Genomic DNA, 144179 nt, shown 5'->3' on the forward strand with positions numbered 1-144179 from the left:
TCATATTAGGTAAATGCAAGATGGTAGTATAAGTGCCCTGTCGTCTATGTGATACATATAATATTAGAAAAGATGAACAAAGCATGGAGAAACATAGCTAGTTCCTGAACATAATGTCACATTTTGAATTACAAAAGGATTACATCACACCTTATTTTCCTCAATATATATATTTTCCCCTGCATTGTTGAATGTACTTCACTCTCAAGTGACAGTTAATCTTAGTCAAAGTGACAGTTAATATTAGTCAAAGTGACAGTTAATCTTAGTCAAAGTGACAGTTAATCTTAGTCAAAGTGACAGTTAATCTTAGTCAAAGTGACAGTTAATCTTAGTCAAAGTGACAGTTAATCTTAGTCAAAGTGACAGTTAATCTTAGTCAAACCCCAACTAATACTTTTGTTTGATCTTCATAGTAATTATTAGTAATAAATAGTAAGATATTAGCAAGTAACATGTTGCTAGTGTCGCTTAAAATCTTACAATGTTTTTCATGTTGCGCTAGTTAATTACAGAAAATAAGGACAAACAGGACAGCAGCGTCACAAACAGGGTCGACAAACTCGTGATTAACAACATACATGAAGTTGTGGAAACTGGTGAAACACAACCAAGAAAAGTTGGTTCAAAGGTAAGAGGATATGCCATCAAGACCAAGTTCAACAAATTGGCAATTCAGCCTTACGAAGAAGGATTTATACAACCACATTCAGACAGCTTTACAAAATAACAGCGATAACCACATACGTAGTTTGAGCTGATCAGTGCACTAGCCCAGCCAAAGATGGATCCCTGTTTTTAATAGTATCATCGAAGACATGGGATTGTAAATACAGCAAAGGACCCAAGGACAACCATTAAGCATATACAAAATTTAGTTCCATGTAAATGTAAGATGGAAACATTGTTATATTATTTTGAGATTCATGTGAATTAGTAGTAATGCACTTGTAGATAGTGTAGTATTAAATTTACTTCTTGGCTATGTATTGATTTTGTAAATGCAAGGAAATCTACCAGACAGCGACTGTTCATGATTCCAAAACATCACTGTGATGCAAAACTGCACGTCAGAGAGACGCTGTGCATCCCATATGAAAGGTGAGACTGCAGTGCTAATGTTTATTATCAAAGAAGCATCAGATAATCATATTTTCCAACTTGAGTCAGATAACACGTTTACTTTGAACCGAATGCACAGTATACGTTTTAAAGACACTGCCACTCAGTGAATGGTGAAATGAAACATATGTCATATTTAGGCGGATACGTTCTGGTTAACGTTTAGTCCCATCTGGGTTTCATACCCAGAGCCCTGAACTCTAAGAGTGAGGCACCTTATCGCTAACTCATTGTCAGCGATCTAACCCATTCTGCCACAGCATTTTCCTAAAAATGGAAGTGTGACCATTGGCAGTCCAGACCACATACTTTGTGTAGTCCACAAAAGCAGAGTCAAGGTGTCACCAGCATATGAATTCTAAATGTTGTTTTTGGATAGTTTGTACATCCGTTTAAAAAGATTAGGCACAAATGACACATGTATATGAATGTTAATGTTTCACAAACGGGTGCGAAATGTAAAACGCAAAGGCACTTACCAAATGGTTCCATCATATACTGGCCGAGAATGGTGACAGAATGAAACACAAAAATACACAGATGAATTGAAGAAAGCATTGGTTGAAGGGAGACTATCAGAATATCACGTTGAACGACACTTTATTGTTTCATTTCCAAGACCCAAAGACCATTCAGAACACCCCACTGGCGAGGTATAGTGCAAAGTCATCTGGGTGTTGTGTACATATAATTAGAAAGTGGGGCATCAATGGCAGTATGCGAATGTTAAGTTATGAGAAGTTACTGTATCATTGTTAGAGTAACTATTTTTGTTATACAGTAAACACTGTGTTAGCAAGCTCAAGGGGAGGAAGAAGTATAGCTCATTGTAACAGGATTTTTATTGTACGTATTTCTACTATAAAAATATTACCATGTTAAAATTCCTTCTTTTTTTAAGTACTTCCAATCTTTTGTATCAGATGTTTTTCAACTGACAATTTTACGAAGCAAGTGGCTGTAACTAAGAGACCTTTCATTATATCAGTCAATTCATCATAAAGGAAGTTTACTGTACGTAAAATGAAACATTGAAATTTCTTTCCAACAACTGTTTGCTTTGTTCAACATACACACAGAAAAATATTCACCATGATGATATCAATGACAGGAAAAAATATGTGTACTACCCATTGCTTGCACTGCAGAAGTTCAGGGGAATGGTGAGGGGGCCATTTTCACAGCCTACTGAAATATGAAACCCTGAATGGAATAGGACATGAACAGAAACAACAGACTTAAATATAGTTGCAAGCAACGATGAGGGCTCCTTCCATTTAATACAGCTCATCTGTTTGTAACTCACATGTTAACGTTGAAAGTAGTAATGGTTAGTTAATATGTATGATATCACTAATAGTCGAATGCTCTTTTACTGGAACTACTGGAAGTTTCTAGAAGCTGTTCTCAAAACGTTTTTTCTTAGATTGGAAAATATCACTTAGGTATCATGAATCTGAAAAGAAAGGGAATCTTTGTTCAAACAATCGCAAAACTAGAACATTTATTAACAGAACAAGTTTTCCTAATATGCAGATGATACAGAGTTGTCTCTCAGGTTCAGGCCAATGATATCAGCTTCAATGACGAATGCCTTTTTTGGATGCCATCTTGTATACAGTACATGAAGCACAGTTGCTTACTACCTCCTGCGAATTATCATTGAAATCAAGTGGTATGTATGCATTGTGGAAGCTAAGACACTTGTCCATGCTTTTGTGACATTATGGCTTGATTATTGTAATTCATTGCTGTCTGGATCAATTCACGGTGCATTTTAGCGACTCGACCCAAGCGATTCTGTCCACTGGTGCTCTTTGTAGCTCTGGTACAAAATCCGGCGGAATAATAATAATAATAATAATAATAATAATAATAATAACTAGGATTGCCTCAAGGGCAATACTGACGGTCTTCAGACTTCCTCCATACACCCACCGTGAGAATCTCTCCTCTTTGGACGGTAAATGCATCTTCCATTAGGAGTGTTTTCAGATTATTTTGGACACAGAAGCACAAGTGAACTGAATGGCGTGGGGTGTGGGGAAGGAGAGGAGGGGGTCCTATCATCCGCGAAGCGGTGTGCGTTTGGGGGTAACGCTCCTGTATTTCTGTGAACATTTAGTGCCAATCCAGTAAAATTATGTTGAAAATGAAAGTGGAGTTCTAATAAGACTGTGCCACCGCAGTGCTGAAATAGAATTTCCTTTGTTACGAGCGCTTACATCTGCAACAGCAGCATTTTGTTAGAACTTGAGTTGATTATGTGATAAACCGCAAGTGAACTGATCTTGACCTGATCTTGACGGTGGGGGTGGTGGGTGGTGGGTGGTGGTGGGTGGTGGGTGGTGGTGGGTAGTGGGCTCCTATCTTTTGCGAAGTGGTGTGAGGTTGGGGGTAACGCTCGTGTATTTTTGTGAACATTTAGTTCCAATCTAGTAAGCCACAGTTGGGAACGAACTGGAAATTCTAGGCGAAACTATAACGTCGTGGCAGCCCCTTTCCCACCCCTCCCTCGGAATTGCGCACATGGCCATGGCAACTGCTGTGTGTGTTTTGGGGTAGGGGTGGTGTAGCGGGGGAGAGAGATGGGTGAAGAGGGCCGTTGGCGGGATCAAAGGTTAGCTGCCACAAGCATAGAGGTTAACTCATGTAGCCAGAATAAGAAAGATCTTGTTAAAACAGTTGGAAGACGCGAACCAGTAATAAGCATCAGCTCCTGAAGCGTGAGCATTTGTCTACGTCTAAGACTATAGTCTATCGTCATGATGTTCGTCATGATGTGAGATGAATGCAAGTATGAGTGTGTTTGTTTACAATATTAAAAATTGGTTTAAATGTATTTATTTTTCAGAAACTGGATAGGCAAACACAATGCTTATATTAATGCATCACTAGATATTTGAATCACTGCATTCCAATCGATTTGAGTTCGTCGAGCAAATAATTCAAAAGTTCAGTAGATCTGAATAAAATATTTTTTTCTTGATAATCAGCATTCATAAGTCCTTTGACTTAATATTGGTGAAACTCTATCAAGTACAGAAATTATCACAGAAATGTGCAGTCCAAGTTGCATCTTTTTGAAGCAGAGACCTAAATGTTTGTGCTCGAAATAGTAATCATTCTTGTTAATGATTTTGGACTAGTTAAAATCATTTTACTTATACTGCTAATTGAGCATTCTGTGAAATTCGTATCAATATCAATAGTTTATCAATGTATTTTACATTGATACAAATGTCATAAAGGCTAGAGAGAGCCAGCACATACTTGAGTCCTAATAAGACTGTGGCATCGCAGTGTAAGATATAGATTCCATTGTTTCTGACGCTCTCATAACGCGAAGACAGCATTTTGCTGTATCAGCAGAAAATGTTACGTAATAAAACGCAAGTGAGCTGAATTTGGCCAGTGCTGTTGCGGTTTGAAGGGTGAGGAAGTGCTGAGTGTGGGGTGGAAGTGGGTAGAGGCTAAGCAGTGTGTGGCATTTTTAATCCAAACTAGAAATTCCTTTGTTGGTGCCTCGCTCACATAACGCGAGGCAGAGGGCAAAGTCCAGAGGGGGTCGGTGGGGTGAAGGGGGGGGAACCTATCACGCGGGAAGGGGTGTGCGTTTGAGCGAACGCTCATGAATTTCTGTGAAACTGAGTTGATTCTTGCTGAATGTTCACGGCATTCGTCCAAACACACACCGCTTCGCGGATAAATTTGCGATGCTTATAAATACCACCGCGTCCCTTCGCGCCTTCATTTGCGGCATTGAGATAGCTTGAGTGCGCGTGGCCTGCTTAGATAGAACTCGCTGAAACTGCGGTGCGCAGCTGGAGTATCCTGCCTGCCTGTGTCACTCTCCGTTAAATCAAGTGTATTGGGTAGTGATTACTTACAGCTGGTTAAGTGGAACTATTAGTTACATTCGGCTTGTACTTGCCTTTCTGCAGTGCATTTGAAACTGGGTGTGTGCCAGTTATCAGTGCCTGTAATCAGCTGTTGTTTACTGTTTAACTGTAGTTAGATATAGTGGTAGTGTCTTATTTCTTAACAGCTTAGTACTTATCTATTGATATTCACTAGTGTTTTATTACTTTTTAGCTTGTTAGCTGAAAGTAGTTAGTTACGTTCATGTTGTAGTGTTCTTCTCGCTTAGTTTCATTTTCAGTTATGATTTATTTGTCATAGAAAGTACTTTTTGTTCTAATTGTCTTTTGTTTATTTGAGAACATTAGTCGGTTAGATACACATTCACTATCGGATTGGTGTAGTTATTGAATTGCAATTTAGTGACTACTTGTGACCGTTGGGTTGAGATTTTTCTTATTTCTGATCCAAACGAGGAACATGTATAGTGAACAGAACTAGTGTACCCACTAACATAGTTTTTGTCCATATCCCCAGGGTCTTGAACGGATAAAGTTATTTACGTTCAGCTTGTGGGTGATTTGCTTGTTTCCAGTAGTATTTGTTTGAAGTGTTACTGGTAACTGATTGAAATCATGTTGTGTTAATCAATGTTATGTGAACAATCTAATATTAGTTACTTAGTATAGATCTGTTCATGACGTGTATGACCATGTATGCATTTGGCATTGTCCATGAATGCGAACGTAAATACCATGTTTGAAGTAACGCATGTATCTATTCATCGCGACAATGAGATGGAAAGTGAAATAACAACTATGACTGAAAATCTGTCTAACATTCAAGATGCCAATAAACCTGAATGTACTGACATGATTTGTTCAGACAGTGAACACTGTGAAACATCAGAGACAGAAAGTGTTGTTGGTGAAAATGTGATGGGTGTGAAGCAAACACAAAGGAAACAGTACGTCAAAAAAATTCAGAAGCACAATTGCAGAAGACAAAAGAGAATGGAAGCCAAAAGTCTGTCGCAAAATGCACTTAAAATGTCCAAGAAACGTAGAAGTGAAATCGCCAAAGCAAAATACAAATTAAATGAGGAATATCGCTCTAAATTGAGAAGGAAAAGTGTGGAAAAGTATGCTCACAATCAGAAATTTAGAGAACGTGTAAAAGATTTCAGTGTCAAAAAGTACAGACATAATGAGAATTTTAGGGAATCTGTGAAAAGTGGAAGCACTGCGAAATATCGACGAAATAAGCAGTTCAGAGAAGCTGCAAAATCATCAAGCACTGAGAAATACCAGGGAAATAAACAGTTTAGAGAATCTGTGAAATCTGCAAGTATTACAAAATACCAAGGGAAGGAACAGTTTAGAGAGGCTGTGAAAAAGGCACAAACTGTCAAATACAAGACTACTGCAGCGTTCAGACAAGTGCGAAAACGAAACATGCTGTCAAGAAATAGGAAAACTTCTTTCAACAGTAAACTGCTGAATGTTATGACAGGTTTTAGGAAACTTATTGCAGACGGCCCAGAGTATGTTTGTTCAGTGTGCCATCGCAGACTTTTTGAAAATCAAGTTGTCCTATGTTTGAAAACAAATTATGGGAAAGCTCAACAACTGGCTAGTCAGTGTATTACTCAAACATTTCTTCATAAATGTACAGAGAGTTGTATGCAGCCGTGTGTGTTTGAGACAGGCCCAAGTGGAAAATTATGGATTTGCCATTGCTGTCACAGAAAGTTAAAGTCTGGCAAGAAACCTGCTGAAGCTGTCGCAAACAATCTTCAATTACATGACATTCCAAAACAACTGAGTTGTTTGAATAACTTGGGACAGCATCTTGTTGCTGTCAATATTCCGTTCATGAAACTTATGTCTTTGCCAAAAGGCCAACAGAATGCTGTACATGGACCAACTGTGGCTCTACCATCAAACATCAAGCAGACAACAACTGTTCTGCCTCGAGTTCAAACATCTGATCAGATGATCCGAGTAAAGTTGAAGTGGAAATTGGCGTACAAAGGTCATTACCAATATCAGTATGTGAACAAAGAAAACATTAGAGCAGCTTTGTCTTATCTGAAAGAAAACAACATTTATTACAGAGACATAGATTTCAACAACGACTGGATGAACCCTCATGATATTGATATAGAGGATGGTGACTTGATAAATCCTTACACTGATGTTGCAGTGGAAATTCCTGAAGATGTTGGGAGAAAGGTTCATTCTGATCATGCAAGTCGTGTAAAGTCAAATTCTCCTTCAACTTTGAAGGAAATATCTGAAGATGAGAGTGATGAAAATGGATTGTTATTGGATACATGTCTTCAACCAGTTGACATTGGACAAGATATCTTGGACAATAATTATGAGAATATCATCAACATTTCCCCATGTGAAAATAACATTCCAGTTGCAATTTCAACTGACAAAACCAATGAAGCTAAATGCTTTCCTGTTTTATTTCCAAAATGGACTCCTACATTTCATGATGAACGAGAGGAAAGGCTGACGTTAGGTAGATACCTGAACACATGATTACTGAATGCAGATGGAAGATTTGCTCGAAGTACTGATTACATATTTTATGTTCAGTATCTTTCAGAACTCGAGCAGGTCAAATCAAATGTCCAAATCTCCATTCGTAAAGGAACTGCTTCACAACACAACAGGAAAATTGTAGCCAGTAATCTTGCCGACAAAGAATCTCTTTCACAGATTTTAAAGCATGAGGAAGGATACAAATTTTTGAAACCAATTAGAGGGACACTTCCCTTTTGGCAGTCAGTTCAAAAGGACCTTTTTGCGATGATTAGGCAGTTAGGAATACCTACATGGTTTTGTTCATTTTCTTCTGCCGAACTCCGGTGGAATGACATCATTGATTGTATCCTGCGTGAAACATTTAATACAAGGAAAGCAAAAGATCTCGATTGGAATTCAAAATGTTCAATATTGAGAAGAAATCCAGTAACAGCAGCCAGAATGTTTGATCACAGGTTCCATGGTTTCCTTAGGGATGTAATCATGTCTCCAGCGGCTCCAATCGGAAAAGTCATTGACTACTTTTATCGTGTGGAGTTCCAGTCACCACACACTCATTCCCTTTTCTGGATAGAAAATGCTCCAAAAATCAAATCTGACCCTGATGAAGCTGTCGTCAATTTTGTTGACAGATATGTTACATGTGAAATGCCAGAGCATCACAATGAACTTTGCAGCATTGTTGACAGTGTTCAAACCCACAGCAAACGTCATACAAAGACCTGTCAGAAAGGCGGTAAAAACCTGTCGGTTCAATTTTCCAAGACCCCCATCATGCAGAACCTTCATTTCTCATCCTGAGACAAACAATCAAACAAAAACTGTTGACGACTTGACTACAGATGCCCATGGCAATCCAGATATGCAATTCCTTATTAAAATCCTACAGCCAAAAATGTCGTCAAAAACAGCAGAAAAGGTACTGAGCTAAATTTGGAGAGAGATAAGCGATGAGAGTCAGTATGATTCAGCCGAATCACTGTTTCAGGCAATAGGTCTTAATCAAGAAGACGTAGAAAGAGAATGTGCTTCACTGGGCAAAAGGACAAGTCTTTTCCTGCAAAGGCGCCCCAATGATGTATGGATTAACCAGTATAATCCTGCTCTACTGAAATGTTGGAATGCCAACATGGACATTCAGTATGTCATTGATGCCTACTCATGTGTAGTGTACATAATTTCATACATCACCAAAGCCGAACGGGAAATGGGTTTGCTCCTTGCCCAAACTGAAAAAGAAGTGCGCAGTGAGGACAACATCAATGCAAAGCAAGCACTGAAAAAGCTCGGCCACATTTATCTCAGTCACCGAGAAGTAAGTGCTCAAGAAGCCGTTTACAGAACATGCAATATGCATTTGAAAGAAAGTTCTCGTTTGGTACAGTTCATACCTGTGGGGATGAATACCACACGGTTAAGCTTGCCTCTTGAGACAATAAAGCAAAGATGTTCTTCTGGAGATTTCGAACAAAAAGACATGTGGGTAACAAGCATAATTGATCGCTACACTCACGGGCCATCTGGGAAAGAGATGGATAAGGTGTGTCTAGCTCAATTTTGCTCCGAGTACAGAATAGTAACACAATCAGAAATGTCTCTTGTAAGCAAGGAGAAACGCAGAACACCTGTACTCACTCATCAGAAAGGCCTTGGGTTCATGCAAAAACGAACAAACAGCAAACCAGCAGTCATTCGTTATCCCAAATTCTCCCAAATGAAGGATCCAGAGAAGTACTACCACTCACTGTTGCAATTATTTCTGCCATACAGACTCAATGCACAACTCAAACCACCTACTTTTGAATTACATGAACGTTTCTATTATGAGGGCAGTGTAAAAATTGGCAATGCTACTCAGTTGGTGAAAACCTTTGTTGACGAAAACAAGAACCTGTTTGAAAAAGATGTGGATGAATTGGACAGAGCTGAAGAAATTCTGGGGAGTGTTGGTACTTTGGAAGATGCATGGTCCCAAATTTGTCCTGAAACTGAAATGGAAAGTCAAGAGTGTGAAGACCTACGGCAGAATGTTGATAACGAAGAAGATTCTGAATGCATTATCCCAGACTTACAGGGCCATGACCATAGATCACATGAAAGTACTATTGTTTGTTCGTCACTGTCCAGAAATGAAGCTCAAAACATTCTACAATCACTGAATTCAGAACAGAGTGCAATCTTCTATAAGGTACGTCAATGGGCTGTTAAAAAAAGAAATGGTCTAGAACCTAAACCTTTTCATATCTGTGTTCATGGCCCTGGTGGTACAGGCAAGTCTCTACTCATCAAAGCCATTAACTATGAATGCAACAGACTTCTGGCTAAATGCAGAGATAATCCAGATGACATTTCTGTGTTATTTTGTGCACCAACTGGGGTAGCTGCATTCAACACTGATGCCCAGACAATCCATAGTGCATTCTCAATTGGCATTGATAAACACTGGCCATACATTCCTCATAGTGAAGAGAAGATCAATACCCTTCGCCACAAGTATCAGAGTGTTCAGTTGCTGATTACTGATGAGATATCAATGGTGGACCACAAATTGTTATCATACATTTATGGCCGACTCAAACAACTAAAGCAAACTCCAAATGATGTGCCATTTGGCAATGTGTCCATTCTTGCTGTTGGAGATTTTTACCAATTGCCACCTGTTAAAGGTAGACCACTGTTTTCAGAAAACGTTGGCGTTGACTATTGGAATGACATTTTTGTCAAAGCTGAGCTGATCCAAATCATGCGTCAAAGAAATGTCCTCTTTGCTGAAATGTTGAACAGACTTCGCGTTCATGATCGTGACACCCCATTACAGCCACAAGACATTGAAACTCTAAAGGGTCGAGAAAATGGAGCAGATATGAATTGTATGCACATCTTTCCCAGAAATAACCAGGTTGACGAGTTCAATAAAGAAATGCTGAATGCCAAGTGTCCAAATGCCATTACCATTGAGGCTGATGATGTTTTGAAGCAACGTCAGACAAATGTTAAGTTGAGAAAGGAAATATGTGGCTCATTTGCCTTGCCTCAGAAAATTAAAATGGGTATTGGTGCAAGAGTTATGCTCACAAGAAATGTTCAAACGTCCGATGGTTTAGTGAATGGTGTGTTTGGTACAGTTTCTCATCTCCTAATGAGAGGAAATGAACAAAAACCAATGAAAATTTTCATTGAATTTGATAACTGCAAGGTTGGTGTAGAATTGAGGAAGAAAACGCATTTTCCAATGGGTGTTTCAGTCACTAGTACGCCAACTGAGATGCAGGAAGAGGCAGCAAGAAAGGTGCTGAAGGCAATTTCCATTAAAACTTGCATGGGCATGCACAGTACACAAAACACAAGGGCTGACGTTTGATCAGATATCAGTATCTTTCGATGGAATCGGAACTCCAGGACAGGCATATGTTGCTCTCAGCCGTGTAACGTCAAAGGCTTGGTTGTGCGAAACTTTGATCAAGCAAAATATACTGCAGTGATCAAGTAACAAATGCACTGACAAAAATGAAAAACTTTGATGCAGACGTTTACAATGAGCAACGCAGTTTTAATTTCTCAGTTATGCTGCACAACATACAAGGTCTGGACGCACATTTTGATTGTTTGAGAAATGACAAACGATTCATGAAAGGCGATATATGCCTGACAGAAACATGGATAGCATCTGAAAATGTGTCCAAATATACCTTACCAGCTTACACATTTCATCATCAAAACAGGGAGTCGTCATACGACCATTTGAACACAATGTTTTCGAATTTCAAATCACAGGCTCATGGTGGTGTAGGTGTGTATGTGAAAGAAAATTTGTACGCTGAACAGCTAAAACACAACTGCAATTTGGAACATCTGTGCATGTACTTGCCTGTCATAGATATTGTACTTGTTTTGGTATACAGGCCCCCAACCTATCAAATGACAGCCTTCAAGATTAGTTTGAGGCATTTGATGGAAAGACTGGATGAAACCTTCAGTTGTGGGATGATGATTGTTGGTGACTTTAATGACAACACCAGAACGTTGTCATCTATTGAAAATTTCCTGAGACATTTGGGATTTATTCAGAATGTAACAGAAGCCACAACTGAAGACAATACCATCATTGACCATGTGTACACGAGAGGTATCCAAGATATTTCAGTAAAGATTGTGCCAACCTATTTCAGTTTCCATGAAGGCCTGGAAATAAAAAATTCAAAAGATTGCTGAAGTGGATTAAAGTTTGCACTTGCACTTGACTGTTTCATGTATTGTTGCACTCCTGTGTCAGGGCAATGAAAGTAGACTGTTAGAGTCCCATTTCTAAGGAATCAGATTGCTAACAGACTTTTTATTGTATACATTGCATTTGTAAAACAGCCATAGACCTATGTGTATATATGTGTCCTATATTGCATGTGTAAAACAACCACATACTTGTATGTATCTGTTGCATTTGTGAAAGCTGTGTATTGTGGCAACACAGTATATACAATCGATTAAAATCACAAGTATTTACAATCACATTTCTATGGATTCAAAGTGCAGACAGACAATGTATATATTGCATTTATCAAAAACAGCCATACACGTGTGTGTATGTTCGTGGCACTTCTTTGGCAATGCAGTATATGTTCTCTGTTGAAGTCAGACGTATTTGCAATCGCATTTCAATGGTGCTAATAGACGTTTTAGTATATATTGCATTTATAAAATCAGACATAAACATTTGTGTAGATATTACTTCGCAAAACAACCACAGACTCTTGTGTATCTATATGGAATCAAATTACTAACAGACGTATGTGTATATATTGCATTTGTAAAACACCCATTCTATGCCGATGTGACATGAAGCACATTTCAAATGAATTTAATCAAATATGTCTGTGGTGCAGTTCAGATGATTTGTATGAAGTATGACTACCATTGACATGTATTTTGATATGTTATTATATCTTTTGTCTGCTCAATTTTGTGTGCTATTGTAGTCCTTCGTTGACAGGTTTTTATAATGTCTATATTTTAATATGTACCTGAACACTAATATTGTTTTGATTGCAGACCTTAGAACAGAGGATTTACGGTCTGTCAGGTTCCTAACTGGGCAGATCGAAGCTCATGCTGTTGATCACAGGACTGTCTGGTCCAGACTCGATCATGTACAGACGGCAACCATATAACTGGAATACTGCTGAGTGCGGCGTAAAACTGCACTCACTCACTGTAACAGAATCGACTATTTCCTTAACCCTCATGTATTTCTGTGAACAATCACTGCTAAGCCAGTGTAACGCAGGAATACTGCTGAATGCGGCGTAAAACAATATACACACTACTTGAAAGATTAGATCCTGACATTTCCAAAATGCTAAACATTTACTGTAGACCTAAGGACAACAGAGTTACGGCCTGTTAAAGAATCAACTGTTTCCTTGACCATTAAAAACCCAGAAGTAAGCAACGTTGCTAGATTTTACTGGCGCTTCCTCCAGTTATCTGTGAAAAATGCCAAAATCTGAAGCACACACCCCCTCTAAGTCTTTGTGGCGTAATTGTGGCTTAACTATTGACTTTTACATGACCATAATGTGAAGCAAAAATGTTCTCCAGTTAATCATCTATCGTTTGATACCTTCAAACATCATATTCATTATGTTTTCGCAGAGCTGTGACATGTTTAAAAACCTTAAAAGCTGCATTTTTACAAAATTGACCAACTTTCGAGGGCGATAACTCCGAAGGTATTCAAGATATCAATATGTCTTTTATGAATATAAGTAGCCTGGGGTATGGGCTTTCGATCGACATACATAACACTAGGGTACTCTTCATGGTTCAGGAGGAGGCAACCTTGAAACACAGGCACAGTCAAAACTTGCGAAAATGTGCAAAATCGCAAAGTTTGTCTTTGGGTCGTTACTGTGACGTAACTATTGATTTTTACATAACCATAATGTGAAGCAAAAAGTTTGCCCATTCAATTCTGTACGCTTTGGTGCCATGTAAGATGACATATCACAATTTTCCGCAGAATTTTGAAACTTTTAAGAACCCTATGAAAACGTGTCTTGAAAATTTTGATCAACTTTCAAGGGCGATAACTTTTCAAGATATTATGATGAACAAATTAAGCTTTCCAAGGTATGGGCTTTCTAATGATGTATTAAACTTGATTGTGCTATACGCCGTTCTGGAGAAGAAGATTTTCAAAGACAGGCACTGTCAAAACGCGAAAATCGGCAAAAAATGCAGTTTTTTCACATAATAACAATAGGTCTTCCAGACTTTGTCTGAAGACCTAATAATAAAAACACGAACGATTACAATAGGTCTCCTGCTTAGCAGCAAGGAGCCCTAACAAAGAATCTAATGAGGACGTTGCCAGGATGCCAGTCAGGATAACATGACAATCAAGATCCTCCCAGGGGCCCTCTCTACAGAACAGATGCCAGTAAGGATAACTTGACAATCAAGACTCTCCCAAGGGCCTTCTCTACCACGTCTACAGAACAGATGCCAGTCATGATAACATGACAATTAAGACCCTCCCAGGGGCCCTCTCCTCTCTACAGAACAGATGCCAGTCAGGATAACATGACAAGACCCTCACAGCAGCCCTCACTACAGAACAGATGCCAGTCAGCCAGGATAACATGATGAGCAAGCCAGTCAGTCAGGATAACATCACAATGAAGACTCTCACAGCAGCCCTCTCCATAGAAGAGATGCCAGTAAGTCAGGAGAGCATGACAAGACCCTCACAGCAGGCTACTCTATAGAACAGACGCCAGTCAATCAGGATAACATGACAATGAAGACTCTCACAGCAGCCCTCTCCAGAGAACAGAAGCCAGTAAGTCAGGATAACATGACAATCAAGACCCTCCCATCAGCCATTCTCCACAGAACAGATGCCCTGGACACCAGGTGTTTGACGCTCTGTGGAAGGGTTAGCTATTGGATTCCACTGTCTACCAGTCCCTTGGCCATGGACAGGTCCACAGGCATGCTTGATACCCATGGGAGAGTGTTTAAAGCAATTATTCACTCTTTCCAAAGTCCCGGTATTACAGGGCCAAGTAACCTTAGGAAAATTTGTGTAGATGAATGACGTCATTAGAGCATAAGGTGAATACAAGTGATATGAGTAGAGTAGTCTTGAACTAAGGATGAATGAGTGCACAGAATGTACAACGTGGACACACCCCGTATGAGTACTGGATTCGCCTGCATCTGTTGGCGGCCAGCACAATATTTGTAAGTCATATGAATAGAGTAGTCTTGAACTGAGGATGAATGAGTCCACTGAGAAATAATTCTGGTTAGCACCTGTTTGCACCTTTTCTTTTCTCCTATATATATATATTTCAAAACATTCATATCTAGAACTACGTACATATTATGCAGCCCCGACCAATCAACCAACCATCTCAACCAGCCTCCACACCACTACAGCCAAAGACTGTACTCGTCAGGTTTAAATGGAACTGACTAGGCTCCCCTTTCATTAGATACAAATAGTTATACTTTCCCTGTCCATTCCTTTCTAAATGTCCCCTTGATTGTACCAATATGGAAGTCTGCTAGTGAGCACACAACATACACGCCAATGATGGTCTGCCGCATATACATCTTGGCTACCACACATTTTACATACCACCACCATTCTTAGGTCACTTTTTGTCATTGTAGCTGTATATATGTTATTAGCTTATATTGACAAAAATGGGTCCACAGTCTATCTTGAAACCTCCATTTATGTCCATTTTCATAAGGTCACTAATAAATTTTGTCTTCTATGGCCGCCATTAAATCTGATGCATAACTGGACTGTATAATACCTTCCATATATCTACATCTTACAACACCACTAATTACAACATACCTTCCATTTATGTAATGCAACTAATATTGATTTGTCCTCCATGTCCATCATTTTAAATCACCATGTAAGTGGAACATATCATAACTTCCATCTATGTCCATTTCATACCACTACTGTTTCATTATATCCCCATTATGTCCATCACCTCATGAAACTTACAACAATGTAGCAATATTTGTAACTCATTTGTAAACGGTGTAATGATACACTGAAATTGTAATCTCCAATATTTGGTACACATACGATTGAGCTTGGAAGTGCAGTTGAAAACGGCCATGGAAAAAGTTTAATATTTGTGGGCGGTTAAGATGAAGATATAGACATACAGACAACCCTCTTCCCGCTGCATGTAGTCAAAGGGGAATAATTAGAGCCGGTATATAAAGGTAGCCAGCGAGTGAGCAAGGGATGCTGACAGAAACGGTACAGGCACTAACACATGACCCTGCCCAGTGTCTGCTGTTGGTACAATGACTCTTGTGAGATACAGATGAAATATTGCTAAGTGCGACGTGAAACTACGCTGAACTCACTGACTAAACCACAGATACATTATCACCATAGTTTATAACATCTTGTCATTTCCAGCTTGAATTTGGACCATTATAAGTATTGATCCTGGATCCTGTATTTCATCGGAAATGTATTTAACGTAAGAACCTAGACATTGTTGATCAATTCCATGTCATTTAAAGGTCGCAAAACACAGCAAAACGGTAACAGATGCATATCTGTCATATTGCATTAATATTACCTGTTTAACCAGGTAATATTAAGTAAGATACCCACTGGAGGTAAACTTAGTTTGATAGTACATACATTATTGATGCAGCAGAGAAAAACAATCAATCTTGATTGGGAAAGGCCAGGGCCATGAGCCATTTTGCGCATTAAAATGAAAAATGTCTCATTAAAATTTGGAAGTTTACTATCGATACAAGGGCAGTGGCCCATTCTAAATTCAGGAAATGGCTTATAATCCCGAAAACCCTGCACTTATCTTAAGATAATTCAAGACATGTGTATGGTCTACATGGATCATCCCAGTTCTACTTCCCAACAGGACACACAACTTCCGACAGAACCAGTCCTTACATTCCAAGCAGACCAGGCTCTTCAATCCAGTGTCCAGTCATCACATCCCACATACCCAGGCAACCCAGGACAAGTCACTGTGAACGAACTGTGTGAAAGAACTGTCATTGTGTACAATATTCACAACTCTGTTTCCTTATTCACCTGGGTAAGCAGATTTTTCATATCTTACCACATACGCAATTACTACTTATTTCATCTGTCCAAATCACATCTGCATCCATTGTATAAGCATGTCCTTAAAAAACTGAAATCACTAAATGCAGACAAGGTAATTTTTAGCAAGATACCCACTGGGCTTAAACATAGTTTGATGGTGCAGACTTTTTGGATGCAGCTGAGAAAAAAAATCATCACGTAACTTCAGATAATTCAAGACACATGTATGGGGTACATGGACTCAAATTAGAATAGGAATGAATACAAGGAAACATTTACTGTATGCACTATTGACCCTAAAAGTGGAATCTGAAAACAGGTTACCATTTTCAGTACAATACTGAGAAATATTGCAGAAATGAATACACAATGTGATTGCAGTTAATATGAAAGGAATGACAGAATGCAGAGGGCACTGAACAATTCTATGTCAAGGTCTTTGACCAACAAAGGTCAACATGCTTTGACCACTGCAAGAGGAGATTGAATGAGGCGTTGCAGACTCAGTCCATCCACAAATGAGAATGAACTTACCCAGTGAGCAATTAAAGTGTTGTTTCAAATGGGGACCCCAAAGATCTCTGTCCTCTGTCAAGACTCTGGAAGATCTGTTTTCCATTCTGGCAGCATTATATCACAACACTACCATGGGAAGCTTTACCCAAGCAATACAGAGGCACACCAATGTTTCAGTTTTTAGTTTTAAGATTGTGGAAAAGAACTGCCAACAGGAATCAATGTGGAATTTCCAAAAGTTTCTTGTGAAGAATTTCCATCACTTGGCAATTTGACTGGCACAGAGTCAAGTGGTAGGTCACTGAAGACTCATACAGATGACACTGGCACTTCAATGAAGGTTCAGACAGATGACACATCACTGAAGGTTCATAAAGATGATATTGGCACATCAATGACACTGACATCGTTGAAGGTTCGTAAGATCATATTGGAACATCACTCCTACAGAGGGCACAGTCATATCATGGAAGGTTCATAAAGATTCTCTACGGCATTGGCCATGTGAGATAGCATGACAGGGATTGGCTCCGTGCGCTTCTGGCTTTTGGCTCAGTCAGTTGAAATTTTACAGATCAGAATTTCTCCTTTCTTGGATTTACGGTGTTTGGAGTTTCTCTTGTGTTTTTCTTTTGGATTTGCAAGAGATCTGGATTACGTTAAGGTACCCCACATTCGCTCTTGTTACTTCTAGTTTGGGAAACTGTTTCCCCTTTGACCTGTGACCTGTGCTCCTAACATTATGGTGACCTCGGGCGACAATAGCGCCTCAATAAACATTCTTGAGAAGATGCAAAATGTACCCTTGAAATGTATGCCAGTATCGGATCAGAATGAAGATGATATTCCAGATAGAGGAGACATTGACATCCCTCGAAGATGTGAGAACATGGAAACTAGAGACGGGTCAAGCCCTGTACGGGAGACCCCAGAGAATTCCAATGTGCCAAATTTGAATAATGGCCACACCAGCGAGTCGCCTGTCGACAACCAGTGTGGTGCGGGGTGCTCAGACGGGATATCTGCTTATCATTGAAGGTTCATACAGATGATATTTGCACATAACTAAAGATTCATAAAGATGATATTGGCACATCAGCGATGGCTCCTACAGAGGGCACAGGCACATCTCTGACGGTTCATAAAGATTATATTGGCACATCACTGAAGGTTCATAAAGATGATATTGGTACATCACTGACAGCACCTACAGATGACACTGTCCAATCATTCAAGGTTCATACAGATGAAATTGGCACATCATTGACAGCTCCTACAGATGCCAGTCAAGTCGTTGAAGGCTCCTACAGATGACATTGTTACATCACTGACGTTTCATACAGATGGTATTGGCACATCATTGACAGCTCCTACAGATTGCACTGTCACATCACTGAAGGTGCCAACACATGACACTGGCACATCACTGACGGCACCAAACAGATGACACTGGCACATCACTGACAGCGCCTACTGATGCTGTAGGCACTGACCAAGGAAAACAAACAAGTGAAAGGTTGTTGTGCGAGCTGTGAGATCTGAAGATAAGGTGTAACTGCCGGAGACCATGACAGAAGCATACCAGTCCCTAGAAAAGAGAAAGAAAATTGTTTAAAACAAAAACTCATTTGGAAAAGGAAAAATGCAAGCAAGTGCCTAGGGCAGCTACAAATTTACTGTAGTATAAACTCACACTTAATTGAGACTCCGATCGCAATTAATAGTAGCGTGATCCATGTGCACTGCCTGGTAGCGATCATATGGAAAACTGCATTCGGAATCGTTCGGATACAACCCTTTCCGAGGTAAAAGTTCAAAAGGTATACGCGAATGTCCACTTTCGTCCTTTGGTTAGCTGTGTTCTGATTGGTCAATCTTAAAGGTTACATGACGTGACCTCCTACTAGGTTTTGTTAGACTCAGTAGCGGAGTGTAACAAAAAGTACTGAGACTAAGTTTTCTTAGACTGTTAATTAGTTGACTTCCATTCATAAATGCACAGCACAAAAAATAGGAAGTACCAGATTCTTTCACTTTGATTTAGAGTTATCCACCCCTTAACTCTTAAATAAAATTGATTTGGGTGAAACGTTTCCTGTGAGTTATCATTTCAGTTACTACGAAAGGAATGACAGAATGAAGAGGACCCTGAAGAATTCTGTCCCAAAGTACTTGACCAACAGATTGTCAGACATGCTTTGACCACTGCAAGAGCACACTGGGCGGGGCAATGCAGACTGTCTATCCACATATGTGAATCTACTTACCAAGACAGGCACATCAATGCTGAGTTTTAGCAAAGACTGTAGGAAAGAACTGCCAACAGGAATCACTGATGATGCCCCCTAATGCTGTAGGCTTTGCCCAAAGGAAACAAACAAGTGAGAGGTTGTTGTGTGATCTGTGAGATCTGAAGATAAGGTGTAACTGCCGGAGACCATGACAGAAGCAGACCAGTCCCTAGAAAAGAGAAAGAAAATTGTTTAAAACAAAAACTCCTTTGGAAAAGGACAAAGCACAGGTAAGTGCCTAGGCAGCTACAAACTTCCTGTAGCATAAACTCACACTTAACTGAGACTCTGATAGCAATTAATCTATGGCAGAAACAGAAAACTAGTCATGCATCGATAGTATGTGTCAGTATCATTAGTTTAGTAGGAGAGTTGTGACGATACGTCCATGCCACGATACGATACATATCACGGTACTGGTAATCCGATACATATGATACGATACGTATCATGATATTTTGTTCTTGTATACAGAAAAATAAAAGTACTGGAAATAATGTGTTGTTATGTTATCATTTCAGGGTAGGTATTCTTCTCCCAAGAAAAATAAAACGTCATGATGAAAGACATTTTATTAAAAATGTTTAGCATGTGTCAGTAAAGTAGTGTTTTCCCCGAAAAATGGAACAGTAGGGATCAATATTGGCACAACAGGCTTTTTGCATAGATATCAAAATAAATTTGTGAAAATTGTGTCAGTCGGAGCATGTCCATGGCAATATTTTCCACGAAAACCTAAATAGAAGGGGAGTTTTCATAGACTGGTAAGTATGTAAGTATCGTGTTGAATCGATTCACAACAATCGTATTGATGTATCGTATCATGCAGCTCTTGAATCGCGATAACTTGCGTATCGATTAATCATCACAACTCTATTTAGTGGTCAGTCTAAGTAAACATAGTCTCAGTACACTCTACTGCTGAGTCTAGCAAAACCTAGTAAGAGGTTACGTCCATGACAACGGCTACTGTTAAGGGTTTGGCGGGGCTTAAAAAAATCGCAAATCACTGACACTGATCCCTCAATAAAAGTAATTATGCATAAAACACATGTATTTGACCTGCAGTATATATACACTTTCTGATGACATGGATACCATTAGCTAATATTTCCACAAGCTGACATCTTGAAAATGACAAGAACTCATTTGGAAAAGGAAATAACACAGGCAAGTGCCTAGGGCAGCTACAAATTTCCTGTAGTATAAACTTGCACTTAAATGAGACTCTGATAGCAATTCTACCAATTCTCTGATAGCAATTCTCACGCTACGCATTCGGTTCCAAATGAAATTTAGAGACTATCAATTCTGCATAACATTCATCTAATTTCCCAACACAGTACGTTTATCTCCTAATTAATCAGAAAACTATTCACGCATCAATAATATGTATGAATATCATTTGTTTAGTGGTTGACTTCCATTCATAATTGCACAACACATAAAAAGGATGTACGAAATTCTTTCACTTTGATTAGAGTTATCCACCCATTAAAATTTATTTGAGTTTTAAGTTTCCTGTGAGTTATCGAAGGAGACTTAGATTACTTCAACTTTTTTATTTCACAAAAACTATAAAATCTTTGGGGAAATGACTTCAAATGAGACAATTGAAGGAGAAACAAATATTGCAATAGTATTGCAATAGTAGGCCACAAGACTATCAATCACTATCTCAATAGTTGTTTCTCCCACATTTATATTGCTACAATATCCTGGTTGGCCAAATAATCTAAAATATCACATTAATGAATTGAAGAGGACTTCACTTTACATCAAAGGGGAAACATACAAAACTGATTCATATCACAACGTATAGATATACTACACATTCTCCAAGATATAAATGTGATTAATATTTCACAGAATTAACTGGTATGTTTGAATGATGGTTACAGCTGAGCTTGTTGCCATCATTTGCTTGTATAATGGCAGATGTAAAGAGAACAAGAAAGTTACCTTTGGCAGTTTAGCAGAAATAAACCGTTCGGAGATTGCAAAAAATATATCAAAATGAAGAAAGATATGATTATGTGGTATCCATCAGTATCACGTTACAGATTTATTGGATAAGATGAGATCATAGCTGAGATAAGATAAATATAAAGCAGCTGATGAACCCTTGTCTTCTTTACATCCTGTGCAGCCATTTTGTTATGCAACCAGATGGGAGTGGAAACATGCTGAGAATAGGGGATGACAGCCACAAAATTTATGCTGCTCAATGCAGGGGTCAGCAGTGGTCATTGAGCATGACCTCCACTACTTACTTCCACATGACACCATGCTGCTTTGACCCAGCACATGGACTGGAAACCCCAGACAAAGATACACCCATGTCTTAATCTAAAACAAGACAGTTGCAACAGTTCTATTGTTAACAGCAAACAAATCTGAAATGAAAGGATTTTTCTAATATAAAAATTGATTTAAAATATAATGCTCACAAAGTTTTCTATTTAAAAAAAACAAGTTTAACAAAGCAGGAATTTTGAATTTTGCAAAGCGCTCGAGACAATCTTGACTGGCAGGCCAGATTAGGAAGGTATTTCTGAACACAAATTACTTCACTAAAGGTCATTTCCATCTGGATATATATATTACAATCATTTATACTTGCCACTGGTGCACTTTTGGATTGTCACAGACGAGTGACAAACCACATGTTGGGTGACAGTGTGCAAACACTTGTTTTGAATCTGGTGCACTTTTGGATTGTCACAGACAAGTGACAAACCACATGTTAGGTGACAGTGTGCAAACACTTGTTTTGAATCTATTTGACCTAACTAACAAATACACTTATTTAAAAACATCACAGTTACTTATCATATTAATGAAACAAGTATGCATTGTAATTCACTTCAATTTCACTAAGAAGACCTAGTTGCAACCTAGACAAACAGTTCTTACCTAACTAAAATCCAGTGATTCAGATGGCTTATTGTCAGCTCGACAGTGCAGGCAGAAAGAGGAAAGTTTCAAATTTGTGGGTCACATTCTCTAGCTTGCCCTTGTCATGTGACAATATAGCCATAGGGGATTGGCTAAAATCTGTTGCTATGGAACCCATGGCACCAGTGCCTTAAGCCCACAAATCTCATTATATAACAGGTTACAGACAGGATATTGGTTTACTTGTGTAAGGGACCATAGCAAAATACCCATCCTTTACACAAATAACACATTCACATTTTTTCTTGCAGAGTGGGCAATAAGTCTTTCAGGTATTTGAAAAAAAGACATGAGCAAGAAAACCATTTTAAAGACACAACTCACAAACACACAGAAGAAACTCATGAAATGTTCCAGTACTCAAATGGCAGTGAAACACCAATTTTGAATGGTGGTGACAATGAAGATGATAACATTTATAGATATGGCTGATTATGACATTTATAGACATATTTGATTGACATTTCATCCATAAATGTCCTCAGTATCAGAGTTTTAGGTGCAACAAAGTACATTATCTGGAGTATAAGAACGGAATCAACAATGACCAGATGACTGGGGAGAATACCTAAATGACACTGACCACCTGAAAATAGTCTGTACCAATCTGCTGAATTTATAGCCAGCCCATGGCTAGTAATTATCAGTTGATCTCTAGCTGTCACTGATGTTTAGTAACAATTCATGGGGAGGCTCCCCTACAGCTCCACACTCCACCAAGGCATCCTGCTCTGTCCTCTCAACATGTGTCAGCTTTATCTGAGATTTCTGATCTTTCCTGGTATACTGACTTCCTGAGTGAGTCCTTTGATTCAGATTGTCATCGGATCTTAGTTGTTTTGTGACTTCAGTTCCACAGGACTGGTACAAATAGATGGCAGTCGTTTCAAAGGATTTTACAAGTGGCACAAAGTATTGTCCATATGAGTTACCTCACGAGAACATTTTCTACAGGCTGTGTGTGTGGAACATTCCCTGTTAATTTTAACTGGTTACTCATAAAACCTTTCCAACCAGAAGACATGACTCTGCCTTGGTACTTCGAATAAACAGTTTTCTCCTGTTAATGTGACTTCATTCAAAGTGCCACACATAATGCAGACAGAATATTTCAATTTGGGAGAGCAGTTTTGATATCTTTGTTGGAATTTTGGATACATCCTGTTTTCCATGTCTTTAGTGTCAAGAGGTGCTAACCCTGAGCTATGTGGTTGCGACATTTGATACTTCCCTCAGCAGCATACTGTGAAACCTGGGGCGGGCTGGGGTCTGGGGTCTTGGGCTGGGGTCCTGGGCTGGGGTTATATGTACTATCAGATGGAATTTGTAAACAAAAAGGAAACTCTGTTCTGGGATCTGTCACAAGTCATAACACCAGCCCAGCTCCATGGACATCTGGGGTTAATCAAGAGAGAAGTATTGTCACTCTCCCAGATGCAGGATCTGTCTTGGAGATAGACTTGTGCAAGTCTCTAAGGTAGTATTTAGTAGCTGTAAATAACAGAGTGGCATCCTGTAGTTGTCTCTCTTATGGATAGGATTACTATACATCCATGAGCTTAGCATTCTGATCAGCCTTGCAGCAAGGCTATAATACAGACAACCCTTTTATTTGAACTTTATGTACAAAGAGGGCCATGACAAAGGTTTTGAATTTATTGTCTTACAGTAAACATTCAATGGAATCATTCATTCATTCTAGTGGCATGCCGTAACAGTGTTACGTGTGATGTAAAATAAAGGACTAAAGATGGGTAACAAGGCAGTAACATGTTGTGATATGTTTATTTGGTACCATTACCATGATTATTTCAAGCAAGCCAAGAATCATAATCATGATAATTGTAACTGTAAAAACATTCCATCAAAGTAAACATTTAAAAAAACACAAGGAACAGTGTCAATACACTTTAAGATCAAATAACACATCACTAAACTAAAGAAGTTATGACACTGTGAAACAATAAAAGAAGACCCTATGTCAAACCTTAATGTGCCAATATTGAAAAAATAACCAAAAGACGACGAACTAAGAAAAAATGTGCGCTAATAAACTCTAAGAATATATCAATATTCATTCTAAGAATATACCAAATTTGATTCTTTACTAAATATTTGTAAAATCCAGAAATTATTGACATCACATCATGTGAGTATTGTGATTAAATGGGGAAAAGTTTATTTAAGTAGCTCTGAAATGTAAATCTGCACTAGGTGAATAGTAATACATCTGTACCTATCAACTGTCATATACATGTATATAGGAATTCTATATACTTTTGTAAATGGGCCAATGCCCCACCAATGACAAGTAAACTCTCTCCCACAAACATTCACTGAAACTAATATATAGTCTGCCTCAGAGTGTCTGAATAATCCTATTTCCTGACTGCCTCGCCCTCCCTGCAATGCTAAAGTTTCATATCAAGCGAGTCTAGATTTTCTCAGGTTCTATATTACCCATCTCACTTGTTACTATCCAAATCATATTGTGTTCGGAGACTAAGCAATAATCTATCAAAGTAATGACAAGTCCTGAGTTTCCTCAGTATAATGTATAAAACATTTTACCACTGAAGGGTAATGGTGGTGGAAGTGCTGACATGTACAGTTTGGGGTGTATGTGGGGGCATAGTGTAAAGTATGGAAAGGAATTTGGATTGGAATGATAGAATGAAATTTGGAATGGAGTTTGGAGTGACACAAATTTGCTCTTTGTAAACAACTCTTCATTCAAATATGCTGAGACAGTTTATTAACAGCTGGTCACTGATAGGAGCTAGGAGACAATAGTGTCAGCTTCTCTCTTCAGCCATGGCCCATCCACCACATGCTCGAAGGCACATGACTCTGGGGGAACAAGAGTCATTGTTGCTATAACTTTTGTCTGTCTTAAATTGAATATTTGCATTTTGTTTTAATTTATTTCTTGTAGCATTCAGCAGAACCTGTATTACAGAAAACATGCATTAGGTCGTGAATAGGGTGTGTGAAATATGATTCACGATGGCAATCTATACAGTGTTTAGATATTAAAATCATGTTAGAAATTCACTGTAAGTATAAGTCGGCCGTGTGTGTTTTTTTATTAACTTTCAAAATGCATACAAATGTGACAAGAAACTAATTAGGTTTATAAGACAAAATATAAAGACATACACTGACTTCGTTACTTTTTATTCCTGACTGGGTTTTTTATACCACTGGCAGATGAGTAAACTTCAAGGTGTTTGATTTGTTTACATAATAACGAAGTAAAATGACTTCATCTTTGTTGATCAGTCTACACATAAACTATCAATATGGGAGGCGCAGCAGAGATCACGAACCAGTCACGAATTCTGGGATATCACGGGAGAAAAACAATAACAAACGAAACCACCAGTCCACGGAAATTGTTCCGCATCAGTGTCCCTTTAATTCTTACGGTTTTACCAGATTCTATAATTCATTCGTTCATTCATTGTAAAATTCCGACTGATACAATAAATTGGCTAAAGTTCTGTTAAACACAATTGAAGTTGAGCTGGAAAACAGCCATGTTACTGTGCGTTGGGGTATGGCGAGGCACACGTTAATTAGTGTAGTACACAATTTTAATGGTAACGAAACTAAGCGAGTGACGTATCCCTGTTGTAGATTATCCCTGGTGCTGCTGTGTTGGGTGACTTCCATTTCATAATAACATTTGTTTCCAGAAATGGCTGCAAAGGGATGGAAAATTATTGAAATGGTTCTCACCTGAAAATAGACAGCATCCTTTCAGCTGAGTTCATGCAGAATGCATGAAGCAGGCACGTTCGAACGGAAGTTTAAAAGAATGGCTCTACAAGTCTTGTGGGCCAATCAGAAGACAGGTACCAAATCTAAGCGGTGGAAGGAGCTAAAAATAGAACGGGGACGTCGAGGTTGAGTCAGTGAAATCACAGGCTGAACAGATCGAGTATCCAGTTCGAAGCAGTTACTTGATTAACATTCAACCGCAGACATGTTTGAAAAACAGACATGGAAGACAACATGAAAAGACGTTGGATGAAAATACACACTGTATCATCAGAGACCATATAAGATATATTGTGGTCTCTGATATCATAGATTCATCAGGAAGACGGTGATAGTTAAGAGAGGTTAATAATTGCCGTTTAAATGGTTATTATCTCACCTGTTCTGTGAAAACATAAACAAAACACATACGATTAGTAATACTGATGTTGAATTGGTTGACACAGCGTCTTTCGCAGAATGTAACAACTACTTTAATAAGTGGCATTTGATACAAAAGTGACAATCTTTATGAATAACTTTTTGTTCATTCACTAGTGAGTGCTTGTGAGTGAGTGAGTTTAGTTTTACGCCGCACCCTGCAATATTCCAGTTATATGACGGCGGTCTGAAAATAATCGAGTCTGGACCAGACAATCCAGTGACCAACAACATGAGCATCGATCTGCGCAGTTGGGAACCGATGACATGCGCCAACCAAGTCAGCAAGCCTGACCAACCGATCCCGTTAGTCGCCTCTTGCGACAAGCATAGTCGCCTTTATGGCAAGCATGGGTTGCTGAAGGCCTATTCACCAAATACGTACAAGTCGTTAAAAGGTTGTAATATTAGACGAGAGACAGTCAGTGGCAGCGAAATGCCTCCCTGGATAATATACCAACAGTCGATAAATCCAACACATGCACACGATTCGCCACAGTCTCTCTCATAGTCCCTGAACAATATTATTTTACCCTGAATGAAACAAGTCTAGAATGACTGGCCACCCTTGGGCTCCTTTTTCAGATTAAATGCGTGTTACAATCCAAAAAATGTATGTCGTATTTTTACAAGATTTGTTAACACAAGAGTATTGCTACAAACTTCTCTTTTCCAGATTATGCCCCGTTGTTATCATGCTACGAAATTTTCTTTTCCAGATTCTGCCCCGTTGTTATCATGCTACAAACTTCTCTTTTCCAGATTCTGCCCCGTTGTTTTCATGCTACAAACTTCTCTTTTCTAGTGCTGTTGGGGTCACTAAACTGAGCGAAATGGCTACGTTTCTGTTTGTTGAATAATACGTCACACTTTCCAGCTTCAAATACCGAACTGTATTATAAAATGTTATAAGGCAACAAATACGTGGAGCATTGTCGCGTATTAAAGAAAAGCTGGCTATCACCTAACAAAATATAATATTCGTATATTGTGTTTACATGTCGATACAGGAACTTTTATTAAAGGTTCTTCGTATGTAGCAATTACTCTCTGTGCCTCTGTGTGTGCGTGTGTGTGAGAGAGAGAGAGAGAGAGGGGTGGGGGGGAGGGGGGGTATTTCGCCGCTTTTTGTTGAATAATGTGTGGAAAAAGTAAGTACCCACGTTCGACAACATGAGAGTAATTGACAACATCTAAAACATATCCCATATATCTGAGAATAGGTTCCTTCTTAAGCGTTCAGCGTTCTTGTATATGGCAGTCATACAAGTGTAATGTCCAAATCGCCTCCCGAACGATTTTTTCCGCGGGATTCCACTCTTATAAACAAAACAGAAGAACAACAAAGAAGAGCATATTTGGGGAGACGTTGTGTGACAGAGGATGGAAGAAAGTGCACATGTATACACGTTGAAAAGGGAATATAGTATGTACTTCTATAAACGGATATTTAAGTGTAACCATAACATTATTTCTGTTAATAATATCCATCGCGTACGGAGGATGACTTTCATGGCATTAAACAATGTCATTGGACAACGGGGATGGTATTGTCTAAAGCGCTGTGCAAAGTTGCGCACGTATATATAGTGTATATTTACATGTGTGTCTTTTTTGTCGTTTTACAAAGTGATGATGATACAGATACCACAGGGACACAGGCCTGCCAAGGAGTTGCAACCGGATGTTGCAAGGAGTTGCAACTGCGTCTCTCTCTCACACCGGAATAGAATTTCGGTTTCGAATCCTGGGTCGGTCCAAAAATTTACTATCTATGTCTGACAGCACCCATGCTGGAGAGTTCCACCACAGTCGTCACATATCACAACATTAAGCTCGCCAGTGACATTCCTTGATGCAACTGTGCTTAGATCGATGCTCATACTGTTGATCACGAGACTGTTTAATCCAGATTTGATTGTGAATAGACCGCCGCCACATAGCTGAAATATCGCTGAGTGGGGCATGAAACAACAAACTACACAATCAACTTGACCTAGTTGACCTATAACGCGAATATTGTGCAAAACAGTGATACTCACTGGCACACTTATTTTACACGTTTAACAGCAACCGAAAAACACACAAATAATATCAGCACTGAAAAACAAATGTCAACACTTCAATAAGGAAAGTGTCATTATGTGTTCAAGCACCTTAAGAAAAAAATATGCAGTGTTTACCTGATGCGTGTTCACCTTAGGACGAAATAAGACGGGACTTGAGAATATGTTTTATTGTTTTTATTCCGAAATGTTCCATTGCCACACGTGAACAATACAGGGACAACCAAACAGGAAAGTATTTTATTGTTTTCACACATATGTCTATGAGGCTGTGCAACTGACTGATACATAATATTACATATAACACTTTGATTTGCTTCTGTGAGCGAGTGAAATGCGGTAGAAAGTTACTGGTTTTCCTTTAGTCCATGAACAAATGTTTTCATGGTTTAAATAAACAAATAAATCATCGATTTAAACAAACGCATTATTTAAACATGTTGTAATTTGCCTTGCATTCACCCCACAACCTACAAACAGTCCCAGTCAACTCCCCCTCAAACCCCGTCACCCGTCATCCCAACCCAAGTCAGTCCCGTCACCCGTCTTCCCACACCCCTCACCCTAAAACTCATTACCAGCCATTCAAACCCAAACCCCGTCACCAGTCTTTCCATACCCTCACCCCCAAACCGTCACCCGTCATCCCACCTCCCTCACCCCCAACCCGTCATCCCACCTCCCTCACCCCCAACCCGTCACCCGTCATCCCACCACCCTCACCCCAACCCGTCACCCGTCATCCCACCTCCCTCATCCCCAACCTGTCACCCGTCACCCGTCATCCCGTCATCCCACCTCCCTCATCTCCAACCCGTCACCCGTCATCCCACCTCCCTCATCCCCAACCCGTCACCCGTCATCCCACCTCCCTCATCCCAACCCGTCACCCGTCATCCCACCTCCCTCATCCTCAACCCGTCACCCGTCATCCCACCTCCCTCACCCCCAACCCGTCACCCGTCTTTCCATACCCCTCACCCCCAACCCGTCACCCGCCATCCCACCTCCCTCATCCCCAACCCGTCACCCGTCATCCCACCTCCCACGCCCCCCAACCCGTCACCCGTCTTTCCATACCCCTCACCCCCAACCCGTCACCCGTCATCCCACCTCCCTCATCCCCAACCCGTCACCCGTCATCCCACCTCCCTCATCCCCAACCCGTCACCCGTCATCCCACCTCCCACGCCCCCCAACCCGTCACCCGTCTTTCCATACCCCTCACCCCCAACCCGTCACCCGTCATCCCACCTCCCTCACCCCCAAACAGTCACCCGTCATCAAACCACCCTCATCCCCAACCCGTCACCCGTCATCCCACCTCCCACGCCCCCCAACCCGTCACCCGTCTTTCCATACCCCTCACCCCCAACCCGTCACCCGTCATCCCACCTCCCTCACCCCCAAACAGTCACCCGTCATCAAACCACCCTCATCCCCAACCCGTCACCCGTCTTCCCACCTCCCTCACCCCCCAACCCGTCACCCGTCATCCCACCTCCCTCACCCCCAACCCGTCACCCGTCATCCCACCTCCCTCACCTCCCAACCCGTCACCCGTCATCCCACCACCCTCACCCCCAACCCGTCACCCGTCATCCCACCTCCCTCACCCCCAACCCGTCACCCGTCATCCCACCTCCCTCATCCCCAACCCGTCACCCGTCATCCCACCTCCCTCACCCCAACCCGTCATTCCACTTCCCTCATCCCCAACCCGTCACCCGTCATCCCACCTCCCACACTCCCCAACCCGTCACCCGTCATCCCACCTCCCTCACCACCAACCCGTCACCGTCATCCCACCTCCCTCACCACCAACCCGTCACCCGTCATCCCACCTCCCTCACCCCCAACCCGTCACCCGTCATTCCACCTCCCTCACCCCAACCCGTCACCCGTCATCCCACCTCCCTCATCCCCAACCCGTCACCCGTCACCCCGTCATCCCACCTCCCTCATCCCCAACCCGTCACCCGTCATCCCACCTCCCTCATCCCCAACCCGTCACCCGTCATCCCACTTCCCTCATCCCAACCCGTCACCCGTCATCCCACCTCCCTCATCCTCAACCCGTCACCCGTCATCCCACCTCCCACACCCCCAACCCGTCACCCGTCTTTCCATACCCCTCACCCCCAACCCGTCACCCGCCATCCCACCTCCCTCATCCCCAACCCGTCACCCGTCATCCCACCTCCAACGCCCCCCAACCCGTCACCCGTCTTTCCATACCCCTCACCCCCAACCCGTCACCCGTCATCCCACCTCCCTCATCCCCAACCCGTCACCCGTCATCCCACCTCCCTCATCCCCAACCCGTCACCCGTCATCCCACCTCCCACGCCCCCCAACCCGTCACCCGTCTTTCCATACCCCTCACCCCCAACCCGTCACCCGTCATCCCACCTCCCTCACCCCCAACCCGTCACCCGTCATCCCACCTCCCTCACCCCAACCCGTCACCCGTCATTCCACCTCCCTCATCCCCAACCCGTCACCCGTCATCCCACCTCCATCACCCCCAACCCGTCACCCGTCATCCCACCTCCCTCACCCCAACCCGTCATCCCACCTCCCTCAACCCCAGCCCGTCACCCGTCATCCCACCTCCCTCATCCCCAACCCGTCACCCGTCATCCCACCTCCCTCACCCCCAACCCGTCACCCGTCATTCCACCTCCCTCATCCCCAACCCGTCACCCGTCATCCCACCTCCCACACTCCCCAACCCGTCACCCGTCATCCCACCTCCCTCACCACCAACCCGTCACCGTCATCCCACCTCCCTCACCACCAACCCGTCACCCGTCATCCCACCTCCCTCACCCCAACCCGTCACCCGTCAGCCCACCTCCCTCACCCCAACCCGTCACCCGTCAGCCCACCTCCCTCATCCCCAACCCGTCACCCGTCATCAAACCTCCCTCACCCCATCACCCAACCCATCCCCCGTCACCCGTCTTTCCACCTTCCTCACGCCCCAACCCGCCATCCGCAACTGAAACCCCGTCACCCGTCATCCCAACCCAAGCCTCTTCTCTCATCTCACACACCCCTCCCCAAACCCCTACTCGTCACCCGTCTTCCCATATACTCCTCATCCAAACCCAAAGCACTCACCCGCCAGGACGTCACCCGTCTTACCACGCTCCTCATCCCGTCAGCCGTCTTTTCTCACACCCAACCCCATACCTGTCACTACTCTCACCCTAACCCGTCCGAAACACTCTTTTATCACACTTGCAACCTACTTATTTACCCCTATGATTAGGCCAGTGAATTTACGTAATCAAAGATGGAACCAAAACATTGCAACAGACAAAACATGTTTTGTTTCTCACGTATGCCCAGTCAATCGCATATTTCATAAAAGTCCTTTGAAATTTGTAGTTATGAATATTATAAAAAATAATGTTCATTACTGACATTGATTTTTTTAACCAAAAAAAAAATAATAATAATAATAATTAAACACTCCACGAACGGTATAAGGGGGGCGGGAGATGTCGACTGAACAGGAAGCGCCAAGTTGACATCTTTGTGTGGCTGAAGGTGCTTGAGTCGTCTTGGACATGGCTACTTCTGATCGGAATCTGAAACAGTGGGAATGAATTGCTACTACTCCTTGGAAAAACGCAAATGAATTGACAAAACAATTCATCACACTGTACGTACGTCAAAATTTAATAAAAGTCATTAAACAATAGCTTCTGGCCTGGTCAACACTGGGCCTGCTCTGGGATATACATGAGCTCATGTGCAGTCTATATCTGAAAGTTGTTGTACCTACCATGTGAAGAAAGAAGGCATTGTCTCTGGGTAATCAGCCTAACGTTAGGTTATTAAATGTCATTTTTAAGGTTTAAACAACATATGTCGGTCGTCGTGATTAGAATTGCTGGTATCACAAGTTAGCTATCAAGCAGAATGTTTCTCACATGCGAGGAAGTTGTTTTCCAGCAGAGGCATCTGTGATTTCATTGCTACACTCTGAGCAACATTACACGTCATCTGGCTGTATGTACAGAGAGACAGGGGTCCAGTGTTGGATGAAGGACTCGGAGTTCCATCTCGAGTTTAGCTCTTGTAAAGTTGGTCTTCAGATGGCTTCCCAGCGTCTGACGGCTCCGATCTCCTCAACCACAACCATCCACTTCCAGTGGTAGTTGACAGGACATTCCATGACAGTGTTAGCAACCAAGTATCTTGACTTCCACGGGTATTCTCTGGCGCGGATGGCCTTCTTTGGGTCCCTGGACCCTAGACAGATCTCAGAACCCGGCACAGCCAACACCGACTCTGCTAGTGAGTGCGGATGTGAGCTCTGCATTTGCAAGAGATGAACTGAGAATATTTAAAACCCAAACGGACATGAATGGTCCCGCTGTCCTGCCCTGCAACAGACAAACTCAAATATACATATACGCCAGTCAAATGTAATTATAATGTAACCTATAATAATGTATGTGTGCGTACAAAAAGCTCTGTCTGATGTCTGATGTTTATGCGATGGCACAACTGAACAACTGGTTAATGGTATCTATACAGTTAAGTTACCTATTACTTTTACATTTCCTACAACCCGTGACGATCCGGGTTAGAACTGTTTTTCAGCAAACCTCACTTGTAAGAGGCAACTAATGGGATCGGGTGGTCAGGCCCGCTGACTTAGTTAAGACATGTCATCATTTCCCAGCTCATGCTTTTGATCACTGGGTTGTCTGGTCCAGATCGGATTATTTACATATGGATGGATTACTGTGTGTCGGGAAAATAATGTGCACGTTGCCAGCGACCCGTGAATATCCTAGTCAGAATCACCATTCAGTAACCCAAGCTCTCCGTAAGAGGCGCGCCCGGGTGGTCAGACTCGCTGACTTGGCCGTGAGTCGATGCTCATGATGTCAGTCATTGGATTGTCTGGTCGAATATTCACAGTATGATTACCATCATACAGGGATATAGCTGAGTGCGCTGCGTTAAAGGACAAACAAAACAAAAGAATGTTTTCAACACTTAGCAGTCCCTACTTACGTGAACAAATAGTGATTAAATTCCAACACACGGGGTTTAAATAACTCATTAAAGAAATCAGTGTACAACATGCAGTTGAGGTGCTTCTGGTTCAATGTTAATGCTAATTACTCACTGTTTCTTGCTGTTTCCCAACTAAAACCTGTGCATCATGCCTTGTCACCAGCCAGGACCACTTGAAGGTGGCCGATATGGGAAGATAACTCTTCACCTTCCACACGTCTTGCTCTGTCTCCGACGGCCCGGCAGTCAGCATTTGCTGGATGTTCCATGAGCCAAGTTCGGGGATCGAACCCAGAACTCCGATTTTAACCCGTCTATCGCCTCTCATCATGGCTTGTATTCCTGTAGGCAGGTTGCAGAGCTGAAACACGATCCGTACAGTCTGTCCTGGCATCGTGGGGGAAATATAGACTGACAAAACAGTGGGAGCGAGTTGAATGCGGCTGCGTATCCAGGCAGATGTACAACAATAACGTCACGTGATACGCAGTTCCACGCTCATGGTGTGACGTCACAATACCTTGCAACTGTGACGCTATGTGACTAGATCTGTTGTGATGCCATGTTTAACCTAGAAAGCAGATCCCCTTCGTAGTTTGATGAATGGTTACAAACCTAAAATTTGTTTCACTCAACAATACCCATGCAACAACCAAGTGAGCGAGGCTGACCACGTAATCCCGTTAGTCACCTCTCGCCACGTATGAAATCTAACCTCGTTCTTCCAACTGTCCAACATAGCTTCGCCATAGTATATATACCTCCGTTCCAGTACACAGACTTTACCAAGACTTTTTTCAAAATACATTTATGTATATATACTTATTAATATTGTTTATAAAATTATTACATTTATTCGCGTATTCATATAGTTTCTTTTGTTTTTAGTTTGTATTTCGAAACAGGTTTGCACATATAAATTATTTCACTATCAAATAAACAACCATGCCGTATGCCCTTGTACATTTTATGTTGATAAATTTATCGATGCAGATGATATTATGACCGTTTTCTGTCTCTTTAACATTCATTCCTTACCAGATGCTGATGTCTCTTCATTGAATGAGGTCAATTCCACCAGAGACCTTATGCTGATTCGATTTGTCGCAAGAGTTTATATGTCGGGATGAAAAATAATAATTGATACAACCGCAAGTAAAATCTCAGTTTCATCGGATCCTAAGTTCACAAACTACGTTATCGGATGGCAGTGTTTACTCGCGCTATAACGAGGTGTGTAGTGTCATGCAGACATTCCAACTAACGGTGGCTTATATTGTGTTTAGAACAAAGTATTCTTTCATAAGGTGGTGAGTGCTGTGGTTTACAGGTAGTCCAATGCGAGAGAAAAAAATGAATGTCAGAAAGCTCACAATACAAGCTGTACAGTCCTTGTCGTAAACCACATTAATTTCATATAAACAATAACATGTGTGCATGGAACATTCTATACTTGCATTGGTTTTCTGAACTGACGATACAATACTTCCCATTCATTGTTCAGAAGTGTCCTCCAAGTGAACATACAGTTCGAGTTTTGTACTAACCAAAATGGCTGCGCCCTTGACAAGGCATGTGCCGATTTTTAATAATAACTATCGCGTGCGGCGGATGACTTTCATAGCATTAAACAATGTCATTGGACACCGGGGATGGTATTGTCTAAAGCGCTGTGCAAAGTTGCGCACGTATATATAGTGTGTATTTACACGTGTGTCTTTTTTTGTGGTTTTACAAAGTGATTATGACACAGAAACCACAGGGACACAGGCCTGCCAAGGAGTTGCAATCGGATGTTGCAAAGTAGTATAGGGAATGACAGTTCTGGACCACTTTCAAGAAATGTCTCTACAAAGCCTTATTTACTAAATAAGGCTTTGGTTGGGTCATTAGCTCTTGCTACTATTACCCCTACTACAAAAAAGTTGGCGGTAATTACTATGCCTACTTTGTGTTGGTAGGAGGTAACACTGTGCCGTACGGTACGATCAATAATTCTTCTCTTACAAACCCCCTACCCGGCCCACCCCTCAAGTAGTATAAGTTAGGTTCGTCGGCTTTCATATCCACTTTATCTATGTTGTAAGTTTTGACTGACCATATAGGATCGGTGGCCCGCTTACGGCTATCGCCCTCGTGTTCCCCCGGCTGGTATAGATACCTCACTAAGGCCCTATCTGGTATCTTTTTCTCCTTCCCACGCAATGGAGCGGCCGACTCTGCAACTATTGATTTTAGTTTGATAGCGTCTGCCGGTTTCTTACCGGTGAGACGGGTGACTTCATGGTTGATTGCCGACACCACCTTGGGTAACCTCGTGACCCATTCAGTCGATCGTTTTCCAGGGGTGGCCATCTCCCTAGCATACTGATAGCCGAACAAGCGCTCAGCCAAAGTCCTATTAAATCTCTCAACTATGGCTTGGCTGCGATGGGCTCCGGCCGTGCCACGCCTGACCTTTGTATCGTGTTTGGCTAGCAGTTGTGACACGGCACCCATGAACTCCCGTCCGGGGTCAACTTGCAGCTCTGTTGGCCACGTCAGCGGACTGCGTTTGTATATGCGTTCGAATCCTCTAGCTACCTGGGCCGAATCTTTCGTGGTCAAGGGTTCGGCTTCCTTGTAACGACTGGCTACGTCCACTACGGTTAAGGCATACTTGTACCTCTTGTCGTGGGGTAGGAACAGTAGGTCTGCCTGGTGAACGCTATTAGGTATGTTAATACCGAACCTCCTTCTAGGCACGTAGCGTGGTGCCGGTAAATAGATCTGCCACAGGGCTTGTTTTTCAAGCCACGCTTTGGCTTCCTCCGGGGGTACTCGCGCTAGTTTAGCTAGCTTATCTACTGCGCTAGCTCCTTTCCAGTACCCACGTGGGCTGTAGCAAATAGCCTCAAATTTTTTCATGTCCATACGCGTATGTGTTTATCCCATCAATAGCTATCCAACGTTTCGTGTCCATAGGCGACAGGGACGTCTTGTTTATAGTCAGTCCGTATATCTTATGTCCATCACTTCTAAGTGTGTTCATTTTATGTCTAAAGGTACGGGTCTTGAACAGGGCTTCCTTGAATTTGGCGTGTTTGATGTGTTGTTTCACCACATACTTCTTAACCCCCTTAGCCTTCCGGATCTCACTATTGTCGGCTTTCAGTATGGAGTACATCTTAGGTCTCAAACCTATGTACTCGGCTATGGGCGTGCCAGCACACTCGTCCTTCATCTTACCTAGGACCTTTTTATTTACCGTACTGTGTATGGCATGGGTCTTAGGGTAGTCGCTGGTGTCGTATAAATCGAGGTGTTTTTTCATGTCCTCGTACACGTCCTCGGTTCGAATCTCCATCAGCAGGGAATCCGTGTCAGTGTACAGCACTTCACACCTGGCACCGTACTGTTTCTTGAGCTCGTTGTAGTAAAAGTCGTACATCAGGTGTTTGGATAAATCGAGGATGCTCATCCCCACGTAAACAGGCCGGTTGAATTTTATGTGGCTTTTCTTCATGTGTAGGGCAACCAGGTTGTCTGTGAATATCTTACTACGGTTGAATGCCGGACTGGCTATCAATCTCCTGAGCTTGTCTTCCTCACTCGACCGAACCAGCTTCACGGTCACGCGTTTCCTCAGGTTCTCCATAGTCTTACCAAACACCGAGTTGTTCATGAGCTTGTAGAGATTTTTCTCAAAATCACTGGTGGCTTTTTTTCGTAGGTCTGTGTTCATTCTGATGTAGGGCTCCATCCATGGGCTCTGGTCGAACATGAGCACCCTGTGTATTTTGGTCAGCCTCATACCCAACGACAGGTACAGCTGTAGGTTGCGATAGTGAACGATGTACTTGGTCTTATTCATTAAGTTAGGAACGAGTTTTTCAACGTCTGTCACACGCCCACCTAACAAGTTATGTTGGTACTCAGACATCCAGTCTGGGTTAACCCTCATACGTTCGGGGGCCAGGGGGTAGCTGTTGTGCGATGTGTGTAATTCCTTGGTATACTCTAAGTCAACCTCGAGGATATAACCTTTGTTCGAATCTGGTGCAACCCCCATAACATCAACGTGGGGTACCCATTCGAATCCCCCTGTAGGTAGATACTGGCTCATGGCCCAGCCGTACAGGTTGTTTGCGTCGAGGTAGAGAATGTGATTGGTTGGCTTGTTAGGATCGTAACCTTTCACGTATTGATTATTTGCTTTCGCGTATCGTTTGGATGCCATGGAAATCCCACCTCGCAAGCCTTTCTCAATGAATAGGTGCATGTCGTAATCTGTGAGCAATTCCAAATTAACTCCGGTCTTTTTAAGCAAGGCGTCCCACGACAGACCTGGGCTGGTGTAATACCATGCGGGGTCGAGTTTATACTGCTTGAAACATGTCCGCCTAAACGTTTCAAACACGTCGGCTAACAGCAGTACATCTGTCCTCAAGTACAGGTCGTGATAATCACCCAGGTTCTTACAACCCAGTTTATTCCATACGTTAGTCGCGTGCGAGTAATCATCTCGTGAGACGGACGCCTCATTCAGCTTGCTATAAAAGCAGTCAATAGGGGGTAGTCTGGTCTCGGTGAACTTAGCCCAACTATTCATGTACTCATAGGGGTACACACCCTTCCTCATAAGCAGGGGTCTAGTCTCAGCGTCTGTGTATCGATCGGTGATAGGGAAGGTATTGTTGGCCTTGACCAGACTGTCGAGTGACGATAGGAGGAACTGAAACGAGTCAATGAACCTAAGTCCGTTTAAGCTGAAGGAGATGTATCTCTCCATGTTGTTGGGGATGCACGTTATATTACCATCGATTTTCGCGATGGCCTGCATGATCAAGTGTGAGTCGTACCCTCTCAGGTTGTGAAAGACAACGGGGATGTTTATTGTCTTAGGGTTGATTTTAAGCTTGAGGTTGCACGCGTTGTGAGCGGCGCCTCTATACTTACCAGTTATGTAACAGTGATCTCTCACCGAATCACCGTTAAGTGGTGATTCACACACGTGACAGTTAGTGCTACTAGCGTGGGCTAGCCTGTCGACTCGGGTCAGACGCATGGGAGCGATTTTATACAATGCATTCCTAATAATTTTTTCTTCCTCCTGCAAACACTTTAGAAACCTTTCAGCCGCGTCAGGCCCCCTATACACTACCGGAGCTTTCGTTTCCCCGTCACAACGGACGACAATGTATCCAAACGAACAGGCTTTATGCTCTTGTGTTTTGTGGGTAAAGGTACCACTGGGAGCCTCGCCGGCGGCAGCCACTAAGGCTTCGAAGTCGGCGTATATAATATAAGGCACAGACATTTGATTCTTGTGGTTACTGAATTTTAGGATATTGTCACCTTCCTTAGGCATGTCGACTCGTATGGCCGTCTGCCCCACACCTTGACAATCATCCCGGTGGGATTCTAATAAATCAGCTCGGGTGAAGCCATGTAGGCATCGTACACAAAAGTGTTTTTCCCCATCGTGTTTCGACTGGTCGTGCAACAACCGGCTGAGATGTTTTATCCATGTGTAGTGATACTTTTCACCTAGTTGGATCATGAATATATTGATAACTTGGCAATCCTTCACCGGGCTGACCCTGTGTACTATTGTTGTGTTACCTTCGTGCCCAAAGACATTTATAGCCAGATTATTCTGTTTTTCTACTTTAGTGATCTGGGATATAGGGGTGGGTTCATCTATACCATCCCAGTTGAGCCCATCGTCTTGGGGATAGCTAGAAAGCCTATCTGAATGAGTGCCAGCTGGAAATAAGGCTGACCTGATAGCTAACCTCAGGCAATCGTTTCCTCTATTCTTAACGTTTACTATGGCATGTTTATTCCTATAGTAGGGAGGCAAGGCTAGGTATGACCCGCCTCTGAACGGCACGTAGTTAGCTATGTCTAGATAGACATTATCGATTTTATCTACAGCCCACCCGGACCCCAAGTGTGTGTAGCGTTCTAGGTATTCTCGTATCTGCTGAAAACTGGTATCGATTGATGCGTCAATGGTCTCTGTATGTGTGGCGACCTCTTGTTGACCTTGGAAGTAAGGCTGAACATACTCAGTGGTACTCCCAACCTGCTTATCGAGCGACATTTTCACTGTGATCTGAAACTTGATACTTCCTAGGTTATTTAGTTCCTGGTTGACCTTATCAGCTATCAGAGGCTTGATATCTGTAATGTCTATGTTTCTATCAACGTGCATGCGCCAACCTCTCAAATAGTTGCCTACAGCGCGCTCAGTGTGCACGAACTGTAGGTCAATAGCTCTATTCTGTCGTAATAATTCTAAAAGCTGTGGTTTTCTCATACGGGAATACCCGCCTAAACCCAAATCGTGTGCCTCGACTTTCAGTTGTTTTACAGTGGGAGGTTTTGCTACGGGGGCATGTGATAACAATGCGGTTAACCCGGCTCTCCCCAGGTTTGAATAACCCGTGTATCCAAGCTGTTTTGCTTGAGCTTTTAATTGTTTTACTGTAGGAGGGGCTTCTAAACCTAGTAATCTCAACAATGCTGACTTCCGCATTCTAGAATACCCGATCACACCTCTCTGTTTTGCGACCCGCTTGAGCTCGCTTACAGTAGACATCGTGTTTACACCTAAGAGAACCAATGTCTAATTGGTTCACAGTAAGGGGAGGTAACCCTTTCACACACTGGAGTCTATCTTGAGCAGTCGCCTACGTTCTTTTATGTAGCCTTTTTTATTCTCGTAGATGAGTTGATGTCTGACTACGTTCGCTCCGTGAGCTTTACATAGACAGTAGTGTCCTTTAACCCCGATACCACACACAGAACACGTGTAGTTAGGACTTCCCATATGGAAACAACAGAACCCCTGATTCCTGCATTTCCTACCACAGGCCTCGGTCTTCCCCATAAGTATATATTCGCATCGGTATGGAGCGGGTCTCATGTTTACTTATATAGGTATTTTAATTTAATTGCTTCGCAACCAACGCAGTAGCTGCTATACCCAACACTATGAAGCCCAGTTCACGATTCATTTGTCCCTTGGATGGTGTGTAGTACTGAGCGAGTGTGGGTTTATTGAGCGGTTCCAATTGTTTACCAGTTAGTAGGTAGTATTCTTTCATTGCTTCATCGACATCGTTGAATGTTTTAATGGCATGGTTTTCACGCTTGAGTTGTTCATTAATAAAATCGATCCTCTGGAGGCGTTTTTTAGCGTACTCGGCCTGTGCCCTTTGTAATTTCTCAGTAGCGAGATCGTGCCGCTTCCTTTCTTCCTGTATTTCAGCCGCGTGATCATCTCGTAGTTTCGAGAAGAGGAAATTACTCCCGGAAAATGACAGGGCATTCACTAACGCCCCACCGACCATCATAGCTATCGTGGCCATCCCTATATTTATTTCATTATATTATCAGGTATTATTCCTTGTTTTACTAGGATGTCTTTTGTGGCCATCGCCATACCTTGGTTCATTATGAGCATACCCATATCCTGCAGGTTGAAATCTAGCTTGATAGTTGGTTGTTTAAGCACCATTTTAGTCAACCGAGCGTACCCTACTGCTAGACTGGCGACCACTGTGGCGTGGTATGCGTCGTTGACGAACGTTTTCCCCTCAGACATTATGTATATGATATAAAATATTTTAAATTATAACATGATATGCGGGTCAATAGTGGGGGATACCCCCACACCCCCACTGTTGGGGGTTACCTCACTGTTGGGTGGTGGCTCACTGTGGGAGGGTACCCCCACGTATAACCATGTTATAACCACAGCAGCAGTTACGCCTACAGCCAACAACAGTCGGGGGTTGGCCACTTTATGTTGGTTACACCACCGTTTTTTACCGGCAGCTACTCTCTTAGGATTCTTCTGCCTGGTTACTGTGGGGGTCACTTCCCTCACTGGTTCCTGTGAAGGGGTCTCCTCCACTGTTGGGGGTACCTCCACTGGTTCCTGTGCAGCATCCATCTATACTATTATTATTATTCTTTCTCTCAAATTGACAATGTTTTGCCGTGATAATCGCCGCCGTCACTGGAGCCAACAACATACCATATTTGTGGTACAGCCCGCAGCTGATAGAGCTCACGGCGTGTTCGATAAAAGGGTCTTTCTCGAGGTCTTCCCACAGGTAAAGTCGGCGCTCTGGTGGAATGGGAAGGAAGTGTGACACAATACCGGTGTATATCTGGGTCATAGCCGATCCTATTGTCTTTGTCATTTCTGCTCCGAGCCGGGACTCGTATCTAGCGTACAGCTTATCGATTTCTTCGGCTGACATTTTGTGAATTTTATCCGGAGTGTAGTCTCCAAAGTAATGTTTGGCTTTGCCGCCAACAGCCAACGCCACCAGTTTCTCTCGCTTGGGGGAATCCCCCACAGTGGGGCCTGCCGGCGGCGTGGTGGAGACCCCCAACTGTTCGAGCAATTCCTCACACTCCATCTTATAATATAACAAGTAAGATTTAGTTTTAACTATATAATACCCGATACAGACAAAACACAGAGAAATGAAGGTTAAGTTGCACACGACAAACACTTCAAATATCATAGCTATATACTTAGCTTTGCTTAGCTTTGCTTAGCTTTAGCTTAGCTTTGCTTAGCATACTATATATGCTACTGGTTGGTCGGTCTTTAGCACGAGCTTAGCGTGTTTAGTTTCAGCGAGCTGTTTCTTCACCCGTTCCCGTTCTAATTTGTTCATCACATCGTTCTCTCTCAAACACTCCTCGAACGAATCCCTGTCCTTGCAGTGAAATAAGGCCACCCATCGCGTCTGCTCCCTGAGGTCTTTCAACACCGAGTTGAACTTCTGCGTTAGCACCCAGACGCTGTGATTTGCATGCCGGCCGGAGAAGGCCAGGTACGATAGCATGTCTCTCTTTTTTGTTATCTCGCGATTAGCGCTGCAGTCGTCCAGTATGAACAGCGTCGGTTCCCCATTAAATTTCTCGTGAAGAGCTTTCAACCAGTCCTGCAGGCGTGTTCCAGGGTCGATTTTGTGTACGTCCGGGTCCGTCATCACCCAAGGTCGCGCGTACGTTTTATTCATGCTCAGAGTAGGGCACATGATAACGATGTTATCGAACACATCCTTGTAGTAACTCTCCAACATATCCAACACGAAAACGGTCTTCCCACAGCCAGTCTGCCCGCACACTATGGCGCAGTGTGGGTCAGTGGGTAGTTGTGGGTACCCCTGGGGGTCTCCCCCACTAGTAGATGGCTTGCACGAATCTCCCATTGTCTATATTAAGTTGCGCGTCCATAATAACGTACAGATATAATTTCAACTTACCAGCGGTTTGAGCCTTCTTAGTAATCTGGATGGTTATCCCTTCGCTGCCGTTATCTATACGGCGCCCGCTACCGTGCAGTTTATCATCATCCGTGGATCGCATGTCCAACCATAGGGCGTACTTGGTGGTCAGGTATTCACCGATCTGCACGGAGCCTAGGTCCAGGTCCTTTGTTATATAATCCCCAACTGGTAGCTTTTTTATCTCATCCCACTGCTGGTGTGGTCTCATACCATGACTGAACAGCTGGTTGGGCACGCCCTCGATGGTCACTTCCACCTTTTCAATCTCGGGGTTGAAAAACTTCTCGCTGTCCCTCCGGAATGGATCGTAATACTCCACGGGGACGACCAGGATACCTTTCATCGATCGCGCCGGCACGTTCAGGTTGATATTCCACACAGTGTCGCTCTTATCTCGCACGACTGACCTATGCCTCAGTACGCGATCGTACAGGATAGCCATCTTCCCAGAGTACTGGCTTCGAACCTGCCTGGCCAGCTCCGGGCTAGTGACCATGTCGAACTCCAGAGAGATGTTGTCTATGGCATAACTGGCCTCATCACCGTTCAGCGTACGCACTACTTTGCTATAATCGTTAAACGTGAGCTCGTATTCGAGCCTATCACCCAGCGCGGCCTGGTAAAACGGCGCGTGTCCCGTGAGCAACTCGAAGTCGAGCGGCACGCAGAATCGATTCCCATATGCTCGAGCGATGGCCTTTTCACCGTCCGATAGCTTGTCTTGCTGGTCTTGCGTGAAGACATACCCTATGCGCGCCCGGGTTGATTTGCTGATACCCTGGTACACATCATTGACTCGTTCTCCCTCGCTTTTCCAGAGATCCTTGTAGCAGTGAAACACGTCGCTGTCGTCGATACTCAGCACCTCGTTACCGCTGATCTTGACGGTAGTTTTCTTGATGATAGCTCGACCCACGTTACGCACTAGCTCGCGTTTGTCGTTGTCGGAGGTCAACGTGATATTGAACGCCAGTCGAACAGTGCCTGGTACAATGAGGTCATTCTCACCAAGGTTTGGAAATCTAACCAGCAGAGTTTGATTCTGGTCTATCTTGCTGGGATTGTTGGTGATGGTCACCGACTGTCGCACGGCTCTGGCCCCTAATGGCTCTCTCAATCTTCTGAAAGGATCTAATTTTCTGCCGTACATTGTTATATAAAAGAAATATATTTTTAATACTAATGGATGAAGACATAGATATGACGGAGATGCCGGGCGCTAGTGCCCAGGCATTCGATGATGAGCAGGAGACCTCATTTACTAGTTCACCATTGAACCAAGAACTCTTGGAAACAACGGTAAATGATTATTACGAAAGTTTAAGAAGAGATAAAAACTACGTTGAACCACAGGGTCGATACCATAAGAATTTTTTTATTGATACAAAGGGTGTTCTACGCCTTAAGTCTGACCCAGGGGTTGACCTCTTTAACAAGAGCAATAAAAAACCACTGGCCTTGTCAACTCTAGCCAGCCGCCATGGTGTCGAATTTATCCGTAAAAATCTAAACATGAATGATTACGGTGGTACCATACCTAAGACCGTTAAAGAAGATCTGCAAGCTACCAGATCCCACCTCACCACTAGAGATGAAATGACACCACAGCGTGCTACAGAAGCCTCGGACAGCATAGAAAAACTGTTGAGCACCTACTGGGACAAACCGTTACCGGGGTTTGACTTTCCGGTAAGGGAACTGCGTGGCTTAGACGAAGCCGTGAAACGCGTGCGTGGAGAACTCGTGAACAACATGGGGAAACTGAACGAAATCGACGAGCACATCGCTAGGGAAAAAACCAAACTCAACGAAACTGAAAACGATGATATGAAGCGCCGTATCAATGAACGACTACGCGATTTAGAAGACGAGAGACGTACACGATTGGAATCCGCTTCCTCGAATCGTGAACAGCTTCGATCCCAGATCAGTCGTATTCGGGAAACAATCGATAGAATACTGAATGAGGATACAACTTTAGCCAACAGGATTCGGATATTGTTCCGGGAGCAAGGGATCACCATCGCCAGCATTCTAACTGCATTGGGTTTCATCATATCAACCCTGGTGGTGTCACTGACAGGGGGAACCCCCACACCTGCCGGCGGGGGAACTCCCACTCCCACAGGCGGTGGTGTTAAAGACTGGATAAAAAAACTCGGGGAAGGCCTAGCTAAACTGGCTGGTAAAGCCGCCGAAGCCCTTCCCGGCATCCTGGGTAGCATCGTCTCGTGGTTGTTGGGCGCTCTGTCTAAAACTGCCATGTGGCTCAGTCAAAACCTGTGGGCAGCCATCGTCGCCGTGGCGGGTCTGGTGTACGTAGCGGCTAAGAAATCTTTAACCAAATAAGTCCCAAAGTTACCCCACCAACCACCAGGGCCGTTTTATTATCAATATGCTGCTGATAGGGGGGTAACCCCACATGCATATGGGTGTGTGTGGGGGGCACATGAACTTTAGACTCCGGGGGTGGCGCCACTATACCCTTTTCACGTGGTGGGATGTGTGGGATATAGGGGGTGTTAATATCGGGGTTGATACCCAACTTTTGGTCCGCCGTGGCTATGACTATTTTGTTGTTATAACCCACCACTTTTTTTATTCTCAGTTGCATATCACTCGGAGCCATGTACAACCCCACGCCGAACACGTAATTGACTTTCGATCTGGCGTATTCTAACACGTTTTGGTAACGGTCGATGGCCCTCGGGAGATCAACTGGAGAATTGATAGCATCATCAACGTTGGAAACGAACTGTTTCTGAGCGTCGTAAGCAGTTCCCTTACCGAGGATGTTGGAACGCGTCATCGACTGCGCACCCAACAGCGCCCACACGTACGTTCGAATCGAGTCGTTCAAGCGTATTGTACCAGCACGAGTGAATTCTTTAGATGTTTTTGAGATCATTTTAGTCCAGGCTGTGGCTGCATCAGGATTGGTTTGCTTTATACAGCTGACATGGATCTTTTCATTCGTTGTGGGGCCTGTAAATGTATGCCGGTTTGGGTTGTATGAACCATCTTTAGAACCGGCATAATATGTTCCGGACCTGTAGAAGTACACGAGAACTATACCGAGACCATGGTTCACACCAGGAAGGCGAAAGTCTTTATTCGTTGGAATCTCAAACTCCCCACAAACACGTTCATAAGCGCGCCTATCATAGGGGTTATTCGTCATACTCCACGCTTTATCTTGGGGAAGAGGAGCACTTATTTCCTTCAATATTCGTCTCGTTTGATAATAAATATGAAACAAAATAACCGCCTTACTCAGTTCGTCTATACCGTAGTCTGGTGTCACACCCGACCCTGTCGTCGCACACCACACAGCAAAGTTGAGTTGGTTCTGCCAAAACTGCATTGGGTTTTGATTCCAGTTTACCACCGCCTGCGCGTTATTAACGGACACGATATAGTTTTCAAAGATATCAATAAAGGTTGTTTTAAACCCCGTACCATCTGCATTCACCACGATTTTCAAGTGTGCTAAATCCATATTATAATATATAATTCATATATTATAATATGTACATAACACTTCCAGGAATAACGAGCGGTGAGGCCGTTCAGCTGACGCACGCGATCGATAACACGTCAGGCCAACTCGAAGTCGCACTCTGCGATATCACCTACCTACCGCAATGGACTAACATCAATATCAGCAACAATAAGCTGTTCGTTAGTGGAACTCGCAGCCAGATAACTGACGGCTACTACAGCGTGTGCTCTCTAAACGACGAGGTCTTCAAACCCCTGGGAGCCGAACTCAAGATGAACGACTCAAACGGCACAGTGGTTTTAATCAACAACGGAAGAAACCCCTTGAGGCTCGGCCGACCATTAGCGAGGATACTCGGTATGCCTCCTGACGAGATAACACCAACAACAACCGTCACAGGCACGAAGTTACCCGACCTAGTACCGTACCGAGAGCTGTACATTCATCTCGGTCAGGTGAGCACAACGTACAACATTCAAGGAGGTCACCCTTCCACTATACTGAGAGCAGTGCCGGTGAAAACTGAGAAATACAACGACGGTAGAACCGAGTCGTTTTCACCACGACAGTATAAGAGATTAACCCAGGGAAACATACCTGAGCTGACAATATCGGTGTTAGATATAAATCATAATCCTGTAAATATAGGATACCTCAGCTTAACGCTTCATGTAAAATGACCAGCGCACAAGGGCCCGGAGTGAAAAAATGCGTCAATATCGGGATCTCCGACCTCGGAGACACGCGCGGTTTCGACGCTCCTGGAGTAGATGGTAAATCGTACGCCTTGCAACTGAAAAACAACATTTACAAACGCGTTGAAATCCCCTCCGGTGGAACCCTAAGTGATATGATAGATACCACAAGAGCAACAGTCAACACTAAGTACGCCCTTGTCAACACCGGTGATAATAATTGGATAATATACCCATCGTTCGGTGGTAAACTGTTCGACTTAGACGATGTTGAGAGCACTACCGTCGTCCAAAACAAACCATATATGCTCGTCTTCACCGAAGATGACAAGTGGGTGTTGTTACCCGATAACGACGACTGGTTTCTCAATATTAGACTCGTCTCCCCTTACGTGTTTACGGATAACAAAGACAACCACCTAAACAAAGTCGTGAACAATGGAACCCTGCTCGTGGCTTACGTCCCAACTCAGAGACGTAGCGTAGTCGTCAGCCCAGTCAACACTATGGCAGCCCACATGCTATCGAGTAAACCAGCCATACAAAACGTGAAATTGCAGTTGGTGTCTGAATTCGAAGGTGTGGTCACTATACTAGAGGATCTACCGGCAAACTCAACACTGGTCATTAAAGTCTACCTAGGGGAACCATCGGGGAATAATATCGAGATCGTGAAGGGGATCAAACTCGGGTGGGTGAAACGACACCAGTATCAAGTTTGCAACGTTTACGTGCGGGTGGGTGTCGACTCCAACACCAGTCTGCAGGGGGTCAACGTGATCGTGGAAAACAAGATATCACTAACCAATATCTTCCTGCCTGACAACATACACTTCATGGGTATGAAGTTCACCCCTGAATTATTATCAGAAAACCAGTTGGAAATTATATCGTAATAGTATAATAATGACCAGTCATCGTCCCAACACTACGCTTAACGACCTGGGAGATACGGAGGGATTCGATCAGCCTGGTGAGGAAGGTGAATTATACATCCTGCACTTCAAAGACAACGTGTACAGACGGGTGCCATTACCAGATTTAAAAGAGCCTAAATGGCTGATCAACTTAACATTCACCTCACCTTATATCACATTAAATAATGGGTTGGTCTCTAAGATTAAGAACAACGGTATCTGGGCCGGGGATTTCATTCCGGAGAGGACATTAATACACATACCATCTACTGGTTACGAAAAAAAGGGGTTAAGTGCTTATCCACACAATAAATTAACATTTAGCAGTAATCTTGATAGAATATCCTCCCCTTTCACCCTCATCATAGAAGTCTTCTTTACGGCTTTATTCGATGGAGCTCCCCCAATAGTACACCAAATTTTACCCGGGGTGTCAATACGCTGGTATTACATAGACCAATATTGTCGTATTGTTATACAACAGGATACCACGGGTCCTATAAAACATTTAATAAACCTCCGTGGGGTTTCTATTACAACAGGAAATTCTATTAGCCTCTCACCTATTGCCCTGACTAGTAGTCTAGAACTTGTAGACTTCAAATTCATTGATAGATTTTTAACTGAAACCCAATTAAAATATCTTTCAAAATATACATTATAGGATGGGTCTGTACCCAGTCGTAGAGGAAGTAGCGAAGACGCTGGAAACCGTAGATGGGTTCCGCTTGAGGCAGTTATGTGATGTGAAACGCCAACTAGAACAAGACCGTGACACGCGGAAAGCACTATGTAAAAAGTACAATAGAGCTTTCAATATCGTGGACGGGGCTGACACTACCCTTATGGCAACCAGCATGGGACTAGGGGCGGCAGGCGTTGGGTTGTTAGCTACCATCGTGGCTGCACCTATAGTGCTAGGTATTGAAATAACGGCTGGGGTGGCAGGGTTGGCAGGGTTGGCGCTTAAGTTAGTATCACGCAGACTTAATCGTAAGGCATTGAAACACGACGAGATCAGGGTTCTGGCCGAAGCAAAGCTGAACACAGTGAGTGAGCGAATTTCCACGGCACTCTCTGACAGTAAAATCTCAGAAGAGGAGTTTCGTTCAATCCTCTCTGAACTCACAAAATATAACGGAATGAAACAAGATATTCGGTCCAAGTCTCGTAAGTCTGCTATCAGCGAGGACGAGAAAAAAAAGTACATAGAACAGGGGATACAAAAAGCCCAGCAAGCCTTTATTATGAACACCAAAGAGATCGTAGGCGGTTCACGTTAAACTGTTTCATCGATATAAACGTGACATAGGCACAAACGTTAAGTAGTAGGGGGAACACGAGGGCGATAGCCGTAAGCGAGCCACCGATCCTATATGGTCAGTCAAAACTTACAACATAGATAAAGTGGATATGAAAGCCGACGAACCTAACTTATACTACTTGAGGGGTGGGCCGGGTAGGGGGTTTGTAAGAGAAGAATTATTGATCGTACCGTACGGCACAGTGTTACCTCCTACCAACACAAAGTAGGCATAGTAATTACCGCCAACTTTTTTGTAGTAGGGGTAATAGTAGCAAGAGCTAATGACCCAACCAAAGCCTTATTTAGTAAATAAGGCTTTGTAGAGACATTTCTTGAAAGTGGTCCAGAACTGTCATTCCCTATACTACTTGCAAGGAGTTGCAACTGCGTCTCTCTCTCACACCGGTATAGAATTTCGGTTTCGAATCCTGGGTCGGTCCAAATATTTACTATCTATGTCTGACAGCACCCATGCTGTAGAGTTCCACCACAGTCGTCACATACAACATTAAGCTCGCCAGTGACATTCCTTGATGCAACTGTGCTTAGATCGATGCTCATACTGTTGATCACGAGACTGTTTAATCCAGATTTGATTGTGAATAGATCGCCGCCACATAGCTGAAATATTGCTGAATGGGGCATGAAACAACAAGGTACACAATCAACTTGACCTAGTTGACCTATAACGCGAATATTGTGCAAAACAGTGATACTCACTGGCACACTTATTTTACACGTTTAACAGCAACCGAAAAACACACAAATAATATCAGCACTGAAAAACAAATGTCAACACTTCAATAAGGAAAGTGTCATTATGTGTTCAAGCACCTTAAGAAAAAAATATGCAGTGTTTACCTGATGCGTGTTCACGTTAGGACGAAATAAGACGAGACTTGAGAATATGTTTTATTGTTTTTATTCCGAAATGTTCCATTGCCACACGTGAACAATACAGGGACAACCAAACAGGAAAGTATTTTATTTTTTTCACACATATGTCTATGAGGTTGTGCAACTGACTGATACATAATATTGCATATAACACTTTGATTTGCTTCTGTGAGCGAGTGAAATGCGGTAGAAAGTTACTGGTTTTCCTTTAGTCCATGAACAAATGTTTTCATGGTTTAAATAAACAAATAAATCATCGATTTAAACAAACGCATTATTTAAACATGTTGTAATTTGCTTTGCATTCACCCCACAACCTACAAACAGTCCCAGTCAACCCCCCCTCAAACCCCGTCACCCGTCATCCCAACCCAAGTCAGTCCCGTCACCCGTCATCCCACCTCCCTAACCCCAAACCCGTCACCCGTCATCCCACCTCCCTCACCCCAAACCCGTCACCCGTCATCCCACCTCCCTCACCCTCCAACCCGTCACGCGTCATCCCACCTCCCTCACTCCAAACCCGTCACCCGTCATCCTACCTCCCTCACCCCAAACCCGTCATCCCACCTCCCTCACTCCCCCAACCCGTCACCCGTCATCCCACCTCCCTCACCCCCAACCCATCACCCGTCATCCCACCTCCCTCACCCCCAACCCGTCACCCGTCATCCCACCTCCCTCACCCCCAACCCGTCACCCGTCATCCCACCTCCCTCACCCCCAACCCGTCACCCTTCATCCCACCTCCTACACCCCCAACCCATCACCCCACCTCCCTCACCCCCTCAACCCATCACCCGTCATCCCACCTCCCTCACCCCCTCAACCCGTCACCCGTCATCCCACCTCCCTCACCCCAAACCCGTCACCCGTCATCCCACCTCCCTCACCCCCAACCTGTCACCCGTCATCCCACCTCCCTCACCCCAAACCCGTCACCCGTCATCCCACCTCCCTCACCCCCTCAACCCGTCACCCGTCATCCCACCTCCCTCACCCCCTCAACCCGTCACCCGTCATCCCACCTCCCTCACCCCCCAACCCGTCACCCGTCATTCCACCTCCCTCACCCCAAACCCGTCACCCGTCATCCCACCTCCCTAACCCCAAACCCGTCACCCGTCATCCCACCTCCCTCACCCCCAACCCGTCACCCGTCATCCCACCTCCCTCACCCTCCAACCCGTCACGCGTCATCCCACCTCCCTCACTCCAAACCCGTCACCCGTCATCCTACCTCCCTCACCCCAAACCCGTCATCCCACCTCCCTCACTCCCCCAACCCGTCACCCGTCATCCCACCTCCCTCACCCCCAACCCATCACCCGTCATCCCACCTCCCTCACCCCCAACCCGTCACCCGTCATCCCACCTCCCTTACCCCCAACCCGTCACCCTTCATCCCACCTCCTACACCCCCAACCCATCACCCCACCTCCCTCACCCCCTCAACCCATCACCCGTCATCCCACCTCCCTCACCCCCTCAACCCGTCACCCGTCATCCCACCTCCCTCACCCCAAACCCGTCACCCGTCATCCCACCTCCCTCACCCCCAACCTGTCACCCGTCATCCCACCTCCCTCACCCCAAACCCGTCACCCGTCATCCCACCTCCCTCACCCCCTCAACCCGTCACCCGTCATCCCACCTCCCTCACCCCCCAACCCGTCACCCGTCATCCCACCTCCCTCACCCCCCAACCCGTCACCCGTCATTCCACCTCCCTCACCCCAAACCCGTCACCCGTCATCCCACCTCCCTAACCCCAAACCCGTCACCCGTCATCCCACCTCCCTCACCCCCCAACCCGTCACCCGTCATCCCACCTCCCTCACCCCCAACCCGTCACCCGTCATCCCACCTCTCTCATCCCCAACCTGTCACCCGTCATCCCGCCTCCCTCACCCCACCTCCCTCACCCGTCATCCCACCTCTCTCATCCCCAACCTGTCACCCGTCATCCCGCCTCCCTCACCCCAAACCCGTCACCCGTCTTCCTACACCCTTCACCCCATCACCAAAACTGAAACCCCGTCACTCGTCATTCCAACCCAAGCCCCTTTTCTCATCTTCTCACACACCCCTCTTCAACCCCCAACGCGTCACCCGTCTTCCCGTATACCCCTCATCCAAACCCAAAGCACTCACCCGCCAGCACGTCACCCGTCTTACCACACTCCTCATCCCGTCAGCCGTCTTTTCTCACACCCAACCCCAACCCCACTACTCTCACCCTAACCAGTCCTAAACACTCTTTTATCACACTTGCAACCTACTTATTTACCCCTATGATTAGGTTAGTGAATTTACGTCATCAAAAATGGAACCAAAACAAATTGCAACAGACAAAACATGTTTTGTTTCTCAGGTATGCCCAGTCAATCGCATATTTTATAAAAGTCCTTTGAAATTTGTAGTTACGAATATTATCCAAAAAAATGTGCATTACTGACATTGAATTTTTTTAACCACAAAAAAATAAAAAAATTAAACATCCCACGAACGGTATAAGAGGGGGTGGGGGATGTCGACTGAACGGGGAGCGCCATGTTGACATCTTTGTTTGGCTAAAGGTGCTTGAGTCGTCTTGGACATGGCTGCTTCTTCTGATCGGAATCTGAAACAGTGAGAATGAAACGCTGCTACTCCTTGGAAAAACTAAAATGAAATGACAAAACAATTCATCACACTGTACGTACGTCAAAATTGCGTTTAATAAAAGTCATAAAACAGTAGCTTCTGGCCTGGTCAATACTGGTCCTACTCCGGTATATAGAGGCGCTCATGTGCATTCTGTATCTGAAAGTTGTTGTACCTACCATGTGAAGAAATAAGGCATTGTCTCTGGGTAATCAGCCTAACACTAGGTTATTAAATGTCATTTACAAGATTTAAACAACATATGTCGGTCGTCGTGATTAGAATTGCTGGTGTGACCAGTTAGCTATCAAGTAGAATGTTTCTCACATGCGAGGTAGTTGTTTTCCAGCAGAGGCATCTGCGATTTCATTGCTACACTCTGAGCAACATTACACGTCATCTGGCTGTTGCTCGGTATGTACAGAGAGACAGGGGTCTGGTGTTGGATGAAGGACTCGGAGTTCCATCTCGAGTTTGACTCTTGTAAAGTTGGTCTTCAGATGGCTTCCCAGCGTCTGACGGCTCCAACCACAACCATCCACTTCCAGTGGTAGTTGACAGGACATTCCATGACAGTGTGAGCAACCAAGTATCTTGACTTCCACGGGTATTCTCTGGCGCGGATGGCCTTCTTTGGGTCCCTGGACCCTAGACAGGCCTCAGAACCCGGCACAGCCAACACCTGTCCTGGCCGACTCTGGTAGTGAGTGCGGATGTGAGCTCTGCATTTGCAAGAGATGAACTGAGAATGTTTGAAACCCAAACGGACATGAATGGTCCCGCTGTCCTGCCCTGCAACAGACAAACTCAAATATACATATACGCCAGTCAAATGTAATTATAATGTAACCTGTAATAATGTATGTGTGCGTACAAAAAGCTCTGTCTGATGTTTATGCGATGGCACAACTGAACAGCTGGTTAATGGTATCTATACAGTTAAGTTACCTATTACTTTTACATTTCCTACAACCCGTGACGATCAGGGTTAGAACTGTTTTTCAGCAAACCTCACTTGTAAGAGGCAACTAATGGGATCGGGTGGTCAGGCTCGCTGACTTAGTTAAGACATCATTTCCCAGCTCATGCTTTTGATCACTAAGTTGTCTGGTCCAGATCGGATTATTTACATATGGATGGATTACTGTGTGCCAGCGATCCATGAATATCCTAGTCAGAATCACCATTCAGTAACCCAAGCTCTCCGTAAGAGGCGCGCCCGGGTGGTCAGATTCGCTGACTTGTCTGTGAGTCGATGCTCATGATGTCAGTCATTGGATTGTCTGGTCGAATATTCACAGTATGATTACCATCATACAGGGATATAGCTGAGTGCGCTGCGTTAAAGGTACAAACAAAACAAAAGAATGTTTTCAACACTCAGCAGTCCCTACTTACGTGAACAAATAGTGATTAAATTCCAACACACGGGGTTTAAACAACTCATTAAAGAAATCAGTGTACAACATGCAGTTGAGGTGCTTCTGCTTCAATGTTAATGCTAATTACTCACTGTTTCTTGCTGGATCCCAACTAAAACCTGTGCATCATGCCTTGTCACCAGCCAAGACGGCCGATATGAAGGTGGCCGATATGGGAAGATAACTCTTCACCTTCCACACGTCTTGCTCTGTCTCCGACGGCCCGGCAGTCAGCATTTGCTGGATGTTCCATGAGCCAAGTTCGGGGATCGAACCCAGAACTCCGATTTTAACCCGTCTATCGCCTCTCATCATGGCTTGTATTCCTGTAGGCAGGTTGCAGAGCTGAAACACGATCCGTACAGTCTGTCCTGGCATCGTGGGGGAAATATAGACTGACAAAACAGTGGGAGCGAGTTGAATGCGGCTGCGTATCCAGGCAGATGTACAACAATAACGTCACGTGATACGCAGTTCCACGCTCATGGTGTGACGTCACAATACCTTGCAACTGTGACGCTATGTGACTAGATCTGTTGTGATGTCATGTTTAACCTAGAAAGCAGATCCCCTTCGTAGTTTGATGAATGGTTACAAACCTAAAATTTGTTTCACTCAACAATACCCATGCAACAACCAAGTGAGCGAGGCTGACCACGTAATCCCGTTAGTCACCTCTCGCCACGTATGAAATCTAACCTCGTTCTTCCAACTGTCCAACATAGCTTCGCCATAGTATATATACCTCCGTTCCAGTACACAGACTTTACCAAGACGTTTTTCTAAATACATTTATGTATATATACTTATTAATATTGTTTATAAAATTATTACATTTATTCGCGTATTCATATAGTTTCTTTTGTTTTTAGTTTGTATTTCGAAACAGGTTTGCACATATAAATTATTTCACTATCAAATAAACAACCATGCCGTATGCCCTTGTACATTTTATGTTGATAAATTTATCGATGCAGATGATATTATGACCGTTTTCTGTCTCTTTAACATTCATTCCTTACCAGATGCTGATGTCTCTTCATTGAATAAGGTGAATTCCACCAGAGACCTTATGCTGATTCGATATGTAGCAAGAGTTTATATGTCGGGATGAAAAATAATAATTGATACAACCGCAAGTAAAATCTCAGTTTCATCGGATCCCAAGTTCACAACTTACGTTATCGGATGGCAGTGTTTACTCGCGCTATAACGAGGTGTGTAGTGTCATGCAGACATTCCAACTAACGGTGGCTTATATTGTGTTTAGAACAAAGTATTCTTTCATAAGGTGGTGAGTGCTGTGGTTTACAGGTAGTCCAATGCGAGAGAAAAAAATGAATGTCAGAAAGCTCACAATACAAGCTGTACAGTACTTGTCGTAAACCACATTAATTTCATATAAACAATAACATGTGTGCATGGAACATTCTATACTTGCATTGGTTTTCTGAACTGACGATACAATACTTCCCATCCATTGTTCAGAAGTGTCCTCCAAGTGAACATACAGTTCGAGTTTTGTACTAACCAAAATGGCTGCGCCCTTGACAAGGCATGTGCCGATTTGTGTACCTTTGTTGCAACAGACCGGATTGTTATCCAGATTGTCAACTAACACGAACTCAGATAGTCAGAAGAAGAAGGTATGTCCACTAGATAGTGAGCTAAGCTGTTGTCAATTGCGTTTCATTCTAAAAATGAGACGTGCTACATATCTGTCCTAATTTCGATCACGTTAGTGTAAAATTGCATGTGTGTGCTATATTTCTTGGTATTTTTGGAAACACCAAGGAAACTTTTCCTGGTTACGTTTGCATGTTTGAATACGAGTCCCAAGCCATGAAGAACGCTCAACGTATGGATTACATAGAAAAGAGGAAATGCTTTGTTAATATTAGTTTTTGTTTGTTGTAATTATATTTATTTACAGACCAGGAACTTTCATCCTTGACATGGCCGTTTCTGTCATGGGGAGATAACCCTGTTAGCACTAATCAGACATTCATGAACACCAGCATGTGAACAGATCATTTCAGTTACTACATGTTTTGTTTATCTGGTACTCAACATAATAACTTTTCACAAGTGTGGTTAACCAGATCCATCTACTGTCGGTAGAAGTTGGTCATTCGTGAAGAGGTTGGTCGCCCATATAGATTATCCTCCTGACTACTCCAACTTCTCACACAAGACTATTCATAAGGATTTTAATCATGTACTTCATGAGGGTTGGCTGGTTGCATTTGGGCTCTACAGACTTAGTCCAGAAAATGAGGCGCTGCCTCATGCATGATTATTTGGCTTGCTGTGAATTTGTAGACCAGACAGGTTCATAGATGTGGAAATCCGGTGGATTGAGACGAATTGAGCGGTGGATTCGTAGACATTAGTAAATGATGTTAGTAAATATTAGTTTGGTATTATTATTAATTCTGACATTAGTGCTTGAAAAGTGTTTGAGTTTGGTGAAGTAAAACAATATATTAGGTAATTATGATCGGTGTTTAAAAAAAAACATGATGAGAGGCATGCAAATATTATAATAATCTCTGAGTTTTCTGAAATAAATACCAAACTACACAATAGGTAACTATGATCAACATTGAACTACGGAAACAAGCTAACAAGTAGCAGTGAAGAAGAAGGATAGAGTGTGATGGTCACCGACAAATAATTAATAACACACTTGAATATACACACACTATTTCACAATCAAAACAACTCATTACTTCCTATTACCACAGAATTGATCAACATTCAATGACACAGACACAAGCCCAGAAGTAGCATTGGAGAAGGTGGGTGGGTCACCGCCAAAGTAATTAACAAAACGCAATCAAAACAACTTACTAGTTCCTAATTAACATTCACAACAACTATGTTCAACCGAATGGCTTCAATGAGTAAACAGTGAAAACTGTTTAACTATTTCATTGTTTTCTTATTTGCGGAAAACAAAAACACACTCACAATATATAAGCATACACAGCTAACACGCAACGTTCCCACAACGTTATGTTTACGTCCGGGTTTGGTTACGTCGGGAAATGACGTAACTAGGACGTCATTAGAACGTCTTAGGAACACGTCATACCACGACCTTGCCACAACGTTACACATTACGTTCTCGCTACGTCCTTGCAACGTATTTTTCATACTTTGGTGTAACGTACTCGTAACGTTGTGAGGACGTTCGTTTTATATATTTTGTTTACTTGACCTATTAGAAGATGTTTGCATTTGCAGTTGACCATCTAAGTAGTTATCAGGACGATATTGAATCTAGAACAACTTTTGAATAAATTTGTTTTGTTTGCTTTGTTAAATGCGTTCAACTGAGGAAAATATATAACTTCACGTTTGAAGGTTATGAGAATGTCATTCACAGACGTTGTCACAACGTTACACTTTATGTAACCAGGACGTCGTAACAGCGTGTATTTCAGACCAATCTGCAACGTTCGTATCACGTTGTGAGGACATTCTGTCCACGGCTTCCCAGCACTGACCCGTTGGAAAATCGTTACATTTTATTCTCCTCATCCCGGAGCTTACTTGATGGAATATCATATTTAACAGGGTCGAAGCATGTGATATTTTTTTTTTAAATTACCGTATAGATTTATCTCTTCAGTATATAATGAAGTGTATTCAAAGCATTTACTTTATTTTTGTTTCATACAGTTTATTATTACATGTATATTATACACTTATTGTTGTGCTCTTGACTTCACTCATTTCAGTGAAGTTATGAAACATGTTTCCTTCTATCATTTAACCCACAAGATCCAAATTGAGACACATTGCACATGACTTCTTCATGTGACGTCATTGCCTGTGCGAGTACTTTCCCGCTCCTGACATCACACTTCTCGCGCGGCTGCCAGCCGTACAGGGTTCTGTCTGTTCCTCACTTTTAAAACGGGCTCATTGCCATAACAGTGAGTATTTTGTGTATTGTTGATGATGAACCTAGAATCGGCTGGGATGTTTTCGAAAATACATGCTAACACGAAGTGCGTTTAAAATTTCCGCCATTTTGGATACTGAGTAGTGTTTACATACCATATCGTATGTGGATTCTGGGTAAGCGATTTTATTCTTTGAGTGTTTCTGTTTGTTTGAATAATATTTACATAAATGTCGTATTGAATGTAGTATACAACATTTGAAACCGTTACTTGTTACACAAGTGTTATTAAACGTAAGCATAACTGTCGCATGCTCAAAGGCTGTACGGAGGGCTAGGCCCATGGATGTAATTCTATCATTCAAAGAGGCAATTCTAGGTAAGAGGACATTTCTATCTTGTGAAATGCCATTCCCCTCCTTCTCCCCACCCACGTGGTTATCTTTTCTCATATGCTTCTCTTGCCATAGTTGTCCGAAAATTTACTATTTCATCATGTATACTCCATTGTCAGCTGCAACAAATGCATCATTTCCCCATATATCTTAGAATCAACTTACAACTGGGCTTTGTCACCAATACCAAGGGTCTGGATAAAAAGAAACGGAAGATTTTGGGCATGAAAACGAACGCTGTGCTCGAAAGACTGCGCTTGTTTGAAATGAAAACAAAGAAAAATTCCGATTTTACACCACATAGCATTTTCGGATATTTTCAAACATCTAGGCATCTAATCATTGCTTACAGTGGCTCATTACGCTTAGTATATTCAGGGGAAGAGTATCATAGCAGGAAATAGCAAATTAAAAATAGATACGATGCAATCATTTGATAATTCATAAAAAAACTGTCATGTCAGTGCAGCGTGACACCATGACTGACGCAAATCTCGCAGAACGACAGCGGTAATTATGGGCATTTCTGGCTTCTTCTTCTGTAAACGATAAAAACATAACAATACACAGATACTCAGAATAATTCTGATTACTTACATCTCACTTTTATGTACAAAACATCCCTAAATCAAGGAAAGAGTGCTCTCAAAACCCTGTGTACCCATGTCAGCGAGGCCACCATTTTGCAAGAAATCGTCCCTCGATAGTGATGTCACATGTAAACATCATTGCACATGTAAGGCAATTTTTTGGAGGTGAAGCTCAGTTGAACAAGAGTAAACACAATGGCCATATCATTCACACTGCACTTTCAGCATTGTGATTTACATTTTTCGTTCAGATACTTTTTCATGAAACTAATTTCAGTACATACATATATCCTTGTTCAACATCATATCATATGTGGATATAGGGGATGCGTTTTCATTCATTGAAAGCTTTTGAATGTTTGAATATTTCCACGGGAAATTGACTCAGTAACTGTACTAAGGATCTATCACAGTTTAAGCCACTACACAACTGTTAGTGGATCACATGTGCTTTAGTTCCTGTGATGTACAATATTCAATATGCTGGGACAAATATTGCAGTTTCATATGAACACGCTAATAAACGGCGATTTGATTCAAACTTATAAGTAAAATTGATAATATTAATGAAAATAATTTGAACATTTTCTTTGTAATTTTATAGCCGTACGAAGATAGCCAGGACCACGTGAGTGACAACCGTCACTTTTCAAATCTTCCGAAAACGTGCACCTGAAAAAGAACACAATAACAAAAAAAACAAAAAAAACTCCTCGGCGTTCAGGGTGTTAAAAATGTAACGGCATGTTCTAATCTTGTGCTTTTGGATAATATTAGGTCTTAAAGATAAACTATTCTTTTTTACAGATGCACGCTGCCGCTGGGAAGATGAAGTGCAAGTCCAGAATGAAACGTTTCTTAGCAATGTATTATACTTGAATAAATGGTTCAGTGTAAACAAAAGAAGCATCTCTGTTATTTGCTACCAGGGCTCAAAGTAGACAGTTTCGAAAAATCCAAACCACATATTTATAATTGCGGAAATAAGTTTTCAAACTGTTGATCACTTGACTTTTTTCAGCATTCGTAATTTAAATCTAACAAAAACAACGGAAACTATGACTTTTATCCCAGGATATTGTTATGATCATGGTGACAACAACCCAGAAACCTAATACAAATATTTTACTGTACATTCTGAGTACGTATATACCCCAAAAAGTATAAATAACGTTGTTACAACGTTATGTTTATGACGTCACGAGGACGTTATTTTTGGGTCGTATGAACGTAGAAAATAACATTGTGACAGCGTTGTGTCTATGACGTCACAGGGACATTATTTTTGGGTCGTATGAACGTAGAAAATAATGTTGTGAGGACATGTTTTCGACTCCACAAAAAAGACTTAAGTGGGACGTTACATGCTGACGTTCTGGGGACGTAAACGTAACGTTGAGACAACGTCCTCAGAATGTACTTTTGTTAGCTGGGTAGTGCTTTATCAAAGTTAATATGCTTGCAGAATAATTTATTCAATTATTTATACACGTCTACGAAATCACCGTCTACGAAACAGTCTGGGTTACGAAATCACTGCATCTTTGAACTGGTTCAGTTTGCGAAATCACCGTCTCCCGATTATTTGGTGTGTTGTTTAACGCAGCACTCAACAATATTTCAGTTATGTGGTGGTGGTCTGTTAATAATCAAGCCTGGACCAGACAATTCAGTGATCAACAGCCTGAGCATCAATCTATGCACATTTTAAATGGAATACAGTGGGGTGTCACCCAAGGTCTGACCACCCGATCCCATTATTTGCCTGCTAAGTGAGTGAGTGAGTGAGTTTAGTTTTACGCCGCACTCAGCAATATTACAGCTATATGGCGGCGGTCTGTAAATAATCGAGTCTGGACCAGACAATCCAGTGATCAACAACATGAGCATCGATCTGCGCAATTGGGAACCGATTACATGTGTCAACCAAGTCAGCGAGCCTGACCACCCGATCCCGTTAGTCGCCTCTTACGACAAGCTGAGTCGCCTTTTATGGCAAGCATGGGTTGCTGAAGGCCTATTCTACCCCGGGACCTTCACGGGTCTTGCCTGCTAAGACAAACATGGGTTGCTTAAAGGTCACATGCAATGCAAAAAACAACTTTGCTGATTCTGATACCTATCAGCATAGACTTACAGAAACAGATTATACAAACTGCAAATTGAACTTATAAAGTTGAATAATAACGCAGTAGAAAAAAGCTTGAGATATCGCAGTCCAAACAATTCTCTAATTTCCCCCAGCGCTCTAATTTTTCACCAGCTGTGCTGTGCTGTAACCATAGTGCATGTATAGTGATTAGGTTCACACGGCTTGACCCAGGAAGGCAACTCGTATAAACACAGCAAGTGATGCGTGCAAGGATTATTGTTACCATCAAGTTTGCTAACCACCAACTGCATTTTTTCAGGCCTCAAAGTTTGCACATTGTCCTCCAAGAGTCTTTTCTGGCATACAGCCAACTGGCATCCCTCACCTCGGTAACTACGTTGGTGCCATCAAGAACTGGGTTCAGCTGCAGAAGAAGTACGATGATGTCATCTTCAGCATTGTGGACCTCCATTCGATAACAGTACCTCAAGATCCGGCGGTACTCAGGTGTGATATGCTTACAAGCCTGGTAGTGTGTCATACAGATCCTGGAACAACCCATTGTAGACCACGTAGTCCAGACTGTGTGGCAAATTTACATTGCCAAAGTTTCAAGAATGAAGAGAGTTTCTGGGCTGCTTCGTGTTGTATTTAATTTTGATCTTATCAGACACTAGCAGTTACTCTTAAAGGTCTTGATGCTAACATTCTTTTAAGGCTTAGTTTAGAACTTGATGTGATTGTTTTTCGCTTTTATTGAATTTTTGCATTTTGAATTGACTCAAAATTTGAATATGAATGACTTTAGGGACGGTTCATAATTCATATCTTGAGAATGAGATCTTTAGGGAGAGGCACGTGTGCCATGTGAATGACCCCACCAGATACTGATTAAGTAAGACATGTTTTTAAGTTTCTAAGACAGCCCACTCAGAGGACATACGTTTATTTAACGTGTCCAGCACTGACTGTTAGTTACTTATTTCATTGTGTGGATTGCATTTAGAAGTGTCACAAGAAAGTTTAGAACCTGTGATTAAAGGACATTTGAAACCACTGGATCAAGTTGAAACTTTTACATCCTCTACCCCCAACAGTGAGTTAATTTACCTGTATACTTCGATTTGTATTTTATTGATCATTTATAACAAAGTGGATGTAATCGTCGTAAACTTCCTAGCAGGTGTACCGCTAAACTATAAGGTTCTGACAGGGCACTGACAACCAGAAAAATACTTTTGTGAAATTTTGTCTCATAGATAAAATGACCCCCTTCTACTGACTGCTTTTTTGGGGGTCCTCAAAATTCAGCTTATACATGGTAGTATACTGTAAGAACTTACACAGCCCTCAAGACCAACATGTTTTGCTTGCAGGGAGAATATCCTGGATATGACTGCCTGCCTGCTTGCATGTGGCATAGACCCAGGGAAAAGCATCCTCTTTCAACAGTCGGCCGTAAGTGGAGTCTCATTGCTACAATGTACACAATTACGCTGTTATTCCAAAATTTCGTAAAAAAAATCAATGAGAAAGGGTCGAAGCCTGGAAGGGTAGCTTAGTGTTTTAAGCGTTTGCTCGTCAGGGTGAAGACACAGGTTTGATTTCCCTGTTGTAGGTACCGTGCATGACACCCATTTATGATGTCCCCTTGAGTGATATTGCTTAAGTGGCATGAAACCATACTCACTGACTCACAATGACAATTTACCAAGGTGTGGCAGATTTAAACAGTGGATGAGGTTTTGCTCCTTTATACAGCATTTAACTTAAATCCTGGGCTGTGAGCTTGATAGGGTAGATTGTTCACAGTCGTACAGGTTTCAGACAATTTGTTAAACCCATGAACATCAACATACTGCTGACAAACCATGAAACATAATCTGGATAATTCAAAATGATGATCATTGCATCCTGTCATCCCTAAGGGATACAACTTTGCACAACAGTGATTGGGTCACCCTTGTCCTCTAATGTAAGACAGACTTAGTTCTGACGCGTAAGCCTTCCTCCTCAATATCTGTGTGTGAACCCTGTGAGGATAAAACTAGATTTGTGTTCTCCATTATTTACATGCTACTCTCATACGGGTATATCATTAATGAGTGTGATGTTAATTACAAGAACAAACATATGTTCAAAACATATTGTTTGTAGTTGTATTTTTATGTTTTTTCTTTGCTTCTATTTAAATATATGTTATTCAGGTGTGTCAGCATGCAGAGCTCAACTGGATACTGAGCAGCTTGTGTACCCTACCTCGACTCAATCATCTGCCCCAGTGGAGGGTAAGTGTCTTCACTGGTCTCATGGGGAGAGCATCTGCCACTGTGGAGGGTAAGTGTCTTCACTGGTCTCATGGGGAGAGCATTTGCTGCAGTGGAGGGCTAGTGTCTTCACTGGTCTCATGGAGAGAACATCTCCCGCAGTGGAGGGGAAATGTCTTCACTGGTCTCATGGGGAGAGCGTCTGCCGCAGTGGAGGGTAAGTGTCTTCACTGATCTCATGGGAGAGCATCTGCTGCAGTGGAGGGTAAGTGTCTTCACTGGTCTCATGGGGAGAGCATTTGCTGCAGTGGAGGGCTAGTGTCTTCACTGGTCTCATGGAGAGAACTTCTCCCGCAGTGGAGGGGAAATGTCTTCACTGGTCTCATGGGGAGAGCGTCTGCCGCAGTGGAGGGTAAGTGTCTTCACTGATCTCATGGGAGAGCATCTGACGCAGTGGAGGGTAAATGTCTTCACTGGTCTCATGGGGAGAGCATCTGTCACAATGGAGGGGAAATGTCTTCCTTGGTCTCACGGGGAGAGCATCTGCCGCAGTGGAGGGTAGAGAGCATCTGCCGCAGTGGAGGGTAAGTGTCTTCACTGGTCTGATGGGGAGAGCATCTGCCAAGAGGAGTCAAGGTCTGTTTCTGAATCACCAAGGAAACAGATGGTACTTATTGTTACTTTGCCTGAAGAACAACATTAAGGGGAATAAATAGAGTGTGGTTAGCTCAGAGTCGACACAACATATGTACAATGTGCCCAGGTTGGCTGTCCATGTTAAACTGTTCCATGGTATCTCTGTGGACATCCATTATTAAACATGGACTAGTCTGGACTAGTTCAAGCAGAGACATACATGCATCCATATTGCTATGGTAAATTATGTGGAATACTATGAAATGAAGCCTCACCTCAACCTCACCACACTACACCATGCCACACCTCACCTCAGCCCATGCCACTCCATGCCACACCACTCCATGCCACGCCACGCCAAGCCTCACAATGATTGATTGATTGATTGATATGTTATCATAACTCAGTTGTGTAGGCTCATGCTTCTGATCTTTAGTTTGTTTGATCCACACTTGATGCCTGTGGCCATATAGCTTGAATATTGATGACTGTAGCATTGAGCAACCAAAATGTCCAGTCTCTTTGATATGTGTTGTTTCAGGAGAAGTCTGAAAGGATGAAAGACCCGAGTGTTGGTCTGTTTACTTACCCTATCCTGCAGACAGCTGACATCATAGTGTACAAGTAGGTTCTCATCTGCATCAATGACATGGATGTAACTGCATTCATCAGAGCAGGGAGACAGTAGGGTTTACTTGAATAAATGTTCAGTTGTCATGCTGAAGACCCGGTGTAACAGGCCAAACTTTCCCCTTGGCCAAACTTTGGCCTAGAACAAATTTCCCTACCCCCTAAGCTCAGTCTTCCATGGGGAATGACTGTCCTTGGCCAAGACCCTACTGAATCTCTGTTATAAGCAATCTGTCCCCCATGTTACCTAGCCTGACTATTTCATCCATTTCATACCCTTTGTGTGAATCTCGGGGTGGAGAGATTGCCTAGTAGCTAAAGCATTCGCTGGTCATGCCAAAGACTCAGGTTTGATTCATAACATGAGTACAGTGTGTGAAGCCCATTAGTTTTCTGTATTCTGGCAAAGCAGCATAAAACTAAAATCACTCTAAGAATCTCAGTCACCTTGGAGAAAGCTTATCACTCTTCTGTCTGTCACACATATTTTCTGTTCTCTGTTTTTGTTGCCAGGGCAACTGAAGTCCCAGTTGGAGAAGACCAAAGACATCACATAGAACTGGCCAGAGATCTTGCCAAGGCTTTCAATCGAACATTCCAGGTCATGTTTCCTCGTCCAGAACTTCTCTCAAGTAAGCTGATCCTTATGAAAAGTGGATGATTTTTGTGACATCAGCCAGTATCTAAATGTGTCTAAAATTAGCCACATTGAGAAGGTCACAGTCAGTGATGAAGAAACATCGAAAGACAATCTGTAAGGGGACTTCATTTGACTCTGACTGCCATAAAATGTGTTAACTTGAAATTCACATGGGGTAGGATCTTGTTGAGAGATCATAAATAACCAGGATGGAATGTGCCCACCCAGTCCTCTTAATTTCACTCTTAAAACTGGGTAAACGAGAATCAGTTGCACAAATTTGGTGATTTACAAAAAGTTAAAGGCTTTCTTAACTGACTGGATGCACTCCTCAGTTAACAAGGGAGTGGATCTTGGGATGCACAATTGTTTAGCATTATACACCAGTTATCTCCCTTTGTACACGTCTACAAGATTGTATGTTTTTTTATGTTAAATCTCTTCTTTACAAAATTGTTTTGTTTACAAGTTATTTTACAAGAGATTTACAAGCTTGTAAATATAGGCTTTTTTCCTAGTGTAGCTTCTGACAAAATGCTCAGACCTGTACAACGGCAGAGAGTTTAAAAAATCCCATCGCCCGACGCCTGGGACAAGTCAGTTTTCATGTTGGGCAATCAGATAATGGTATTTTAATTATCCGTTTACTACTACATAATTTCCACTTATGGCTTCAAACTGCAAATAATCTTGGATTTCATTTCACATCTGCTCATAATGAAGCTATTAAAGTTAGCACTAATAATATAGTAGAGCTAGTAGAGAGTGAAATTATCACTCTTTGATAAATAGTCCAGTCAACATTAACATCACGCATTGTCATAAAGTCAGTTGGAAGTGAAAAATTAGTCAGGACAAGTTACTTTTCAAAATATTTTTTAATCTCTTCCGCATCCTCTTATACAGCACAGTTGTCAGTTTTTATTCTGTTTATCTGGGTAGCATAATGGTTAAAAGCGTTATCATGCTGAAGACCCAGGTTCAGTTCTCCACACAGGTTCAATGTGTGAAACTCATTTCTAATGACCACATCATGATATTGCTGAAATATTGTTAAAAGTGCATTACAACATACTTACTCTGTGTCATCATCCTTGTTAGCTTCTCTCCAAATTGCTTAAAACTATACTCACTCTGTGCTATCATCCCTGTTATCTTCCTTCAAGGTGAGGTACCAAGGATCAAGAGCTTAAGACATCCAGAAAACAAGATGAGCAAATCAGAACCAAATGCCAAAGGTCGCATAGACCTGACAGACAGTCCAGACGAGATCCGTGAAAAGATAAAGAAGGCAGTCACAGACGTAACAGCAGAATTGACCTATGACCCTGAAGAAAGGCCAGGTGTCTCTAATCTGATTGATATCCACTCCTCGCTGACAGGCCTGTTACAGGAGGAGATATGCGAGGAGAACATGCTTTTGAGCAAAAGTGACTACAAGGCCATGTTGGCTGACATTGTCATTGAACAACTGGCCCCAATAAGGGAGAATGTACTGAAACTAAAGGGAGATAGATCTCACCTTCAACAAGTGTTGGAAAGTGGGAATGAGAGAGCAAGGGAAATAGCGGAAGAAACAATGAAGGAAGTAAAGAAGGCTGTAGGGTTGTCATGACAACAGCTAGCTCATCAGTAACTATTGAACACTATCCATGCACCAGTAATGGTTTTGTTAAAGTGTTGTTCAAGAAAATATGCAATTATATTACATATAATTCTGTCTTTAAGTTGGAAGTTATCACTTCAGATTTTTCTTTCAGAAGATTTCAAATGAACCCCTCAGACTGAATCACCTCTGAAAATCATTTTCAGTCATTGTCCATGGGTATCTTTAAAAAATGTCTGTGTGCAGTCATAGATATTTATTCCAAAGGTGTGGTTAGGACAATATTCAAAGTATGCGCAGGCAAACAAGGATAACTTGGACTGCCACGAAGAACGTGTTTATGAGAAGTTGGTGGTGCACAGCAATGAGCAAACATTTGGTTTGCGAAAGGTAGAGCAGATGTTGGCTACTGCACATGCAGTGCATGACGATGAAATTGATTCCACTTGTAGTTCGCTGAGACAGGCGACATACTTCACCCATTGCACAACACTTTGAACATGGACAACCTGGGGCCCTTCACTGACAATGGCAAGCACAAGTGGATGGCTCTCATACATGCTAATACAGGTCAATTGTCAGGTTGGTGCTCAACTTATCCTTGTATGCCTGAAATTGCAACATATTTATGTGCAGTAAACATGAGCATAATCTATGAAGAGAATGTAGAGCTGGCTGAGAACTACAGAGAGCTTGAACTTTGTTGTTTTTTATGTTTGACTGTGATGTTAAAAAGTGAGTGATATGGTGTCATTTAAAGATGTACCGTGTGTAATAAAACCATTCAAAACTTGCTAACTGCAGTCTGAGACTTTTCGTCATGCTTGCATTCAGTAACTGCCACATGTCCAAATGCAGTTTTATAAAGTAACACTAACTGCATAAGCATGTATACAGCACCATTCTTGTGTTTGGCTCCATTCTTCATATCAACAACCCACTCAAAACGGGGCCATTTCACTAAATCCAATTGTTATATGAAAGATTTGAATTTTAATAGTGTTTGAATATGCAATGTTAGATCTGAGATAACCTGTGCAGATTCTGTTCCAAATTTTGATTCTTGGTGGCATGGCATTGGAGAAACCAGTTCCATAACTCTTGTGAGAATTGTAAGTGCACTAGTTTAGTTACCATGCACAAGTTTTTCTGGGCCTCCCTAGTTACCATGCACTAGTTTATCTGGGTCTCCCTTGTTACCATGCACTAATTTGTCTGGGTCTTCTTTGTTACGAAATTGATTTGGAGTTGAAATGTTGCTGAGGCCTGTCTGTGGCTCTGACTTCAATCTTATATCCTTTTATTATATTGTATGACACTACAATATGTCTGACAGCATATATAAATGTTCACACTGGCGAGCACTCGTTTGAGAGTGCCGTGTGGACGTCAAAAGTGTAAATACCACTGACTACAGACTTAACGACGAACACTCCGTTTTCTTTGGATCTTTTTCCGAACTTATTCTTTGCGATTGGATCTACTTCAACATCTCAAGATCTAAAAAAAACTAATATTCAAAGTACTATTGACAGGAAACAAATCACATTTTGAGGTTTAAAAACCCTTATCGAAAGTCAGTGCTTTGAGTGCTCTGTGTCGACAGGTTCATAAATCAAACAACGAATCGTTTCATGTTTGAAAACGCCTTTTTACCTGATATTACGTTTCGCAGACATATCAAAACCAACCCAACAACTCTATACTGTTGTTATCACCAACCAGCACTGAGTTTGCCTATATTTAGGTCATGTATAGATATTTTAATTCTTCTTTCTCATTACCGTCCGACATAAAATACTAAGATTTCTTACAATATGTTTACACAAGAGGAAACGCCACTTTGACTCTCAGGATATGCATGAATCTTCCGGAGGAAAGGTGTAAATTACCACAGAAATCGTTGGATTGTGGTCATCAAATAAAATTAAATGTAAAAATGAAACCCGTCCACCCGAGCAATGTTTTTCTTCTCAAAAAGTGACGAGAAACAAGACTATTTTTACATTGCCTTACAAACTCTATCGTAACTAGAACCTTTCATTTCACGGAGGTGGGGATTATGTTTCAAGTAAAGTACGTTGACAAAGGATTTAGTGACTAAGTACAGTTAAGGAGAACCAAATACTCCAGAAAAAATACAGGCATTATATTGCCTTATTGTACTCGTACTTAACGCGACTGTTTGCTGTTATCTTTATGCCATGCTTTGAGAAAGTGACCTGACTAATCGCACCCTAAACAATATGACACATGGCGAACAAGAATACAAGAAACTTAAAACCTTTGAGAAATTCCCGCGCTGATTCTATTTTCGCCCCCAGCTATTCAAACCCAGCGTTCGCCAATTATCAGAAGAACGAATCTTCAACATACGGTTCTATTGGACCTGTTTGACTGCCTGGTATGAGAGCGCAAAACATGTTATGTATACGGACCCGTAGGTACTATTTCAGAATTATTAAAGGTGTATGGAGAAAACCATTGTAACCTGTGTAGTGGACAAGACCGTTAAGATACGTTGTTCAGGGCACAGGATCCAGTGTTCATCGTGTTCAAATGGAGCATTTTTCTGCTTGTGATTGGGTTTCTTCTGACTACTTTTGACATTCAGGTCAATATACAGTCAAGGAACGCAGTTGTGCTTCTGGTGTGGATTTCGTCTAAACACTATCGACTATCAGCTCGTAAATACAAATCCAGTCTACTATTTCGAGACGTAATGCCTGTTTTCCAGGCACTTAGTGCCTGATGTATGAAGAGACTCTGTGCAGCTGCCGTGGCACTGTGTAATTAGTTCATTAAGGGAGCAACTGTATCTGAGACGCAATGGACGATCTGTCGTACAAGCTCCAAGTGTTTCACACTGTTAACGAATTTAAAGCTCATCGTTTGAACAGGACTGAACAGTGCAAACTTGAATCTGCTCGGAGTCTGATCCGGAGGGAGGAGACACTCTTTGAGAAAGACTTTCAGCTCCGAGTTCAGAAGCTGAAAGCTCGACAGCAAGAGATGAAGAGAGACGTGGATGTAGGTAGTGGTGATGAAAGAAAGATAAAAACTCTACCCGAGTCATCGGAATCTTCATCAGTTCGAGTCTATAAATCTGCACGCCTACCCAAAAGTGACGAATGTTTCCTGTGTGATCAGATTTCCAAAATAGTTGTGAAGTACGAGGCGGATAACTGTGGGAAGATAAACACAGGAAGTGTTTCCAAGACATCGAATCCGCGCCACTCTGACAGCCATGTAAGACAGTTTCTGGAGTCAATAGAAACAACAGTGATGCCCTTGAAACGGGACTATGCCCCTGGGAGCTCTGGGAGTTTTATCGATGTTGGAAGATATAAGGCTGATAAAGAGGCAGAAGTGAACCCGTCATTGAAGAGGCTGATCAGGGAATCCACACAAATGCTGCCACCAGACGACATGGGTCACGTGTGTACGACCTTGACCTCAGCGAAACGTCGGCGAACGTTTCCAGCAAAGATTGACATTCAAAGGAAGGTGGGTGAATTTGTGCAATCACAGGAAATTTACAATAGAGCGAATCCTGTAAGTGAAGACATCATGGTCCAGTGCGAGGCGTTTCGTCTCCAAAGCGGCAACAGAGTTCCCCAAACCCCACAGCAGTTTGTCAGTAGGCGGGAAGCCATGATGTCTGAAGTATTAGAGAAACTCGGACTGACAAGAGCAAACTGACTATCACATGGCCCCTTTTCCATGTAAATTGGAAATGAATTACCGAAAATGTTGCCAACTAATGATGGGTGTATCAGTTAAGGTTTGGTGTAAGACAATCTGCATGTTCTGAACGCTGAATGCTTAGTATATGTGACTCGTGAAGGTCCCCGGGTAGATAGGCCTTCAGCATAAAAGGCGACTATGCTTATCGTAAGAGGCGACTAACAGGATCGGGTGGCCAGGCTCGCTGACTTGGTTGACACATGTCATCGGTTCCCAATTGCGCAGATCGATGCTCATGTTGTTGATCACAGGACTGTCTGGTCCAGACTCGATTATTTACAGATCGCCGCCATATAGCTGGAATATTGCAGGGTGCGGCGTAAAACTAAACGCACTCACTCACTTAGTATATACAATGTTCCATACATACGACCCGTGAAGATCCGGGTTATAATTGGTCTTTAGTAACACATGTCCCGGTTCCCAATTGCATAGATCGATGCTCATGCTGTTGACCACTGGATTGTCCGGTGCAGACTTTATTTTTAAGATCGCCGACATACAGCCTGAATATTGCTAAGTACTAAATTCTCTCACCCACTCACTCCATGCACACCTTAGGAGAGTGTGTTCTGTACATGTCCCTTGATTTAGTAAAATAGATTCTTTGTTAGCGAGTCAGTAAAACAGTTTGAAGTTTCATTTTGCGTGTCTGTAAAGTTGATACACTTAATGAAATAAAATGCCTGGTTATTGACAGAATGTTATTACATTTTTTGTTCGAAATGACAAGATCACAGAAACATTTATTTAAATTACTTTCTTGTTTTCCTAGACTATGGTGTAATAATGTATGCCTTAATGTGCGTAACATTCGTAACATCTTCCCGTACTTCTCGTCTAGCACACTGATTGGTTAAACGTTCATTTCTCCCTCATCGGAACGGTTCTTTCAGAACCGTCGTAAGTAAGTCTTTACTCTCAGGATCAACCTGGCAGGAGGTGTAGCCAGGTACGAAAGCAGCTCTGCAAATGAGTGAGGTGTTCGGTAAAGTGAAAGAACAATGAAGACTATGCAAACGTGGAGACACGCGTACACCCATGACAACGGCATTTCTGTAGTTTCCTGTTTTATATCCGGGCTGCTGTGATGTACCTTGAACATTGTCTTTTAGGTAGAACACTACTCACCCAATGTACGTAGAACACCATTCACCCAGTTTCACACCATGATATTGTGAAGCTGTTCCCTATGAGAGTGGTTGGGAAGGCGCCTTTGATGCTGCTTTGCTGACAAAAAGACTGATAGACATGGGAATGAAAAGGGCTTCAGTGTCACATGGTATTCTGGTGACCTCTGAATTTGACACTGAAATGCCAGCTAGCTGTGGCTTCTGGTTGCGGTTGACATATTAGGTTGTCATTTTCACTGATGCATCTCCAACCTAGCCGTGGTTTGGCCGTTCTGAGCATGATTGAATGCTGATGTGAAGGCATAAGTCCACTGTATAGTATCTTGACACAACAGGGCAGCCCTAGCATCATCTTCTGGGGCGATGAGTGGAGCACGGCGTGGAACTACTCTTGCAAGGACTTTGTCCACCACGATAAAGGAATAGAATGTGTCGTGTGTCGTGTGTCGTGTTCCTCGCCAAGTTCTTCTAATTTTGCTCATCCCTCACTTATGAGTGAAATGCAGGCAGTACAGACCTGTTGAAAAGTAGTGCACTTAGATTTAAGTATATTGTAAGCGCTGTCACCACGTCAGTATGGCCACAACAATCAGAGACGACAACACGGCCTCTTGGTAAACGGTGGTTTTACTTGACACCGGAAGCTCCGCAAATCCGCAAATCTCCTCTTTTCAAGAACTTTTGTGTTCTCGTTTATGCTGCATTGTAAATGAATATACTTCTTTTTGACTTAATTTAAGATAACTTATCATATATTTAGAATGTAGGTCAGGTAGCACAGATTAAAAGAGTAATCAAAAAATATTCCACTTGCTGTGTTCTCAACAGTGATCGAGGACGAAGGCAGTATGGCAGCTTTGATGAATGTACTCAAGTTGGTTTGCATTTTATATTCCTCTAATCAGCTGTGCGGAGGTAGGTGTGTAGTTCGGGTACCATAGCTATTAGATATTGCAATAACAATATGCATTGTGTACAATATAAGTTATACAATATATAATTGTAAATTCTATCATTGAAACCTGTTCGAGTTGAATTTTAGAAGTCAGAAGCTTGATTCTTAATGGAGTGTTTGAATCTCAGTGCGCTTTGTTGTAAATAGTTGATTTAAAGAATGCTGTAATAACGACAACTTGATACAAAGTATCAACTCCGCTACAAGCGTCGAATTGCCACCGAACTTACGCTTATCAACGAAGAAGCTACGTGTAAGTGCCACTCCTTCAGAGATTACATGTATTCAGATACAGAAATATGATGGGCATTTCAAGGATGTTTTAGCATTTAAACAAATGCAAATGTATGCAGTTACACCTGCATCTATCTGCCCTGGCTCCGTGTGGCTATGCACGCATCGTCAACAGAGTTTGAGATAAGCGAGATGTACGATGAACTATATTTGCAAAAAATAGTGACACTTTAACAAATGACATTTTTTTCTACGAAGACTTCATTTATATTGCGTTACAGCTCTCAGAGATACTAAAGGAAGAACATTTTCCCTTGCTTTCTTTGCGGATTTCACCTATGCTCCCACGACTGAATTGCGAAACATTCTGTACTTCTCATCCCCGCTTGATGGTATTTGTACTGTCAGCTACAATGACGGCACAAGACGTCAGGCCAGGGTCAATCTTGTCGCCAACGATGTAGTTAAACTGGCCTTACCTGACGCAACACAACTCCTAACTGAAACAAGGATAGAACCTAAGGCCATTTACGTGAACTGTTCCGCCGAAATAGCTCTTTATGGACACAATAAATTCCAAGCTGTTAGTGTGGATTCATCAGACTCATTCACTGCTCTTCCTGATGAAACCTTGTCGACGGATTATTTTGTTGCAAGTGTCGAGAAGACTGCAAATCTTGGCGTTGTAGCCACCCAAGATAACACTCACATTTCCGTGACCCTTAATGCAACATGTCAGTATGTATTTAACAGTTTCACGTACAAAGATGGAGACACTGTTAATGTCACACTGGGATATGGCGACGTCTTTCAGATAGGCTTAGCATCATATTCGTCCAATGATAAGTGCGACTTAGGGGGAACCCGAATCCATTCTAATTATGAAGTCGCAGTGTTTTCAGGGGCTTTGTTTCTTAACTCCCCTTCCATTGATGACCATATTTATGCAGAGCATCTGGTAATTCAAGTTCCCCCAGAGAGCGCATTCTCAAAGACTCACATTATTCCCCAAGTAAGGGCGAGTGACCTCTGGGCAATGGTGTTTCGTGTACTGGCAAAGAACGACAATACAATGGTGGATATAACAAAGGAAGAAGTAAATGGAAGCAAGGTGACATGGTCAACATCACTGAATACCGCCGAGTTTAAAGAATTCAATTCCCTGTCGAGTGCCAACTTCATCATACAAAGCTCTCAACCAGTAATGTGTACAGAGCGTATTTACTTCAAAAGTGATGGAGGCACATCGTTGTTTGTGCCAGGAACGGTTCTTTATGACAACAACTGCATTGTCAAGAGTTTGGATTTGGATGGGGTGAGCAAAGAGGGTCCAATGATTACCATTGTATCTGAGATGTCATCATTCATGGATGTTCGTGTGAATGGAAAACATCGGGATGACATACAGTGGACTAATCTCACAGCGGTACCGTACACTGTCGGGGAACTACAGATACAGCCTCGAACACCATACGTTGTCAACAGTTCGTCGCCGATCCTGGTAAGGCTTCACGAAACAATGGGCCGGCAGTCATACAACTACAATGCAGGATACCGTGTTCCGTCACAAGTGGAAACATGTAAGTCACTATACATAAATAGTAATTAAGAACATGTAGGATATTGTATTGCACACAACATTAATGATGTTGAGGTAAACACTTTCGAGTATGTTGTTCAAAGACCAGAGTTTGTAAATAAGAGGCGGGTGGTTTGAACTGTTCTCTGACAAGAAATGTCTGCTCAGTGGACTCTGAGTCTTCCAAACATCACACAAAGGTCTGGAATTGATCCGGTTTCATCTCAAGAAAATAGTAAGTAGACAGCATGAAAGGACTGTTTATTATATATCAAAGTGCCTCAAAAAGGCCTGTTCTGTTCAAACAATCTTTGAATCCATAATTTGTTCTTTCATAGTTGTTATCAGTAACGAATGGAAGTGTGAACTCTTGTTTCAGTGGATGGTGCTGTCAACCTCAAATGTCTACCAGGCGGCTGGGTCATTACCATGGACTTCTCTAAATCAGACGTCGACATCAGTCTCCTCCTTCAACACATCTACATGACAAAGGACACGTGTGTCGGAACGGTGCAAGGACAGAAGCTCATATTTAACATGTCCTACAACGATTGCCACACACAATCAAGTGTACGTATCAGACTACAAAGTAAACTGGATCTACAGGCAAGTAAGATTAAATTGCTGATATGATGGCGTCTTTGATTCTAAAAAGATGAACCATTCTTCAACCATTGCAACTGCTATACTTCGATCGTACTTCTGTCCAAATAACTCATTAGAAGTTAATACATTTTCACAACATTTAACTGCTTTTCTGATGTTAAGGAGATGACGTTCTGGGCATTATGTCGTATCACAGTCCCCGAAAAAAACAGGTGCATAAAACATGTTAGTGAAACCAGGGAAAATGGTAATGACAAACAAGTGTGGCATTCTTGAACCCGAGCTCTCATTTAAAGGTTTCTGACATGGCCAAGGCTGGCAGCTCTTTGCAATATTGCTGTACCTTAGACATGGTTACTCATGTCCCAGTATTTGAGAAGGGACTGACTGGTGCGTCACCCTCTTGGGCACCTTTTCCGTGAGCCCCTTACAACCGTAGCCCTGACCACCTTCTGTTTGTCTCTGACTGTTTGAGGAAGACATCAGCGTTCATTCCAATGTCAAGCGTAGTGACAAGGAGTGGCCAGCGTTGTGTACGTGGAAAGATGAATCGGACTGATTCGAACAGATCATGCATAAATGCCACGGGTAACACACACTTCGACATATTATCATTGATCCTTTGAGTTATGTACTTGTCGATTCTAATTTTCTTATATTCCAGGGGCGGTGGGGTAGTCTAGTGGTTAAAGCGTTCGCTCGTCACGCCGACGACCCGGGTTCGATTCCCCCACATGGGTACAATGTGTGAGGCCCATTTTCTGGTGTCCCCCGCCGTGATATCGCTGGAATATTGCTAAAAGCGGCGTAAAACCAAACTCACACACACACACACACTTATATTCCAATGTCACGACACCCCTCTGTCAAACACTTCTGTCGTATCACTGACCAGCATGGCCAGCGGAAAATGACCCGAAGACAGCTGATTGTGAAAACAAGAAAGAATGTTCATTGTCAAGAAAACTCAAGAAGTTCGAATGCACGTTGAACGTCTTTTATTTATGTTGGTCCTTCGGTTTCACAAATTGGAAGGCTTACATGCAGTCATGACATTTAGCTTATCTGCACGTAATGTATTAAACAACTATTGCAACATTTATACCAGAATGTTTGTAAAGGAGTAATGCGTGGACACATGCCAGATCACGTTTGTGGTGGACACTTAAATCCTCTTCTATGAATGACGTTTCCCTTCTCGTCTGTCCAGAGCCCCGTTTCATGAACAGGTAATTTAGCTACAACGTCCCTAAGTGTATGTTAAGATTGTTTGTGCAATGAGGACCAGCTATTCTTATGGGTCACCATTCAAATGTGCATTCGAAAACGTGGCAGTTCCTTTTCTTCGTCTCTCATATGACAAGACACATGTCATAGAGCCCTGTTTCGTATTCGTAACTGTGGTACATTCCGACAGTTATGCCGTTACCATTGCTTTGTTAAATGGACCCCAGGCCCATCTAAATTATGTATTCGAAAATGGAACGATGTTCATGTTACCTTTATTCCTATATTATTCAGGTCTCCAAAGGCATGGTTACCTTCAAGAACACGTTGATGTATGTACTACCGGTAACTGATCATTTGGTTCGAGATGTCATCTGGATTCATGATGTTAGCTGCTCTGAACCCGTGGATGGGACGGACTCTGTTCACCTTTACCCAAATTTCAACACAACTGTACATGGCTCAACATCCGGACAGGTGCAAGGTTCCAGCGTCCATATATCCTTATATCAAGATGCGTCATATATGCATCTTTTAAACGGCAACCTGATACAGGCTGAGCTTGGAAAACCTGTGTATGTTCAAGTTGCCTCACCAGGAACCCCCAACACAATAATGGTTTTACGATCATGTGATGCCCACCTTGACAGTGTTCCCGGGAAACAAGCATCTTATCCTCTCATTACAGATGGGTGAGTGAGATGGTGTAGAATCTAAAGAAAAACATTTTGTCATGTGTCCTCATTTACACGTCTATTACCGCCACCTTCCACTGGTTTTCTACTATTCATCTTTTTATCTTCTGAAATCAAGGTCACATTGTTTACTTTTTAAAAGTATTAAGACGAAAACATGAATCCAGTAATTACAAGAAACATGTAGGTTGTTTTGATTCCCACTGTCAGTCACTGTCACTGTCTGGTTTTATTTCCAGGTGTGCTGTGGATACTCGCACTCAGATCCTCGTGACGCGAAACACCGTGACCAGGTTTAAGTTTGACATGTTTGATCTTCCCAATGAATACGACGGCATCTACATCACTTGTCACGTGACTTTCTGTGACCAAATGGACTTCTCCGACAAGTGTCAACAGCAGTGTCACTCAGATCCAAACATAATTGGCTAATATCTGTAATGCAAACCAAGAGTGCTGATGATTCATGACACAGATGTAAAACGGATCCTTTTGATTGATGGAAAGGTCATCTGTCTTTGGGTTTTTTTCTTATTTCTCTTCAAAAAGCATAAACTCAACAACCTCATGAACAATTCAGCACATTGGTGACACAATTATGATATATACACTGATATATACTAGTACTCAAAGAAACAAATAAGGTAACACAGGAAAGCACAAGTCTTCCTTATTCGACTTTCAGACATGTTCCAGCTGAACCCGCTCGAGTAACAGTTAAGCGTCTTCCAAGACGGTCGCAATGATATACTAGAGGGTCCACTCAGAAACAAAACGGAGGTACAATAATGCGAAATTCAGTAGTGTTAAACTGGAATTAGAATAGGATTGGATAAGATCCCCAAAACTGCATATGCCTGCAGACACATCTAAAGAAAGTCAGCACGAGACCGACCGTTACTGGTCGTCTCGTTATTATGATTTCAAAACTTCTTAAAGTCCAATTCTAATTGGTTGAAACCCGTCTGAAGGAATTTCTATCTACATTTGATATCCTGTATTTTCACATCGTAAATTTTGGTACTTTACGGAAATATTCAGAGACGTGAATGTCACGTCACAAACAAATACACAATTTTCGTTAACATAAATCTGGATAATATGTTCTTCACCGAAAGTAAATGTTTAATTAACTTTAATCAATCTTTAGGTTTTTCGATATAAAAGATGTGAAGTCTTTGCAGTTTGCTATTGTTCCATTTTTCACGCCATCATCTCTCAGACGTAGCACAGTTTTCCAAGTGTACAGTCACCTTGTCGAAACCGTTTCAATGTGAGATCAGTAGGTTCGTGCAGTCTTCGGTCATGTGACCACTGACCACTGTTATTAGGAATTTTCTTGTTTCATGTGAGTTTCTTGCCATGGATTCACCCAATCCATAATGAATAATAATGTCTCTCAACAGAAGATCAATCTCTCTGTACTCCGCTCCCATCTGTTTACTTCTGTATTACAAACAATTAGCATTGGATCCTTCGAGGTAAAATTCGAAAAAAAGTTTTGTTCATAAATACTAAAACACAACCTCAGTTGTTGAAGTTCCACAACTTCATTATCACTTTAATACGTTGCTGATGCTAGTGCGTGCGAGGAAAAACGCTGTACATTTTAGTTGATAACATATTACTTAGATTATTCAGAGGTCTGAGAATCAATTACAAGCAAGCAAATACCCTGGCGATATTGTGATACGACTTATCCTCGGTGCAGTTCTACCTGGTCACTGTACTGAGTCATACTGAGCAAGAACAAAAACTTTACAACTTATCCAATACACGTTAATCAAGCTTCTTTTGTCTAGATTCACATACTGACCGGCTTTATATTGTTAGCTCCCTGACAACACATAAATACCCCATAAATACCCCATTCAGACACACTGCTCCTGAGTCGACCAGTTCATATTGCAAGCGTCCTCGTGCTTTAACTATAATAGTGCAGGGCGAAAGTGTGCTTTATTACATTATACATGGTGGTAGAACGAACTGTATTAATTCTAAGATGCTTCGGCGAAAGATCAAAGGCGCCGACAATACTTTATCAGACGATAATGTGCACTTTTTGCATTAGTCACAATGTGTTGACGTCGCCGCGCCATTTCAGTCTGCCCCCTCGTAATCGAACTTTTTTGCATTACGTCACAATGTAAGCGACGTCACGATGGATGTCAGTTGCCATCGCCTCGTACAGCCTTCCACAGTAAACTGCTCCGTCGCGTCCCGTTTCTTGGTTTGCAGTTGCACCACACAGCCGACATCACTGTGGAAACATTACGTTTATGTTTTCCGACGGATAAAATGTCTCATAGTTCGACTCAAAATCTTACAGAGACACGGTAATGTTGGCAATGTTTACATTCCCATAATGCAATCTTGGAATGTCGCCTGACTTGTCAGCTTCCTCTGAATGTACTGATCTAAACTTTCGTTGGTAGTAGAAATGAGGCGGTCATATTGCCTTGTATTTTTTAAGAGAATCACGGATGTAATTAAAATGATCTAGAGAAGATATTTAACCCGAACATAAACCATCATCAAACTGTTCATCATTTGTTTTTTCTAATAACCTTTGTCTTAACGTAGGGGGCTGACACGTCAAAAGAACAGCGCGTCAGTTAGCCCTGTGCGAGGATTCTTAATTTAGGTCACGGACACCGTCGTTTGTTTTCTGCCATAGATTAATCGAAATTAGGCTTAGAAGTTATTGAATACGGCATCTTAGAAAAGAAATAAAGTTCGCTCTACCACCATGTATTGTGTAATAAAGCACACTTTCCCCCTGAACTATTATAACGTTAAAGCACGAGGACGCTATAATAGTTCAGGGCGAAAGTGTGCTTTATTACACTATACATGGTGGTAGAACGAACTGTATTTCTTAAATAACACAGTTATGCTTGTCATATGGAAAAGACATATTTCTGAACACTTTTCCCCAAATAGTTATTACATATAGAAGGTAAACATGAGTAGTGATCTATAGTGCGTGATGCGGCAACGCAGCACGATGGAGCGACAACACCGCAAACTCTTGAATTTGCAATGGGCAGTTTGGGACAGTTCCCGAAGAACACTTAAAAAGTAAAACACATCCACAATAATGATCCTTTTAACTTCAACAACATTATACAACCTCAGGGAAAACATGTCGGTTTGTAATCTAACGTGCCGAAGCAAAAATAGAAAGTACATATCACGAAAATAGGTGTTTGTTGGGAATCATCTCGATAATAGTCATGAAAGGTTATGGCAATGGTACAGTGATGCTTCTAAGTGATTATGAATACTTGTCTAGTGTTCAAGAGCGAAATAATTACATCTAACTTCTATAATTTCCAACATGTAGCGTACAGCGTGGCAGATTCTTAGGAATTTGTGCACATTGTTCATTGTAACATGGAATAAACACATGGCCACTTCACAAAAGCATACTGGAATTGTGTGATTGTCACAGAGATTCTTGAAGTAAGACTTAAAGCAATTGCTGTTGGATCCAGGTGACATCTGGTTGTAGGCCTGAACTGCCTTCAAGCTACAATAACGCATAGTCAGCCATGCTCTGCACCGTTAGCATCTGGCAACTTGTGGACATTTTACACCTAACGACCCCCTCTGATGTCACAATTACATACTTTCCATTAAAGTGTGTACATTATTCAAGGTATGATTACTTACGTTTGTAGGAAGTTGTACATTATAAGTTGTATACGTCTCTCTAGGGTAAATACGGTCTGATGTACGCCTTTGTAGCTAGCGGTGTTGCCCGAGCTGGCAGGCGAGTGATGCGGGTAGCCCTACTGCATGTGTTATATTATGACATCATACCATTGTTAGCGATAAAGCTTCTCAGCACAGAGTTTGAGGTTACCGTTGCAGCGGATAAGAATTTTTCCACTTGTCACCCTCCAGGGAGGGGTGACACGGGAACTTGTTAATGCGTCCTTGACCATAAAATTAAAGTATTTAGCATGAAGGAAAGATAAAAGTTACTCTATTCACATGTCGTGTCAATAAACCTGTTTGTTTTATAAATAACAAAGTACACGCCACTTTAATTGAACGGCACATGTGTCCATGAACCTTGGTCACATGGTCATGATTGTATGTTAACGAATGCTTCGATTCATGCCTGAATAGCACTATTTGGAAGTACAATATTCAACCTGGCCATAGATCGCCAACTACTGAAGGTATATCACCATACTAGGGACGATTGGGATTTATAGTGCTTTTGCCTCCTGCAGGGACCAGTTCAGTTTTGAGAAGTGCTTCTCGCGTAGTAAGAGGTCTTTCATTGTCCACCATGCATGCAGCTGTGTAGGAGGTTACACAAGTAAGAATGAGTTGACGTTCCTGCTTCATGACGTCAGCGGCTAAAAGCATCCCAGTGGCTTCTGGAGGGTCACTGGTTGACTGGACATGAAGGTGGTGTGGTAACATCGCAACTGACGAACAGGAATAGCAGCTACCAGTCACGTGGTCCACAGCTTTGTCCGTGTCTAGTGCATAGAGGCAACGATGCATTATTTGTTTCAGTTGATGACAATAGGGGTGATCGAGCTGGATGTGGATGTCCTTAAGGAGAAATTCTAATACATTTCGTGGCACTATGATGCAGTCTCTGGTAAGTGCAAGAGGTTTGTAACGACGTACAAGAAGAAGACCATGTTTGGCTATTGTTACAACGTTGAGTTAGTGCTAGTGGGGCGATGAGTGAAGCACAGTGTAGAACTACCCTTGCGAGTACTTTGTACATTCTGATAAAGGAACGTAATCCACTCACCTTGGTTGGACGAGCGCAGGAGTGGGTGGCTACTATGTGTGGTATGACTTCGATGGTGCCATTTTGGACAAGTTTTGCAAAAAGACCCTTCACTAACATGACGCCTAGGGAACGACAGTCTCAGAGCTAGGAATACCCGTCGCGCTCCTAGTGTAAGCTTTGACTCCTTTGAAGGGAGAGGAAACTACAGTCGCCAAGTATGACCTGATGTTTGGCTGGATGTATAGTTATGTCGTCCATGTCGTACCTGCGAGAATATCAACAGCAAATCCTCCACTACAAAACCTTCAAACTGCAATTCTCTACCATCTCGAATAACTGAGAAGTGTGTTCAACCAAAGACTTTCAGTGAGGAGATGCAATCTGTATGGCGTGCTGTCTGATATATAGTCTGCATCTTGACTCTTCGGTACGTCACAGTTTTCAAGATGAATCAGATTGCCTGTGACACCACAACCAATAGTTATGCTGGCCACCATAGAATGCAGTCATCAAGGAGAACATCCGACCTGCATCCGCATTACAGCAGGTGTGGTGTGGGCCGATGGCATGATCTGGGCTTGAGAGGAGATGATTGTTGGTGAGTCGACCTTGAGTCGAACCGGGAAGCCACGGACCTCATGACTTTCACTTCCTCTGGGAAGGGAAGCTCATCTAACAGGAATGTTAATGCCTGTGAAATCTTCGGTTTCTAGGCTGCTTGGCATCTAGACATGAAATCCTTACCGTACCTCTGTTTGACAAGACGTGATTGCACAATAACTAGCAATATATATTTAAGGAAACCATGACTACAGAACACATGATAAAAGTATCAACTCAGCTACAAGCGTCGAATTGCTACCAAACAGCTTGAAATTTACATATCCGATTATGACGTCATGCTTATGGGGATCATACACAATAATAGGGACGAGCTGTCAACTTATGCTTGTTGACGAAGAAGCTCCATGTAAGTGCCACTAATTCTGAGTTTGCCATGTAATTAGGTACAGAAATATGATGTTTCAGCATTTAAGTAAATGTACACTTATACCTCTGTTTGACAAGACATGGCAATTCTTTGTGGATGAGTTGAAGTCAGGTAAGAACAATGAAGCTTTCCTGGGATGAAGAAATTTTCCTGGGATGAAGACATTGTGGAGGGTGATTCTTCCATTACGAACCAGAAACTCGTCCTCAGCAAAGGCATTTAATCTCGGAAACAGTTCGATTTAATGTCAGACAGTTCCTTTAAGCGGTCACCAGTGGACAGAGATGAAACCATAGACCATACTGCAATCTGATGATTTGTTAGATACTATCAGTTGGGGTTGAATTTTGAACAAAGGTCTGTGTGGAGGCGATTGCACAATAACTAGCAATCTACCCGAGAATGAACTCCAGCATGTTGACTTTCTACCCAGCTGTTTGTATGCGAGGAACGTTTTCCCCCATCATTATAAAATCCCTGAGACTGTCAGCTATTGTCTTCTTTACCCATACGGAACCAATGATGCGAAATGAGGCAAAGCTTGGAAAAAGAGATAATCCATACATTTGATCTTCACTCCAAATTTCAAAAGAATTCATCTTTTCGTTTTTGCTAAGGCACCACTGCCGAAGGACTCGACGTCTGTGAATCATTTTAGTAAAAGTTCAGGATGTAAATGTCAGTGTCAAATGGTAAGACGTTCTCAAGTGATCAAAAACCGAACGATAGCCGCACGTGTGTCGTGTTCCTCACCAAGCTCCTCTGATTTTGCTGATAGCTCACTTATGAGTGAAATGCAGGCAATACAGACTTGTTGCAAGATAGCGCACTTAGATGTGAGTATATATTAGCCGCTGACACCATGCCAGTATGACCAAAACAATCAGAGACGACAACACGTACGATCTCTTGGTTAACGGTGGTTTTACTTCACCCCGGAAGCTCGGTAAAATAAAAATAGAGGTTAGCAGTGTTATGCGATGCACAACTAATTACAATGATACTGGAGATACTGCAATAGTAATGGTAACCATGCCTCCAAACAGAAACTTCTGCTTAGTGCCTTGAATTAAGCAACCAGTCTATATTTTGGGATGTACAAAAAAAAAAAAAAAAAAAAAAGCACCACCCAATATTACGATGATTGTTCAATAAAAAGCAGAAATTCAAACATGAAACGAACTGTTCAAACGATTTAAATGCAATACATATCTTTTGCTTACTATTGCTACTGGATGACATATGCTTAGTATTGTGTCATAATTTATTATTTGACCGAGCCACGGAATCTAATATCCCCCTTTGAAATCAACCTTATAGAATAAATTAAAATTCAGTGTACCGAACTACGCTCTCAGAAGTGTCAGTATCGCAAGATCGTAGCTTTCAGTTTTGAACTCGACCTCACTATGAGTCCTTGTGGGTCAACGTGTTCGTTGGTTTACTTCCCACGTGAAGTTGAGGCAACAAAACCATCTATGACAAATGTATTATATCTTGCATCTGTCAGAAAACTTCACTCAGAAAGTCTTGCAACACAGTAACATTGTCCCAGCTCCCCACTCAGTACCAGATAGAACTGGAATTACGCATATATCCTCTTTATACGGATTTGTGTGGTGTCAGTTAATTTGTATTGTAAATGAATACTAGTACATTTCTGTTTTACTTTATTCACCTTAAGATAAGTGATCTTATAATTAGAACGTAGGTCAGATGGCACAGTTTGAAAGAGTCCCAGATAATATTTCCACTTGCTCTGTTCTCAACAGTGATCGAGGACGAAAGCAGCATGGAAGCATTGATAAATATCCTCAAGTTGGTTTGCATTTTATATTCTTGTAATCAGCAATGCGAAGGTAAATATGTATTTCGTGTACCATATGCATAGATTTGTAGATATTGAAGCAACAATACACATTGTGTACAATATAAATTATACCATCTACATTCTATCATTGAAACTTGTTTGAGTGGCATTTTAGAAGCTTGAAGTCACCTTATTGTTATTCGTCAAGAGAGTGATGAATATCAGTGTGCTTTGTTGTAAATGGTTGATTTAAGGAAACCATGAGTACAGAACACATGATAAAAGTATCAACTCAGCTACAAGCGTCGAATTGCTACCGACAACAGCTTGAAATTTCCATATCCGATTATGACGTCATGCTTTTGAGGATCATACATAGTAATAGTGACGAGCTGTCAACTTCTGTTTGTTGACGAACCAGCTCCATGTAAGTGTCACTCCTTCTGAGTTTGCCATGTAATTAGGTACAGCAATATGATGTTTTAGCATTTAAGTAAATGTACACTTATGCAGTTAGACCTACAAGATGTACCCAAGCTCTGTGTGGGTATGCACAGTGTATGTATCGTCAATAGAATTTCACACAAGCGATATATTCGATGAAATAGAATTTAGATGTCTAAAATATTGACACTTTAACAAACGATGTTATTCTCGGAAGACTTCAGTGTTATTTATATTGCGTTACAGCTCTCAAAGATACAAAAGGAAGAACATTTTCCCTTGCTTTCTTTCCGGAATACACCGATCCTTCCACGACTGACTTGAAAAACATTCTGTACTTCTCATCCCCGCTTGACGGTATTTGTACTGTGAACTACAATGACGGCACGAGACGTCAGACCAGGGTCAATCTTGTCGCCAACGATGTCGTTAAACTGGCGTTACCTGACGCAACACAGTTACCAACTGGAACAAGAACAGAACCTAGGGCCATTTACGTGAACTGCACAACAGCGATATCTCTTTATGGACACAATAAGTTCAAAGCAGGTACGGAAACTTCAGACTCATTCACAGTTCTTCCTGATGATATCTTGTCGACGGAATATTTTGTTGCAAGTGTCGAGAAGACAGCAAATCTTGGCATTGTGGCCACCCGAGATAACACTAACGTTTCCGTGGCTCTTAATGCAACATGTCAGTATGTATTTAACAATGTCAGATACACAGATGGAGACACTGTTAATGTCACACTGGGATATGGCGACGTCTTTCAAATAGGTTTAGCATCAGATTCGTCTAGTGATAAGTGCGACTTAGGGGGAACCCGAATCTATTCTAATCATGAAGTCGCAGTGTTTTCAGGGGCTTTGTATGTCCGCGGACCTACCTGTGACGCAACCCTTTATGGACAGCATCTGGTAATTCAAGTTCCCCCAGAGAGCGCATTCTCAAAGACTCACATTATTCCCAAAGTGGAGACAAGTCACTTCGGTGCAATGGCGTTTCGTGTTTTGGCAAAGGTTGACAACACAGTCGTGAATGTAACAAAGGAAGACGTAAATGGAAATATAGTGACATGGTCTACATCACTCAATACCACCGACATTAAAGAATATTGTTCCTTATCAAGTGCCAACTTCATCATACAAAGCTCGAAGCCAGTAATGTGTACAGAGCGTATTTACGTCAAGAACGTTGGAGGCACATCGTTGTTTGTGCCAGGAACGGCTCTTTATGACAACAACTACATTGTAAAGAGTTTGGATTTGGATGGGGTGAGCACAGAGGGTCCAATGATTACCATTGTATCTGAGATGTCATCATTCATGGATGTTCGTGTGAATGGAAAACATCGGGATGACATACAGTGGACTAATCTCACAGCGGTACCATACACTGTCGGGGAACTACAGATACAGTCTCAAAAACCATACGTTGTCAACAGTTCATCGCCGATCCTAGTCAGGCTCCACCAATCACATGATGATGAGTCATACAGCTACAATGCAGGATACCATCTTCAGTCAGTAGCAGAAACACGTAAGTCACTATACATAAACAGTAACTAAGAACGTGTAGGAGATTGTATTGCACACAAATCATGTTGAGGTAAGCATTGTCGACCACACTAAACTAAAAGTGCTTTATGGTTCAACGTCTTTATCATACAAGGTCACAACGTTGTGACCTTGTATAATAAAGAAGTTGAACCATAAAGCACTTTTAGTTTGATTCCTCCAACTTCTAAATGCCTTTGAAACAACAAAATTGTCGACCACGTTGTAAAGAAAGACCGGATTTTGTAACTAAAGGCCAGGTTGTACATTATCCCCCTCTTGCATTGTGTAAACATGTCTTAAGCTATATACATTCAGCAGTACTTAGCGTTCACCTAATGAAGGAGTAAAAAATATCTGTGAAAAATAGAAAATAAGAAAATAGAAAATTATCCATAAAGTATGTCATGTATTCATAACCACCAGGTATATCGCACTGTTTTGAGCACTTAGCACTGACATGACATATCAGCTTAAGGGACAAACATCACATAGTATATAATTATAAGCTATGTATCGGTATGAAAGGTTAGACACAATTATTGTCTAAATGCCGTGGGATCATACCTTGTTCATTCCCTAGTGGAACTTAGTGGAACCGTTTTTGCCGGAGAACACTTGTTTCAGTGGATAGTGGTGTCACCCTCAAATGTCTACCAAGCGGCTTTTTCATTACAATGGAGTTCGACGATGAATCACACCTCGATGTCAGTCAAATCTACATGACACAGAATACGTGTGTCGGAACGGTGCAAGGACAGAACCTCATATTCAACGTGTCCTACAACGACTGCCACACACAATCAAGTGTACGTATCAGACTACATAGTAAACTATACCTACAGGTAACGGAGATGAAGTTACTGATATGATAGTGTGTATGTATCAAAATACATATTTCCTACCCCTACCCCGATTGTGCCTCTGTTTAGAAACTTGATAAACCTTGAGCAACAACTACAACAGTTAAACCACGATTACACTAGTCTACCGTTCAAGGAATCCAGCATGTGACATTTCATTTGAAGCAGGGACGGAAGGTAAAGGAAATGTCCATACATCCTTCTCAGCCGTCAGATAATGTCCTGGGCAGCTGCAGGATATGTTATTATTTACATGGTGTTTTGAAAGCGTGCACGGGGCTGTAAGACCCTTTTAAAATCCGTATTTCCTAAAATACGGAATTTACAAGGGTCTTACCGTCCCGTGCACCCTTCCTAAACCCCGTCTGGCGAATTTATTAATCTTGTTATCTTTTTATTTAGCTTATTTTTCAACAAAAACATTCAACATTCGACAGAATGAGACGCAAAATGTTTCGCCATGTTATTTCATGAACAGGCATAAAGGGAAATAACTCGGGATGGCTCAGCTCATGATAAGAATGATCAACCTTGAGTATTTCTAAACGACCAGTAAAATTCAGAAACATTTTATTTAACTTTTGTTCAAATTTATTTACACAAACATTTGTGGCAACAATTTTATTACTCTGTTTATACTTATAATTGTATACACCAACTCTAAAACTTCGAAGCTATCAGCCATTTGGCAGCCACATTCCATCTAACGACAAGGTCAGTCGTATAACACGTGTTGTGTGTCACGTGACACATTTGTACAGTTCGTACACCCCGGCAAATCCTCCTACACTATTTCGTATACTTTGGCTATTACCCAATCAGAATTCGACAAATTTATCTTAATGGGTAATAAAAGGGAGTAAACGTTTTTAACGCCGCTTTTAACAATATACAACCTATATCACGGCATGTTAGTTTGAGAAACATGTAGCTGCAAAGCCTGAACTGAAACAGGTTGCAGTCACATAAAACGAGTATAAAAGTGACAATATCTTCTGTATTGTATAACACGACAATTCTGGGCTACTTCTTGTCCCCTCTTCAGATGACTAAATCAGATGTACAAAAGTACACAAACAATGAGGATAATTAAGGAGATATGTGTTGAGCAGAGGGATATACAGCTAATGAAGGGACAAACAGATTTACAGGAAAATGCTAGTCACCAACTTCTACATACCTCTCAAGAATGTCATGTTCCAGGTGTTACAAGTTTTATTGAAACCAGCGAGTATGGTACTTACATGCAAGTAGGGCTTACCGTTATTCAATCTCTTGAAGATTTCTGGCGTGGCCAAAGACTGCACATCAGCGCACTATATGATACAATTACCATGGCTCTCTCTCTCTCTCTGTGTGTGTGCCTCTCTCTCTCTCTCTCTCTCTCTCTCTGAGAAGACAAAAGCGTTACAAAACTCCTGGCATGTAGTTGTAGTATATATGAGTTGCCACTCCGAAACGGTCATGTTGTGTACATAGAAGAAAAGAAAACAAGAAATCTGATCGTCATTGGCAGATACACACATTTCAATTAAATACCTTTCACAGCCTTAAAGCGTTTCGTTTTTTGATCTTTGAGTAAAACGATTCCATTCCTCATCTACACGCCTATCATACGTGATGACAAGCATCTGCATTTGCAGCTGAATAGTGGACACGAAAAGGTCTAAAATGACGACACCCAGCAAGAACAATTGTTAGCAATAAAATATTAGAAGTGCGAAAGTGCATTTCCAGCGAGGGCTAGATTACAGAATACCGGACACTTCAGTCATCTTTGAAAACATTTGAGTTAACATGTGCTTAAGGTTAGGGTTAGGGTTAAGGTAAAGGTTAGGATAAAAGTTAAAGGACCACTGAACTCAATGTTTTGGTACTCTTTTTATCACCGCATATGAAAGACTTATGGTTAGTCATAAACGAAACACCATATTTGAAAAAAACAAAAAAACTTGTGGTTAATTAATACCAAGCGCTTAAAAGTTACTAAAAAGCCGTCTGCTTCTCTCAAGCTCGCAAACGAAATCGCAGACAGGTTACGTAACTCTGTCGCCAGAGCCCTACAGTGACGTCATAGAAGGAACGGTTTCCAGTTAAATGTATAGAAAAGGTGTAGGAAGCTCGTCATTTTGCTGATTTCTCGACGTCACCAAAGACAGGCTGAATTGTTGTGTTGCCGTCATTGTTCCTTGGGGTCGGGTGAGGGTGTCACTATGCACAGATTTCCACCAGACTCCGTAGTTTGTGCTTAAATGTGTTGTTAGTGTGCGCGAAGTGAGCTTTGTGGAAGCCTGTGGTATATACTAAATCGGATGGTTCGCCCCCTTCCACGCTTCCAGGATAGAAAATGGAGTTTAAGTATCATCGAGCTTACAAAATTAAGACTGCTTACTACACATTGCTGACCAAAAGGATTTTGCATGGATATAACGCTTTCTTCCTCGGAAACGAGGTTGTGGTCGAAGTGACAATATTATCGTAAGTAATCTTATATAGACCCCTTATACTGACCGATTCCAAGAGTGAAATTGTTATGTTATAAGCAATGTCATGTAAAATCCTAATGTCTATTAATAAAATACATATTTTACTACCAGTAGAAAGTAATTGTCCTTTTGTAAGTCGGTGAAAACAAACTTAAATAGCATTCATCTCAAGACAGGGTCCCGCCATTTGTGAAAATCCTGAAGTCACGGGCTAAAGTCCGTTAGAATTATTGAGATTATGATTTGTTCTCATCATGTTAGAAAATCAAAACTACTTTTTACTGGTAGTTACATATCCATTTGAATCATAGCCAAAAGGAGTTTGCATGACACAACTGTTAACAAAAGGACTTCTTCCAAGGAAGCAAGGTGGGGTTCGAATCACATTTATATTGCAAGCAATGATATATTGACCTTAAACCTCACTTCCAAGAGTGAAATTATATGTTATAAGCAATGTCATGCAAAATCCTATTGTCCAACAATAAAATACATATTGTACTACCAGTAGAAAGTAATTGTCCTTTTGTAAGTCGGTGAAAACAAACTTAAATAGCATTCATCTCAAGACAGGGTGCCGCCATTTTTGAAAATCCTGAAGTCAAATCCATTTGAATTAATGAGATTATGTATGGTTTGCTCTCATCACGTTAGAAAATCAAAATTACATAAATATGTATTTGAATCATTACCAAAAGGAGTTTGCATGACACAACCTGTAACATACCCTAAGCGAGGTCGGGATCGAAGTGACAATACTACGCTATAAATTTCTTCACTTGCTAAATTTACTTGGTTTGTAACGTTCACTCACTAGTATGTAGACACTTGTCAATAAACGTCTTTATACTTGGTCTCATAATCCTAATTACTTTATAATCATACTTGTATGCATTTTGAAACTTAATAAAAAGAAGCGATCTGCGAATGTATAACAGGAACGTAATATGTAGACATTTCATGGTTTTCCTGTATGAATCATAATTCGCACGCACGCCCTAGTGTATGTCGTCTGCATCATTACACTTATCGACGAAAATGATTCTGTTGAAACCTACGACAACATATTAAAAACAAAAATGCAAATATTAAAATTAAAGTTATAGGAGCAATGTCAGGCTATTACCTTCTTCGAGGAATGTATCCATCAATATCCAAAAAAAAAAAAAAAAAGTGACATATAATTCATCTGCAGATTTCCCAAGTGATGTGTCTTTTAACAGTCTAATATACGTGATGTATCGTTTCAGGTTTTTCACATTGCTGTATAGTTTCATTGGTTACCCAAGATAGCACACCTGGCAACTAATTGCATAATGTGCGTCATTCTTTTTAAAAAGTTATTTAGTTAGCCAATTTTGAGCAATCAATGTATTGGCGGTTAATCCTTTGAAAGAAGGGTGCTGTTTTACATAGACACAGACACGACAGAGTGTATTCAGTATAGATTAGTAAATGTACATACATAAACACTACCTTTTGAGGAATCCCCCATTTAAATCCCCATAAAACTAATTAATCAATCAGCGTTTTATCGGTTAATCCTTTCATCGATTCAGACAAAAGAAATGCCAAATGGGGGCCTTTGTCGGGTAATCTAAGTGGCGTTACCACTAATTATACCTGTTATAAATTCATTAACTGACCATCAAGTGAATGATAACGAATAACGTGTAGGTTTATACCACCTAACACGGATTACAATCTAGCAACACCAAGTGATTTTGACAGAATCGTCTATGAAAACAAGGGTTGTAACTCGAAAACCAGGCAAAGCAGGAGACAAAACTAAATGATAGTAGATTTTGAGAACATATAGCTTTCATTTTTCCCAACAGCTTTCGCGATTTCAGGGTTATAGCTTAGGAAATAGGAAATAGTTTAACCCCTGAAATGTAGATGAATACTGCACAGACCTTCATTTCTATACCAACTATTACGTCACGGAGACGCGCCGCTCTGATTGGTTGAAATTTCCTTTGCGGCTGAGAATTGTGCACTGTTGACAAAAGGTCGATTTAAGGTAATTAAAGATCGAAATGAGCAGTTTTAATGACGGAGTTTCATTTATAACGATGTCAGCAAGTGATTTTTCATTTGTACCCTATTAGAGTATATGTGACCTTTAACGTTAGGTTTAGGGTTAGGGTTAGGGTGACGTGACACTAGGTATCCGTTATTCAGAGAGACATGCACGCCAACGATCGACGGCTGTCCTGTATGGTCGTCTTTCGCAAAAATTAGAAAGCTGATTTGCAGCATTACACAACATCTGAAAATTAGACCTCTATTGCAACGTTTATATAAGATGGAGCAATGTGATGGAACAATGTCGTCTAAAAATCGTTGACATGTGCATGGCAGGTTTTGCGATCAAACGTTGTGGAATATCTCCTTCGTTGGTGAATGACGTTTCTTGTCTGGATTATCATGTTACACAGTACTGACCTGCGTCCAGAGCTCCGTTTCATAAATAGAGCGTGTCATGGTCGTATCCTTATGTTAAGAATTGGCAGTCGCAGTACTGCGATCTCTATATGAAACGCAGCTCAGGCCTTGATGTGTAACAGTTTAGATTATTTACTTTCACACTGAACGATGGTCTTGTGTCTTATATCTTTATATTATTCAGGTATCAAACGGCATGGTTACCTTCAAGAATACGCTGGCATATGCACCACAATCGCCCGATAATTTGGTTCGAGATGTCATCTGGATTCATGATTTCAGTTGCTCTAAACCAGTGGATGGGACGGACTCTGTTCACCTTTACCCCGATTTAAATACAACTGTACATGGCTCAACATCCGGACAGGTGCAAGGTTCCAGCGTCCATATATCTCTGTACCAGGACGCATCATATATGCATCTTTTGAAAGGAGATCTGATTCACACTACGATTGGAGCACCCGTGTACGTTCAAGTTGCCTCGCCAGGAACCTCCGACACAATAATGGTTTTACGATCATGTGACGCCCACCTTGACAGTGTTCCTGGGAAAAAGGCATCTTATCCCCTCATTACAGATGGGTGAGTGAGATGACATAGAATCTGAAAAAAAGGTTTTGTTATGTGCCCCTCTTTACTTAAAATAATGCAACTTTCTTTAACTCCATACTGTTTATTTATATATGCTTCCGGATTACGTGTTGCATGTCTTTATATTTAACATCAACATACGAGTACATAACATGTCAATACGAAACATGATAAAAAAAATTGAAGTTTTTGTTCAACTGTTCAATGCAGTTTTGGAACATTGTTGTTTTATTTCAAGGTGTGCTGTGGATGCTCGTACTCAGATCCTCGTGACGCGAAACTCCGTGACCAGGTTTAAGTTTGACATGTTTGACATCCCTAATGACCAGGACGGCATCTACGTCACTTGTCACGTGACATTCTGTGACCAGATGGACTTCTCCGACAAGTGTCAACAGCAGTGTCACTCAAATCCAAATATAATTGGCTAATATCTGTAATGCAAACCAAAAGCGCTGATGATTCGTGACACAGATATAAAACGGATCCTCTTGATTTATAAAAGGTCATTTTTCTTCGTTTTTTACTTCAAAGCACGTAACCCAACAACACCATGCACAGTTTAGCACATTGGTGACTCCATGTATACACTGATATATACTCATAGAAACAAATAAGGGACCAAAGGAAAGTACAAACCTTCCTTTGTTCCCTTCCTGGTTTCTTCACAAAGTATATAATTGCACTGTCGATTCTGCAAATATATAAAGACACATTTGTACTGCCGTGTGTTCCATTGCTTGTTTCTATGAGTATATGTCACTAAAGAAGAAACAGGGTGTTCGAGTAGTATGAAAAGATTGAATGTTTTAAATTTAACGAAAGGTTCTTGCTTCGGCATGCTTCAATTGTCACGTCAGGAAGGTTTACTCACAACTGGAACAGGGAAGACCTTTGTGACACTAGCTCTTAACGTTTCATAGATAGAAATTACAGGTTACAATCGCGATTTCGACAGTGTTAGTCAGACATGTTCCAGCTGAACCCGCAAGAGTAAAAGCGTTTTGTCAAAGGAAAACTGCAGGTTAGCGCCTACCTAGCCATTCATAATGATATATTGAAGGATCCGCCCAGAAACAAAACGGGGGTAAATATATATGGCAAATCCAGCCGTTTTAGACTTGAACTGGAATTAGATTGGATAAGATCCCCCAACTTGCAAATGTCTGCAGACACAGCTGCAGAAAATGGGCAAGGCAGCCCACCGTTACAATTCGCACTAAAACTGTCTCGTATTTTATGTTTTTGTAAATCATCTACACGTACAAAGTCCTCATTTGCGCCACTGTAAGATTCTTATTTTCAGTCCAATCTAATTTTGATAAATACACTTATTTTACCGGTGATTAACACAAGCAAAAGGATCAGCCAGATCGGGAATAGAAGATAGATATTGCTATATTTACCAGATAATGATACCAATAGATACCGTTTTTTTCCTGTGCCTCTGTGTTACCAATGGTCCTTCCTGTTACAGGAAACATGAATATCAGTATATATCAAACAACGTGGAATCAACCATAAAGATCGGATTAGAGGAACCTATGGCCCATGGCCTATGACCAGCTGGATGGGGTAGTCAGACTCGGTGACTTAGATGAAAAAAACCCCCATTTTATCGCATCCAAATTGCTTAGATCGATGCTCATGCTGTTGATCACTGGCTTCCCTATTCCAGAATCGATAACTTACAAACTGCTAACGTGTAGCTGGAGTTTGCAAAAACAACAAACAAATACAACCAATTATTTGTAGACACCATTTTCTTCATGTGAACACTCCTCCAGTTAGTGTTAGAAGTGTTATCCTTGAACATAAACAACATCAACTAGAAAGGGTGGTGCGATACTCGTTTCCATGTGTATGTTTCTGGGATGTAACGATTCATCGAACCAATAGGGATTGCAACTGGTGATTTTCCGATTTTTATTGATGATTATTATGAAAATGATTATTATGAAAATACTATCTATGAATCGATACCAATACTGTTCAGTGATTGACTTCTGTTGATAAATGAGCAGCGCAAAATACAGGAGATACCAGATTTGTTTGAATACCTGATCTGGTTTTTGAAAACTACTTCAACTTGTTTGTATGTCATATATACTATACATTCATTTTGGGAAATGACTTCAAATGAGACAATTCAAGGGGGGGGGGGGGGGGGGGGAAATCCAGTATTATTGTAATATTAGGTTGTAATAGTGAGTGAGTTTACTTTTACGTCGCACTCAGCAATATTCCAGTTATATGGCGGCGGTCTGTTAATAATCGAGCCTGGAGCAGACATCCCAGTGATCAACAGAAGGAGCATCTATCTGCACAACTGGGGACCGATGTGTCAACCCAGTCAGCGAGGCTGACCACCCGATCCTGTTAGTCGCCTCTTCGGCATAGTCGCTTTTATGCCTAGAGTAATGTTGCAATAGACTATCGCTATCACTATAGTTGTTTCCCCCTAACACTACATAATAAATCGTTTTACAAGAGAGGTCCTGCTTTCCCACATAAGAGTACAACAACCATTATATGTAACTGATATTCCTTATCAAGCTTAGCGGATGGGTTATTGCACAACTACTCGACGTTAGGTAGGTAAATATTTCAGGCCTGACATATGTATTTGTAATGCAAAGTAAAGAGACGTGTCGTTGGTGTTGCAACTAAATGGCCTGTAAACAACACAATCTTCACCAGACAATCTAGTGATGCACAAAATCTGTGCAAGATCAAGAAAGGGATAACCGTAATAATATCATAGTATCGCAGTCAGTTCTGATGTCAAATAACGACGTTTTTCTGACGGAAATCCGTGCAAAGAATACATCTGGAAGAGTGAAATGCCCACACACAGGACAATACGACGTCTTCATGTTCATGTGGAACGCTCAGCCATGTGCACAATACCAACAACAATGCAATGACATCGCCTCTTTGTGTACAATTACAAACTTATCATTTTAGAACGAAACAAAATTAGAGGATTATCGGGATGCACAGCTCACCTGTTCCCAAACCGTAAACATGGTCATGTCTAGAATGAGTGTGCAGTGACGTTTTACTTGGAATTACAGGCTTTTACTGAAATACACATCAATCAGAGTACATTTCACACACTATAAAGACACTGTGCCATCACATTAAATTTCGTTTGATTAATGTGAAAAACCGCTTTATTCGCCTTGCACTTTCTACACTAAACTTTTGGGTAAAGTTCCAACTGCACGTTTCTCTCTGCAATCTTCTTCTGACTTGTTTGTATGCAACTTTCCCGTAAAATCTCAGGAAATGTGTAAGACTTCTGCTTTCGTCCTCTCTACATTCTAATGATGAGGAAATATTCCCTCGAGTGGCAATTTTAGAGGAAGTTGAATATATAGTTCAGTATGAATAGATACAATCAAAGGATCATGTTAAAGGGGTGGTCGGGAGATACGTGCTGGAGTCTTTGCAGGAGATCATTATGTTTCTGACAAAATAGTAACATAATAAGTAATAATAAGTAACATAACTTACAATGTCAGTATGACTATTTACACTATGTTGGTAAAAACAAAATAATGCAGAGAAAACATATTACTGAAAATATCGACTTTGACCCACTATCACCATAGAAACATAGGCAACTCTGCAGGCTTACAATTCCACTATCGTAAGCTTAAGCATAAGTTCGACCATCATCAGGCTAAATACCTGCAGTCACATCCTTTATGTTGTAGTGGTAGTTGATCGTCTGTCCTCCAGATCATGACATGTATCAGCCTGTCTCGAAAAGCCACATATTGCAAGCTGTCTGACATAACCAGGCACTTTTGTTTGGCTGTCTTGGAACCTCAACTTTTCAGATGACAAAGCTTTCTCCAAATTACGAATCGGACTGTAAAGAGATGTCAATTTACTTTTAGTGGATGGATCGTCCAACGTTGTCTTCGATCTCAGAAGGGAATATTCTGGATTACTCCATCGTACTCGTTCATGTTAGCTTTCTTTTTAGATAATATGGATGAAGGAACATTCTTATACCCATGCACACATCCTGCAATGAATTACTAGTGTTATTATTCAGCACATTATCAGATACTTATTGTCTTGAATATTGTTGTAATTGTTGATGTTTAGAACCATTATCAGACGTTTCCGTCCGGTCATCTGACTCGTTGTATTTTGTATGATATCGTACATCCCGAAAACGGACTGGACTCGTCTCTGGTCGTTTTGGATCAGTAGTCTGCGCCTCTCCAAAGGAACATCTGAGGCTGTATTTTCTGTGCAAGGACAGATTTGTAGACTTCCTGTTGGGTGTAAGATGAACCGTCGATCTTTGTCGATCAGGTGAAGATGATACCGTGGAGGAAATGTCATCCCCAACTGGTGAGCACCTCACGCTACTTATATTCCCAACACGCACCGATTTTATTGACCGAGGCATTTGCTTGTAGTTTCCCCAAACTGCAAATTTCAAGGGCGCCAGATGAGGAAATCGTGAAGAACGTAACTTGAATCTCATCGAGTCACATCTAGTCACTCGAGATGAATGTTGTTTATGCAGCCGAATGTCATCCAGATCAGATTTAATTTACTCTGTATGACTCTGTTTTTCCTATATGCATCTCTCTCGTTGTCGCTCAGAACACAGCGGGTGGTGGAAGTCTCCTGTCCTCCTCTGCAAGATGGAACTGCAACTTCCTGTCCCTTCCATCAGAGTGTTGTCTCAAGACGTCTCTGCTGTTGGAACTGTTGATAGAGGTCCTTGTTATGTCCAACATAGGCCTCGTCTCTGGCCATCTACTGTGGTATCCATCGTCCATCCTTGAGTGTGTGTTGATGATGCTACTAATTATGGCTAACCCTTCCAATAAGTTTGAAGGTGATGTGAATGTGATCATTTATGGATCGTTATTCCGCCTCCATCTCCTCATAATGCAATCGGAATATTCGGTGTAACAACAAGCAGATGTAGACAAAACAATCCAGACAAATGTGTTTACAGAATGCAGTTTCTCTTGGGCGTACACGAGACGCACATAACCGTCTATCTTTTCGCTATCAAAATCTCTATCTCTATTTCACTACCACCCATGCAGAGAGTAAGTTATATTGACTAGACAAATGACTTATATACCCTCTTTTGCCAATAATCAATGAAGTCGATATCAATGATTGTTAGTCATGGTAACAAAAAAAAAACCAAAAAAAAAAAAACCGATGCAAATATATGAAAGCTGAATATTAATGAATATTGAATAGTTTTCAAATTGCAGTATGACCTGATATTTGGTTGGATGAACAGACATGTCATTCCACTCTATGAACGGGATACCTGCGAGAATATCAACAGCAAATCCTCTACTACTAAACCTTTAAACTGGAATTCTCTGCCACCTCGAATAACTGAGAAGTGTGTTTCACCAGAGACGTTCAGTGGAGATGTCATCTGCTTGGCATGCTTACTGAGATGTGTTCTGTATCTTGACTCCTAGTTATGTCGCAGTTGACAGACGAGTCGACCTTGAGTAGAACCGGGAGATCGCAGACCTCATGAACTTGACTTCCTGTGAGGAAGAAAACCCATCTAAAAGGGATGTTAATGTCTGTGAAATCTCCGGTTTCTGGGTTGCCTCGGTTCCAGATCAGAGATCCGTGCCGTACCTGTGTTTTTGTGGATGAGTTCAAGTCAGGTAAGAACAATGAAGTTTTTCAGGAATGGGGAAATACTGTAATCTGATGGTTTGCCAAATACTATCAGTGGAGGTTGAATTTTTGAGAGGCTAGCTGTGTTATACGATGTAGAACTGATTACAATGATACCGGCGATACTGCAATGCTTAATGGTAACCATGCCCCCAAAAGAACCGAAACTTCTGCTTAATGACTTGTATTAAGCAACCATTTTTTATTTGGAATGGACAAAAAACAAAACCAAAAAATATACATATGATGCTTGTTCAATACAAAAATCAAACAGAAAACAAAATATTAAACCATTTAAAACAATACCTATGTTTTGTTTAATGTTTCTACATATGTTTAGAATGTGTCATATTTGCCTGAGCAATGTACTCTAATGCATCCCTTTGGATTCAACGATATAGAATATAGGGGCCAGTCCTGCAGCAAGGGAGAATGTATCGCATTTCTCGAGCATGGCACTTGTAGACACGGTGTTTGAGCGTACTTTGCTTTCCTCTCTTGTCTGTGTAAACTTCAGTGTGCAAAACTATGTTCTCACGTACCAGTACCGTAGCGTCGATGCGGTCAATCTTGAACGTGGCCTCACTATGAGTCCTTGTTGGTCAGCGTTTCCGTTGGTGTACTTCCTAATTAAAGCCGAGGCAACGAAAAATAACTACAACTAATGTATTATAGCTTGCATCTGTCAAAATTAAATAACGCATCACCAGATAAAACTAGAAAAATACATGCAAATCCGAAAATCTTCTCTTTACAAGGATTTGGGTGCTCTCTTTTATGCTGCATTGTAAATGAATATACTTTTGTTTTACTTCATTGGCTTTGAGATAGCTATTTTTATATTTAGAATGTAGGTCAGGTAGCACAGATTAAAAATCGCAAGTTCCTCCGGGGAGCGCATTGTCAAACACCCAAATTATTCCAAAAGTGGGGCTATGGTGTTTCGTGTACTAGGACAGTACGACAATACATTCTTGAATATAACAAAGGAAGAAGCAAATGGAAGCATAATGACATGGTCAACACCACTCAATACCGCCGACGTTAGAAAATACTGTTCCCTAACCAGTGCCAACTTCATCATTGAAAGCAATCGACCAGTAGTGAGTACTGAGATCGTCTACATCAAAAGGGATGGAGACACGTCGTTGCCTGTTCCAGGAACGGCCCTTTGTGACAACACCTAGATTTGAAAGGGTAGGGTGAGCACATAGATTACAATTGTCTCTGAAGTGTCATCATTCATGGATGTTCGCGTAAGTGCCAACATAGTCCTAGGCCAAATGTTAGAAAAGTCCCTATCTTTTAGGATCTCTCAGCAGCAGTAAACGTGTTATTCAGTAATTGGTATGACACCTCCCACCCGCCAAAAATTCTTGTTGATGTGGAACTAGCAACAGGAGGTATCAGGTTACTGAAAACTAACTGGGTTCAGTCCACTGTTGAAACAGTGCCCACATGTTCATAGACAAACTGCTTGAGAATTGATCACATTGTCTAATGTGTGGTGACAAGCACTGGTGTTCAGCATGGTCAAGATATGCAGTATGGGTGATAAGGCTGGGTGTATCATATTACCTGATTTTCATGATATCTCTACATTTGGCCTAGGAGTAAACATCGGGATGGCATCCAGTGGATTAATCTCACAACGGTACCTTACACTGTCGGGCACTACATTTACACCCTAACATAACGTATGTTCATCGCCGATTCTAGTCAGGCTTCACTAAACGTTTGGTCCGAAGTCATACGACTACAATGCAGGATGCCGTGTTCCGTCAGTGGCAGAAACGTGTACGTCACTATACACATGGTGTATTTAACTCTGTCCTTATGTGATTACATTCAGCACTAATGATGTTTGGGAAACACTGACGTTCAACATTTTTTATGTTAAGCCGGGAGTGTTCAACATTTGTCCCTGGCATAAAATATCTGTTCAATGTATGTGCAGTGTTATCGTCGATGTATGTATCTATAGTGAAAATATGTCCGTCATTTCTGCTTTATTTTGTAGCATAATTTGTTGTATCGTTGAATTACGACGTTAATTCCAAATACCACACACGGGTCTGAAAATAAAGATATGGATCATATCAGCCATTCTGGCGCTGACTATTTGCCAAGGAAATAGGAAATAGATTGCATGAAAAGACTTTATGAGCTGATAGTTTTAAAACACCATACGAATAACAGATCAAGTTATTGTCAAACGATATTTAAATTTTGAATCATTAAATCTATGGGCTCATACCCTTTAAGGCCATAATAGCGGGTAGTAAGGCATGAACCGGTTATTCTGTTGAACACCTGTTTCAGTGTATCATGCTGTCACACTCAAAATACCTACTTGGCAGCTGGTTTGTTACTATGGACTTCATAGACCCAAACCCCGACATCAGTCTCCTTCTCCCCAAAATCTACATTTTGGGAACGTTGGAACGATACACAGACAGCACCTCAGATTCAGCATGCCCTACAATGACTGCCACACACAATCAAGTGTATGTATGTGCTGCACATGTAGCATATCTACGGATAAAAAAAATATTCACAATTGTCATCGGACATTCTTTTAGTTATCTTAGCACTATGGGCAATGAGGCCTCAAATGCAAATAAACTTGTCACCTGTCACTTGTCATTGGACATTTAAACACTATGTCAGACATTTGACTTATTATCGTTTGTAGTTGTGATCACCATTCAATTTGATTCGGATATGAAACGACTCGATTTGAGTCCTTTTTTCGAATATGTAATATTCCATCATGTAACTTGTGCTTTCACGCAGGTGATCCACGAGCTTGTGTGAGTGACCTTTTATTGTTATTTTTGGACACATGAAATGCCCAGTTTCCCCAGGAGCGCGGGGGAAACCACAAAGATCGAAATGCACTTGCCTTTTCAGCGAGTCATTCACACTGGAGATTTGTTGTTATTTTTGGTCTTCTATTGCAAAAATGAAAGCTTATAAGTGTGATATACCAGACAGCTATTGCAACGTATACATCAGAATGTGTCATATTCAGTGATGCCTTCTAAAAGCGTCCATGGTTTTCTTTGGTGAGACAGTATCTGTTTTGGACAGTACGTTTATTGAAATTTCTTCACCTACATCATGACGAGATGAAGTGGTTGTAAGGCTAAATAGGCGTAAATGTGCGTTAAGTTTCGACAGTTGCACGGTTGTTCATGTCTCTCATAATTATATAGTATACAGGTATCCAAAGGCATTGTCACAGTGATATGCGTACAACCAGCGACTCATCATTTGGTTCGAGAAGTCATCTGGATTCAAGATGTCAGCTGTTCTGAACCAGTGGATGGGACGGACTCACATTTACCCCACTTTCAAAACAACTGTCCACTGTCAGGTGAATCTGAAGGAAAGGCTTTTATTATATGTCATTATCTATTTTTCATACTACAGTTGATAACATAATCTCGTAACATTCACCGTACAGGTTAAGACTTTCCTAACACAAGTTCAAATTTTACGCACCCTATTTACTGTCAACCTCAGCAGTTTTGAAGCTACGTGAATGTTGCCAAATGTTGCAACAACATCTGGAGTAGGGATTGTCCCGACGCGAAAGTCCGTGACCAGATTTAAGTTTGACATGCTTGACATCCCTAATGAACAGGACGGAATCTAAGCCATTTGTCACGTGACGCTCTATGACAGGGTTAAAAAAAGTTTAGAAATATTTATTCCTTGTGAGGGAGAATTCAACACTCAAGCAGGATATACTTTACCATGCAAGTTGCCGGGGGGTAGGATTACAAAACATTTTATGGAATATCAGGCTTTCACCTATTTAGGTATGCAAGGTCGAGACAAGCCCCAGAATGCCCAAATTCAAGACAAACCGGCTGGGCATAAATCTTGCTCAAAGATAGTTTGGACCTCTGCTCGAAACAAGCCCACCATCCACGTTCCTCTCTTAATCGTTATATCTGCAAATCAATTCTGGAGGTCTACTCATGATGGAGTTCTGTTTGTATACCTTTGCACATATTTATTCATCAGACGATCCTCATGATGATGAAAGAAAGCAATTCCACAGCCATTTTAGGCGTGTCAATCTGAAATCTGAAGTTGATTGAGTTTTTGGCTATGTACTGCTGGACGTTACAGAGATGGGAGTAAACTAAGTGAAGTCTTTCACCAGGTCAGAGTCAGTCATTTGTGGAGAAGCTCTGAGAAACCATTGCATCGTGTGTCCAACACCTGGTCAACGGATGCCCTTCCTTGGCACAAACCGCATATGATGGCATGGCTCTTTGCATCTACTATCGTCTTTAATTGCCATGCCCGTGGCTTTGACTCCGAGGTCAATCCATTGTACGACCCTGAACATGTCCAGGGCGTCATGAAAAACGATGCCTAAAAACTTCTTTTGAATAGGCCATTTTAATCAATGACACATAGTAATAATAGGGGCCGGCCTGATGATGTACGCCTCTGCGTGGTGGGCCTGGATAGTGGATTTATATTCCCTGAAGTGAACGTAAATTACCTAGTTACGGTTTTCGTACTGGGTTACTGAAAGCCAAGAAACTATTTTAACTCACTTCCGCAGCCAAGTCAACCTTCCTCCAGTATTTCGGCCACCAACACTGGAGCACAGCCATTCTGGCATTCTGGGTAATGCATGCAGAAAACTGCAGTGTTGGGGAGCCTTCATATGCTCCGGAAAGTTCTTCATGGGTTCATCCAAGCCGCATTTCCTGGGGAAAATCTCATTCGCTGTCTGGGCTGCGTGTAGAGGGGGCAAGGGCCCTAAGCTGATCAGCCTTACCAGACTGACTGTGCCAGGGACACAAGAAACCTCTCTGCTGCATTTTTATATCAATCTGGAAGGCATAATAATGGCAATTTATACCGCGCCTTTCCCACACATTACCACTGATAACCAAAATTGCCTGTGAGGAGTTAGAAGGTAAATGTCACATGACATTTCCCACTTTCTGCTGAGGGAACAGACGCAATTTTGAACAAACGCTTGTGTAAGGGAAGACAAAAGCTGTCACATGGGCTTCTTTGTGGGTCAAGACCGAAGTCTTACAAACTCCAAGCGTTATCACTTGTGAAATTAACAGTACGTGCACTGAGTGCTTAAAGGTTATCACCATAATATCTGTAAACTGTACCTGGTGGTGCCGATTCATGTCTTCAACTATACCTAACCTGTTCGTTCACTTGCTAAAACTCGTGAACAGTTGTCTGATTCACCTCCCACTGTCAATATGTATGAACATATTTCGTTTATCTCCCCTAACAACCAACTGAAGGAAACAATTTAACCGTAAAGGTTCATTGTGAACAGTGACATAGCTCAAAAGTGCAAATATCGTATGGTCGTATCTTTAACGCTTGAACTCGGTCTGACTCTTTGCTGTTCAGCAGTATATCAGTGCTCCGTAAACGGAATGACACGTACAGAAAACCCGTCAAGTTAAGTTGACGCAACGAAAAAAACTATAACTAATATGCTATAGTTTGCATATTTAGCACGCAATTTGCACAGAAAGCCTTGCTACCCAGTAACAATGTCCCCGTTCAATACGCAGCACAGGATAGACAGGGAAATATACATTGAAGTCCGTCCTGACGAAAATTAGAAGAAGATTCATGTTGTCGTTATATAATATAATATATGTAATATATTTCTTTTTAACGGCATCTTATCTAAGATAACTTGTTTTACATCTGGCATGTAGGTCAGGTAACACCACTTAAAAGGGTTGCAGATAAAATTTCCAGTAGCTCTGTTCTCATCAGTGCTGGAGGAAGGAAGGAGAATGGCAGCTTTGATGAATATCCTTAAGTTGATTTTTGTCTTATATTCCTTTAATCAGCTTTGCGAAGGTAAGAATGTAGTTTGGGTACCCCTATTTTAGATATTGGATCAACACTTCATGCATTGTACAATGTACAGTTATACAAGCTATAATTGTACATTCCATTATAGATTTGAAAACCTCTTGATTCTTATTTGCCAAGAGAGCGTTTGAATGTCACTAGTCTTCGATGTAAATGGTTGATTTAAGGAACATATACATACTACATATAAACTTGAAATTTGAAAAGAGTTTGGAATTTCTATATCCAACTATGACGTCATTTTGGGGGATTTGTATGAAATCCGAGAAGGGACATTGTCGCGTTGTCGCATTGTTGTGTTGTCGCCCTCTCAAAAACAAGCAAAATGAGGCAAAAATTAACCAAAGCGCGACAGCGCGTCAACGCGACAATTCGCCAATTTGTCGCATTGTCGCGATGTCGGGTGTCGCGTTTCGAATGACATTCTCTCCATTTCCTCCAAAGTGCGACACGCGACATAGCGACACTTTTCAAGGTCAAAATATGTCGCGTTGTCGGATTGTCGCCCTATCTAAGATATATAAGAATTCCCTAAAACGATACACCCGACAATGCGACAACGCGACATTTCATCAAAATGTCGCGTTGTCGAACTGTCGCGTGTCGCGCTTTATTAAAATATTGACCATAGTATGCATTTAACAATTTGACTAAAACGCAACACGCGACAATGCGACAAAATACACGTCGCATTGTCGCGTTGTCACCCTTTTCTGTTACCGGTGCGAATGTGTAGAAAGTCAATTAATCTACGCATGCGCAGAGAATGTTACACTCTATTTCAGACGTCACTGGTCTTTCGTTACCTCAAGTGGTTTTTAAAATGAAGTAGTGCTCGAAATGGCAATGGGCCTTCCCTTCTTGAACTGAATGCAAATCTTTCTTTGTTGCTTTATTTTTTTACATATTGCAAAATTGTATTTAGCCATTCAAGTGTGCTCTAGCAGCAAAACGAATGGTTATTAGCGCGTCTATTCATTGTAATCACGGCACACTGTGCCCCTGTCATTCAAGGCGGGGCAATTTGCTGTGCAGATTAATGTCTCTTAGTCACTCCAGATAACTATTATCATAAGTTCGAATCCGAGCACCATACACATTAATCACTTTGGACATTTCGATGACAGGTTGTGAAGAACTAAAATATTGTTAAAATTCAAGCCACATCGGCAGAAACATCAGGTGATGTCCTCGAATGGGTCACTATGTTCCAAAATGTGGCTCCTGACAGTTTCATGGTACATTCCTGTCCGACGCTGATGAATTTGTTCCAGATCTGCCTCTGTTCAGCCAGCAGTGGATGGATACCAAGTATGGCACCCCAAAGACAGTTTAGGTCGGCTTTGAACGTGATAATGGGAAAACGCCTTATAAATGGACTGTTAGCAGTAGGATATTAGAAACAATGACATCACTTGGTAGAGTTGCTTACACTGCAGTGCCAGAAACCAGCTTTCCCTCCCTCCCTCCTCTCACTCCGCGACGCTCCACTACACTCCACTCCGCTCCTCTCACTCTTCCGCCGCTCTACTCGACTCACCCAAGGATTATTGGTAAGTAGCAAGGTACATTGTAATTCATTATAATAATGTATTGTGGTGCCCGTTTTCATTTCTATTTGAATCCTATATTATTAATCCTGCACATGGCCTGATTCACAATTTACCTCATAATTTTCTCATACGGATACTATATCCAGCGGTACACATGTACTTGTATCGTTTCAAACCTACGGCTGCTATATCATAATAATTTTCAGCAAAATGGCCAGTCTGAATACTACCATTCCATTAAGCAACGACACTCAACTACTCTGGACTTCACGGCTAGATGTACGTTCATTTCATCATTGTTCTGATTTCGAACCCTTTAAAAATATCGAAAAATAATCATGCTTGTGATAGTTTTTTTCTTTTTTAACATTCCGCCGTAACGAATAAAATTTTGATGAAACGTCGCATTGTCGCATTTTCGGGTGTCGCGCTTTGTTAAAATATTGACTGCGGCGTGTATTATAAGATATTAACTAAAACGCGGCGCACGAAAATGCGACAACGCGACATTGTTAAAATATTGACTGCAGCGTGATATTAACTAAAACGCGTTGCGTTTTAGTCAGTATGTTATAATCCATACTGTGATCAATCTTTTAACAAAGCGCGACAATGCGACAACGCGACATTGTGATGAATGTGTCGCGTGTCGCGTTTTATTAGTTACGGCGGAATCCCGAAACTATCACAAGCAAGATTATTTTTATATGCTTTTAAGAGCTGAGATACCCGTGAGTCGAAGTCAATGATAAACGAACGTCCATGTTGCCGTGTAGTGTGTGGGTTAAGAGTGCGTGGTTAATGGAATGGCGTGTTCAAACTTTCCATTTTGCTGAAGAATATTATGATTGAGTAGGTGCATGTTTGAAACGATACAAGTACATATGTATCGCTGGATATAGTATCCATATGAGAAAAGTATGAGATATATTGTGAATCATCTCATGTGCGGGTTAGTAGGACAGGATTGAAATAGAACTAAAAACAGACATCGCAACTCATTATTGTAATGAAATACCTTGCTCCTTGAGAGAATGGAGCGACGGAGGAGTGAGGAGTGGAGTTGAGCGAAGCGGAGAGGTGGGCTAGGGTGGAGTATAGTAGTACGGAGCGCTGGAGGAGTGAAGGGGGAGGAGGGGATAGGAGAGTCGTGGTGTGGAATGGAGTGGAGCGTCGCAGAGTAGGAGGAGGGAGGGAGGGAGAGTTGGTTTCTGGCACTTCAAGGATATGTAACACTACCAAGCGATTTCATCGTTTCTAATAAACCATCCCTCCGAAAGAAACGCATAGGCGATTTGTTTTTTTTACAACTCTAGTAATTACCTGTCTTGTTCACACAATCGTCAAAATATGTAACACAATGATTTTACACACTTTACTGACTGGCAATAAAAATCCAGATTACTTTCCGAAATTGGCATTCATTTCAAGGTCAAATCACTACGTCATGTCATGACTCGACACGGAATATCCCCATTGAAAGAGTGCATGCTGGAGATTACCAGTCTTCTGTTGCCAGACGTCTGAATGTTGATCTGAGGAAGATATAATGACTTGCAGCTCGTTGCAGCCAAACAGATATAAGAAATCACCGGCCCCTTGCATGCAGACCTCGAGTTACCACTGCAGCTCAAGATCTGTACATCCGGGTACTACAGTTGCGTGATCGTATACGAACTCGCACGGGTGAAAGCACTACAGCCAGGGCACCTGGGCTTCAGAGGATGTCAAGTCAAACTGTACGGAACAGGTTAAAGAGATTTGTTTGAGAGCCAGAAAACCCGACGTCAGGGTTATGCTACGTCGTCATCATCGCGCTTAACGTCTTCGCTATCTAGAAGACTAGTATATTCTTTGTTTTATAGACATTACCTTCTTCTAAGCTCATGCACTCATTACTCATGTAAAATTTCATGCACTAAAGTCTATTTATAGACGAGGTTTACATGTTTGAAAATTTTCGCAACAAATTTCTCGTCTATGCGTTTATTTCTTCGGATAGTATATCACAATGACAACAATCCATTTGTATGGCGTTTTCCCATTATCACGTTCAAAGCCGACCTAAACTGTCTTTGACGTGTCGGGTGGTTAAGCGACATCTCATTCTACCTGGTATCCATCCACTGCTTGCTGAACAGAGGCAGATCTCGAACAAATTCATCAGCGTCGGATAGAACTGTGCTGTGTCAGGAGCCACATTATGGAACATAGCGACCCATTCGATGACATCACCTGATGTTTCTCCAGATGTGGCTTGAATTGTAACAATATTTCAGTTTTCCACAACCTGTCATCTTGATAAAGTCGAAATGTCCAAAGCGATTAATGTGTATGGTGCTGGGATTCCAACTAAAAGCGATAACAGTTATCTGGAGTGACTAAGAGACATTAATCTGCACAGCAAATTGCCCCGCCTTGAATGACACGGCATTCGTGTGCCCGATTACAATGAATAGTTGCGCAAATAATTGTCTTGCGGCTGAAACACTTCATAGGCTAAATACATTTATATATAAAATAATTTTCAAACAAACAATGACGATTTGCATTATGTTCAAGAAAAGCAGCCCCACTGTACTACTTCATTTTAAAAACCATTGGAAGTAGCAAAGCGACCATTGAAGTGTGAAATAGTTTAACTGTTTAACTGCGCATGCGTACTATAATTGACTTTCTACGCATGTCCGAAAACGCGACAACGCGACATTTCAGTATGTCGTATTGTCGCGTGTCGCGTTTAAGTGAATATTTAGCTTTTTCTTTACACATCTTAGATAGGGCGACAATGTGACAACGCGACATGTTTTGACCTTGAAAATTGTCGCTATGTCGCGTGTCGCACTTTGGAGGAACAGAGAAAATGTAATTGAAAACGCGACACGCAACATCGCGACAATGCGACAAATTGGCCAAATGTCGCCTTGTCGCGCTTTGGTTAATTTTTGCCTCACTTTGCTTGTTTTTGAGAGGGCAACAACGCAACAATGCGACAACGCGACAATGTCCCTTCTCGGATTCCATAGATTTGACATTATAATTGTAACGTGTTGTCCAGTTATGCTCGCTGACGAAGAGCCCCTTCAGAGCATGCCATGTACAGAATGGTAACGTTCATTTTGACGTTCATCTGTGCAGTTGTAGCTACATGTATGAAATCTCCCGCTATTCTCAGTGTAACTACTGCCACCTGAATTTAGCTATACATTCGATGAAACTGTGTAGAGATGTCTCAGATGCCGATGCTAATAATGACATTTTAGCCTAATTGTCAGGTTCATTTGTAATATATTGCAGCTTTCATGGATACAAAAGGAAGGACGTTTTCTCTTGCTTTCTTTCCCGAATACGTTACTCCGCCAACAAATGACCCCCGAAACATTCTGTACTTCTCATCCCCCCATGAGGGCATTTGTACGGTGAACTACAATGTCGGCACAAGACGTCAGGCAAGTGTGAATCTTGTTGCCAACGATGTAGTTAAACTGGCTATACCTGACGCAACACAACTCCTAACTGAAACAAGAATAGAACCGAAGGCCATTTACGTGAATTGTTCCACCGAAATAGCTCTTTATGGACAAAACAAACGCAATACATATGAGGAAACATCAGACTCATTCACAGTTCTTCCTGATGACACGTTGTCCACGGATTATTTTGTTGCAAGTGTCGAGAAATCTGCAAATCTTGGCGTTGTGGCCACCCGGGATAACACTAACGTTTCCGTGGCTCTTAATGCAACATGTCAGTATGTATTTAACAATGTCAGATACACAGATGGAGACACTGTTAATGTCACACTGGGATATGGCGACGTCTTACAGATAGGTTTAGCATCATATTCGCCCTCTGATAAGTGCGACTTAGGGGGAACCCGAATCTATTCTAATCATGAAGTAGCAGTGTTTTCAGGGGCTTTGTATGTCAAAGCACCTGCCTGTTATGGAAGTCTGTTTGGGCAACATTTGGTTAGTCAAGTTCCCCCAGAGAGCGCATTCTCAAATACTCACATTATTCCCAAAGTGGAGGCGAGTGACCTAGGAGCAATGGAATTTCGTGTTTTGGCAAAGTACAACAATACAGCCGTGAACATAACAAAGGAAGAAGCAAATGGAACTGTATTGACATGGTCTACCTTACTAAATACCGGTAGGTTTGAACAATACTGTTCTGTATCCAGCGCCAATTTCATCGTACAAAGCAGTCGACCGGTAATGTGTGTCGAACGTATTTACTTCAAAGGAATCGGAGGCACGTCGCTGTTTGTGCCAGGAACGGCTCTTTATGACAACAACTACATTGTAAAGAGTTTGGAATTGAATGGAGTGAACACAGAGAGTCCAATGATTACCATTGTATCTGAGGTATCATCATTCATGGATGTTCGTGTGAATGGCCAACATCGGGATGACATACAGTGGACTAAGCTCACAGCGGTACCATACACTGTCGGACTACTGCAGGTCCACCCTCAGAAATCATACGTTGTCAACAGTTCATCGCCACTTCTAGTGAGGCTTCAAGAAAGATTCGTCCGGGAGTCATACAGCTACAATGCAGGATATCGTGTCCCACCATTGGCAGAAGGATGTAAGTCACTATACACGTAGAGTAAGTCTTGTATTGCACACAAAAGATGTGGAGGAAGTCATGTTGCTGAGAAGACCAGGTTTTGTAACTAACAATCGGGTTACTGTTTTCAGGACTGTCATGAATTGTCTGCTCAATGGACTCGAGGTGTCCAAACATCACATAAGGGTCTGAAATGAATCAGTGTTACAACCGGTCATGCGTTGATTAATGCCAGGAAAAAGAAATCTGATTGTACTTTTCATCTGATATCAAAATTCTGCCAAAGTGTATGAGAAAGGACTAATGTTCTGTGCAGTTATAGTATATAATCTATGGTCTCGTACTTTGTTCTTTCATAGTATTTGACAGTAACGAATAAAACTGGTAACATTTGTTTTAGTGAATAATGCTGTCACCCTCAAATGCCTACCAGGCGGCTGGTTCATTACCGTGGACTTAAGCGAATCAAATTTCGACATCAGTCTCCCTCAACACATCTACATGACCAAGGACACATGTATCGGAACCATGCAGGGACAGCAACTCGTTTTCAACATGTCTTACAACGACTGCCACACAAAAACAAGTGTATGTATCAAAATACATATTTGCTGCACCTTGATGCAGGTAACTGAGATGGTATTACTGAAATGATGTAGGTTCAAATAACCAGGATCTCGCCATCCGAAGTTATTACATTTTCATAACATTAATTTGCTCATATGACGCGATGTTAAGGATATGAAATTCTGGCCATTGTGTAATATGCAGGCTAAATTGCGGTGTGCCAGTTTCTTATAACCTGAGTCCCAAACATTTGATGTAAATTACAATTCTACTCTGTTTTAATCGTAGAAAATATGTCTTTTTAAAGCAAGGCTAGATTTGTCATGTGTCCATGCAGAAAGCCAATGTACCTTAAGTCCCCATTGTCCTTAGTGTAGTGATCTAACTTCAGGTGTTCACACTATATAGCCTGTTTTTATATTGTATTGTCCTTTATAGTTAAAATGTTTTAGCTATTATACCTACTTTTAAATTTACTTCCGTGATAATCTAGCTGTTTTATTGTTCTTTGCAGACAAGTAAGTATATTATTTAACATTCTATTACTCAGTTTTAAACTTTCTTAGTCACGATATGGGTTTAATACAGTAGATATGATTTTAGATATTAACTTACTTAGGCAGAAGTGAAACAGGTGAAACCAGCGAATTTGGCACTGACAAACCAAATATGGCATTCAAGAATTCGACCTCTCATTCAAAGATTTCTGACATGAGCAAGGATCGCAACACTGCATAGCGTTGCAGTTTCTAAGACATGATCACTTTTGTCGCACTATATGAGATGGGATTGACTGGTGCATTGTTACAGTCTTAGGTACCGTTACCGTAAGCGCCTTACATCCGAACCCATGCCCCTTTTCCGTCGGTTACTGACTGTCTGAGAAAGACCAAGAGCGTAACTCCAAGCGCCAGAGTGTTGGCAACGAGTTGCCAGCCTGAAATATGCCTGTTGTAGCGAAAATGAAATAGGAACGAGCTGATTTAAACAGAACATGCATAACTGCCAATGGTAGCTTGAAAAGACACAGACAAGTCGACATATTACCTTTACAGTATTAAAGATGACTGGTGGTGGCACCAAACAAGACTAATTAGTTATTCCAGACAGCCAAGTAGTACCAAGACGTCAAATGTGCAGTCGCATTTCAAGCGAGACATGAACGCCAGATTGGAACGGGCATAGATGCTGGTCCTTCTATTTCAAGAATTAGAAACCTTCTATTCAAGGGATGTGGAGAAAACCGACCCCTGCGAAAACATTTATATTAGAATGTTTGCAACTGAGTAATGTCAATTAACCTCGACACAGTTTTGTGGTGGACAGTTCTGGTTACTCCTCTTCGATGAGTGACGCTTCCATTTTCGGCTATCGCATTCAAAAGACACATGTCGGCAGACGACCAGAGCCACATTTGATAAAGCGGTCGTACCACTGTAACGCCCGTAAATGTACTTGAAGCTGTTGGGGTTTCAGCAGCGTTATCAAGCGAGACCAAGTCCCTGACGTGCCATGATTTAGATATACGTGCTAATACTGAACGATGTTCATGTGTCTTTTATTTATATTATTCAGGTATCAAACGGCATGATTACCTTCAAGAACATGTTGACATATGCACCACCATGGACTGATCATTTGGTTCGACATGTCATCTGGAATCAAGATGTCAGCTGCTCTGAACCAGTGGGTGGGACGGACTCCGTTCACCTTTACCCCGATTTGAATACAACTGTACATGGCTCAGTATCTGGAAAGGTGCAAGGATCCAGCGTCCATATTTCCCTGTACCAAGACGCATCATATATGCACCTTTTGAAAGGCGATCTGATTCACACTAAGATTGGAGCACCCGTGTACGTTCAAGTTGCCTCGCCAGGAACTTCCAACACAATAATGGTTTTACAATCATGTGACGCCCACCTTGACAGTGTTCCTGGGAAACAAGCATCTTATCCACTCATTACAGATGGGTGAGTGAGATTACATTGCATCTGAATGAAACAATTTTAATATGCAATTCTTTCCATGAAACACCACCATCTTCCTGTGCCCTTCTACAACTGGAAAATCACTTTTGTAACGTTTTGCCTTACTGGATGAATACAAGATATCATTAGACTTTATATTTGCTTTATACGTCATAGTTCTACTCATGTCCGGATTCATGTTACATGCTGCTCGTCAAGTTATATTCAAACATAAGTAATACGTGTACGTAACATGTCACTGTGGAACATGATAAGAATTTTTTTTCACAGTTGTTCGATGTGGCTTTGGAACATTCTTGTTTTATTTCCAGATGTGCCGTGGATGTTGGCACTCAGATCCTCGTGACGCGAAATTCCGTGACCAGGTTTAAGTTTGACATGTTTGACATTCCTAATGAACAGGATGGCATCTACATTACTTGTCACGTGACATTCTGTGACCAGATGGACTTCTCCGACAAATGTCAACAGCAGTGTCACTCAAATCCAAATATAATTGGCTAATATCTGTAATGCAAACCAAGAGCGCTGATGGTTCATAAAACGGATCCTACTGATTGACGAAAATGTCATCTGTCTCCGGGTTTTTTTATTTCCCTTCACAAAAGCATAAACTCAACAACCACATGAACAATTCAGCAAATTGGTGACACAAGTCTTCCTTTATTCGACAGTCAGACATGTTCCAGCTGAACCCGCTCGAGTAACAGTCCTTTGTCAAAGGGAAACTACAGTTTAGCATCTTCCAAGACGGTCGTAATGATATATTAGAAGGTCCACTCAGAAACAAAACGGAGGTACAATAATGCGAAATTCAGTAGTGTTAGACTGGAATTAGAATAGGACTGGTTAAGATCCCCCAAACTGCATATGCCTGCAGACACATCTGAAGAAAGTGGGCACGAGAGCTGACCATTACTGGTCGTTTCGACTTTTTGTTTTTAAAATTACTTACCCATATAAATGCCTCATATATGCCCTTGTTAGATGCCTATTTTCGGCCAAAGTCTAATTTTGATAAATGCACCTCTTTTCCGGAAAGTAACCAAGAAGTCAGAACATCAACAATATCGAAAATAGACGATAACTATTATTGTGTTTATCCGATGATGACCCCAATAGATGCTGTACTATCACGTGTCTCTACGTTGTCATGGAAACTTCCTATTATAGGATACATATCACTATTGATATATATATCATGCATCGTGGAATCAAACGTGAAGATCCCGGTTAGAGGAACCTGTGGTCTTCAGAAACCCATGTATGTCCGAAAAGGTGACTAACTAGATCGGAGGGTCATACCAGCTGACTTAGTTGACACATTGTATCGTAACCCAGTTGCATAGATCGATGTTCAGGCTGTTGATCACTGCATTGACTATTCCAGTCTCGATTATTGCTCACATATAGTTGGAATTTGTAGAGGCAAACAAACAAACAAACAGACACACAAAGAATCATTTGTATACACCCTTCACTTCTTGTGAACAGTTCTCAAGTTGATGTTATTAAATGCATGTTATCGTTGAACATAAACAACATTAACTGAAAAGAGTGGCGCGATACTTGCTTCCACATGCATATATTAGGGATGTAACGATTCATCGAACTACACTTAGGGGCAAAAGAAACGATACCATATTGTTGAAGCCAATTAATCAAAAATAACAAAACATGAACAGAACATCAATGTTGTAATTTGAAGACAAAATTAGGTGAAGAGTGTGGAACATCAAATTCATTAAACGAGGTCAATAACTGTGAGAGTTAATGGCATAAAACCACATGATATTTATATGTCCTGTATTCGATCACTCCAGTTTTATGAGATAACACATTGTCAGTGACACAGACACACGCATGTGAGTCATTATCGAGTGTGGTCACCACCGGCATCAATACAGGCTCTAACACGACGTCGAACAGATGAGGTCAGACGTCTGATCACGTGAGGAGGTATCCTGTTCCATTCCCCCCTCAAAGGTTGGATGAGGGTTTACCTGTTCACTGGGGCGACTTGTCTGGCACGAATCTGTCTCCCAAGATGGTCCCACAAATGCTCAATGGGTGAAAGATCCGGAGAGCGTGATGGCCATGGCAGGACAACAACGTTGTTAGCGTGGAGCTGTGTGACATGGGGCGTTGTCCAGTTGAAAGACGGTTCTTGGATTCTGTTGCAGGAAGTGTAGAACAACTGGCCGAAGGACTTGGTCAATATAACGTTGCCCATTCAAATTTCCATCCATAACAACCAGATCTGTCTTTCTGTCACCACATATCCCTCCCGACACCATAACGCCCCCTTCTCCAAACCGCTCAATCTCCTGCACGCAGCTACGTGCCTTCCGCTCTCCTCTGCGTCGATGCACTCGTTGCCTGCCATTAGGTCTGTTCAGGAGGTATCTGCTCCCGTCTGTAAATAAGACTCTGTCCCATTGTCTGCGCTGCCAACCTTGAACGACACGTGCCCATCTCACACGTTGACGTCGATGCTGACGCCTCAGCTCAGTGCTACACCACGGTAGGGTCTGTGTGCTCGAATACCATGCTGAAGAAGTCTCCTGGACACATTCCTCCGGCTGATACGATAACCCAGGGCAGTCGTTGCTGATGACGTCACAGTGAGAAATCGGTTGCGCAAATGCAGTGTGCGCATGTACCGATCTACAGCTGGGTTCGTGACCCGAGGTCTGCCACTCCTCGGCCTGTCCTGTGTCCTGCCTGTCTGTCTGTAACGGGTCATTAACCTGGTTATTGTAAGTCGGCTACAACCGAAGATCCTTGCGACGTGAGTGTGGGTGGCACCAAGCTGGATCATGCCAATTGCCCTTTCTCTCTCTTCTGTCGATAATCTCGGCATGGTCGCAAACGTAATCGCAAAATGTAGATGTCGACAAACATTTTCATGTGCTTTTATACCGAATATAATCAGGTGTATCATGCGTGCACGTGCACTAAACTATTGTGAATAAGTTCATTTTTCTGGCTTCTTGTTTTGCACGTGCATCCTTGCTTTATTGCGCCAGCCTTGTTGCATTCGGATGAATGTCCTTAGCCATAATTTCTCATAATATTGACGTCCAAACACCACTTATGACTTTTATATGTTTGGTATCGTTTCTTTTGCCCCTGAGTGTATGATAGATGTCCTATTGATAATTCTCGATTTTTTAAATCGATTTCAACTTGTTTTTATTTCATACAGGCTATTTCGGAAATGACTTCAAATGAGACAATTCAGAGAAAACACACACGATTATTGTAAAATTATGTCGCAATACATTGTTGCGATCGTAATAGTTGTTCCCCCTATATAGTCAGCCCTAGTATATAAGCAGTCAAGTGTAATTTGTGTGAAGTTATCCACATGAAAGGAGTGTAGCCATATCTACATATGTCACATTCCGTGGTGCCATTACCATGGAGAATAACGCGCACTTTCTCTAAACTGCAAACACTCCTCTTAATGGCGTCGTGAAGTATTCTTATCCGTGTAACGATATTCTACAACGCTGCGTAATAAATTATTTTACCTGAGAGGTGGGGCTTTCACACATGAGAGTACAGCATCCATAATATGTTACTGTAATATTCCTTATTCAGCTTGGCAGATTGGTTATTGTGCAACTACTCGGCGTTAGCTTGGTAAATATCTCAAACTTGTCCAGTCCTTACATGTGTATTTGGTATCCAATGTGAAAAGTGCCATTGGTTGTTGTTTAACGCCTCCAGCAGTATTTGAAATATATGGTAGTGATCAGAAATCAATCCAGTCTGGACCAGACAATCTAGTGATCTTCAAGATGAGCATTAAAATCTACGCAAAACCAAGAAAAGAGATGCATGATAACATCATGCTCTCGCAGTCAGTTCCGATATCAAATAACTATGATTTTCGGACGGAAATCTAATGGGAAGAACACATATAGAAAAGATCGCATTTTGTCGAATGCCCATATGCAGGAAAATACTACGTTTTCAAGTTTGCCGTGTTATGTGTGGTGGTATTGTGTACAGTACCAACAACAATGTAATGACACTGCCTCTTAGTGTGTAATTACAACTCACCTATCATTTTAGAACGAAACAAAATTACAGGATTACCCGAATGCATACTCACCTGTTCCAAAATCGTAAATAAATGCCTTGCATGAGTGTTCCCAATGACTTTTTACATGGAATTGTATGCGTTTACTGAAATTAATCAGAGCACGTTTCAGACACTATGCTATCACATAAAATTTCGTTTGATAAATTGAAAAAAAAGCTTTATTCGTCATTGCATTACATACACTACCCTTTTGGTTAAGGTTACAACTGCAAGTTTTTGTCTTTGCAATGTGACATATTTACATGCAACTCTCCCTCAAATCTCAGGAATTGTGTAAGTCTTCGGCTCGCATCCCCACTAAATTCTAATGATGAAGAAATGAAGAGCATACGCGCGGGAGTCTTTACAGATATGCATATGTTTTTTGACCAAATAGAAACATAATCAGTCGACATATAACGGCATTATTTACACTATGTAGATAAGAAGCATAAAATGCAGAGAAAACACATTCCTCAAGCTCGACTGAAACACAAGCAATTATATATAGTCTTACAATTCCATTATCGTAAGTTTAAGTATAAGTTCGACCATCACCAGGCTAAATACTTGCAGTCACATCCTTTATGTTGTAGTGGTAGTTGTCCGTCTGTCCTCAAGATCATGACATGTATCAGTGTGTCTCGAAAAGCCACTTATTGCAAGTTGTCGGACATAATCAGACACCTTAGTTTGGCTGTCTTGGAACCTCAACTTTTCAGATGACAAAGCTTTCTCCAAATTACGAAACGGACTGTAAAGAGATGTCAATTTACTTTTAGTGGATGGATCGTCCAACGTTGTCTTCGATCTCAGAAGGGAATATTCTGGATTACTCCATCGAACTGTCTTTCTAGGAACTTTCTTTTTAGATAATATGGATGGAGAAACATTCTTATGCCCATGTACACCCTCTTTAGTATCCTGCAATGAATTACTAGTATCATTATTCAGCACATTATCAGATACATTTTGTCCTGAATATTGTTCTAATTGTTGATGTTTAGAACCATTATCAGACGTTTCGGTCCTGTCATCTGACTCGTTGTATTTGGTATGATATCGTACATCCCGAAAATGGACTGGACTCGTCTCTGGTCGTTTTGGGTCACTACACTGCGCCTCTCCAAAGGAACTTCTGAGGCTGCTATTTCTGTGCAAGGACAGATTTGTAGATTGCCTGTTGGATGTAAGATGAACCGTCGATCTTTGTCGATCAGGTGAAGATGATACCGTGGAGGAAATGTCATCCCCAACTGGTGAGCACCTCACGCTACTTACATTCCCAACACGCCCCGATTTTATTGACCGAGGCATTTGCTTGTAGTTTCCCCAAACTGCAAATTTCAAGGGCACCAGATGAGGAAATCGTGAAGAACGTAACTTGAATCTCATCGCGTCACATCTAATCACCCGAGATGAATGTTGTTTATGCATCTGAATGTCATCCAGATCAGAATTTAATTTACTCTGTATGACTCTGTTTTTCCTATATGCATCTCTCTCGTTGTCGCTCCAGAACACAGCGGGTGGTGGAAGTCTCCTGTCCTCCTCGGCAAGATGGAACTGCGACTTCCTGTCCTTTCCATCAGAGCGTTGTCTCAAGAAGCTTCTGCTGTTGGAACTGTTGGTAGAGGTCCTTGTTATGGCCAACATAGGCCTCGTCTCTGGCCATCTACTGTGGTAACCATTGTCCATCCTTCTCAGTGTGTGTTGATGATTCTACTAATTATGGCTAATCCTTTCAAAATGTTCCAAGCTGATGTGAATGTGGATCATTTATGGATGATTATTCCACATATAATATCACCTCCTCCACCTCCACATAATGCCGTCGGAATATTCGGTGTAACAACAAGCAGATGTAGACAAAACAATCCATACAAATGTGTTTACTGAATGCAAGTTATCTTGGGCGTATACGAGACACACACACCCGTCTATGTTTTCGCTATCAAAACCTCTATCTTTTTAAATTAGTACGACCCATGCAGAGAGTAAGGTATATTGACTAGACAAATGACTAAATGATCCAGCTTATATACCCTCTCTTGCCAATAATCAATGAAGTCGATATCAATGATTAATAGTCATGGTAACAAAACAAAACCTATCCATATACATGAACGTTGAATATTACTAAGCATTGAATAGTTTTCAAATTTTAGTATCTTTCGTCGTATTGTCACAATTCTTACAATATCATTCTGTAAATTTGTAAATAGGAACTATATAGATGAACATGAAGTGTATAACAAAATGGACAAATGTTTTGACATGTTCTCAATAGTTTCTTAATATATTCTATAAATGGCGTAGGTTTAAGTTTCAGATGCATAAATGTGAAGATTTTGTTTTCCTTCAGCAAATGATATTCACATATGAATTGTAACCTGCGAAATAAATTACCTTGTTTGACTACAGATAATACCCGGTGGCAATTAATAATGACATGCATATATCTCTAGGGTACGTCGGGATTCGTACAGGGATTTACTTCGCCAAAACAAATAGGATTAAATCATCCATTCACGGAAATATTTACAGAAGACAGCTCATATTTCTAATTGAAGTTTTTCTAGGTATGAAGTTCATAACCAGCTCAGCATGATCCCCAAAAACGTTTGAGCATTTTTCAACACACTGTGGTGGCACATGTGACAGCTAGGATGAATGTATTCCTAATCATTGACTGATAATATGAGGATTGGTCGTTGGTAGAGCGTCTCTCTTATCAAGCCATGGCTTTCGCATGTCATCACTGCTGTGAGGTCCTGTCCCCTTTAGCACCCATTATCACGGATTGAATGACATGTTGTGAGTGTTGAGTAAACTATTCAGGACATTAATCCGATGTGACAGTGTTCGTATTATACATTCGGTTACTGTATCAGTAAAGCACGCAGTCTCAAGTAGTAGCTTAAAACCTAAATCAATGTACGTCAAACCTTGATTTTTTAGATCCATGCACAATAAAATATTATGGGATGTTCTATTTTGGGATGATGTTATTCTGGAAACATACTCTATTATTGCATTTGGATCCGGAAAATGATAATTCCACTCAGGTCGGTGTAAAATTCAAAATTTAAAGTTTAACGTGTCAGTTACATGCGGTACGTTTCAGTAACAAGAGAGAGGTTGTATGTTGTTCTGATATTGGTTAGCTTAACTAGTATCCTTTACATGCTGTACGCGTCGTGTCTGGAAGATCTAAGAGACGTTGGAATATTGAAAGTTCGAACAAGACACATAATTGTGACACGATCTCTTTAATTTGTCTACAGACAAAGAGTTTTTATGACAGGCCTGTCCCATAAGACGGTATCGTCAAAAGGACTGTGTTACTGAAGTGGTCAAAGTACATCTAAGTTGTGACATGAGCTTCATAGAGCTGTAAGTATTGAGTGAGTGTGAAGACGATTAGCAATGGCCTAGGCAGATGGAACCTCCATGCCTGAATCCGTCTGACATCCCACGGCAGACGGACCGTCACATTTCTTCAAGACGTCGTTGGTGCCACAAACGTCAGCTCTAGACTAATCGTCGTTGGGAAAACGCTATGTTTTCAGATGAATCTTGGACTTTGGGCTTTCTTGACAGACACAACTGATTGTGGCGAAGACGGAATGGACGATCCTCTTGATATCAACGTTAGACAGACCAAATAATGTTCGGGTGGTTCAGTAATGGTGTCTGGTGGGATCACTGTGACTGGCAGAACACAATGACATGCTATTCAAGGACGTTTAAATGGTTAGTTCTACGTCGTGAGGGTGAATATGGTGCTATCTGCACATGGAAGTCGTTTCAAAATGACAACAATGTAAGAGCTCATATGGTTCGTGCTGTTCTTCAGGACATTATTACCTTAGCATGGCCAACACTCGATATCAACAATTCTGAAATAAATAAATGAATGAGGCTAGGCGTGCGATCAGAAAGCGTATGCTCTGTCGAATTCCGCATTGTTTCAAGAGTTGAGGCGGTTTCAAGCCATACTAATAATTATCAACATTCATGGTAATGGCGTCATGAATAGTAGGGTGCATTTTGAAAGATCATCCAAAAAGATCTATGGTAATCGGGCGTGCAACGACTAATGTAAATCACAAGCTCATTACACGGTTAAACTATTACCTCGTTCAAAGTCTAAAATCAATAGTTGTGACACCTTTCATTGATTACCCTGTACGTTTTATTAATAGTATATATCTGTGATTTTCTCATACATATCCACATATGAAATATTTCTACCTATAGTGCATAGCTTTTTAATGCAAAAAGTCATGCAGACTTACGTAAGTTTACGTCAGTAAAATAAGGTTGAAATTCACAAGGTATAATTTGATATTTTGATTTTATTGTATGGCTTTTTGGATGACGACTCCTTTATTCGAACTAATGGACCAGAAAAGTTGTTCATTGATACATGTGTGTCGGGAGTAGGGTGGGATGGAGGATGTCTCGTGGACGGCCTGATCTGGCCTGTGATAGTATGCTGTAGACAGGCCGCATTGCATATTGGACCTCTAAGAACCCACAGCCGGCGAAGTTCAGAAGATAAGACAATATGACGTGCAATCCGATTAGTTTATTTCGTTGCCGTGGGAACCTATGTTGCAGTAGTTCTGAGCAAGCTGATGAAAGGTAGACGATAAATGTTCGGAATCTTAGATTCGCCCTTACCATGTGATTCTGGATTATCAGCGTTCTTGTCCCAAAACGTCTAGAAACTGGGCATCCATAACCTAGATATGCTCCTTCATTATCCAGATACACCTGTACACAAACTCTGTACCTGGAGTAGATCCGTCGCAGCTAGCAGAACTCCTGTCATCTAAAACAATATTCTAAAACAATACTCCAACTACAGGTAAAAATATGTTTGAATTTAGTTCAAGGAATATTTTTTGAGCGGCCTTTAGAAGTTGGTGTGATAAGCAATGAGGAGATCTCTGTGGCCATACAACTTGTCTAGTATTAACCGTTATCGAGCACTTGAAGTTCACAGAGCCCGCTCATATTAATGATAAAGGAACTGCAAATCCACAGAACTCTGCTCTTTGTTCATCACCCCAACTTATCAAAGATGTTCCTCATGGATAGGGGAGTTTCAGTGTGTATTTTAATATTTTTATAAGCACACGTGAGTATGGGATTGTGGGCAGTGAAATCCATACACTGTCGTCATTATTCCACCGAAGGTATTACTTGGTCAGTAGGTCAGTGTTGCATGTTGCAGCGTATCACTCATTTCTCATATCTCACCAGCTATTTATTCAAATCACCTGTTACCTTCTGACGGGGTGCTGGAGACATATTGTTCCGAATTTGGGTTGGGATTAGTATTGGCAGATATATCGTGCATGGCGTATCTGTTGGTACCTGTCTCTATGTGTGAAATATGATTGGCTGGGAGATTTCTCGTCACGTGTAACGGATATGAGTGCCCGCTTTCACTTGCTCTGTGTTCAGCGAGGTTCAAGTGGACATTCTGTGTGCATGTGGCATGTCAACATACTAACCGTAAGGTACAAACACAGTCATTAAATTGTAGGTGTAACCTATTGCAAAATATTGACTTACCACTTAATATTTCGTGTCGAGTATATATTGTCACTGCTTTACTTCAAGTACAGGCTTCGGTAGATACACGTGTGGACTGTGTCAGAATACAAAATGCAAAAACTCCTCATCAGAGAGCAGAGCACATTGCCACAGAGACCAGGTGTCAAGACACCAGAAAGCGCATGCCGTTACGACAGTGATCACACATCACTACACCTGAGTACACGTAATTGTTTCCAGACGGCACACTCCACCACTCGCGGGAACACGCCCCCATTGCTCCATACAGCAAACCTCATAAACCAATGGCGCGTACGCAATGATCCCAGGGAGCACAAATTACACCCGCAACCACTCCTTTACCCACAGGAGCACACCCCATTACACCAGTGATCACACCCCAAAATTCCTTTGCCCAAGGGAGCACATCCCGTTAACCCATTACCAAAGGGAGCACATCACATAACACGCGGGAGCACACCCCATTATCACAGAGACAAGAAAGCGTACTCGTTCACATCCGCAAACACATCCCTTTACCCAGGTGATCACACCCCACTACCACAGACAGCACACACATGCACACACATGCACACACAAAAAACACTTTGACGTACATTAAATATATATTTTAATTGAAGTGTCAACAATATCCTAAGAGAAATTCGGACATAACATGCGCTTTAGCATTCCGGTTAAACACCTTTCTGACAAAACACACAGACGCAAGTACAAGAACCTGATTTGAAACTTAAAGAGGTGGTCACTCAAGACATGGCCACCAAAAAGCAGAGAACGGTAGCCTATGTATCCTGACATTGCCACTATGCTTATGTACACTCATGTCAACACGTTGTATCACCGTGTGTTGCGATCCCAGATAAGCCTCTGACAACGTACACGCTAAGGCTGAGGGTCTACAGATGTCACCTTCTCACTGACACAACTTATCTCTCACCTTACTGTGTGAGAAAAGACTTTTATCAAAGCATATCATAAACCACCATAAAAGCGTCATATTATGCGATAAGCATCTAGGATTGTCCATTAATAATCCCAATAAATCGGGTATGGCCGGTGATGGAAGCTTATTTATAGGAAAATATTTGCCGAGTGTCAACATCTTGTTCTACCTTGTTATCGACGACTATTTCTGATTGTAATAAAATCTGGGTGATTTGATAGCAATCCTCCTACAATCAAGCACTTGACTTGACACTGCCAGTCCCGTAGGAGAGGTAGCGACAAATCATTTTGATGGCGTCTGGCAAAGTGACCTTTGACTTTGGACTTGAAATGCCAGCACAGGTAAGCAATACAGTAGCAAATTTAAAGCCGCTCTTAAAATCCCAAGTACTCCGATAAAGAAGGTGTAAAGGGCACGGAATACACTTGTCCCTGTACTAAATACGTATCACTCCAGTCAAAATATTCATTTCGCTTTGCTGATTCGCAGGATATTGTGTGAATGATGTGTTTCTTCGTGAGTTCAAATCACTAAGAATTGTTCCAAGGAGAATTCCATTCAAGGATTAAGAAACGTTTTACTGTGTCCAATACAATGCCAAAGAGTACCATATTGAAAAACGGTGAAGTGTTAGCGAGGGCCAAAAATCGCCATGAGGAAAGAACTCTAAATCTTCATCTGAAGCACCTTCAACAAGAACATCACGTTGTGGAGGACTCCCTGGTCAAGGAAAAACAGTCTCTTCTCCAAATCAGACGAAACACATTCAGAACATCCGGACGAAGTCCAGCTGTTGATGATATTTATTGCCAGGGAAACGTGTCAATTTGTAAATCCCAACAAATGCTGTCAAAGCATTTCCGGAAGCCCTGGGCGTTCACGTTCGCTGAGACATCCTACAACGCCGTATATAACGACCCATTTGACCCTTACATGTATCGACGACCACGTGTCCAGGGTTCTAGACCTATCTTACCAAGGGTTGGTTGCAAGTCCGCACCATCTGGACTCCGACAGGAACGAAATAGGCACGCTATGTCTCGTCCAATGACCTCATTGGACCAAAGAAACAATGTAAGATCGCCAGGACTGAAACGACATGCTTTTCCTTTGAAAGCAGATAATGTGAGAGGTGATCCTCCTGAAAGTGCACACGGGAAGGAAGACGACACGGATGTTGTTCAGTATGGACCTCCACGATTGCAAACACCTGTACGGACAACCACAGAGGATAGAGCTGCAGTTATAAGAAATGATAAGAAGCAAAGATCACTTTCAGTGACAAAACCAAACACACATGGTAGTGACGAAGGTAAAATGCTGCATCGGAAACATAGATCACATTCAGTTGCAGCAATGGAACATCGAGCTAACGTACTATTCGGACTTGATGAAGTGGACTTCTACAACCGAGAACCTGTTTGTTCCACGAATACAACCTCAGTCGTCCGGGAACAGTTTGCTCCCGAAACCACTGAACAGGCAAACAGTAATCAGACAAGCAACCCAAGTAAAGGTGAGCCTCGTGATTCAGAGAAATCTCCCGTCGGTGATCTCACAGGAGATAATAATGGACGTGTGACAAAATGTGACGAGGATGCGGATTGCTCAGTTGATGCCAGCAACGATGACAAGAGGTACATACTTTTTAAAGGAAGGAAGATCTACAACTACGTCAGGCCTCAGGATCGATATCGCCGTGATCCTTTTAAGGAAGTACGGCGGGAAACTTTAGTCAGAAGGGTCTCTATTGAAAATCCGATATTTCTCAATGGATACCGGGAATCTAATTTCAGTTTTGAAATCAATTTTCCAAAAGCAGCTCGTGACCGTGCTCTTCGACATATGGTGGAAGCAAATACTGTAACAACTGCAGAACGTCGAAGACTAGTTTATCAAAATACGTCATTGCAGCAACGAGTTGAGAAGTTCTGTCAGTCGAGTGAGTGAGTGAGTTCATTTTTACGCAGCTTCAGCAATATTTTCAGCAACATTTTCAGCAATATTACGGTTGGGAATCGGTTTTCCATATTGCGTCTGTGTGGGGTATCGAACTAGTAGATTCGTTGTAGTTGTAACCAGCTTGAATACAACTTATAAATGACACTTATTATCAATATTAGCTAATAATGTTACATGATAATGTCATATGTAATATGTAGACGGACGGATGGGAAAGGACTGTTCTGGATTTACCCAAGACATATGTTTTACTAAATGTTGTATCTCTTCAGAAATTGTTTATTTTTAAATTCTTTTCACAAGTGTCCATCAGTGTCATTTGATATCCATATAGACAGAGAGCAAATATATGTCAACATCACGCAGCAAAATGCTACTCACAGTTTACTTGATATTGTCAACTTCAAAAGCAGTTGAAATATTCCGGTGCACAATGATTCGTATAACCCTGCAGTGCTTTAGTTCCGTAGTGAAAAAAACGCAGACCTGTACTTGAAAGACCAGTGCTTGCAGGTATCCAGTCAGTCATTACATATCATTTTCATCAACATATTTTAAGCATTTCCTTCAGAACAACAGGATACATGTGTGCCCTCTCAGTATCAAGGACTTCGTTTGACGCCCAAGGACTTCGGCGTATGCGTACTTCGGGGTTATACTTTACTCTGGGTTAACACTATGTCAAAGAGTGGTCAGCAGCGCATCGAACATCATGGTGTTTAACAAGATGAATAATGTCAACTCTACAGGAGCTCGGCAAAGTTCCTGTTATAGAGTGGGAGAATCCTCCCTTGTCCACAAAACGGCAACAATCCACATAGGTATTAAGAGCGTGATACCACAGTGCCATCTGTGATCGCATTACTGCTGAGAGTTGTGTGAGGCAATGGATTTTGATCCGTGATATCTAACATTTTTGTCTTTTTGAAATATTTTACTGATTGAGGATTGATCTGACTGAACGTTGCGAAAATGCTGTTTGGTGAGACTGTGTGACGAATGACGAGGGACCTTTGTTCATTAAATACGTCCTCACGTAATACCGTCTTCAGCCAGCTGTACAGATGGTCAGAATGTCTGCGCAATGCCGTTATTACCCGTAGCAACTTTTGAGTAGTATGTCTTCAGTTGTTTTCAAAGACTGAAAAAACAACTGTTATCGCAATTTCTGGATGTGATTAAAATTACATTTTATTCAGCGATGATATTACTAAATTAAAAAAAACCCTCAAATTCATTATCCTAAATCATTGAGAGATAATGAATGGGTGTACTCCGTTGGTTAAGTCTCTTGTGATTGCTGGACCATTGTAAGAAGCAATGTACATGAGAAATCACGGCCATTTTCTGATGTTGGTACCAGATCATTATTTGATTCATGTTTTCAAGCACACTGAATTAGTTCTAAAATAAACTGTCTGGAAAAAATCATGAGCAAAGAATCAGATGTGATACGAGGACACTTTGGATCTCCTCAATTTGCCAAAACCCAGTTATATTGTGTCGCTAGCATGGTGGTCAACATTCAGTTGCTGGTAATGTATAACCCCTTTGTATATTGTGCTGTTCACTCCAGTGAATTATTTTATGATGCCGTATAAGTTTTAAGAGCTGTGATAATCTAGTATTTTTACTCTCCTTCGACGACAGGTTTCTGTGTTCTAAATTGTCTAAATCGCGACCTTAAAACTTAACTCACTCTGATGTCCATGACTTTCGGAGCATGAGTGTTACCGATACTGCGGAATCAGGATTGTTGGTCAGGATTGTTGTTATTTTAAATTTCTTTATGAGTACAAGACGCAATGGATTAGTTGACTAATCAATTCTGAGGGACAGTCACAGGGGGACCAGTATCACCCGTCTCGATCAGAGCTGATGAGCAAGAGACAGGAACTGCTTCGACAAGGTTCGTTTGGGAAGGTTACAACGAGACAATGTCACTGCAACCAGATGGTATGAAGTAGAGATACTTCTTCTGTCACCTTAAGTGTGGACATATATGAAACGTAAAAAAATCTAGGAAAATGGTAACAATAAAAGCACGATGTTGAGAAAGACATCTGTTCAACCTTTTGTCATTCATACATATTATTACAGTTGCGTTTGCCTTTACTGTAAGTTTTTTACATGTACGTGTAAGTCATTGTAAGTTTAATACATGTAGCTCTGTGAGTCGTTCTACTCCAAAGTGAGCACCTTTCTATGTTTATCCTGTCTGATTTCAAAAGCCGAATGGACCTTTGAAGGCAACGGGGTATAAACTGTCAGTATATGGCTGGAATAATGCCGATGTGACGTAAAGCCCAACTCAGCCAACTCAATGTTGAGACTAATGCAGCAGTTGACTGGGAATCAAGCCATAAAAGGACTTGATGTGATCTCAACAGGCAACAAAACAATCTGATCTGATTCACATTTAACTAACTTCAAAACATATTACAAATCACTACACAGGTATTACAGTGGTAGTACAACTTCAAAGGCATTAGTGATTATCCACTACTTTTCCGGCCCGTGAAGGTCCCCAGGTAGAATAGGCCTTCAGCAACCCATGCTTGCTATAAAAGGCGACTATGCTTTTCGTAAGAGGCGACTAACGGGATCGGGTGGTCAGGCTTGCTGACTTGGTTGGCGCAAGTCATCGGTTCCCAGTTGCCTAGATCGATGTTTTTCATGCTGTTGGTCACTGGATTGTCTGGTACAGGCTCGATTATTGACAGACCGCCACCATATAGCTGGAATATTACTGAGTTTGGCGTAGAACTAAACTCACTCACGCAAACCGAATGGTGTTCAAGCAAATCCAGTTGTTGATAGCATTATACACCTCTCTTTCCCCCTCTACCTGTCTGTGTGTGTCTCTCCCTCTCTCCCTTTCACTCTCCCTGTCTCTCTCTCCCTCTGTCTCTGCCTATTTCTCTCTCTCTCTCTCACACACACACGTGCACACACACACACACACACACACACACACACACACACACACACACACACACACACACACACACACACGCACACACAAGACATTAGTTGGCCCTGACGACACAAAACTGGAAACGGATGAGATATTGCAAAGGTGATTTGTGTGGGTCTCCCCACATTCAGAATGATTAACGATTACCAAACTCGGTTTCTTATATGTTGACATTACGATTTTCGAATATTCTCTAGATACGATGTTAGGTGTACAGAAAACAGGGGACATGTGTTGCATACATGTAAGTTATTGAAGCAAACAGTTCAATGCTATCTTCACACTAGCAATATCGCTCGACTAGCGCATACCTATAGCTCAGTTCCCACTCTAACAGGCAAAACTGTGAAATACCGACTCTTAAAAGGCGTATAAATTCTGACAGACAAATTAATTAATGCAATCGATAACACTAAGAAACATGCAGACAAAAAATAATCAGATCTAACGCACCTTAAAATAACCGCGCTCTTTTTCCAATAAGTCACACTCTACTTCAAAACTACTTTATCTTTGCATGTAAAACATACATATTAGTCAATAGATCACAGGGAGCACACATTTAGAATCGCGTCAGTATTGGCATGCCAGGTGTTTGGGCAAATGATTGTGCCGAGCACTCCAGAATGGTACTCCAAGATCGTTTACATTGGGATCATATGAATTTTCGCCCTCGTTTTATGGCTGATTTTGATTGAAGTGTACGTACTTATGTTCTACACTTGTAAGCGTAAATGCTTTATTTGATATATTTGATGTTTTATCACATGTTGATAGCTCATTCAAACATGCACGCGTGTTTATTGCTTTGCTAGGGTATTAAAGGCAGTGGTAACGGCACTTATCTTCCAGGTAGAAATACAGTAAATCATTACACGTTAGGTCGAGGACGTCAATATTCATATGACGCATTTAACATTCGTTGTAGGTTATGCTCCATTAATCTCCATTATCGCTGACAGGATATTTGAGTTGGATTTTAACTGTTTCCGCTGAAATGACAAATTTTAGCTGTTTATTGCTCAGTAATGCACACAAATGGATTCCGTCTATATTGGCTGCTTGTTGGATTTTTTTTCAACGCCACACCAAGCAATATTCAAGACATACGGGTTTGTTGTGCCGTGCTTGTTTTTTAACGTCACACCTAGAAATATTCCAGCTTTACAAGTTTGTTGTTGTCAGTTTGTTGTTTAACCCCACACTAAGCAATATTCCAGGTATACGAGTTGGTTGTTGTTAGTTTGTTGTTCAACGCCACTCTAAGGAACATTCCAGCTAAATCCATTCCGGGTTGGCTGTTGTGTAATGTCAGCTACAGTGGAAGCTGTCTAAACCGGCACCCGTTGGACTGAAGAAATAATCCGGTTTGGACAATGTCCCGGATTCTAGAGCTGATGATAAATGTAAAAGCCACGGATGGTAATGTTATTTTATGCTGGTGTTGACTTATTTTATGCTGACTTGCCAGAATGGACAGATGCCGATATTGACAGCTTCCACTGTATACGAGTTGGTTGTTGTTGGTTTGGTACACACACACACTAAGCAATATTCGGCCAGCTATACGGCAGCGGCCTGTACGCAATCAAACGTTACTGGGTGTTCAGGCCCGCTGACTTTGTTGACACATGCCATCGTAACCCAAATGAGTTGGTCGATGTTTGAACACTTTGATTGTTTGGGCCATATCGGATCATTTACTGACCGTCGCCGTATAGCTGGAATATTGCTGAATGTGGCTTTAAGCAACCAACCAAACCACCAACAACACTGACACTTCATGTTGTGCGAGTGTGTTGTTGACACAAAGCGAACCAACCTTCCACAGTCAGTTTGCAAATGTGCCTTTGACAAGTACCAAGGACATCAACAAGGGTATGGCCCGTTAACACGTAATGCTGTGAGATGTCACATCCTCTTTTGATTGCGAAGGACGAGGTTTTACACAGTAACTATTATGAATCCCCCAAGAGCCTTTATGTTTTTTTCTTTGTTATAGCACCGTTATAAAGAGTCAGTCGACGTAAACATCGTTTTTACACTGAAGATGTGTATATCCAAACGTTACCAAACTGAACCAACATGCTCACATACACATATTCGACACACTCTTTAATCTTTGTCAACAAGGAAGTTCACCGGCGTTACATCTGTACTAGGCAACACAAACTGAACAAGTTACCATTGAGGTAATAGCACCACCTCGTACGACCTTTTGTGGCAAGCATGAGTTGAATACAGAATATCGTAACCCCTAGCTACAGAAAGGGCTACTACAAGCACACACACACGCACACACGCACACACGCACGCACACACACACACACACACACAAACACACACACAAACATGCAGACTCTCACACATTTGTTCATGCAGGCATATTGATAGAAAGGTGAAATGGTTTTGAACACGACATTGAGGCTTATTTCATCACTCCTAACATGTAGGCCCCAGTATTGAATACCATATTTTACGTAGGCTTCGAGAGAGTCACGCAATCAGCTCAAGACACAAATTCAAAGCCTCGTGTTCGTTATCATACATAGACACCACGGTCAAACTGTACACTGTGTGTCGTGCTGCTGTCGTGAGGAAACAGAAGCGATCAGACTGTACACACCTCGACTTGAAAGTGGGTCAATCTGGCTTTTGTGGCTGTTCGAAATATCTCCACACAGTACCCGTAAGAAAAAGAGGTAGGTTTCTACACAACTGTATGGTGTGTAGGTTCGCATCTGGCGGGTAATTGTGTACAAGGATGTAATGTGTACACGCAACTCAAGCTGATAACGTGTTTCACTACCTCGGTTTATACATGAGTCGATTACTTGTGACAGTAGTGATGACAGAGCATTCTTTCTAACTAGGTCAAGGAACCTTTATGGCCTATATTTGAGTTTGTCAAATATGCGTTCAGTTCTGCAGAAGGCCTCATAATTATCATTTTGAGCACAACGCAAGAGAGTCTTTATGCAAATCTTACCTCTAACTAGTGCAACTCGTAAATTACAAACATTTTCGAGTATGATCGAACTAATCCACTTTTCTGAGCATATGATCGGTAAACAGAGTAGGCGTATTGACTTACGTTTGACTATCAGTTGGATCTCACACAAGACGGCGAGCATGACCCTTATTTTAATTTTCCCGGTTCATTCCTTATGGTTTGTGGGCGTATGAGACAGGACGTTCCTTATGGTTGGTGGGCGTATGAGACAGGACGTTCCTTATGGTTTGTGGACGTATGGAACAGGGTGTTCCTTATGGTTTGTGGACGTATGGGACAGGGCGTTCCTTATGGTTTGTGGGCGTAAGAGACAGGGCGTTCCTTATGGTTTGTGGACGTATGGGACAGGGCGTTCCTTATGGTTTGTGGGCGCTTATGAGACAGGACGTTCCTTATGGTTTGTGGACGTATGGGACAGGGCGTATGACTAATGGACTATATCCAGCTAAATATATGCCAATATAGCATTATGTGGTTTGCAAGCTGAAGTCACCCAAGCTCTGAAGTAAGTTTCATATCTAAACACGCAGATTAAGGATAGTTTATGAATTATAAAAAGGATTTATATCTCTATCTTTATGGAGAATAATAAACTTTCAAATCAGCAAATAAATACAATACACTGCTACCATTAAAATTTATAAACATAAAAGGAAACAACAGTTCACTATACGGTATTTTCTGCGTTCGACTTATACCCCTAAGCGACTAATATCTCAATTATATCATGACAGCAGCTTACTGTCTGAATGCCCAAAATGATCAGATATTAGAAACATAACAATTTCAACGAAACAATTATAAAAGGGACAACATAACATTGTGGTATTTCATTTATTCAACGATCTAACGCAGACCAGTGAAATATGTTACTTAATATCTGTTCACGTTTCTTCCTGTACTTACATGTTCCCACGTACAAAGCCTCGTATGGCGAAGTACATCCAGATACAAAAATACTAAGTGGAATGGAGATACCAACTTATTATGTAATTATGTAAAACGTATAATGTTAACTAGTAATAACACTGCTCTGCCCCGGTAATTTGGGTTGGTCGTCTGCTGGTACCTTGGTTGGTTGGCTGCACTGTTTTTGCTGCATTCAGTCATATGCCTGTAAATAATCGAATCTGGGCAAGACAACCCTGTGATCAACAGTATGAGCATCGATCTATGCAGATGGGCTACGATGAAATGTGTCAAACTGTCATCAAACCTGAAAGTATATGGCTGCGGTCTGTACATACTCGAGTCTGGACCAGACAATCCAGTGACCAACAACATGAGCATCGACCTCCGCAGTTGGGAACCGATGACATGTGTCAACCAAGTCAGCGAGTCTGAACACCCGATGCAGTTAGTCGCCTCTTACGACAAGTACAGCCGCGTTTTATGGCAAGCATGGGTTGCTGAAGGCCTGTACTACCTGGGGACCTTCATGTAAAGAAATGAGCCCAGTTAATTACCCGTCGGGGTCTAGACTATGTGCTTACGCACTTTGGGAGCGCTACGTGACTATTAAACACTCTGAGTGCTGACTACGTGCGCAGACACTTTGCGAACCTTAACAGAAAGTTAGAGTACGGTGTCAAGCGAGAAACACCTTGATCACACGTGATAACTTATGTATCACGCTAAGATCGGATTCCAGCGATAATTAAACTATAAACTAATTAAACTACAACACACTTGGGCCAAAGATATATATTTCGCGGTACTCGCTATACCCTCTGTAACTTGATACCATTAGAGACAAGCCTTGGGATTTTGCCCGATCCACAATAACTGGCAAAAGGCTGTCTGAAGCATGTGTTACCTTTTAGATATTGTACGTGTCACATGTTACAAAATGTCATTACAGGGTTATCTTGTAGTGAAACACGACACACCAATATTACTCTACGTCCGTATGGGACGCACAGGTTTCGCAATTGTCATCCAAGACGAACACAGTCGGTAGATATACCAAGGGACGTAACTCTTGTATGCCTATGAACCCGTTTCAAGTGACTTCTCACTTCATATTATACCACATGTTCACCTTCAATTTTAATGCAACTTTATTGCTAGAAATAGCACATTCACCAAAAAAAAACACACAAAAAAACCCATTTAATACAAGAATGTTTCGTGACACTAGGGACTAAATTCTCCCAGTGAGTTGTATGTCAATGTCAAAGGTTGCGAATTGCAAGCTCGTCCTTGGTGACTGCTGGGACACATCGATATGGATTCATACTGTCCATAAAATCAGTATGGTTTCATGTGAATATACATTGGCTATAATTCAATTAAATCTAATTCATATATAAATGTAACGCATTGCTTATTTCTTTGACACTGGATTCTTTGATGAATGAATGAATGAATGCATGAAATATTAGCAGTATTCCTGCAATATCACAGCATGGGAGAGCAGAAAAGGACCTCACACTTTGTACTTACGAGAGGAATCGAACCAGTGTCTTCAGCGTGACAAGAGAACGCTTTTACAAGGCTACGCCACCCCCACTCTCCCTCACCTACTCTCATGGTTGCATGACAAACGTAGTGTGAACAATCACCTGGCGATTCTGAGTGCATAAGGTTATTTCATGTGCATGTTTAACTGATGACTAAATGGTAAAATAATAACCGTAACTTTTGTAATAATTCTGTTAATTATTCATCATACACGAACATTGCATTTTTTCAAATTGTCATTTTCTTACTCATTTTAATTGACAAAAAAAATTAAAAAGAATGTTTTCTTAAATGTGCAGGTAGTCATGGCCGGCCAAGCATACAGAATAATAGTGCTTCACGACAACCCAAAATGGTTTCCATTAATTAAGGATGCATTGAAGGATTATGACGTCGTAGTTGACGAATGGGTGTCTGACGAAGTTGACTTCGATCTCACGTCATCACCACCGAAGAACACCATCTTCTACAACAGATGCAGTCCATCGTCACATACTCGGGGCCATCCGTTATCCCTGGAGCAAGCCCGCGTCATTATCAAGTGGTTACGTCATCACGACGTAACAGTTGTAAATGGTCTTCCTGCTGTAGACATTGAGGACAGCAAAGCCTTCCAGTACGTCATGGCCAAAGACTGTGGCTTAAATATCCCCCAGACCGTCTTCACTTCCAAGCCGACAAGAGCACTCATTGAGAAACATTTCGGAAGGGATGCACCCTTTGTTATCAAACCAGATAGAGGTGGGCATGGTATTAATATACGGATGTACCATAATGTGGGAGAATTCGAATCGGAAAAAGAGCTACCTGGTTCGTATACGGGATTGTATTTGATTCAGTGTTATCTCCCCCCGACTTCCGGTGTATACAGAGCAGAGTTCGTTGCACAAACGTTTCTGTACGTCAGCAAAGCTACTATGTGCGATGGCTTTTCTTCCAACTACTGTCCCGACGATTTACCAAAGGACAGGTTCCAGATTCTGAAAGACCTTGACGACCCTGTAATCGATAAGTGCACGGAACTGTTTCAAACTCCCGGGCTGGATAATGGCGCGGTGGAGTTTATATATGGCCCAGACGGTGTTCCATACGTTATAGATATCAACTGTAACACTGTCTACAATACTAAGGCGGAAGTAGAAGCAGGGGTTCCACAAGGTTGGAAGAAAGTGGCTGAAATGTTGGTAGCGAATATTTCGTATTTAAAAACCGATAAATAAGTAAACGTTCAAGCTGGGTCATCGCCTGAGAAACACAATGACACGTTGAGACTTCTGTAGGTGTTTTGGGAATGGCTTGTACAAAGAATATATTTTAAAATACATTTTTGAATTTTATGAATTCAGATTTTACATATTTTCAATTTAACCAGATACTCAATGTTACCATATGCTTTACGTACACTGAATATACAGAGACTTGTCAAGTATGCTAATATCCCGCTGACTCGTGATGTGTTTCATTATATGAAGCAATTATCAAAGAGACCTTCATTGTAAAACATATTCCTGATATAGCCTGTCCATTAAATATGTTGCTGATAGATATTTGACATGGTGTATCATTTTGAACTCTCGTAGGTTCACCCGAATACCCTTGTCAGGTCATTCTAAACAGTCATGTGAGAGGGAACGGTGTGGCTTAGAAATGTAGAAGTCACAAACATGTTAGTGTTGCCTGGTGTCCGAAACGTTTCCTCCTTCCTGTTATTGATATTGCGCTAGGTCTGGTAAAAGGAACAAGGAAAGATTGTCCAGTGTTTGCCACATGTATGGTTGTAATGCGTCTGTGAATGTTAACATTTTGAGAAAGTATAATATTTCTAAAGTTGGTTTGTTGGTTGGTCAACACCACGCTCAGCAATAGCCAAGCTATATGACTGGGGTCTGCAAATATTTGAATATAAACCAGACAACCCAGTGATCAACAGCGTGAACATCGATCTACGCATTTAGAGTGCAGTGACGAGTTATTTGTTACGAATTAATGGATGTCAATAAAAAAAAAAAGTAAATAATGTAGACTGGCGCAGATTACGGCTCCATATTCCAAACATAGCAACCAACATTCATTACAACTATTATTTGATTGGCCGCTTACAGAGTTCTCAGGATAACCTTGATAATCGATACTTCATGAATACTTGCTGTAATACAGTATTACAGTGATACGTTTTAAAATAACTCTGATTGTTTGTAATGAATACACAATGCCATTTAGAATGTGATCAGATGTAGCATGTTATATTTAGGATTAAACTTATATTTAGATTTAATTTAATATATTCTTAACATAAATTACATCTGTCAATTTACATAGTCAATAGCTTTCTGAAAGTCTGAAAATAATATACTTTTTCTTCTTACCAAATACATTTAAACAGCTGCATATAAATACAATTCGTCGCCTGAAAATCAGAGTGTTCTAAGTCCGCTTTTGACAAAATTAGAGTTAGTATGCACGGGGTAGGTTTTAGAGCAAAATCTATTACAAAAACAACTTTTTCAGTGATTTCTTGCATTGAAAGTGTGTTTTTTTACAAACGCAAACTTCGTTCTACCTTCATGCAAAATCACATGTCGTTAGCTTTCGAGTATTCTATGTTGTCAACTTATCAATGAGCATGCACAATTTACTCATGTGATCCTGAGACTGACCAGTTTTGAAACATTTAACGCTGTTCTTATTTATGCTTTATTTCATCAAACATAGTCCTTATCAAAGTACAAAAAGGTTTACAACACAAACATACAACCTGGTGGAAACGAAATATGAATCAATATCCATATAGTTATGGTTTTGAGCTGAGTTTTCGAGACTTACAAACCTTTGGTTTTGAGGAAAATCACGATTTCTTTGGGCAAGTGTTCTCTCTATAATCATTTTTCGAGTTTTCTTATGTAAATTTATTTTAATACATTGAACTCATACACTGGTACTGTTCTGATAATGTTTGCCATTTTAAAGATTCCGATTGAATAGTTTAGAAGATATCGTTCTCCAGAGCTTTTAGATCGATTTTCTCGAAAACAGGTTTGTTACTTAGAACGCTCGGGTTTTCAGGCGACGAATTATGGTACGCAGCAGCAAAGATTTTTCATAGCAGCTCACAATGTCAGTCACCAAACTTGTTCAGACACCGACACTTCCACTGAGAAAGTGCAATCCCATATTTATAATATCATATATCATATTTTATCAGTATCATATTTTACTCCCATCAAAGTAGTTTCTTTTCATGTTTACAACCGCATACTCATCTACTTGCAGCTTATGACTAAACACTATACCAAGACCAGTGGATAAAATACAATTAAGGTAAGCAGTAGTATAGCTTTTACTGAAGCCAGATCATGTTTCAGGAATGTTATCTTCAGTATTTGCCACATTGTCAGTGGGTTGTTCTGTACTATCAGTAACCTATTCTCTACGTCAGTTGACAATTCGATACTCTCCTGAGTAATCTTATAAAACACAGCACAGCAAACTGTTCTTTTAAGCAGTGTTTATTAACATTTCTGTGGACTGTTCACATTAAGCATTCTTTCATCAACGTCAAGCGTTCAAACTGTTAACGAAATATTCAACTTTAAAAGCGCATTTAGATCATAACATATTTCGAGAAATATGATAGTATGTAAAAGATCCTAGAAGTATAGATAGGTAGTTATGTAGCTGGAGTCTGCGTATCGACTGACTTAGCGGATGGATGTATAAATATGTATAATTGGGTGTGTAAATGAATCGAACACTTGTATAAATATATAAATGAATACAAACTCAAGCAACAGAAAATCATAAGCAGTTCATCTGTGCATATAACTACTTACAAAATATAGAATAGAACATCAACAAGACAATAATTGATAAATAAAATATAATCACTCGATAACAAAACACCAAATACATCTAAATATATCAGCCAATCAACAACCAGTCAGCCACGTCACATCACATCAATATGTCGATAATTAATTTCATCTATAAATGAAGAACTGGTGGACGTGTGATTAAATGTAAGATGTTGTTTTTAATATCAGACGTTTTTAATACTGGGATTAAATGGTAGGTGGATGAGGAAACATTACATGTAATTCTTCACTCTATACATATGGATTCTATAATTATTATAAAATTACTTATTTACTTGGTATATATCAAGAGGTATCCCGATGAAAATATTCACAGTTGGCTTTCGGTTTTATACCTGATATTAATATGTCTCCGCGACCACAAAGTGCTTGGACCAGGTTGGATCCAGGAGGTTTTAAGCTGTTCTAGTTTAAGAAAACCAGGAACAATATTGTATCTATTAGGTTAGTAAACTGTACGAAAGTCATTTCGATGTAAAGAGTTTGAAAATCAATTCCAGTAATATGACATCCTTTGCACGGCTTCAATACTAAACAGAAGAGGCAGAACCTCACCAAACGCATTTGTTTCAGCAACATTACAGCTGTATACTAAACTATCTACTACTAAACTTCTATGCTAAACGGAAGAGGCAGAACCATACAGCTGTGACTATATCACGAAACTCATTTGTTTCAGCAACATCACGGCTGTATGAAGTTCTCTGTAAACAAATGGGTTATGAACCAGACAATCCAGTCATAGTCTCCAGGCGATGCAATGATAGAACTTGTGTTTATGAAGCACTATGAACTACAAAAAGGAGGTTTTCTATCAAGTAAATGTGTTCTCTGTACATAACATTTCTCATTTATTAAATACAATGGCAAAGTCATCAACTGCCAATAACGTAACGACAAATCAGCAAAACTCTTTTTGTTACTTACTATTTCAAATATGTTATCGTTTATTCCAGTGACTGACAATAGTATTTCAAGCGGGTAGAGCAACAATTAATGTTCATCATAATTTGTTCCTCTTTGTGATATAGTTCTCTATCAACTGATATCCGTTGCGGAATTGATGATTATCAGTTCAAACATAATACATGTCTCAAGGGTAAATATACATTTTCCATAAAATACACTAAACATATCAAGTATTTCATTCCAGTAAGGAACCTAATTGTATTTAACTGATTTATGTTAGCCACTAGAAGACGTTTATATTTGAGTTCTTGAACGTTTGGTGTTAGATTTCGAAGACTACATCTTAAGTTTGAAATTTTCAAATCTTCAAAACATATATGTTTTCATATCAACAACGCCTAAGTTCTCTATGTTTCTTTATCAAGTTAGATCACTAGCTTTTAGTTCATTAGTACAAAACTGAAGAAAGTTCGGTTTAGGCTATACATGGCTTTCTGATAGGGTTTTCCTTTCCGCAGGTTTATTACTCATAGAGTAGTTTATCAATATATTCTAGTCTAATCCGTTTGTTTTTCTAGTCTAATCCGTTTGTTTTTCTAGTCTGATCCGTTTGTTTTTCTAGTCTAATCCTTTTGTTTTTCTAGTCTGATCCGTTTGTTTTAAAAGGTCTTTCAAGTGTGTATTGAGTTTCATTCTTCACTTTCTTCTGACCGTCCACAAAAGTGAAAATTCCTGACAGATCCTGATACATAGCCTAGACAAATGGCTTTCGATTGTGTTACTTTTCATTCATTGCATTTCTGATAAACCATGGAACCATCTAAGTGGCGTGTCGGTTTAGTGACTCTGACTATATTTCAAGTATTTCTGCCACGAGAATGAACAGATAGGCCACCCCTACCACCACTTTGGTAGAAGTAATGTCCATTTTGAACCACACGTGAGGTGCATTATTTGTTAATATATGAATAAATCTGAGCATGTGAGAACCAAGTCCCTACATTTTAAAAAAAAACTGACAAGAATCAACCTGAATCTAAGTGCACGAAATAGTCATATACTACTATACTACAAAGAAAAACAAAGTATCGGAACACTCAAATATTTGAAATCGATATATAAATCTATACCAAAACACTACATACATATTAACATATCAGTCAGTGAACAACTACATCATATCATATCACATCAATATTTCAATAATCAATTTAATCTATAAATAAAGAACTGGATGTTATGTTCTGAATAAAATTAAGATATTGCTGTTAATGTCAAACATGTATGAAATGTTTTCAAAGGTCAATCCCATGAGTAAAATCAAACACCATGCGTGGTTCTTGTATCCAAAGGACCTCTTACATGGATGTGTATGGTGTTATGCTGTCTGGTGGTAGATATCTGTTGACCCAGGAGAAGACGAAAGGCTGCTCCGCACACTGCAGTTGAGTATAGCCTTCACATAATGACCCCTAAGTATGATTAAAGAAACCGCAGGTGATATCACATACATCAAATACATATATAAATACTATACCGCAAAAGTAACGTCATACCGATTTAGGTTTCTGAGTACACAATTTTAATTCGCTCTGTTTACTAATCCTAAGGGAGGACTGAGTTCAGTCATGTTCCCTCCATGGGCATCGACGACGGCGTTGCATTGTCTGGAATGAATGACATATGTAACCAGTTGATGAAGGCCATAGGCACTTGAGTCCATACTCTGCGAAATCCCTGATCAAGTCCAGATGCAGTGGTCGACTTTGGTTGGAGGTCATCCCGTTTTCTTTGAATCACGTTCCAGAAGTGGTCTATTCGACTTAAATCTGAGTGCAGGCCATTGTAGGAATGCCATATTGTCTTAGAAAGTCTACTGATGCTCTGGCAGTGTGAGTACGAGCGTAGTCTTGCTGGAAGATGCGAGTTCCAAGATGTGACGTCCAAAATGTGGCACAACGCGGAGTACAATGTAGCGAGCAGCTGTCACGTCATTTCCCTGCCCTAGACCGAGATTCTGGAACACCATTGGGCGAACTCTATGGTTCAGACCAGATCCAGATGCTTAGACCACCCCATGAGTCTCGTTCAAAAATGCACACATTGGTAAATCGCCCCCACCCCATCGCCATACGCTGTCGAAACACAAAATGGACTTTCAACAGACAATAGCACAGATCTCCAATGTCCATACGGCTAATTTCGATAATGCGTTGCGCACTGCAGTCGGTTTGGGCGATGACGAGTGATGAGGACAGGACCACGATAACAGCAGAAGTTTCTTCAACGCAAAGGTCGACTCGTGGTATCAGCACTAATGGGTCCGTTGGGAGTCCCATCGGCCTGGCGTGTTGTTTCCATCGTTCTGGTGAAGCGATACTGCAGGTGGGTGCACACAGTCTGTCGGTCATGACGTTGTGATGCTACTGAAGGTCGTCCACTGCGTGCACGGTTTTGGATGCTGTTTGTGGCCTGATACCACTACCGCAGTGGTAACATGAACATTAAACTGACTATACAATATATAACCGACCAATCCAACATGGTCAAAGTCGGTCCCGAAATCATGTCCCATTATTTTCGCTTCTGGTAAAGGACTTGGACTCGCAGACGTCAACACGCCTACAGACGTCCTGTGGAGCGTTGTGCCCAAACGTTTGTCTCGGACCATCTTAAGTGATGATTTGGAATGGGGTAAAATCACCAGGAGCAATTTGGTTGTTGTTCGGATTAATTTGACAGGTATGGGATGGAAGGATCACATTCGTCAAAGTCATGACCAGGGATGGATGGCCTTCCACCAAGGCGCTGATTTAGTACACCCATCTCCTAGAAATTCTCTCGCAGATTATATATGGGATGAAATGGTCTGCTTCTAGATTTCACTGTAGAGTGGCCGAGCACATGGAAAGTAACTCCGAAGCCTTTTGTGTTCATTTGGCAAACTGTGGGTCAGAAATATACTGCTATTTTCTCTGCATACCCGTCTTTGAGTTTGTAACATTTTACTTGACTATAAGGTCTACATGGAAACATTTCATTGTATTATATTATGGGATTTAGAAAGACTTTTTCACACAGCGTTTCTCTTCGCTATTGTCCTGCGTTCATATTTTTTTCAACATTGACTGAGCTCGCTTTGTCCAGGGTGTGTTGCGTAAATGTTGCATGGACTGGAAATAAGTCACATTGACTCGGAAATTGACACTGAAGCTACAAACACCAAACATACGTAGCACACAATAAGCGTGCCCTTACAATTGAAAAGGATACAGACAAACAGATAGACAGATGTATTCAATAAAGTGGCCATGGGCCCATGATACATGCTCTTCTGTTGATATATGCATACTACCCGAATGTCATGGCATAACTACCAAGCAGACACAGGTATGAAAATAAACCAGACACATATAAAGAAACTGTGCATACAAACAATTAAAATCTAAATTGATCAAACCTGTGTAGACACATAAGGATTTAAACTCAGAGATAAGTGACATGTATCCAACATGTATGCACGTGCCACGTTCCGTGACGTCAGGGGTTTCGTCACTGAGACGTGCAATACTTTGTTGCACGTGCATTCAGAGAAACAGAGTATATGAATGCCACTCAATACTGTGACTTTGGATAGCCTTGGCTAATGTCTGCACAACGCCATGAGGCCACTGGGATGGTCCGTATGGGAATGTCTCCATGACATTTGGCTGCACATTTCCACTGCCACCGGAACACCATTTCTGCACAAGTGAGACGCTACCAGAACAGATATGACGTGATGGATCGGCCAAATTCTGGACGTCAACGTGTAACAACGCCAAGACAGGACAGATGGATACGGATGACACATCTTCGCCACAGGTTTCAGACTGCAGTGATAACTGCCCTGACCATCCCAGGACTTCGCCGTATTCACCCCAACACAGTTCGACACCAATTACGTCATCACGGGATCAGACCACAACGTCCCGTCATACGACCTATCCTGACACGTCAACGACTAGCTCGCCGAATGTGTTGCCGAAATCATGTTCGCTGACCCTTGTTTTGGTGGAGAAATGTTGTTTTTACAGATGAGTCCAGGTGTAACATTTCCCATAGTAATGGACATCAACGTGCCTATAGACGCGTGGGAGAACGTTATGCACAGGCTTGGGTCTTGGAGAGGAATCGCTTTGGTGAAGGTTCCGTGATGCTTTGGGGAGGAATAACAGGACGCCAAAGAACTCCTTTGGTGATGTTTTCAGGGCAACTTAACTGGCGTGGGCTACAAGGATCAGATTCCTCGACCTGTGTCAATTCCTTTTCTGCAATGTCATGGTCCTGGGTTAACATTCCAACAGGATAATATCCGCCCTCGGACAAGGTTTGATATGGATTTTCTGCAACACTAATCTGTTGATTAAGTGCCTTGGCCTGCAATCCATCGGATCTCTCCCCGATAGAGCATGTTTGGGACGAAAAGGATTCACGTCTCCGCCGTCTTCCTCATCCGCCAGATAACGTCCTTGACCTTGCAATATAACCTGAGAGAATCTGGCGTGACATCTCACAAGCCTTCCTTGCACGATTGATAGGCTCTATGCGTCGTCGATGCACTGCACTTCTCAATGCCGATGGTGGACATACCCATTATTGAGCTTGTGAACTGGTCGTTTGACCCCTCTCCCGCTTGTGGACACGTGACGTCATTGTGATTGACTTTTCAGTTGAATTTCTCCTGACTTTTTATGGTTTCACGACACCT

At 41.6% G+C, this 144179-nt stretch overlaps 9 protein-coding genes and 3 pseudogenes across 10 annotated transcripts in view; 7 read left to right on the forward strand and 5 right to left on the reverse strand.

Moving 5' to 3' along the window:
- Positions 1-14158: 14158 nt before the first annotated feature.
- On the forward strand, positions 14159-31918 carry LOC137287833 (uncharacterized). The gene is made up of 2 exons (XM_067820218.1): positions 14159-14257; positions 29180-31918. Exons 1-2 carry the CDS (start codon positions 14159-14161, stop codon positions 31916-31918), a joined length of 2838 nt encoding a protein of 945 aa, XP_067676319.1.
- Positions 31919-32804: 886 nt separating this feature from the next.
- On the reverse strand, positions 32805-34136 carry LOC137287834 (uncharacterized; annotated as a pseudogene).
- A 19367-nt stretch (positions 34137-53503) lies between these two features.
- On the reverse strand, positions 53504-54806 carry LOC137287835 (uncharacterized; annotated as a pseudogene).
- Positions 54807-55943: 1137 nt separating this feature from the next.
- LOC137286373 (tryptophan--tRNA ligase, mitochondrial-like) lies at positions 55944-67992 on the forward strand. Its single transcript, XM_067818189.1, has 7 exons — positions 55944-56074; positions 61738-61925; positions 62795-62876; positions 63626-63706; positions 64863-64945; positions 65465-65583; positions 66758-67992. Exons 1-7 carry the CDS (start codon positions 55964-55966, stop codon positions 67204-67206), a joined length of 1113 nt encoding a protein of 370 aa, XP_067674290.1. The 5' UTR covers positions 55944-55963; the 3' UTR covers positions 67207-67992.
- Positions 67993-69619: 1627 nt separating this feature from the next.
- LOC137288104 (uncharacterized) lies at positions 69620-71641 on the forward strand. The gene has a single exon (XM_067820499.1). It carries the CDS (start codon positions 70027-70029, stop codon positions 70897-70899), a length of 873 nt encoding a protein of 290 aa, XP_067676600.1. The 5' UTR covers positions 69620-70026; the 3' UTR covers positions 70900-71641.
- Positions 71642-72884: 1243 nt separating this feature from the next.
- Positions 72885-77890, forward strand: LOC137286374 (uncharacterized). The gene is made up of 5 exons (XM_067818190.1): positions 72885-72992; positions 73548-74846; positions 75225-75415; positions 76973-77370; positions 77613-77890. Exons 1-5 carry the CDS (start codon positions 72926-72928, stop codon positions 77803-77805), a joined length of 2148 nt encoding a protein of 715 aa, XP_067674291.1. The 5' UTR covers positions 72885-72925; the 3' UTR covers positions 77806-77890.
- A 6935-nt stretch (positions 77891-84825) lies between these two features.
- Positions 84826-93834, forward strand: LOC137286626 (uncharacterized). The gene is made up of 5 exons (XM_067818576.1): positions 84826-84988; positions 85630-86925; positions 87570-87751; positions 92924-93321; positions 93569-93834. The coding sequence occupies exons 1-5, from the start codon at positions 84922-84924 to the stop codon at positions 93759-93761; spliced, it is 2136 nt and encodes a 711-aa protein (XP_067674677.1). The 5' UTR covers positions 84826-84921; the 3' UTR covers positions 93762-93834.
- Positions 93835-97041: 3207 nt separating this feature from the next.
- On the reverse strand, positions 97042-98141 carry LOC137287836 (uncharacterized; annotated as a pseudogene).
- A 6631-nt stretch (positions 98142-104772) lies between these two features.
- LOC137286423 (uncharacterized) lies at positions 104773-114174 on the forward strand. The gene is made up of 5 exons (XM_067818279.1): positions 104773-104901; positions 109767-111062; positions 111445-111632; positions 113187-113584; positions 113914-114174. Exons 1-5 carry the CDS (start codon positions 104835-104837, stop codon positions 114104-114106), a joined length of 2142 nt encoding a protein of 713 aa, XP_067674380.1. The 5' UTR covers positions 104773-104834; the 3' UTR covers positions 114107-114174.
- A 4106-nt stretch (positions 114175-118280) lies between these two features.
- Positions 118281-119393, reverse strand: LOC137287837 (uncharacterized). Its single transcript, XM_067820220.1, has one exon. It carries the CDS (start codon positions 119391-119393, stop codon positions 118281-118283), a length of 1113 nt encoding a protein of 370 aa, XP_067676321.1.
- A 12411-nt stretch (positions 119394-131804) lies between these two features.
- On the forward strand, positions 131805-135881 carry LOC137287665 (uncharacterized). Its single transcript, XM_067820051.1, has 2 exons — positions 131805-131874; positions 134948-135881. Exon 2 carries the CDS (start codon positions 134954-134956, stop codon positions 135866-135868), a length of 915 nt encoding a protein of 304 aa, XP_067676152.1. The 5' UTR covers positions 131805-131874; positions 134948-134953; the 3' UTR covers positions 135869-135881.
- Positions 135882-138136: 2255 nt separating this feature from the next.
- Positions 138137-144179, reverse strand: part of LOC137287497 (uncharacterized) — a 9425-nt gene continuing 3382 nt past the window's right edge. Inside the window, exon 7 of one of the 2 annotated variants that reach the window (XM_067819830.1) lies at positions 138137-140901. In XM_067819830.1, coding sequence (XP_067675931.1) covers positions 140888-140901 — 14 coding nt within the window. In that variant the 3' untranslated portion in view covers positions 138137-140887. Of the gene's footprint in view, positions 140902-142200; positions 142375-144179 lie in introns of those variants that run through there. The other variant, XM_067819829.1, reaches the window with a different exon arrangement.

The sequence above is a fragment of the Haliotis asinina genome, chromosome 6, assembly GCF_037392515.1.
Source record: "Haliotis asinina isolate JCU_RB_2024 chromosome 6, JCU_Hal_asi_v2, whole genome shotgun sequence".
NCBI classification, from domain to species: domain Eukaryota; kingdom Metazoa; phylum Mollusca; class Gastropoda; order Lepetellida; family Haliotidae; genus Haliotis; species Haliotis asinina.

Bases quoted from the DNA above. Each gene is read 5' to 3' on its own strand.
- LOC137286626 (XM_067818576.1), top strand. From the start codon at position 84,922: ATGGAAGCATTGATAAATATCCTCAAGTTGGTTTGCATTTTATATTCT. The intron at 84,989-85,629 runs GTAAATATGTAT...ATTGCGTTACAG, and splicing joins TTGTAATCAGCAATGCGAAG to CTCTCAAAGATACAAAAGGA. The intron at 93,322-93,568 runs GTGAGTGAGATG...TTTTATTTCAAG, and splicing joins TATCCCCTCATTACAGATGG to GTGTGCTGTGGATGCTCGTA.
- LOC137286423 (XM_067818279.1), top strand. From the start codon at position 104,835: ATGGCAGCTTTGATGAATATCCTTAAGTTGATTTTTGTCTTATATTCC. The intron at 104,902-109,766 runs GTAAGAATGTAG...AATATATTGCAG, and splicing joins CTTTAATCAGCTTTGCGAAG to CTTTCATGGATACAAAAGGA. The intron at 111,063-111,444 runs GTAAGTCACTAT...CATTTGTTTTAG, and splicing joins CCCACCATTGGCAGAAGGAT to TGAATAATGCTGTCACCCTC.
- LOC137287837 (XM_067820220.1), bottom strand. From the start codon at position 119,393: ATGGACAATGGTTACCACAGTAGATGGCCAGAGACGAGGCCTATGTTG.
- LOC137286373 (XM_067818189.1), top strand. From the start codon at position 55,964: ATGGCTGCGCCCTTGACAAGGCATGTGCCGATTTGTGTACCTTTGTTG. The intron at 61,926-62,794 runs GTGTGATATGCT...TTTTGCTTGCAG, and splicing joins CAAGATCCGGCGGTACTCAG to GGAGAATATCCTGGATATGA. The intron at 64,946-65,464 runs GTAGGTTCTCAT...TTTTGTTGCCAG, and splicing joins GCTGACATCATAGTGTACAA to GGCAACTGAAGTCCCAGTTG.
- LOC137288104 (XM_067820499.1), top strand. From the start codon at position 70,027: ATGGACGATCTGTCGTACAAGCTCCAAGTGTTTCACACTGTTAACGAA.
- LOC137286374 (XM_067818190.1), top strand. From the start codon at position 72,926: ATGGCAGCTTTGATGAATGTACTCAAGTTGGTTTGCATTTTATATTCC. The intron at 74,847-75,224 runs GTAAGTCACTAT...CTCTTGTTTCAG, and splicing joins TCCGTCACAAGTGGAAACAT to TGGATGGTGCTGTCAACCTC. The intron at 75,416-76,972 runs GTACGTATCAGA...TATATTATTCAG, and splicing joins ATTGCCACACACAATCAAGT to GTCTCCAAAGGCATGGTTAC.
- LOC137287833 (XM_067820218.1), top strand. From the start codon at position 14,159: ATGCCAGTCAGCCAGGATAACATGATGAGCAAGCCAGTCAGTCAGGAT. The intron at 14,258-29,179 runs GTAAGTCAGGAG...ACCTACAAACAG, and splicing joins TCTCCATAGAAGAGATGCCA to TCCCAGTCAACTCCCCCTCA.
- LOC137287665 (XM_067820051.1), top strand. From the start codon at position 134,954: ATGGCCGGCCAAGCATACAGAATAATAGTGCTTCACGACAACCCAAAA.